Source organism: Corvus moneduloides, chromosome 10, assembly GCF_009650955.1.
Source record: "Corvus moneduloides isolate bCorMon1 chromosome 10, bCorMon1.pri, whole genome shotgun sequence".
Lineage (NCBI taxonomy): Eukaryota > Metazoa > Chordata > Aves > Passeriformes > Corvidae > Corvus > Corvus moneduloides.
In genome coordinates this window covers 13,020,517-13,164,695 of record NC_045485.1, presented here as the reverse complement: position 1 = coordinate 13,164,695, position 144,179 = coordinate 13,020,517, and the positions used below count along the sequence as shown (strand labels likewise).

At 39.6% G+C, this 144,179-nt stretch overlaps 2 protein-coding genes across 15 annotated transcripts; both read left to right on the top strand.

Annotated features, from left to right (window-relative positions):
• Positions 1-28,387: 28,387 nt before the first annotated feature.
• On the top strand, positions 28,388-103,965 carry LOC116448782 (phospholipid scramblase family member 5-like). Of its 8 annotated transcripts, none has more exons than XM_032119713.1 (12): positions 28,388-28,487; positions 79,677-79,774; positions 81,779-85,574; positions 88,338-88,405; positions 88,625-89,796; positions 92,355-92,506; positions 96,551-96,593; positions 97,429-97,649; positions 98,531-98,692; positions 99,334-99,495; positions 100,384-100,462; positions 100,541-103,965. In XM_032119713.1, exons 5-11 carry the CDS (start codon positions 89,784-89,786, stop codon positions 100,420-100,422), a joined length of 792 nt encoding a protein of 263 aa, XP_031975604.1. In that variant the 5' UTR covers positions 28,388-28,487; positions 79,677-79,774; positions 81,779-85,574; positions 88,338-88,405; positions 88,625-89,783; the 3' UTR covers positions 100,423-100,462; positions 100,541-103,965. The 8 variants fall into 8 exon arrangements, with proteins under 8 accessions (XP_031975604.1, XP_031975607.1, XP_031975606.1 ...); XM_032119716.1 differs by having other exon boundaries at positions 100,384-100,466; positions 100,945-103,965; XM_032119715.1 differs by having other exon boundaries at positions 100,384-100,466; positions 100,541-103,706.
• Positions 100,384-125,679, top strand: PLSCR1 (phospholipid scramblase 1). Of its 7 annotated transcripts, XM_032119703.1 has the most exons (10): positions 114,242-114,366; positions 116,091-116,240; positions 116,924-116,955; positions 117,742-117,822; positions 119,349-119,506; positions 120,531-120,573; positions 121,646-121,866; positions 122,664-122,825; positions 123,870-124,031; positions 125,225-125,679. In XM_032119703.1, exons 3-10 carry the CDS (start codon positions 116,949-116,951, stop codon positions 125,252-125,254), a joined length of 864 nt encoding a protein of 287 aa, XP_031975594.1. In that variant the 5' UTR covers positions 114,242-114,366; positions 116,091-116,240; positions 116,924-116,948; the 3' UTR covers positions 125,255-125,679. The 7 variants fall into 7 exon arrangements, with proteins under 7 accessions (XP_031975599.1, XP_031975593.1, XP_031975594.1 ...); XM_032119702.1 differs by lacking the exons at positions 114,242-114,366; positions 116,091-116,240 and adding an exon at positions 100,406-100,466; XM_032119704.1 differs by lacking the exon at positions 116,091-116,240.
• Positions 125,680-144,179: the final 18,500 nt, after the last annotated feature.

Genomic DNA, 144,179 nt, shown 5'->3' with positions numbered 1-144,179 from the left:
AAAGGAAAGAAAAAAGGAAAAGAAAGGTTGTAATGTACTCAGTCTCATGCTGAAAAGCAACATAAATTCCCTTTTCAGCAAACTGAGTGCAATATATTCCTGCACCATCAGAATATAGTTGAGCTATCTGGCTGTAAATATGGTTCTGTATAATCTTCATGCACTGAATGAGGTTTTCCCCACAGCTGTCCAGCTGCTGAACTTTTTGAAGGCAGACTTCCACATCCTGCCATGAAAGAGCCAAGGTAAACGGAGTATGAGGTTAAGCAGATGTCCAAGAAGGATGTTGGTAACAGCGAGGCGAGGCAAGTCATAACTTCTGGATAATACGGAAGTTTGGTGTCAGAGCAGCATGAAAAAAAAGGAAAAAGGGTAGTACTATTTCATGGTCACGTAGTCTTTTATCCTGAAGGCTGTGTCCAAAAGAGGAATGTGTGGGAGAGGTAAGGAAATGTGAGGAAAATACCAGTACTGCCTTGTGAGCTGAGCTGGCCTGCGGTAATGCTGACAGGGATCCAAGCTACAGTGAGGAGTTCTTCTCTTGTGTGTCACTGAGAAAGCAGTTTGATGTTCCATGGCATGTCCAAGGTACCCCCTCATATAATCTCTTTCATTTTAGAAGCATGTCAGAAATACTGTGTTGGACTGTGCCCAAAATGTTTCATATGTCTTGAATCCAGTATCCCCACTCTGAATCTTCACTTGGCAGCACAGCCTGAAACCAAGTTTAACGCCTCTCAGAGTTTAATATGACCCAAGTAAATAACCTTCTGAATTGTGTAGCGTTTTCTTGTCTCATGGATGCTGTGAACAGTCAGAGGAACTGTAACCCATTTGCAGGTTTCCATGACCACGGATCTGACCATGATGTATTTCCCCTGAGAAATACTAAAACTTGTTTTTTTCAAACTAGGTTCTTACAATAGGACTTTAAATTCACATCTGTGTGCCCTAGATACATATCTTAGTTCTAACTTGCTTTTGTGGAAGTTTTTAATTTGAGAAAAGCTAGAGTTAAGCAAATAAAATGCCTAAATCTGTATTTAGGTGGCAAATTTTAGGCATGCTGAGTAAATAAGCACTTTCAAAACTTGAACTATTACTAACTAAACTAAAACTTGAATTCTTGAAGTATTTAAAAAGATAGTTCCATAAGCATGTGTTTAGACTTATTAGCCAAAGTAGCACCCTTCTAAAGTCTCTTTATGTAACCACCTTGGAAGGGTACTGCTCCTTGCTTGCCCATAACCTCATTGCTAAAATCACTAATGTGACACCACTACTTGAGAATGATATAAGTCTGGATTAATGGTGATCCACATAAAAAACACTGTTAGCAGAAGGGAAGATAATTATGTGTTTCATTGCATTTTATCAACACAAACAAATACTTTTTGGCTACTGAAATGCTATCAAGTGCGGATCATTAGTTTATGCAGTGTTTATGAGATCACCACAAATACCAATTAGTACGGCTGATGAAGAGGACATTATCTGTGGAACAGTGTTTGCCACCCCTATTCACAATCCATAATGGTCTAATCAGTCAGTCTGAAGTGCTGTGAATAAAGGAGCAGATCCTGGTTCTGTTTCAATGGGTTTGTATTGTTTTCAGAGAGTTGCATAGCACTATCACAGTTAATGGAGCTATACCAATTTACACTGGTTGAAGAACTGGTAAATGTAACGTAGAAGAAATCAGTACTTTTAAAGTTCTTCTACTGTTGTCCTGACACTGGCTTAAAGTCTCTTGGTATGAGAATGTCAGCCATGAATATGCAAGTTAAGGTCAGACAATGGCCAGAAGAGCAGATGTACAGTTTTTGGCAATTTCACTGGTTCTTCTGCAAATATGATTTCCAGATGTACTCCCTTTGCTTTAATTCTTCCAAGAGCTATTTGGAGAAGTTTTAAAAATATTTTATTGTCTTAGTTTTTCTGGTTCCAGTAGATAAAAACAGTCCATCTTTACAAAGAGTACATTGTAATATCTAACTATATTGTGGCAAAGTGCTGCGGTTTTATTTTTATTGCATTTTCTAAAATTGGTATAAACCATAGACACTGAAAAGCCTTCTTGGGAGAGAGGGTGATAAAGATAAAAGAAAGCAGCATTTAGTCTTCTCTCCAACCAGTTCCAAATGTGCCACTGTGCCTATTACATCCCATAAACACCAGGGCAAAAGCACCAGCTGCTCATTACTCTCAGAGGAAATGCTATTTCCTCTCATTTTGGCACAAACTACCCCCCAAAAGGAAAACAGGCCTAGTGAGCTGCAGCTAAACATGTAGTCTTTGTAATGGTGTTATATATAAACAATGTGATGTGATATGTCTCTTCTGACAGCCAATCCCTATAAAAATATAAAATACAAAGGTCTGCTAAACCAAAGGGCATAAAAGGTGTTTTCATATGAATCTGTTCCTGAAAGGTATTTCCACAAGCTTAGCCGTAACTGTTACTCTTTGGGTGGCTGGGATGCAGACAGGCAGGGAACTAAGTGCCCTTAATATGTTAATGCCACTCGGAGGTCTCCTGCTAATGCCAGTTAGAGAGCAAAATCTATTTTAAAAAATAGAATCAGCTGAAAAGCGCTATGTGCTGCTTTACGTTAAATAGGAGGCACACTGAAACATCATTAATATTTGAGATGCTCTTTGATTTAAAACACTCATTAGTGTTTCCCAAGTATTGGAAAGCAAACCAGAGGGAGAATCAGCACTCTCTTAAGCGAGGACTCCTGAGGATCTTTGAGTTGTTGCTCATCCAAACACCAGCCTAAAGCAGCTAGAATCCATCCCACACCAGTAGCATCCATTTTTATTAGATAAATTAAAAAGGTGAATGTTCTAAGCTTTTTGTTGCTCAAGGACCACAGCTGTTGCCTGCTGCTTTCATAGTTGAATGCAATTCCCCATGACTGTTTTCGCCATCACCTCTTTTCCCAGCTTGGTCTGCCCAGGAAGATCTGAAGCACAGGTTTGGAAAGAAAAAGAGAAAATTTCTCTGGTGCCAGTTGATAAATAGGAGAGGTTGACATCTGCTAATGAAAGGCTCGGGGAATAAAAGTTGTAGAGCAGGGAGGATATATCAGTGAAAAGTCTTTTACAGAATAATGTGCTTGTGGGATGGGGAGAAAAGGCAATACGTGGCTAAGGACATGAACACAGACTAGGAAGGAAAGGTGTCAATGCAGGCTAAGATCAAATACAAATGGAATATAACTTAAGAGGTATTACCTCTGTGGCACTTAGATTATATTGTCCTGAGGCATGGGGGCACACTGGAAAGTAAACCTCAAACTAGAAATGTCAAATGGAATGAACAGGATGGACCGATTTGTAGCAGAGTTTCATACATAGTCTGCTGCCTTTCCATATTGGGGGAGGGAAAAGTGGAAAAAAAAAAGTCGAATCACAGTTGTTACTTGCTAATAATCCAAGTAACCCATCTAAAAGATTGTGAAAACAATAGCAGATGCTAGTGGATAGAAATTAAAGCACATTCAACTCAGAATGCAAATAGTTCTGAGACCGTAAGGTTTCCCTAAAGCTCTGGCAAACATTTGGCTGGATTGATATTTTGGGCACTGATCTGCATAGCATCTGATTGTGAGCTGAATATGAGCAATGCATAAAGGCAGATTTTAACTGAAGAAAAAAAGGCTGCCTATTGCCTTCTGTGAGGCTGAGAGACGAGTTATAAAAAGCCTTATGGCACATTGCCTTGATTTCTGTCAGCGTGTGGAGCCTCCAGCCCCACTTTCCATCCCAGAGCGCTTTGCAGCACAGTGCAGTGGGATGAGGGCTGTTCTCCAGCCCCTTAGCCTGTCAAACCCATCCCTTGGAGGACAGTGCCAAAGGCTCTGGGTCAGGCCAGTAGCTGATGTAAACCAGAATAATCCCAATTCCCGTCAGCCGGAAAGTTTTACTCTGCCAAAACACACAATGGCTTTTGGTTCTGGGGTTGCCAGAAAAATAGTGGAAAATTCTGGTATTGTTAGTTTTGCTTTTCTTCATCTCTCTCTCAATTTATTGTAGCACATCAATGAAAGATTGGAATGAGTTCAACACTGAAATTTTGAATAGCAGTAGAAGTAGCTCCAATTTTTGGTAGTCATAAATGCTGTGGGTTGAGAAGTTGTTGGGTCCGTGTTACAGAACTAACACCTCTGTTGTCTAGTGAGTACAGAGAGCATAAGCACATTTTAGTGTCTTGGGTGAATGTGTGCCCTTCTCCCTGGGTCACAGTCCTTCAAATAGCATTTTACAGAAACATCTTGGTGTCAGACTTGATTCTGATTTGCTTGACCTTGTGCTGCTTCTGGTGCCATATTTAGCTTATACCGTATAAAAGTCCCTTTGAAAAGATTTCTGTCCCTTCTAATTAGAAATATGATAGTATAAATAACAATTTTATATTGCCTTGATGTTTATAGTGTGTTGATATCAAATACACAGTTGAATGTTTCTTCACAGAAAATTGCACTTCTAGAGCTTAGAGTCTATTTTTTTTTTGGTTGTTGACTTTAAAAATGTGGTCAATTTTCACAAAATTGGTTCATAAAACAATATTTATTTTTAAACTGTTAAACTAGCTTTTAAAATCAAAATAACAATTAAAACAGGTTAAAACCCCAAAATTTCATTAGAAAAAAAATCAAGATTTTATCAGCATTGTAGGAGAGGTTACAGTTTTTGCAAAATGGAAAATATCATGAAATATTTCAAGTAGTCCAAATACTGGGTTTTGAGACTTATATTAAAAGGTTTGGATTAAAAACAGAGCCTGTGTGCACTGCTAATTATCCATGTACTGTGTCTGGTGCAATTTGTGTCAAAAGCCAGTCAAACATCCAGCAACATTATGGTCTTATTGCCTAAGTACATAAGACTGAAGAAGCAGGGAGTTAAATTCTCCTGTCTCACGTAAGAAAGTGTTTCCTAGCACTGAAATCCACTGACATGGAAAGACAGAGAGGCTTTCATTGCAGCTAATGGCAGTGTACCTATCCTGCGAGTAATTACCAGGCTCCAGTCTTTGGTGCTTCTCTGCTCATGAGACTAATGTTTATTCAGAACAATAAATATAAGGTCTATGACACTTTTAAAGTAATGTTCAGATGTGTCTGTGTAACCATGGATGAGTGGTGTTAGTAGTTTTATGCTTTAGTAAACATATTTGACTCTCTGAGTGCTCCAGGGACAGTAGTGGAGTGTGGCAGATGCTGGAGAAGCTGTAACGATTTGCAATTTTGGATGAACTTGTGGTAATAGAGAGTGTAATGACAAGGTAGCAGGATCAGTTTTCATCGACTTCTTTTTTCTGCTTCATACAGAATATTAATGATTCATTTAGCATTGATCTGTACAGATTCACAGCACAGATTTGTATCTATAATCTAGGAGATTGGTTAATTTTTATATCCTCATGCTAAGTAAATCTTACTAGTGCTCACAGCTGTCTCTGTGTAGTTAATGACCCTGAATAAATTCCATTATAATTCCTGGATGATGCAAAGGTTTTTCATGGTGAGGAACTGAAACCCTGCCCACCACCAGCCATCAGCCCAGGTGTAAATGAGAAGTCCTGCCCCTAGACCAAGTAACTGCCACAAGGTGTTGAACATTATCCACTACCAGATACTTGAAATGGGAATTTAATGCATTCATTCTACCAGAAACAGGGCTAGTTTTTCCCCAGTCCTATGCAATGCTCATGAATGTGTGCTTAGCAGGATTTGTAAACATTTGCCAGCTTTATAAGAATCCCTGTCAAAATCAACATTTCTAATCATATACGTAGTTCCTAGCTTGATTTTTAAACTTTTGTCAAATCCAGACTTGTGTTTTCAGTTTCAGCCAAAAGGAATAAAGTAATTTATTCCTCCCAGCGTCTGATGATTTTAGAGACTTTGTTCTTCTGACTTGATAAAAGAAAAAGTACTTTTACTTGAAGTAATCATTTCATCTGGCCTGAGCACCAATGTGCCAAACACAGAGGGCTGGAAGAAATGTTTACTTATTTTCTTCGTCACAGGTGAACAGGAATATTTTTGCAAGGGGTTACTAGGATTGTTTTGCTATTTGAAATTTTAGATACTTAACAATCAGAACTGGTAAGGTAAGGAAATGACTGTGGCTTTTGGGAAACAGGTTTCTAACCAGTAAGCATAAACGTAGTATGAGAAAGATCTGTATTTAATCAATTTGATCAAATTTAACCTTTACAAAATTGAGCTTTGCCTGCATAAGTCATGCATACACCTGCTGTGCAAAAGGAGGAAATCTTCTGTATCTAGGAGACTACAGCCAGCTAATCAACTTTAACAATATATTATTTTCATGTTTTAAAAATTTTTTCCTATCTAAATCCTAGGGACTGACTAACAAGAACACAGAGTACCTGTGGTGCCTTTTGATTTACAACCTTCTAGGTTTGGTCCATGACTCAAATTTATCTTGTTCATAACCCCATGAGCAGTGTGGAATTTAGAGTTGCTATCACAAATGTATTATAGAAGAAGTAGCTGAAATTTTCCCTTTGGTGACAACGTTAAAACAAATATAAAGATGGTGACTATCAAACAAAAAAGGAATAATAAATGTGTTTCCTTCTGTTTAATAAAAGAATAGTCTTCCTCAGATGCTAGAACTGTATTTAGGACCAGGTTTAGATCTCAATTTTATATTGTCTAGCACCTGACTCTTCAGCAGGAAGTGCTGATGTCAGTGGCACTGTCTGTAGAGCAAGAAGTTTCTAAGTGTGATCAAAGATGTAGAAACAAGCTCTCCATAATTTCAAAATGTTTTCCCATCTGGAGTAGCTATCATAAGTACCCTAGTGGAAGACTCTGGTTGTTTTTCCTATCCAAAGTGGGGAGTCTTCAAGTCTTGTATAATAGTGAAGCTGGACCAGGGCAGCAGTTCTGTGATGGCTGTTGAAGATAATGCCCAGTGCGTAAAACATTGACTTAAGTCAATGGCATCATCTTATTACACCCAAAACCTATAAATTTCTAGAATAACTTAAATGAGAAACTTAAAAGACAGAGACAATATCCACTTTTAAATTAAATGCTAGATTAAATACTGTGTTCTTTTTTTCAGAATAATTTCAGTGAAAAGGCATGCCAATCTTTAAAGGAAATAGAGAACACAGAAAGAGGAGATTAAATTTTCATTTGGGATGGATTTTTTTCAATAAAAATTGTCTAGACAGCTCCAAGTCACACAGGTAGTTTGGCTAGTATGAATAACCAGTGGTGGGGAGTCAGCAAGCCACTTTAGGAAGCCCAGATATGTTTATTTTATCCTGGGATTGCACAGAGGAGGGACAATAACTCTGGTACTATATCTGGTGTATCTCACTGGTGAATTTCCTTCTACTCTTTGGGCTGGTTTTGCTGGCTGTGTAGACAGATGTCTTTTTTTGTTTACTTCTCTAGGAACAGCCCCCAAGCAAATAAATTAAAGCCATTTAATTTACTATTTCATAATTCACCTGAGTATTATATATATATAAATTATTTATTATTATTATTTTTTATATATTAAATTAGTATTTTTCATGTAGTGAGCATTGTCCTGCAATGGCTCATTAATATATCCTGTAGTGCTTTACAAAAAACAGTGGATACATTCCTCTATTTGATGCATCTAAGTGGGTAAATGATGCATTGACGAGACAGAAACAGAATTCTGATTTATCACTTTACCTAAATTTACTCTTTAATTGTCTGCTGCAGTCATTGCCTCATCCCTGCTTGGGAGGTTCCAAACCATATATTAAAAAAAAGAAAATAAGAAAGTAAGAAGCAGAGTAGACCTTTGACTCAGATGAATTTGCTACTCTTACTAAAAGTCAGAACCCAAATACTTTGATGTGTGAGCACATAATGAACTTTTCTCTCCTGTGCTTTTCATGTTACTTGGACTGGAAAGGACATATTAAATAATGGAGCTCCTCTGATAGTCCAAAAGCACCACCAGTATCTCACAGAAAATCTATTCTTATGTTACTGTAACACGTGTATCAGACAACAAGGCCCATGGAAAAGAAATATATATGGACCAATTCTTGATAGATGTTTCAGAGATGTTTATTTCTCCAGCTGCATGGCCGGGATCTGCCCAGGAACTGCTCAATCACGGGACCCGAGGGTCCTTCTGCCCGCGCAGGGAAACACAAAACAACCAATGGGGAACGAGGCTGAGCAGGGGCAGGGAAACCCCGTGTCTGTGCCCTCAGGGCCCCTCTCCCAGGGCCACATGGCAGGGGGGAAGGGCCGCAACACTCTTACAGGCTTTCAAATAGCCTGATCTAAATACATGTTTAAATAATGAGTATTTATTCAGGATGAAACAATGCTTCCTTGGTCCATTCCATGGGGAGTCTCAGTTTAAAACCAGCTTGAGTCATTAGAAGTTCAATATTGAAGCAAAATTGAATTAACTTGGGGTAGTTTATTTTTCTTTTTGGGGACTTTTCTGTCTAAAAAGTCTTAAAAATGCTTCAGAAGGCTTTGGAGTTCATATACATGCAAATAACAGGATTAGTGTATGGATGAGTTTGGGGGTTTTGCACGGCAATTGCTTCTCCCCTTAACTTTTTCACCTTGACAACATAAATATTTGAAAAATAACAGGTGCTCGAGCATTTTCAGGACTTTGATTTTTAAACCATGAGAAACCAACCACAAGACTTTTTGTTTGTTTGTTTGTTTTTCTCACAAACAGAACCAGCCTTAAAGCCACTCTTTACCATTAACAAATCAAAGAAAGCAGGAAAACTCCTCGGGGCCTACAGCAACCTCCTGTAGCTCATTTCCCTAACACCAATATAGATCTATCATTAATATATTGTCTAACGTTAATAGCCTTGATAGAAGCAAAAAGAGCTATGGGTAAGCAATAGAAAAATGAGGTATACTGACAGTCTGATCTAATTACCATCAAAGCCAGGCAGTGAAGAAGCAATTCACAGACTGTGTGGAAAGGTAGGGCTGCTGTATCAGAAGGTATTGTCTTTGAAGGGGGAAAGGTTTGTCAGTGAAGTCTCACTGAAGTGAAAGATCTATAGAGCTCTTACTCCAATTATAAACTATGGCAGAGATGAATCAGGGCTGCCGTACTGCCTCTTCCGCAAGTTTCTTTTTGATGATTCTTTTTTTTTTTTTTTTTTGTACAGGAAGTCACGGTAAAGCAAAATTATTTCCTAATTATTAGGTTTTGTTAGTGTTCAGAGTCAGCAAGCAATGTGTGATCCCTGTGCAACAGTTGGAACTTCTCTTGCTGTGCCTTCCCCATGACTGCCAGCAAAACCCACATGCTGGCAAACCCTGCTCACCTGTGTGGTGATGTTGGGCGAGGGTGACCTGCCATAAACAGCAGCTTGCTTAACTTTCCAGCAGAATATTTCTCCATTGAAACTCTGTCTCTCATAACCCAGCGTTTTTAACAGGACAGTTTGGATTTTGCACTTTGGCTTTGTCTGTGAGTGTCCAGGATAACAGGAGCTGGGCAAAGGAACCTCTAGTTCCCTCCAGCCCCTTCCTGGGAAGTCCAGCCCAGAGCTCCTAGTGTGGTTATAGATCTGTTCACTTTTAGCTTGGTGACTTGGTGGAAACACCTCTTTCTCCCATGATTCTATACTATTTAGTTAAAAAAATCAGTATTTCAGAGTTTTCCACAGTGGTCCAATAGTTTCAGAAGTTTGACATTCATCTATCTTCTAAATAAAAGTCAAAGCTGAAGTGCCCAATGGAACAGGAATTCTGGGTGTAAATCAGATCAGCTGTAGAGCTGGTATTGCCTCTACATGCTATTGAGAAAAGTGAGATGTTTTCCATTCACTGTGCTAATTAAAGCTTTTTCATTCATGCATGTAGATTCAGCATGATTGCTATCCTTGCTTGGCACTGTAGTACAGAGTGTGCTATTGCTGATCAGATGACTGGTTTACAATTCATAAAATAATTTATGAAACAGTTCAGATCTCTTGAGCCTGAAGCCTGGCGTTAGAAACAACTTTAACTTAACTAGAAAAACTGGGTGCTTTTGAGGTAGAAAAGCTCTGAAATCCTCATTAAGTTTCATTATAAAAACAAATAGTTATTCAGCTGCCCTATGAGAGTATTTTGTTGGTCTATGACTATTGTGAGGAATGATAGCAATAGCATGACAAAATTCGTAAGACTGGTTTGAGTAAAATTTTAGGCCACCTAAGATATTGCAGAAATGATAGAATGTTAAGCAGACAAAATAAATTAAAGTATCATCTAATGGCTGACTACACATGATATCTGTATACATTTAAATGTCATCTTGGGTACGCAGTGGATTGTGGAACAAGCAGATCAAGGCATTCGCAATAGCATTTTTTGAAAAGAAAATTCGCTAGAAGAATTTGACAGTGTTTTATACTGGCATTTTTAATTATGTTTTAGCAGTGTCAGTTTGCACTTGAATTTTGAAAATATTATTTATTAATTTAGTGTAATTACTGCATACAGCGAGCCATTTTTACTTTGAAATGAAAATCAAAAACTTCTATTTCAAATATGTTCTTAAAAGATTCCTTAACATAGATTTTTTCTTGTTGTTTTCACTCTGTCTTCACTGATGTGATGAGGTAAAAAGCTCATTTCTTTCCAAATGAATATATAATGATGCTAGTACTAAAACAGTTAACCGGATAGCTGATATTTACAAAAATCTTCAAATGTAATGACTTCAAGTTCTTTGTTGAATATTCATTAAATATCCTTTTCTCATAGGGCTTATAAATCCTCTGGAATGCAATACACACACACTTTAAAATTTGACAGAAAATACTCGTATTTCTAAGATAAAGGGTTTTTTCTTCTTTAAGCACTCTCTCAAATCATATGTAATCAGGAACATTGGCAACACTGCTGCTCAGAGAAGGACAGAGTGAACATCAAGAAATCCAAATGAATTCAATCCCATTAAATGTAATGGTGTGGTAAATCTCACTATACCATCTGCTGTAGAAGGCTGAGACACTATTGGAATTCCACATCTTATTTACATAGCAGATAAGAATGTGTTGGGAGATTTATACGGTGAATGAATACCCAGAGACAAAACTAAGTTTCTAGTCTGTTCACATCTGGGGAACATCTACATCTGCAGAGCATTATACAAAAACTACTGTAAGTTAGCCTTTCTCTGAAAGACCTTGCCACTTCATTCCAACATTACCCATTAAAGAAAAAAAACCCAGCACAAAGTAGTGAGAAAGTTCCTGCAAACACTGGTGGGAGCTGAGCTACTTCATCACAAGAAAACATAACCTTCCCTAATTTAGTACATATTTCCCTAAGAATTAGCATGGAACATCAGAACAAATAGGTTGTATCATAATTAAAACATCTGTGCTGTGAGTTCAGAAATCAACCTGTGGCAAAACATTAAGGAAAATGCGCCACAGATTTATTTTTTCCCTTTTCTTAAGCATTCAGGTTGACACTCTCCATTTTAACTAGATTCAAAGCTTTCATTTACTTAATACTGAAACAGAGCTGAGCTGTAGCCAAGTTTTAAACCAGATGATATCACAGGTGTGACTTGCACAATATATGAACTATAGAGGAACAAAACATTGCACAGTAGCCTCCACCTGATATGCTCCTCTTTATCATTATATTTAATAAATCTTGAGTTTGCTTGGGAATGGCATGTCCTTTGTGCACATTGATTGTAAAACCCATCACTTGTCAATTCAGTTGAACATTAAAGTTCTAATACATCAAAAGTTCATAGGGGAGCTGACCTGGGCTAAGAAAGCATTTTACACAGGAATACTAATAGAGTTCTTCTGCAGCTGCCTCATGTACTTCAGATTGGAAACCTCTGAACCAAAGCCAATTGACAGTAACATATTTGGAAAGGAAGATGCTTTTAAATTACCTCCTTTCCATTTAATCAGACAAGCAACCTCTGAATCCCAAGCCGTAGGTGAATGTTTAAGAGAACATTCTTTATATAGTTAGCTGAACCATGCCCAAGAGCACCCACTGACAGCTTTCCTATTACCAGAAGGACAATGAATCATATGAACTTTGCTGACACACATGCTATAATAATTGTTACATTTTCTTTTAGAATATATCCTTGGGCTCGCTTTTGGCCTCACCTTAAAGGTGACAGCTTGTAAGCTACATAACCTAGCCTGCCACTAAATCATCAATAACAGTTCATAAAATATCTTGTGATAATTTAGCAGTGCATTGATTCTGATCCTAATGGAATCAGACATCAGTAGTTATGCTATTTCCTCCTTGGATTCTGGATACTTCCATTGAACATTTGTTAAAACAGTTGTTCATCTACAGTGTACATATTCCTGCCAAGCTTCGTGGAAATATTTCTATCCATTATTTTTTAATGTCAGCTCTCAGTAGAAGTTTGTCTTTTCTGTTTGGAACTCACTTTGCTGTTATATAGACATCTTTCTTTCATAAAGCAGGCATAGTTATAAACATTAAAACAGACACATTTGTATTCCCTTCAGGATAACGGCAAGATTTTCCCAACAGCTTTCCAAGTAGGAACACACAAACAAGAACAAATACAGTACTTTTCTATGTCACAACCCTATTAATTAAGTCTTTTGTTTTCAAAAGAATATCTCAGGCAATCCACATTCATATCTACTTAATTTTTCTCCACTGAAGGCTCTAAAAGGGACTTCCAGGCAGTATTAGCATATTTTGTATGCTTAGGCAGTGCTAATATTATGATTTTTATATTTGTGATATATGTATTGTTACAGTGTTACCAAAAATATCTTACTGAAGAAGTAAGTTCATTACTTTTTCCTTAATCATGGTAAACATTTGTCAGTAGAACCAGTGACAAAGCCAGCAGAGCAGAGATTTCAACAGATTTTAAGCAGTATTTGGTATGCGTTACCCTTTTTGTCCTTGGTTCCCTTCTGGGTTTTTTTCCAGTTTGGCAGAGCCTTGGGGTGCTGGCGGTTGGGGGTATTGCCTGCAGAGACCCTCATGTCCCTGCCAAATCTGGCACATCAGGGTGGGAACGCCTCTGCCTCCTTGCAGGCTGTGGCCCCAGAGGGAGGGAGTGCCCTGGGTCCTGCCTGGCTCACTCATCTGGGTGTCCCTGAGGGAGGGCAGATGCTACACAAAGAGCGGCAGGGATGTCACTGACTGTCACCAAACCTAGCAAAGGAGGCATGACAGCTGACTGAGTTGAGGGTTCGCCAGAGTACTTACCTATGAGTTTATGCAGCTGATTTAACCAGTGAATTTCTAACCCATTTAGCTGGGCTGCTTGTGCAGAAAATAAGCTCCTCCAGAGCTGTAGCAGCTTTCTCAGTAATGTGGTTCTATATCAAAGACTTCCGTGATTAGCCCTAGATGTCTAAAAATGATTAATATTAAATCCCTTCTTCACATTAAGAAATGCTGGGATTTACTTCATAAAATAGTTGTGGTTAAAGACAGTGGTGTTGTCAGATAGCAGTTCTATAAATAAAATTTTGGATTTCTTACTGTGCAGATTATTCTGTGAATTAATTTCCATATAATTTTATTAATTCTTATAATACTTTAATTTTAATTTTTGAAGTAGCTATTTTATTTTACTATAAAATAGTGTTTTTATTACAGACACATATAAACATATATATATTAAAAATAATTTTTTTTGCTGCAAAAAAAAATTACAATAGAATGCACGAGTCATAACAACTTCGTTTGATCCCATTCTGTCCCATTTATATCCTACAACTGCAGCATCATTTCTAGGTCTGCCCAACAAAGAAACGGCTATGGCTTATAAAACAGTGTTTCTCTTGACTATCTCTAAGAACTCTGCAGATACCCTGCATGGGGCTGCAGATACCCTGCATGGGGCTGCAGATGCATGGGTACATGGAATGACTAGAATATGACTCCTTCTGGCTGTTGTGAGGTTTGAGACCTCCACAGTTTCATCCTGAGAAATTATGTTACCTCTTGCTTCTCCATCTCCGCAGAAGGTCTTCCAAGAAAAATCCCCACGCGTTTTTCTTGATCTCTCCAAACCTCAAGTTTCCACAACAGCTTCAGTACTCTTGTTTTACCAACCATTCAGGAGTTTTTGATTTCCTGAGCCTACACCCTGCCTTCTCAGAGAACTTTTCCAGACTGTGACTAAACTCTCTCAGCAACAGCAAACACCTGATTCCTCTGTCCCTTGTCACTAGGTTGATTATCTTCCACTTTCTCCTCCCAGAATTAGTCTCTCTAATTAAAATTAGTTCCTCTAATACAAACTCTGGAAGCAACTGGACTATGTAACAACTTCTCTTTCAAAGACAGGCAGAACTGTTTTACTTGCAAACATTCAATGTCACAGAGGTCTTAAGATATCAAGGTACCTTTTGGCAACTAAGGTGGTATTCATTAAACATTGGCTTTAATTTACTTCATGACACTTGAGTATCTGGTATAACCCACTAATTGAGCTCACAATATTTAAGAAATCCAGTACAGTCATAGAAGTAGCACACAGAGTAAAACTGAGTACACTAGAGAGTCTGTGTAAAGACCTTACAGCAAGGGGGGAAGAGAAGCAGACAGACAACAACAAGATATGTTTACTCAATCAGGAGACATACCTTCTATGTTTCTTTTTAAAATTTTTATTTAGTTTGCAACTACTTATGCACTGGTTTTTCCAAATGAATTATCAGGCTTTTATCTTAGCTGTCCATTACAACAAAGACATTAACTGTTGTCTGACTTATGACGAATCGCTATAGAACACATCCTCTAATGAAAATTATTTTGCATCTGTACAGGAAATAATGGTGACTAGTCAAAGTACTGAAGTTCTCATTAAAAGTGGTCAGAAAACTTAGATATATAAATAAAAGTATTTATAAACAGATTTTTGGCCTTGTCTATTCTCAGGACATTGGAAAAATTTACAAAAAGTTCTGTGATGGGACTCTGTGTGAAGCAGTGAACCATAACTCAAACCCAGTGTGAATCAGAATGCATTATGGGTTCAAGTTGTATTCATTCATACGTCTTATTTCTCATTTTTATACTTCTAAGATCCTTCTCTACATGCAAACTTATATTTTATGCTTTAGGTCAGCTAGAGGATGGCATGCTTTTTATACTTAACCCCACCTATCCAGAGTCATGGAAATAACACAGAAAATGCTATTTTCTGTCTTAGTGGTTACAAAAATACAACATTGTATGGTCCTGATCCTTCAGAGTTACACTTTCAGAATAAGAGGAGGTTGGTTGTGCAGGGGGCCACAGGCTGCTGCTCAGGACCAGGAGCATTTAAAGCTCCATCCACCCCATGTGTTGGGGTGGCTACTTTTTGAAGAGAGAAACAGCATCGCAGTTTTTGTAAGACAGACTGAATACTCTGAAGTGTTCTGCAGCTATTCCAACTCCTAAATGTGGCTAAAGATGCCTGTCAGTCAAGATACTGTCAGACCATGGAACAGCCAATAACCCTATTCTGCTCTGGAATATTTTCAGATAGAAAAACTAATTTTTTTTTTAATAGAAAACATAAATTCTTCAAAACTGATGCTGAGTGTAATCTTGCTTCTGAAAATAACCAAAAGATAGTTTCTCCTACAGAGCAGAAGGCTACTCTTTTCCTCTTTACAGTCTCTACATCTTAGAGAGGACAGTGATGTTAGCTCAGAAATGCCACCGTTGAGCAATAAAAATGTGTTTGAACATGTGGAATTTTGAAAAAATTATTATTCCACAGACTTTCAAATGTTTTGTACGCCTATGTAAAATACAATGCTCTATTCTACCTAGCCAAGAAGCACAAAACTCCATTTTATTGATTGAGGGACGTCAGCAGTAAGCATATTAATACTTATTCAGAGTGTTTTTCCTATGGCATTCTCACATTAACTATCAAAAAGATAAGATTAACTAAGAAAAAATCTTAGCGTATTCCTAGTGAAATAGCACAAAATAAATCAAATTTTTAATGGAAGCTTAGATCTCACCAGAGCCCTTTTTTTAAGCCTGAGGTTTTAGCCATGCAGGACGGAGCCCATTAAGCAGAAGAGCAGTGAAACAATATTGCAGAACAGTGCATGTTTACTCATTAATGAGAAGTTCTCATATAAAACTGGACATTTCTTGCAGGGTGGAATCTTTTAATTCCCGGTTTTGGGAGGGAAGAAGACAGCAGAGAGGAGGGGGAGGAATCCTTTAATTGTTAGTGCAGGTTTTAAACTGACAAGCCTCAAAGGCAGAATACTGACTCTTTGATCTTAAAAGGGTTGTAAAAGGATGGTCTCACTTGTGTTTATTCAAATGTTTGCAGGTAAACGCTGATAATCTAAACTGAGCCAAAGCTGCAGAATTTAGCATAAGTGATTTACATATCAAGAGCCTCAAAATAAATACCAATTCAGAGATCTTAACTGTTGTCAAAAACTAATCATGACTTGAAATTAACTTGGGGCTTGTCTAGGTATGAAAGTCTGTGCTCAGGAAACTAAAACATCCATTGGCAAACAGAGGTCTAATAGATGTGTTTAATTCCCACTAAGAGGGCTGTGTGGTGGCTGCAGGTATCTGCAGTCACACACCTGGTGGTTTGGGGCACACTGAGCCAAAGGGCAACCTGGCAGGGCAAAGAGCTGAGCTGTGTGTCCTCCCCACGAGACCTGCTCCACTGGAGACATCTTTTGGAGACAACCTGTAGCTGATCCTAGTAAATAGCTGGGAGAAATGCTTCCAGTGAGTGCTCTTATAGACAATTTGCATTTTGCTCTTTCTGGGCAGAGTTGTTGATTCTTGAGCTACTGGATCCTTGACAAGTTTTTTTACTATTTGTAATTAGTTGTATTTCAAGTAAAAGTATCATAGTTTCTAAATTACTTGATTGTCATCAAAATCTATTTTTAGCACCTGGTTCCTGCTACTTGTTTTACAGCTAATGACTTCTTGGCATAATTTTGTGCCTGTTACTTGACTGAAGGAATGTACATCCTGTATGAGCACGGAGCGACCCATTTGGAAGTACAGATCCTTCATACTTCCTCTCTAAAAGTCAACAAAAATTGTCTGCATTTTGGAAGTCTTCTGTGGGAACAAATGTTGCAACTGATGAAATGAGATACTAATAATTAACATTTATCAAGTCAGATCATCTGTACAACCCAACTTAATAATATAAGCTTAAGGTTTCAGCCTCTTGATTCCTTTGGGTGAAAGTTTAGGGTACGAGCAAGTATAAAAGAGACTAGGAAATTATTTCAATTCGTGTAAAATTTTGCAAACTGCTTCAGTCTGACCAATATCTTGTTATGTTGGAAGAGCAGCTGATTGCAGTGTCACAGAGTTAGGTCAGCACTTCAGTCCTTCTCCTTCTGTATATTTCTGTGCATTCCCAATTTGCATCTTACATAGACAGCAGAGATCTGTAAGACTAAGACCAGCTCTGGGCATTAAAAATATATTAATGACAGACTCCCACATAAGGAAAAATTAGGAGCAAGAAACAGGCTTTGTCAGCTGGACATTGCTTACTCAATTCCCTCTTCAGGCATTTGTCACCTACAAGATCTTTCTATTTTGATGTGCCGGAAGTTTGAGCTGCTGACATTACAGGTTACTCTTCAGGGAATAAAAGTGGTATGTTACCAATCAATATAGCAATTTAGTAAATCATAAAGTGTAGGTTTCAGTTCTCTAGAACTGGGTCTCCATGAAAAGTGAGTAAGTATCTATTGGATCCAGCTATGGGTCTTGGGCTGAGATTTTTGTAGGGAATTACGCATTGCACAGTAAACTTGTTACCTTTTTAAAGACCTAAATCTTAAGAAGGATAACTGAAGTCCTTCCTTTAGATCTAATGTCCTTAGTTGAAGTTTGCTGTTGGTACAGTTATGTTAGGCCATAATTTAATCAGAAATTATTTAGAATAAGAAGGATTTTGAGTAATAAATAGGCTGTTTTTATGGTAGGAAAGGAATTTTTGAGAATTTGTGAGCATTCTGATTATTATTCTCCTTTCTCTGGAAGGAAGGTCTGGCAGCACCAGGGAGAAGCTGGAGTGCTAACAGAAGCACTCAGCACCTACCTAACGCCAGCCCTGCCCTCTGATGATGGCACTAAATTCTGGCATTCAGAAAACTTTTCTGCTGGTGTTTTCTGCTCAGCACCTGCATTCCAGCTGCCTCCCCACCGCGATGACTCATTGACATTTCAACACTGCTTCGTCCACCTTATTGACTCTCCAACTTCCTGCCTTACTGCTTTATTCTCTGCCCATTTTCCCCAGTCCCATTCTACCGACCTTATATTAGACAGATATCCACAGCTCATCTGGCTCTGAAACTTTCATTTGCTTTATAGGATGTCTTACTATTGCTTTTCTACTGCTCTCCCAACACCTTTTTTCTTCCCCCCCACCCCTGTCCACAGAACACACAGAGTGGCTTGACTATCTGGACATTACCCCAAGTTCTTATACTTGTAAAACAGAATAATAACTAACCAACAAGCTGTCACACCTGGTCATTAACAAGAGCCAGCTTAAGTCTGTTGCTGTCTGAGCATGAGTCTAATCAGTGTTTCTTGAGTTACTCAAGTCTTTATTTTTAATAAAGATGCTTATATTTTTGAAATTGAAGTATATATGGTATAGTTTTCCACCAAAAAGTTAGCATAGCTCTCAAGTTCAGCACGACTATGCACAGTTGCTCACTGTGTACAAAAAATGACCTTAGAAGTTGTTTTTTCTTAATTTGTGCTGATATATTTTTTTAAAATACACTTGTGCATATCTGGTGATCCCATTTTTGTTTGAAGTTTATAAAGGCACAAATTGAGTAATTTCCTATAGCAAAACCTAAAGCACACTTTCAAAGATTAGGTTATAGCTTCCTGGAATGTTCACACTAACACCATAGGTTTTTTTACATGACAGCAATTTAGGAGCTAAAAAGAAAAGTAGAATTAGTTTGGTGTATGACCGAAGTAAGGTCAGATTGTGGGTAGCAGTGTCTGCGTGGCAGTAGAAAGGCTTGTCGATATTATATGGACTTCATTTGTCTCCCCAAGAGTGGTTATAGTGCAGTAGTTTGTTTAGTTTCTTGCTAATAAGGAATTGCAGGCTTAATACATGCCTCTAGAAGAATACAATCTTTTGATAGATTTATTTTACGTATCACAGCACTGTAAATTTTATTTCAGCTGCCATCTGATCCTATACTGCACCAAATCCCACTGGGAGATGCCAAAAATCTCAAATTCTGATAGATTAAGAATTCTGAACACCTCAAGAAATTCTGCTTATGAGTCTTAATGACACTTCTTGGGCTAAGTACAAATGTGAGAAGAATATGAACAACCAATTGCTGGCTCTTCAGGCTCACTAAATATAACTGAATTTATAGTGTCTGGACCTCAGAAGATTTAGTCCCAAGCACTAAGTCTCGGGGGATTTCAACAACAAAATCTTACACTTTTGATCCTGCCAGTACATGATTATCTTAAATACTTGAGTAATTCAGTTGACTTAGCTGGTACTGCTCAAACCCCCAAAGTTGATAGTATAGTTGTAGAATCATGGCCTTAACATGGGGAAGAAATATTTCTGTGGGGGATTTCTTATTTCAGTTCAGGAGCATTGTAATTATAAGTCCTCATGAGCGAAACTAAGACTGTATCACCAGGTTTATGGCATTGCTTCACTTCACAGTCACTGTCATAAACCCCAGATTAGTATGGTTCCATTGGGTATATTTTACACATTCTTTCCTAAGAATAAGTTTGTGATAAGCTATTTTCTCTCTTTTTTTTTTTCCATATCAGTTTTTGTTAAATGATTTCCAAATTTTAGTGCCTAATATGATCTTTGAAAAGTTATAAGGTTTTAACAGACTCTAGATATAAAGTGAGTGAATAAATTGCTAGAGAGTCTGTGGTTTGATCCCATGAAATCCTGATTAATAGCCTTTAGGTTTTTTTTAGACCACCCTGACTACATTGTGATAAACAGTTGACTTATTTTATTGCATTTAGACTGTAATTCAAGCTACTAAGTTTATAACAATTTTTAAAAAAACATTAAATGAGGACACGAGCATTTGTATCTTTCATGTGAGACCATATGCTGAACACATTTCTTGCTCTATTTAGTTCAGTCCTGCAAAAATATAATTCTCTATACTTGCTAAACACATAAAATCTATTTTTGGTATTAAAGGGGTCCAATAAAAAGTAGTGTAATTACTGGGATAGTAATTGTATTCATAATATTGCTATTGATTTTCATTGATCAGGACTTGCACATTTTAAAGTGAAATTAATTTGCATGTGAAGCTTTCCAAAATAGGAAGTGGAAAATGAATGTTGCAGGATAATTTGTCTGATAATATTTTTTTTCTCTTTACTTAATGTGCAGTTTATATCAAGAGTATTTTAAGAACAGGGTTAGTTGCACCTTATTCTTTCTTGGTTATAATATAAATTAAGAAAAAAAAAGATGTACTTATTGTTGGTCTAAATCTTGACATTACTAGTCAAGGACAAGGCACAGAGCTAAACTGAGTCCTTTTGTTTTAATGACTGCAGAATCTCCAGTGCTGATCACCTTGTAGAAACTTAATTGCTTCATAGACCAGATTTCCAGAAACCTGAATGGTTGTTGATCCTGGTATGGATCTGAACAAAGGTGGTAAAACATGGCCTGTGATATGAAACTGCTGTACAAAAAGGGTGTTTTCATTACAGGTACTGTGACCATGTGCATACAGAAAGGATGGTTTTTTTCCTTATTAAAAAGGGAACTCTCTTGGTCATAGTATTTGCAGTAATAATGGGTGCAAAAGAAAAGAATTAATCTTCCACAATGCTACCACAGAAGGCTGATTATTTATAAAATAATTTCCATATTGTGTGAAATATAACAAATCTTGTTGGGTAAAAAAGTAAACAATACATATATATATAAACCTCTGATAGCTAAGTAACAATAAACAGAATACATTTGCATTGTCTTTGCAATATGCTCAGATTTTCTTTTCTTTTCAAGAATAAATAAATGATTTTCCACATAATAGATGTTTGAGTTTACTATTTTTAAAATGCTCATAACATAGCAAAAGGAAACATATTTTAATATTAGTGCTTATCACAGCATTTAAGGCATCACCATCCCCCCTCAATCTTTCTACTCTTAAATAAAAAAGGGAAAATCCCATTGTTTTCCTAGGTTCACTTTGCTTCTGGTGATTGATGTAGAATTTTACTGCCATCCAATGGTAAGGACCTATTATAGCCTAAGTAAATGTCTAATGCTTTTTGATCAAATTGCAGTCTAGGGAATTTAACTTATGTAGTACACTTAGAACTTACATCAATACATCTCTGTTCCTTACACAGTGAGAAAGAAATACGACTACAGTTTCAATTTATTCTGTGTTTCCTAATTCAATTTTACTCTGAATTACTAATATTGTGGTACATAATTACCTAAATGAATAAATCAACCTAAGCTACTCACTAAAAAGAACATTAGCGTATAATATTAATTTTTGCCTGTACCTTGTCATGTTAGTTTAAAAGATTCCTTTCACTACAATTAAGAGCATTTTCCTAGTTGTTAAAATGTCCTTTTGCTAAAACGTTCTTCTACACTTTACTTACTGTGTTTGGAGATTTCACAGATGTTATTGTACCCTAAAGAACTGCTTTATGATGCTCAAATGTGTTATAGGGGTTTTTTGTGCATTTTTTTCCCCTTTTAGCTCACATACAGAAACCTCTAGGACAGAAAGATAACCACTTAAAACTATAATATGAAATACATGGATTTTGGTTTACTGTTATCCTCTGTGCTTTCCAGATTCACCTTCAGCTGTCAGTCCAACACAACAGTCATTCTTTAGGCTCCTAAGGAGAAATCTAAAGTTAACACACTTAATTTTTCAAGTGTTTATTTTACAGAGGAAACTATATAGATACATCTAAAGGAAATAACTTCAGCTCTTGGCCAGAATACAAAGCTGACCCTCCATCTTGTACTCCTAACTAAAACTTACAATAATTAGTGGCTGTTAAAAGAAAAAAGAAGACCTAGCAGGATGAAGGAAAATACAAGTCTAGAACAAAAGATTAAAAAAATATATCAGAGAGAAAGAACAGACTGTTATTTCTGTTGTTTCATTTTAGCTGGAAGACTCCTCATGTACTGTCACTTGGTTAGGATTGCTCTCCAAGTCAAAGGATACACTTCCAGTGACATAAAAGAGACCTAAACCGTGTCCCATTTGTACCTCCTCACACAGAGGGCTGCCTGGTGTGCCACAGGTGTATTCCAATTCAAATTTTTTTAAAACATTTTTGGCTTCTCACAAAGATGCAAACAGTGGATCTCCACTTTCAGAGTCAGAACACATAGGAGCACTTTCAAAGATATGATGTTGATCTCTTGCCATTATTTCAAGTTTTTTTAGCAACTCCATTGCCATAATCTTTGCCTATTACCATTGCTGTGTAGAAAGAATAATCTTTGATTAAATTACATCATTAACCTGCAGCACCCCAAACCATGTAAGATTACAGGAGATGGAGCAAGAAACAGAATAAAGAGCACAGTCCCAAAAGACTCCAACAAGTTCCGTGTCTGGGCCTCAGACAAATTCTACACTTATTAAAACAATTGGAAAATTAAAACTTTCCTTCTCTAGCTGAAGTACATTGACATTAATCAGCACAAAGTCTTTGGGGTGCATGTGCAAGAAAAAGAGTACCATGCTTAAAGATATCAAAATTAAAGTAGGTATGCGTATGTTGTTTGCTACGGTAGTTTTTTAATACTAAAATAATGGGTATAATAGAAAAATACAATACGAAAATTAGGATAATGGGAAGTAAGTTGTTTGTATCATTGTGTTTATTCTGTAATTAATATCAGGACACCACAACTGCACCTGGAAAAGACAGCTTACTCTTCTCAGTATTGCTATATTAGCAGTAGATTGAAAAACAAGGGAAACACTTCTCTACACTTTTAAATTTGAAAATAAAGTTTCATGTTATGTAGATGTTCATAAAATTTATAACTGGTAGAAAACAGGGATTGATTGCCATGACATCATGACACACAAAGTTTTGTGTATATGCTTATGCAAATTTATCAAGTGAAATCTGTTCTAAATGAATTTGTGCAAAAAGCCACACTTTAACTTCAATTTTAATACTCCAAGTAAATATACCTTTCATGAAGCAGATACTTTCTCTTATTCCTCAAAAGTCACTTAATCTGTTTCTATAAATAGGTAGGAGGAAAAATTTAATTTCAACCAATTCTTCTTTCATGTTTTGAATAATAGGTTGTTTTGGTTTTTTTTTTTCTTTTCTGTGCTTTGAACGAAAGGTCTGTGTGACAGCTAACAAAGCTGCACTGGCTTTGTAGCCCTCATTTTATGAGACGTGAGATAAGCTGCTCTGCATGGGTCTCGAGTTCAGCTGGCCACAGCACATGGGCAGGCCTCAGGAAATGGAGCCTTCCCCCGCCTCTGCTCACAGATGTGTGCAGGGGGAGATATCTGCTGGGGAGGGCCCTGCAGGCCACAGGCACAGCACAAAAAGGGAGTGTGGGAGCTGGGTGACACGTTCTTGGGTGAATTTGCGGCAATACCATCATTCCAGTGCTCCTGCCAATGCTAGCAGAGCTGGTAAAGTGGAGACCATAGAGAATACAGCATGTAGCATTTGTTAACAGGCTAGAGTTTCCTCTACTCAGCTATTTCCCCCACTGCAGGAAATATCATCAGTCTATCCATCCATGATTTCTCGTTGCCTAGAAGAGTGGAGAGCCTGTGCAGCGACAAGAGGAGGCCCTGCCACCAACAAGAGGGAGCACCCAGCCACTAACCTTACCCTGGGAGAACTTTCTGCTCATCACCTCCCTCCTTTCACTCTCTCCACATGTTAATGCATACTCAAACAATTCATCAAAATAACCAGAAGGCAAACCACCACTGAATGGCCAGCCCTCAGTCCTGAATAAGCTGCTCATAGTCAATTGCCTTTTTCCTAGTTTAATTTTCTTTGTGTATTTTAATGCTCTGTGTGCTCAGTGACAATCATTTCTGCAAAGCTGTGTTTCATTTCCTCTGACCACTAAAACTGTGATCTGCTTTACTTGCCTGAAACAAGTATCATGCACAGATTTTAATTATTTAGTCATGATTTAGCATGCATGATATATGGGTATCATTATCAATGGCTGCAATATCTCTTCTTTTGGCTATTTAACATGGGAAAGATGCTCTTTGTTATTAACATCTGCTCATCAGGGACACAGACCTTCTCAGCATTACTAGCACCTTCTGTTTTTGTCAGGAGAAAGGAAAGTGATCAAGAGCCTCATCAGAACCTAATTTGGCACTGATGTGTTTTCCTTTCTCTTAACGTAGCCTACATCTAAATTGTTCCTTAAAATTACTGTAGCTGTTAAAATACTGCTCAATAACTAGATCTGACTAGGCGTAGACTAAGATGGTACGGATACCACTGTATCATTATTTAAACATTATGGTTGTGTGGGGGGCTACAAGATGAAAAATAAGTTAATAAAAGATGTGGTGGAATTAGAAAATAAGATTAGTGAAGTGCTTTAGCTGTGAAACCATCTTCTAGCTATGAAAAAATGGCTAATCTTATTTTTCCCCCTCTAAGCTCATTCCAGTTTTTCCATAGCCCAATGAAGGCCTCAGAGCAGACATGTCCCCTTCACATTTTCCTTGTCATCATAACAGGCACTTTATTAAGCCTTTTAAGGATGGCTCTGGGGTTCCCAGTAAAACAAGGCTCTGGTCCTTGGCTGCTGCTCTCCAGTGCTGTCCTGGCAGGGGCAGCAGCCATTTGCAAAAGGGTTTCCCTGCTCAGCTGCTTCCCAGGTGGGTTGAACCCAAAGGGATGGGTGTACTTTGAGGACAAACTGAGCTTGAACTTTTTTGCACATCCTTCTTGAATCAAAGGTAAACAGAAAACCGGATTTCTACAAAAGTGTTTGATTCCATGAGCACTGCCAATACTAAGGGAATATAACAATGTTTGTGCTCCAGAGCAGGATCTTATTTCTTCCTGAAAGAAAGCATCAAAATCTGATCATGTAGATAAAAGAGGAAACTTCTCATGAATATACTGTACGTGATTAAAACTCCAGCTCCCTATGGTTTAGACCTGGAAGACATTTTAATTATCTAACATCTTGCTATTTCTGGAATTTTGACTGCAAATGTGTCTGACATAGTGTTTCATGGAATATCCTTTCCTCATATAATGCTTTTTTTATACTCCAGATGTACAGTAAACAACAAAAGCCTGTTTTATCTCTTATCCTTCATCAGATGAAAGTGAAAGATAACTAAAAGAAAAAACCTTTTAAAGAATATATTTTAATATAGATGTCCTGCTTATAATCTAAAGTCCCATAACAATCTCAAGTATGCTTTACCAAGTAGACCCAGACTACACAGAAGTGAGAAATTCAAATATTAAAATCTACTATAAAAAAAAATTAAAAATCAGCAAAAAGAAAAGCCTTATATTTTTCTCATTTTTCCAGACAAACCAGATTTTTTCACATAATTATTATTTTTAATAAATGTTAACAAATATCAGCACCATCCTGTCACAAATTAGCAGCACAGAGAAAAAAAATTACCATGATGATAATAAGGATGTTTTGGTTCTGAATACATAAGTAAGAGCAACTTAATCACCAGGGTGATTTTCCAAATGTAATCCGACCTATCGGATAAAACTGTTGCTAATAGTTTGTGAATGAGAACACAAATGCACCATATGAAGGCAGATAGCAAGCTTACAGTGGAATGTCTTTAAAGTTGATATTATATTGACCACATAAATAGCGTTTTAAAATCAGGGAGTTACTATATACATTGCATGAGAAATATGAAGGAACTCAGACTCAGCCTGCGCCAAGGGTTTGAGTGGTTTCTAAAATTGCCCTATCCCTTCTTAAGCATTGGACTAATGGTTTAATATAGCTAAAATCTCATCAAACATTTTCTCAGGGAGTTCTATTTCCTAGATTAGTCCCTGAGTTTAAGTGATACGAAACAAATGACTGACATCTGTCAGGGCAGGTTTTGACCCACAGAAAAAGTCTGCTGTGGAAGTGGGTGCAGTGACAGACTGAATGAGCTGGTGAAGATGGGAGCTCACAAGGCTGTGGGGCTTGTCCAAGCAGGGTTCACCTTTGGTGCCCCAGCAGGATTTGCTGCTGCTCTGGGCAGGCTCTGGCAGGGCGCTCGCTGGAGCGCAGCCGCATGTGGACACGGCTGGCACCTGATCTGGGACCCCATGGCAGCTGGCACCCAGAGCTGTGCCAGCACGGGCTGTGCCCTGGGACTCCTCACTGCTGCCACGGCCATTGTCTTCAGTCAGATCAATAATTAATTCAGGATTTGTAAAAAAGATTGTAAAAGAAGTCTCTAAACTGCAGGTGGGGGGTTGTAAGGTAGGACTATATTCCAAGAAAAAATAACTAGTGAATTCATGTGTACTTTGTAAAACCAGATGAACCACTTTGATGATAATCCTAGCTTGTCTTTGTGCACACATGTGCATCTACACATTCATCCACTGATTCCATAGCATATCTTTAGTAAGCCTGCTTTTTTAAAAGCAGTCATGTCAGACTCATTTTATATGATGGGCTTCATCTGATATCCTGATGCTCGGCAGCAAACACTTTCAGAAGAAGTTATTAAGTTAAACATTATTAACTTAAAAGTAAGAAATACTATTATTCTATTTGTATTGCCAACCAATAGATGCCTGTTAATAAGTGGAAAGGAGACCTTCAGGAAATTATTCCTTTATCTTTTAGCTGCTGCTTTTTTCTGTTCACATAAGGAGAAAGGGGCTTTTGGACGCTGATGTGGTCAGCTTTCAGTCAGCCAAATTTGAGTTATTTGTGCCATGGGTGTAGGGCCAGCTCTGGACCAACTGCTCAGGTGCAGCAACACTGACACTGCTCTCAGGAGCAGGCAAGTACAGCTGGTCTCCTGTCACACAGGGCCGGAGCCAATAAACCATCCAGATCTATGATGGCTGTGTGTGTGCTCACCTCCTGGCTTGTCTGGCTGTGTTTCCACGGAAGGAGGTAAAGGAGAGATAAGTTATCTCAAAGCCAGTCAGATCCAGCTGGGGTTTTCTAAGTCCACTCAGGTTGTGCCCATTGAACTGAACATGTGGAAATACTTTTTTGGTAGCAGTCAGATTTCCAAAGGGCTATTTTGGACCTTAATATAATAAAGTCCATGAAACCAGGTGTTTAGAGCATAATGCAAGTATACCAAGTAGCTCTGCAGGAGACAGCTTTGACACAGCAAAACTCATCCTGTTTTGGAGCTAATTGGTGAGTCTCAGTGAGCCAAGCCTGATTTCTCACAGAGGTGCTGTGAGATACATGTGTACTGTGCTGGGTTTGAATTCTGTAACACTCCTCTGCTTCTCTGAGCATTTGCATCAAATGAAAATTTGCATCAATAAGACCACATTCTTAGTGAGGAGTGGACTGTGGAGAGTTGCTGGCACGCACACACATGACATGCAACCCACTGGGGGCTGCTGCTGAACTGCTCTAACCAACACTGTGGCAGCAGTGCCTCCAAGATGAGTAAAAGCAGAGGGTCTGGAGTAGATTTTGCAAGCACCATGTTCCATACAAATACTGATCTACTGCTTCTTACCAAAAGCACCATCCAAAACTTTTACTCCTTGGAGAACAGGAATGTTTAAAACATGCATCTGGGGCAAAGAGAGCTTTCAAAAATGTCTTGCCATGCTAAACTCTGATTCTGATCCATGAATTTCCCTACACTTATGCAAGTTCTGCTAATTCGTGCAATGTTGTAAGAATTTTCTGAGAGACCACTTCTGCTCAGCATCTCTGCACATCAGTCCACATACAAAAATCATTTACACAAAGTTTTGACCATAATGTTCTGATGAAGTAACAAGTCATTGGGCTATGAAAACTTGCGGCTACTTCTCAGCAAGGTATCCTTTTGTTGACAAAAATAAATGCAGGGCATTGAATTTACAATAGGGTTCTTTCCAATAAACTTTAAGTTAATAGACTAATGACAGTTAGCTATGGCAGTGCCTGAAAAATTCTGGGATGACCCACACCACATTTAATGTCCAGAATGAAACCTATTTACTTCTGAGCCTGGGTGGAGAAGGTTTTGGGCTGTAACTGTGCCATCCACGAAGGGTTAACACCAGCACTGACCCTTTGCAGCTGAGGTGCCAACCCCACCCTGGGTGGGGCTACCAAACTGTGCAGGCTGGGCTTGCCGGACTAGTTGAAGGAGGTTAATTCTAGGTATTGGCCAGAAAACGGCTGGTTTGGAGGTTTTCTTTGCATTCCTTTGGCTTGGAAACTGGAGATGTTGGCTGGAAGAGGTAAGTGGTTTACACGGATGTTATGATCACAAACTCATGCTGGGTAAAGGAAAATGGTGCTGTTTTAAAGAGGGTTGGAAATAAGGAAGAGATGTTTGTGAAGAGGAGAGTTCCCATTATCAGGTTAGCCTGTTGGAAGTAGTTATCCCTGTGGCTCCCAACTTCTCTCACCTCAGGAATTCTGAGGAGTTTTGAGTGGGTTTGTTGAGAAGGGCTGTTTGGCAGAGTGGAGGGTATTCATTCGCAGTCATCATGAATAAGAACAGGCAAGTGTGGACCTTCAAAAGCTTGCTGGCTGATTCCCTGAAAACCAGTTTTCCAAAAGAAAGCAGTCTTATGTTTTTAAAGACAAACACTCAGCCAGTCAAGAAAAAACTAATTGCTATAAAATGTTTTATGTGGACAGTGTAGATGTAGTGGAGATGTGGAAATGTAGGCTTACAGTTTGGCAAGGATAGGAGTGGTGAATACATCAGTTCCTGCATTTTGACAGAGCTTTGGATAAATGCTGCACAATGTTTCAAATCAAGCGGAGTTACCATGATGGGAGGCTAGTTTTCTGGTGTTGGATGATGGAGCTGGGTTGATTTTCTTCATGCTTTCATTCAAAACCAAGTTGTGACGGATGACAAAATAACATCAAGACAACAAAGTTTGTGAAATGCAAGCAGTAGTAGGTCGTATGTTTAGATACTGTCTTCTGTGTGTTTTCTCTCTGCTCTGGAAGCAGCTTTAGAGCTCAAAAGGCAGTGCAGTCTACTTAATCATTGTTAGTCCAAGAATTCAAAACACAGAAAACTGTTACTTATGCCATGAAATTGCTCCAAAGGTTCAAGTGTCATATGTGCCAGCACAGCAAGTTCCCCTTGAGGTTCTGTCAAGACTGAATTTAAATGGTTTTGAGTCCAGGTAATTCCAGGCAAATTAGCTTCAACCACACTGAACCTGGAACATTGCCTTGTTCAGGAAGTGGTGAGATTCATGCCTAGAAAACCCCACTTGTATTCTGCTCCAGGGGCTGCGTATAAATCTTTAGTGTTCTCATTAATCTTTTAAGCTGGGGAACATAAACATCTGGAAGCTTGCACTTTCAGAGTTCTATAACAACGTTTCCAACTGGTTATTTCACTTCTTTTGTCTATAATAATGCCCCATTTTATTCCCAATGTATTATTCATATATACCTTAAATTTAATCACCAAACCACAAAAGTTAAACTCACACTACACCTGAGATATAAACACCATCACACTGGAGTTGAGAACACATTATGGCTTATCCATAATTACTCTCATGCTGAGGTAAGGTTCACACCTTTATTTTGTGATACCACCGAAGCTTTTCTGGTTAGCAGAGCCTTTTCATACCTGTACAAAAAATGCAAAATGTTCTTTTTCTCCTGGGTCCTCTCCTTTCCATGCAGGGAAATTTTTTTTTCGTTTCTTTTTCGGCATCTTAGCTGTTCTCTGCCACGTGTGAAAGTGGAGTTTACCAATTAGGGATGTGCTGCCTTTGACTGCTGGAAGCATTTAGGGTGTGTCCTCTGTGTTTCCCATGCAAAAGCACTGCTGGAGGCTCCTCATGTTCCACAGGGAACATCCTTTGCCTGAGCCAGCAGTTCGTGCCCACTGCTCATCCCACCTGGCTGTCCCTGTCTTCATTGGCTCCCTGGACAATTTGGTGATTTCAGAAGTGAGAAAAGATACCATTATAGACTTGGCAGAGTATTTTTAGTGATGACTCTTTGCTATTGTGCTCTGTACAGCAGGACACTGTGCTGGACTGGCACTGTGCTTTTGCTTGCAGGGCAGAGGGGTTCTGCTAGAGCCCTGAACATCCCATGGCACCATGGAATCCAGCTGACCTTGTAGTTTGGATGTTCTGTTTAATTACTGAAATTTACATGAAAGTCTTTGGAGCTGCTGGCTGCTTACCTATTCAGAGTCACAGGTTCGCACAGGTATTTGCTGTTGGTTACCTGTCTCTTCTGTAGTTTTCCAAGAAGCATACTTTTTGGGGTTTTTTTGTTCTTGGTTCTCTAGTCTGTTGAAGTCACCGTGTGTTACCCAGCTATCTTGAGTTTTGCCTCCCTGTAATAAATAAATATGCATTTGTGTGCATGTGGTGCTTAGGGACAGGGTTTAGTGGTGGATTTGGCAATGCTGGCTCAGTTGTTGGACTCAATCTTAGAGGTCTTTTCCAACCTAAATGATGTGTAAGTCTGTGTAAAACATATATATAATATAATTATAGAATTACAGAGTTCTAGAATGGTCTGGGTTGAATGGGACCTTAAAAATCAACACGTCACCATGTCAGGGAACCTTCCACTAGACCAGGTTGCTCAAATCCCTGTCCACCCTGGCCTTGAACACTTCCAAGGATGGGGCATCCACAGCTTCTCTGGGCAACCTGTGCCAGTGCCTCACCACCCTCACAGTAAAGAATGTCTTCTTGATATCTAATCTAAATCTACTTTATTTAATTTAAAACTATCTCCCCTTGTCCTATCACTATCTACTTGTGGAAAAAGTAGTTCTCCCTCATTTTTGTAAGTCCCCTTTAAGTACTGGAAGGCTGCAGCAATATAGAATAATAAGAAATAAATCTTGGGTGGACAATTATTGCAGAACTGCACTTTTATCTTTTTTTCAGCTTTTATTTTTGTTAGGCCACCTAACAAAACCCTGATTTTGAGAAGGAAACAAATGACACAAAACTTCAGGCATGAAGTAATCACATTTAAATGGTCTAAAAGCTGCTTAGGCCCAACAGTTTTCAGTGTTTAATTAGTAAGTTTCAAATTTAACTTACTATATATTAACTTACTATATATTTAACTAAAAAGTCCTGGAAGTTTGAACATTCTTTACTTTTTTTTTTTTTTTTTTTTTTTTTTTTTTTTTTTTTTTGGAAAGCAAAACCAAGTTAAATGTGGAAAAAATCAAAATTGGCATGTGTCAGTGTTAAACCTGAAAATGTTGGTTCTTTGTTCAGTTCCTCTGTATTTTCATGTGCTTTATATAGAGGTAATAGATGTACTTGCTGCTTTATACAGAGATATGAACTTTTCTCCAATCTTTTGTGATACCTGGGGTCAGTAGTGCATAAATCGAGTGAGAAAATTTATTTGAGTTTGTTGTCTGGCCATAATTAAATCCACTAATACTGTTCTAATGCTGCCTTTGTTACAGAAATCACCATGGTGAGTGCTACATCTCACCTTTTGTGATCTTCAAGAAAATCCTTTCATGCTTATGTATTTAATTATCTGGCATTATTTTAATGTATTTGTCAAGCAATCTGAAATATATTATTCCAGTACCGTATCTGCAGTAGTATCTCCACATAAACAAATGTGCTTCTTAACTACGGCATTGAGAACTCCCTCTGGTAGGATTCCCAAACTGCTCTGCAGGTTGCTGGCTACAGCAGACTACCAAAACAAATCTCTTACCATGATCAAGGTCAGAGCCAGGTCAGTCATTCACAGAATATTACATCTCTTCTTGGAAGCAGGAAGCATTTGATATTTGATTTCCCCATGCACCATTCTTTGATGGATTTTCCTTTTCTTTCCTGCAGAGGGAAGAAACTGTTATGTTAAAACTGTTATATGTATTTACATGTAATGACTGATATTTATTTAATATTGGTAGTGTCCTGGAAAACCATTAAGGAAATGCATCTTCTGGCTCTGCAAAAGTATGTAGTGTGCTATTCTCCTGGAGTCTAAGGTAATCCTTTGTGGGAAAAGCGCGTTCACGTGAGGACACTGCTCGAGGTGGTTTGTAATCACATCAGTTATTTCAGCAAATGTTTAATCCCCAAGCAGACTTCGGCAATGATTTATGAAGGATCTAGGAGAGGAGTGCTGCTACCACTTTAGATGGCCAGTTTACCTGGGTAGTTGTGCTAGGCTCATTTGCCAGGATAAGACCAAGGTTTAATTTTCTGTATTTGTATGTATCTACGGCTATGGAAAACTAGCTGACTGATAATGTGACTGAAAACTGAGCATTCTGTGTCTGTGCTTCAAAATCCGTTAAATCCTGCGTTTCTGGTATCAAAAATAACAAAGAGATTATTTAATCTATGGAAGGAATCCTGTTTTTCATTTCACTGTCTTCTCCCTTTTAAATTTAGAGTTGATAAAATGTTTATTTTGCATTGTTTTGTGATGTGTGGACTCTATTGTGGTTTACTTTCTTTATTTTTTTCTTTTTTTTTGTCTCGAGTTCTGCCTGCTTTGCCTTTCACTCCCCTTGCTCTTAAAATCTGGGGCTACCAATGTCTTCGGATAAAAGGAATAACTAAAAATCTGGATAGGTTGTTTCCTCTCTTTCATCTTCATTAAGAAAGTGGTCTCTTGTTAGCATGTTGTAAGTGTTATGGCTTTGGAGTGGAGGAAAAATACTGAGTTTATGAGGTCAGAAATGATTAAAAACCCAGTTAACCGAAGTCATATTCCTGTCTGTGACAAGACTGGGCAGCTGTGTGTTACAGAAAAGTCCAAGGTGATGTGCTTGATGGCAAAGTGTTTTACTGACTCAGCAGCAATGATAAACATGATTCCCTGGTAAACTGTACTTGTACTGCAAGTTGCATGCAGTCTGAGTAGTAAAAGTATTGCAGGTATAAGGCAATTTGAGCTTACTGTGATAAGTAGAAGGAAACTTGGGAAGTCAGATGATGACTGAACAGGTGTGAGTCATGTCATACTGGATGTATTAGAGAGGAGCCAAATACCTCACTGTTGCTGGTCATCCTAATCTTGCTGTGTGGAAATCCTGGGTCATGCAAATAGAAATACCAAAGATTCTTCTCCTAGCTTGACAAAGTGTGTAATCAATGATAAATTGTACTTATTTTGGCATTTGTGTCTTGTTATTCATGAGAGATGAAGACTGAAATATGAGGTAAATCCCAATACAGAGCGCCTGTGATGGATGGTTGGCTTTCTCTTATTGTTGCTTATAGTCCTTTAACTGCTTGTCATTAAAGACTAAGATGGTAGAAGAGGGAAACTGCCTTGGAAGTTTTTATGGCTCATTACCTTCCTATTTATTCTCTTAGCCTCCAGTGTCCTGGGCAAGATATTAAAAATCTTTGTTGTTCTTGGAAAAAAAGGCTAAAAACAATCTTCACTAATTTCTTTGCAATCAGTTTTATAGTTTAACTGACCAGGAAGCTGAGGCTGAGTTCAGGGATGCCAGTCACTTCCCATAGTTACTTCTGGATAGGGACCCTAATATTAGAGACAGGCACTTGTGCCAGTCTTTCATGAGGATGGTGACTGTCGCTCACAAAACTATGTGTGTGATTTTCACCACTTGCATTAAATCAAAACTTGAAAAGGTAGAGACTTTCGTCTGTCAAGGGAACCTGTAGGTGCTGAATTAGTGCAATAAATACAGTGGTCTTTCATCCAAACAGCCTCCCCCACTGAAACAGAAACACATAGATGCACATAATGTACCTTTTTGGTTTCTTCTCTCCAATTATGCTAACAAGTTTCATGCTGAGAAAGGATTAGGGATGATGGACAATCAAAGACAATGCTTCCTTCTTGGTAAAAAGGTGTGAAAAGATATAGGCACTGGGGCTGGAGTTATTAGGCATACCTGCAGGAGGCCATATGACTAAGTTAGGCCTTGAGAGACTGAAGTATAGAAATTGCTTAGTCACTATTCTAAGCTCTTCAATGACATCCTTAACACCTTTTGATTCAAAAGGCAAAGCCACAATGCAAACATTCCCCTGGCAGGTTCTGCTCAGTGTTTGTGGCTCAGTGGGGCAGCAGGACACCTGGCTGAGTAAAATTCCCAGTGGGAAACCTGCACTCGCCCTGCCAGCAGGGCACAGGCACCTGCAGGCGCTCGGAAAGCAAAGCTGCAGATTAAAGAGGCAGGAAGGTTCTGTGGAATAAGCCCTCTACCAATTTCATTCTGTATTCCATAGAAGGAGAGGAGCAAATTAAAAGGTAGAATCAAAGGAAATGTTAGGTAAGTCCCTCTCATACTTTTTATTAACTGTACTATTGCTTCTTTGGAGCACTTCAAAAGGCCAAAGCAAGATGGGCAGGGAGAGACAAAATTTATTGTTCAATTGCATTACTAAGCAATTACTACTTTTAAAAAATAAAATGCCTCTGCAATTTCAGCCACTTTATCTTTACTCAGGCTTTCCTGAAGATATTTTACTTTAATTTCAATAAGAAAGAGATTGAATCAATTTTATCTCTTCTTTGTAGCTGGCTGTTTATTATCCCTTTAAAATGTATTCCTGACTTTTTGTGTGTAGTTCTTTTGGAACTCCGTAATTATATTTTGCCTGCTTTCTGCCTTTGTTACTAACCTGTGAAACCCAGTGGTCTCCAACTGAACTAATCATAAAATACTATGTAAACATCTCTCTGCATCAAGGATATATATTAAGTTACATTCCACACAGACAATGAGAAATAAAAATATTGTAACTGAGAAATGTGTATCTAATACAAATGTTATTAATGTACCGCCCAAAGACTGCTCAGAGGCAGAGGTGACCGCAGGGGCGGAGGTGGATGGTTACAGGCTGCCTTCTCTAACATCTGTGTAAATACTGGGGTGGTGGCCTCTCTAAGTTACAAGGGCTGCAGTTTCAAATATTAAACTACAAAAAAGTCTGTCCGTGACTGTACTAAAGAAATTGCCTTTAGTATCTTTTCTTTTTTCTTTTTGGCTGCTGGTATTAAGAAAAATACCAGAAGACCACCAAGGAAGTAAGAGGCAGGAAAAGGACATAGGCATAATAAATGAATGCCAAGATTTAATTGACACGGTAGTGGCTCTTACTGTCTGTTCTCTTTGTGGAGATGTTACCCTTTGGATGTTGATAACAATAATCTTCCAAAGAACCCTATTCAATGGACTTGTAACCCCTCCAATTATTATTAAAAGGAAAAAATGGTACCTTCTTTAAATCATATTCTTTTCCCCACAAGCCAAATATCCTGAATATTAAAACTGCTAAGCAGAGTGTTTAGAATAAGTTTTGATATCAAGGAGAGACAGTTAACCGTTAAAAATAGCCTTAAAATGATCATTGCTGTAGAGGCACCAACAGCCTACGGGAAGGGATAGGTAGGTTTAAAACTGAAAACTGGGACACTAAAGACCTGTGTTTCATTCTATCTCTTCCAATTTTCCTGGCAGACTTCTCTGAAAGACTTTTTAAAATTCACATGTCTGATTTTTTTCACCCCCAGCTTCAGGCTCAGTTTGCAAACAGGTGTCAAGATACCTGTGTAAAAATGCGAATATGAGTGTGTGTTACAATTTATAAATTGCTCCTTTGTGTTGTTTTAAGAGTGTATGGAAGGAAGATGTAGTTGAATATCGGTGCAGCCTGCTATATATATAGGAAGATATAATAGGCTGGAAGCCGCCAATTCTAAATTTCATTATTTCTGTTTTCTCTTCAGTGGAAGGAAATGTTGACACAGGGAGGTCTTATGACCAGTCCAAATGAACTAATATCAGTAACAAAATTAGAGAAGATTTGAAGTATTACACTGCAAGCTCTCACATGAGCTCAATATCAATTACAATTTCTGATTACACTTAGACTAGGGGAAAACTGCTTTTTAAAGCAGAATTCTTAATAAATTTGGGTAGAGTGTAAGAAAAACATTAGATTGGATCAAAACTCTTTTGCTGAGCATGGGAAGCATTGTGGCAATTTTTTAGAAGTTCCCTTAAATGAGGTGGCTCCATGATGCATGTGGATTTTTTTTTAAGGAAATTGTGAGGTCTAGTACTGATCTAGAGAGATTTTCCATGGACACTTAATCATCTCTAAGACCTGAATCCACTGTGATTTTATCCATAAACACCACTTATTTTGACTATTTCCATTTCACCCTCCTTGTGTTTTTATATTTACCTGACAAGCATATATATCACAGCAGTATAGGTTTAAGTTTCAGTCTAAACTGAAGCTTTTATCTTGTGGTTTCTGTTGGAGGTGGGAGGGAAGGAACACAGGACAGGGGAAGACGTATGGTACAGAATTGCTCATACCTCAGTGGTAAGGTAATTTACCTGGTTAGCGCAGAGGTTAAGTTGTTTTTTAACAATTGGAGGTAAAAGGCAAAAAATCAGAAAGTTCACAACCATGTAGATAAAACCAATTTATTCACAGCATGTGGATCTTCTGTATAGAACTCCTAAGTTGTATTGATCATGGTCTTCCCTGTGACAGTGTCAATGGAATAATTTATGTAAAAACACCAAACAAACAAAAGAAAACTCAACCTTAGGACACTAAAAGAACCCCCAAACCTTAATTTTTGTGATGATTGTATTTGTGTTTTGGCAAATGAAGAACAGTGAGTTTGACTATTTAATTTTAAGAACTTGTCTCCAAAAGAAACCAAATAGTCTTCAATTTAAATAAAAAGATCTCCAACCACCTCTTCTTTCTGTATCGTCATCTCTCAGAGGAGCCCTGAGTGGCACAGTGCAGTTCAGTGATGATGTACATGAACCAGCTGTGTCAGACATGCAGGATATCCTGGTAAGTGCATCTCTTGTGCAGTGATGCTGCCTCCAGATCCCCAAACAGATCATCCGGTGCTGTACCACATACAACTGACCTGTTATTGCCTCAGAAAAAGACATTTTAATCACGCCTCATTGTAATATTTGAAACAGCTGGGTCCAGAAAGGTACAGAATTACATATGCAACTGCAGTAGTGCCAATGCTGTGTATGTACTTGAAGATTTTGATTGCCACACTGACAGAATATTGTACTGAATTTCAGTGCAATATCTCTAAGTCCATATACAGTACAGCTATGGACTTGATGTTGGAGATGAGGCTCATAGCTTAGCATTAGCATCACAATTCTTTTCCTTCCACTGTTTGCTAGCTCTGATTTCAGTGAAGCAGATCCTGACTATTCATGGTGTTATTCAGATGAAAGTTTTTAGGCAACTCAGCTGGTATCCAACTCAGCCATTGCCACTGAAGGGAGGTAGAGAAAGATTTGAGATTAATCCCCTTGTATTTTGGAATAAGTCAATCTAGCCACTGGGCTATAGGATAAAAAAGTGGCTGGCTTTTTGCAGGATGCTTTTATTGGAAAGGTAATTGTTCTGGCATATTCTGTGCTCAGCAATCTGTGCCAGCCTGGTCTGGAATGTGGGATGAGAGGCATTGGAGTGAATGGCACAGAAGTGCTGTGCTGCCGTTGGATGCCTCTTCCCTCTTCCCAATGACTTTCAGACATGTTAAGAGGATCTCTTCTTCCCTGCTCATGAAATAGCTGGAGAAACCTGGTACAGGATGAACATCCTGCTTTCAGCTGAAATGAAAGCAATATTTTTACAGCAGTATACTGCTTTATTGACAAGGAGATTAGCATATTTTTTATTGTATCAGCATTTACCATTTCCCAAATTTTTAATTGGAAGTTAATGATGTATGGCTTTTCTAGTAACTAAATGAATATTTGAACCTCTGCAAGTTGCTTTAATAATTGTTCAGCTAATCGTTTAAATTGTCTTTACTTGTGCAAAGTCATATAAATGGGAAAAATTAAAAATTAATCAGCTTGATTTACGTAACTAAAAGCTGCCATCTAATGGATATTTTTCAATAGAAGACAGCAGTAATTATGCCGAAAAAAAATTTGTTCCTGTAGTTTGAACGATTATAGCAATTTCCACTGGGGGATTTCGCAGTCAGGTTCCAGTTCTGGGCAACAGTGATTAATATAATGGTTATTAATGAGAATTCATTTCTGTATATCGAGGGGTGTTTGGGTGTCAGTGTTCCAAAAGCAATGTGGTTAGCACATTAATTATAAAAGATAGCATTGGACTGGTGACTAAGTAACTGTACTGATTTTTTTCTCGTTTTCTGTGATGTGAAAGGTCAATTAGACTTATAGAAACAATGGAGCCTTCACAGCAGGAACCATCGTTTTGCTGTGCTGACATCTTTTTAGCCATGTACAAAGTTCATTAAATGTGCAAAGGTAGTAATGTTAAAAGGAAGCAAGTGATTGGGTCAGAGGTCACCAGCCATGGCAAGCTGACAGCCGCTTGTGGATTACGCCACGGGAGCTAAGTAATAGTGAGAATTGCCTTTCAGGTTGCCCACTGGGACCGAGGGGAATAAAGTCATAAGCAGCTAATACTATTGGGTTAATTAAAAGGAATATTGACAGCAGCTTTGTTTGTCTTGCCCTGAATGGGATGTGGTTAGCCAAGTATTTTATTGGGTTACATAACATTTAGTGAGGTTTTGTCTTAACTAACAGATTGCCAAATTTTAACATCCACAGTGTTCCAGGAAACAGGTATTGAACCAAACATGTCTGACACTTGTATGGTCTTCTATTTCACTGTCTCTGTTCACACCGTCACGTTGTCAAGATGTGACCCATTCAGGTTATTTTCCTTTCCACTGGAGTCAGCTCTCCCAGGTGTTAATGTCTAGGCCTTCTCACAGGAAGCTTACAAGCAGCTGAAGGTCTCCCCTTTCCCGAGATATCGCGGCTTACTAAATATAACCGTGGTGTTTGTTGTTCCAGTCATTTGGTCAATCATCTATAGAGCTTTTAACTCTTCAGCTTCAGTCACATTTAACAAAGTAAGTTTCAGAGCATGCTAAGCAAAACCAAAATCCCTGCACGAAGGACAAGTAGTACTGTAATTTAGGACTTGGTTTGGTTTGTATTGTTCTAATGTTTGTGGAACAGCTGAGTAAAGCATTCATAATCATCCTGGTGAAATTAATAACTTTAAGAGCACATTTGTGAAGATTTCAAAATTGATTACCATCGCTGCCCAAAAATGACAGATTTTTCCTACTAAATGTTCAGGAGAATAAACCTACACTTTAATAAGTTTTCAAAGTGTTTTTCTTCACCGTTATGCTGAAAACATTATTTATATGCTAGATGTAACTAATTTGCTTGTAGTCTTCATCTCAGAACATCAGGGTTTTTACTTTTCCATGCTAAAAAGAAAGAACTTGATGTGAAGTCTCCATGTAGCAATATATGTCTGATTGCTTCAAGTTTTTGTGATCGTTCTTTGATTTCAAAATGAGCTCAGAGCTGGCAGTGCAGAGATGTACAGGTAGACTTCAAAGCTGACTTTCTTCTTCCATTTTCCATTCTGACATTAGTGTCCCTTTGGTTTGTTTTGCAGAAGCCTAAAGTAATACATACTTCATTATTTGACAGTCTTAGCAAAAAAAGGAAGTAGAAATATAATTACTCTCTTTATTAACTGAGATGTGAAAGAACAGTGAAGATGGATTCACTCCTGGCATGTACAAGAGGCATATTATCAACTGTATTATATTAGAAAAATGTAAAAGCGTGCACTATTGTGATATAACCAGATTGTTATGGAATAGTAATTTCTACCTTTTGAAAACTGTTCTTGCTGCAAATCAGAAGTGCTGGGAGTGGTAGGAGACTCAAAAGGAATTGTACATGCAGATTATTAGAGCATCTTTATGTTTCAAGGGTTGGATGACTTAAACTGTGAAAAGGACAAATTTGACATCTGACAGAAGCTTGCCTTCTGATAAACAAAATGATCTTGCCTTTCTGCATTGCATCAATAACGCAGGTGTACAGCTGCAGTCAGCTGTGTGTTGGTAGTGAGACAGAGAGTGTGCACTCTGCATGTTGAGCTCAGGTCATTAATGGCAGTCATCTCATTATTTCTTTCAGTGATTCTTCTCCAATACCTTTCTGTGGCAATGTATGAATTAAACTCGCACTCTGGGCTGTAATCATTGTCTTGTAAAAATCTGTACAGTCAAAGCATACAGGGATGCCCTATAATAATAATTTTGAGGGATATGTTATGTTAGGAAGTAAAACCTCTCATCTTAAAGGAAGTGTCCAAGCTCTTAAGAGTTGTTAAAGCTCCGTAGTCCTGTAAAATACAGAAATTTCACACACAGAGTCTTTGAGCAGAGTCTTACCCAACATCTCACAGCTGCACAGTACAACAGGTGTCTTAGGGCAGGGCCCTCACGTCCCAGCTTAGTGTCCAAATCGTAAATTAAATTTTCTTAGGATTGAGTGCTGTTTTGGTTGAGGCAGGGTTCACCAAGCAGTAAAACTCCCTGCTTCTATAAATACTGCATAGCAATTGCTCAATGGAAGCCTCAGCAGACATCGAGAAGGTGAGATGTGAAAGCAGCTTCTGTTCGCAAATACTGGGTCTCTGAGGTAAAGCAATGTATGCACGTTCAGTGGATGAGCACTGTGCTCCAGAGAGACAACTTGACACTTGTGTTCACATCTTTCACAGTTCTCATCTGCAAGTGATAACTTTTGACACCACTGCCTGTGCGTGAAGGGTACTGATGGCCAGAGTAATGCATAGTTCCTGTCCGTGTAGTGTAAGGCTGGGACTTGAAACCAGTGCAGCCCTTCTAATGAAATACCTCTGTGGGTTTGCACTCCAAGCTTACGTGATCTAATTTGAAGGCAAGTAAGTGGGTCATATCTAGTACCTAAGCATGAGCCCTCATCATTAGTGTGCCTGTTATCCAGTGTTGTGTAGCGTATCTGCAGGGGTGCAATCTTGCCTCTGGGTGTCCCTTATACTTGTGGTTACTGATTAGTTGCTGCCACTGGCTCTTCTTGATAAATTCCACATGTGGAGGCGAAGACTTGCAGTAGCCTGATGTTGTGATGCTCTGAAAGCGTGTAATGAGTAGCTTATTCAGGAGCACTAATTTATATTTTTTTATAGATGCTTTTTAAGGATCTGCGTCTGACTTGTTGACTGAGATTTATGTACAAAAGCAGCATTACCCAAACTCCACCTGCAGCATGGTTTATACTTCAAAGCTGATGCTGCTTGCAAAGCATTCTTTTGTCTCCACAGTGGATTTATACCTGAGTGTCAAGTTGGCTGAAAAAAGCAATGGTGTGAGAAGGATTTTAAAATGAATCAGGTTAATTCATCTCCCTTTGTAGTGACCACAAACGAAGTATATTCTCCAAGTGGTGATTTTTTATTTTGAAGTGATCAGAAAGGGTTTGCCCTATTGTGTGTAAATTAATTAAAAAACAAAAAAAGGGTGGACGTGTGAGCTCAGTTGAGTGCAGACCACTGAACGCTAGCAGCATGCGTGTCCCCATGGCTGGGTGTCAGCCAGCTCCAGAACGTGTGCTGGAGCCGCCTGCCGGACGTCCCCTTGTGCCAGTGGGTCACTATGGCTTCCAGATAAACACTGGCTCCTGCGCTGCCCTCCTGGGCCACGGCTGGCTCTGCGCTGGCTCTTCAGCCAAGGGATGAAATAGTTCATGTTCAGTAAGTCTGATAAATGCCTGATGTCTGACAGGGAGACCACTTTGACATCCCATGGCAGCCTGCCTTTCGACCAGTCGGTAGATTTACAGCCTTCAGCAGACACATTTCTGTGAGGGAATGTGGAGCTCTTCTGCACTGAATCTTTTACTCTTTTTTTTTTTTTTTTTTTTTCTCTCTTGCAGCAAAGAATTTTTTGATCATGTAAGCTGAAGTCATCACTTAATTTTTCTGGACATTTTCTGGTCTAGGGGTCACAGACTTTTTCCACCCATATTTTATAGAGTATTTTTGGAGAAAGTGCTCCTTAAGTAGAAAGCTTTGTTACTAAGATTACAGCTTAGCTGTAAGGTGCAAAAGTTAGACAAAAATTATTTGGCTTTTTCAGACGTGATTGCTTCTCTGTGTACCTTTCTGATGCCCTTCAGGGTGATGTCGCAGTTTTTTCATCTACAAGTAACTGCCTTATTTCAGTGTTATATTAGAAATGAAGAAATTATGCAAATTACCTCCCCACTCGATTAAAATGTCATGCACTTGAGGAGAAGTGAACTTGTTTATTTGGGAGAAATATGCTATCCCAACAGAAGTGCATGGCTGCCTGTTACTTTTCCATGAAAAGATAATGGTGTAAGAAGAAAAGGGAAAATTTAGTATCTTTTTCGTTAAGCTTCTGTTTCAGGAATGCTGTCTTAGTGCAGAATGGCATTTTCTCACATCCACAAGCTTTCTTATTGAATCTGTAAAAACCAATAAGATTAAAGCATGTGATTTAAGCTGTTTGTGTGTCTGGTGGTCCCAGGCCTCTTCACCTTCGTCATAGAGCTGTTTGGTGCCAACTCTTGATTTGCTATTCAGTTATGCCTAGTGGCTTGCATAACTCTTGAGCCAGATCCTCAGATTTATAATGGTTTCTAAATTGTTCAGTGGAATATGACCCAGTGTTATGTGTTAGATTTTTGAAAAGCAAACTCAATCTGGTTATCATCATGCTCCATGGGAAAAAAAAAGGTTGTGCTATTCATGTATGTTATGAATCTATTCAATTAAAAAATAATTGTGAACCTCTGCAATGGTGAAACATAGTCCTAGCCTATTTAAGCTGAGAGAAAATGGCCTGCTGGGTATCTGTTTTCAGGTTTACTCCACTAACCTGTACCACTGTTTGTGAGAATAGAGTGGTAAAAGCTGCAAACTCCAAAAGTAAAAAAAGTGTATGCGTTGGTAATCAAAAATCAACAGAAGCATAGGTCTTCCCCTTGTCTTTATGAAAAGTGATACCAGAAAACAGAGATTCTGGCATTCTAAAATACCACATTTAAACCCTAAAAAAGCTAAAATTTGCATTTCTATTTTTCTTTAAATATGAAAATTGAACTACTTTGAATTACTTCCAGACACTTAGACCTACATACAAATGCAAAGTATCATACCATTCCCCTTGACTCAGTATCCTGGCTGTAATCAAGGCTGGTATTTAAAAGAAATGGCTGAGTTATGGAGTTAACTGTCCACGGGGACAATTTTTCTCTAGTCCTCGTTATTTAGATTTGGCTTTTATTCCACAGCATGATGTTAAGCAACTAAGATACATCATCAATGGAGGGGACATCTCAGTTCTGAAAAGCAAGTTATTTAGGTATGTTTTTCAAAACTTAGTGTAAATCAATCTGCATTTCTTAAATGGGAAAACCATGAAATTCTGGAACAAGTTTCTTTCAAATATGTATAGTACTGCAGCATAAAAATTCTATGGGAAACAAACTTACTCTGATTAAAGTCAGGTTTAATGTAATAGCTTCCACATATTTCAGGGTGGAAAAAAGTTATATACAAATGTCCTCAGTCTTTTGGAAAGGCTGTGACCTGCATGATATTTGAAAGTCCACAGGAGTATATAGGAATGAACACAGCAGTTGTTCCCTCATAGTATGTTATTACAAAGAGAACTGGGGGTCAAATTGCATGAATGATAAATGGAAGGTGCTTGAAATGAGTTGGTTCTTTTTTGAACATTATACATTGACCTTGGCAGTTTTGACAATTACATCCATCATTTCTAAGAATCCATTCCAGAACACCCGTCTGTTCTCTAATGTGGCCAAGTAAACAGGATTTGTGAATACACGAATCAAAGATTGATCTCCTGTACCTATACACTGATTAACAGTTGGTTGCTTGGTGCAACTTTTTCATTCTATGAATTATGCGAAGATCATAATTCACCATGGCACACCTGTAGACAAGCATGTTGGAATGCTTTAATCTTCACTCACAAGGTCTTGGTAGAATCAATAGTTGGCTTCTGAGTTTCATAAGCAAAATGGAATAAAACCATTAAAAAGCACATTGTACGCAGCAAAAATGATGTTTCACTGCCTTAGTGTTCCCCCTGGCAACAGAACTTGCTGAAGACAAAGATGGAACAAACCAGGGTGGAACAGCATAGCTGCCCTCAAAAATCAGCCTTCTCAGGCACAAAAAAGCAAAAATCAGCATTTCTGTTTGGAATTTACAGCTTATCCATCTCAGGCTGACCATGTGAACAGGCCTTGTAATCCCCAAAGGGATGCATGCTTAGAGCAACAGTGTTTAACAGGGGCGTATTCTTGAGTAATACCTTTCTCTTCACCAGAACATCTCTATTCATTGGAAAGGTGCTGAGCTGAATCAGTGTTGGTCTGTAACTCAGCAGAGCAGTACCACTCCCAGAATCACCTGGGCACACTTGATGTGTGCCTTCCAGTGCCCTTCTGCACATTCTTTAACAAGAAACATGGAAAGCGGTGTGAGCCTGCGCTGAAGACATGAGGGGTGAGATGACCGAAAACTTGCTCAAACTATAAATGGATGCAAACTGATTCTGAAGTCCCAGAGAGGGGACACCCAAAGCTCTGCTGCCTTGGAACGGAGCCAAGTAGGGACCATCTGATCATAGTTATGTAAATGGCAAAATCTGAGTTCATGGAATTAATGTAAAGGCATCAGCTATGGAGGCAACCCTAAAGCAGAGCTTTATCTCACTTTCTTTTAGTTTTTCTCAGGAGACAGTCTCGCTTTTGCTGTAACAAGAGCTCTAAGAGATAAGTAGGTGGCTGCTGACAGGGTGCAGGCTTTGTGGAGATGGGCTTAGTGCAAGAGGTAGACACAAGGAAGTATAATATTCTATCTCCTTAGCTATGATGAAAAGGTTTAGTAACTTCTGTATTCTGACAGGTAATTGTAATACTGGTAATACTTTTTTTTTTTTTTTTTTTTTACAAAATTACTCAGAATTGGAATAGATTAGTAAAATCAAAGGGAATTTTCACTCTTCAAACCCTCACTCATTCTTAATTTTACATGCCATTCTTTCACAGGAATCTTTCTTACACTTACATAAAGCATTTTAGTGTCTTAAAATGTCTGCTGAACATGGTCTGACAGGAGAGTCAAACCCTAGAAAGAATATGAAGCACTATAATGTCTGTAAGCTACCTTTTGGCTACTGACCTTGTGTTGGTCCAGAATAAATGTAAACTTACATTACATTTGAAAATGGAAAACTTCTCCTTTTTTTTTGTAAGCAAAGCATTTTTTTCAGCCAATTTTCCTCCTTAATAGAAACATACCATTCCCTTTGCCTACAATTTAGGCTGGATAATGCAGAGATAAAATTCTATTAAAAATACTTTCTCCTGTTTTTTGACTCCTGTCTGTCTTTGCATATTCTAATACCCTTACATTTTCACAATTTTATGATGCGCCTCTAGAAGAACTTGCACAAAATCCATCCACTGTAACTAGATCTATTACTAATTCTGTTACTGATTTCCCATACTGTGTCCCAGGAATTGAAAATCTGTTAAATTTATAGTAAATGCCAATCCTCCCCTCTTCCTCCTCTTTCACTGAATGAACTATAAAAAGACCAAAATGGTTTTGTGACAAAAAATTAAATAGATTGCAGCAGGTGGTATCACAGGTGCCTGCTTAATTCCTGTTGACACAGTCTGTAGCTCAGGGATGGGGAAGGATGGAGATTCCCTGACTGCTGGTCAGAATTAGGGTAGGGAGAGGGGAGTCAGATTAATGGCTCTAGCTCAAGCCATGAGCCTATTACAGGGGATTATTATTTTAGTGGAATTAAATGTACTGGGAAACACCACAGGTCCATCCAGTCGAGAATCCTGTGACTGTAAGAGGTCTGTGCTGATGCTTTAAACGAGGGTCTGTGGCATTCCCTTTCACTCCCCTTGATAAAGGCGAACTGGTCAAATCAGTGTTGTCTCTCTCTTGCTGGGACAGACAGAGGCATAACTTCAGCAGTCTGCTTACAGGTCCTAAAGCAGGCACAGAAAAGTTCAGGTTGAGACAAGCTTAGTGCAGCCCCTGCCTTCGGTCAGGGGGCGAGTCCCTCTGCAGCCCTCTGGCAGCACTGCAGAGTTTGAGCCATAAGGCTCCCGCTTGGGAGCATCAGATGTTGGTGCATGAAGGACATGCATGGAGCCCTCCTACCAGATGGGGTGTTTTGATAATCAGTTAAATCTGCTTTAGCTGATCTTCTCATGGCATGGATGGAAACCAGATTTTTGAGTTCATTTGAGTGGGATGGGAATATCTAGCAGCCAAGTACAAAGACTTCCTTTTAGACTATACTGCTGAAACAGGAAATACAGATAAATTAATTTCCCAAATCAAGGCAAAGGGATGCATTTAATGTAGGTGCATCTTTTTGTGAGGATTGTTTTCATTCATATCTAGGCTAGTGATAGCCAATTAAAGTGTCTGGTGTAAACAGGTTTGTTTGTTAATCTCTGATAGTGATGGCTTCCAGGAAAACTGATTAATCTTTGCTGAAAGGCTGCAATAATCGTCCTTGCAGCCAAAATCATGTGTGATGGGCAGGGTAGCTCCCTTGGTGAAAATGTCTAAATGTGCAGGTGGTTCTGGCTGACGACTGGTGAAGGCTTCTTGTTCTCTGCAGTCACCTGCAGGCACTGCCCTGCCCGTGCCCTGCACTCTGCCTGGACACGAGCCTGTGCACGGCTGACCTTGGCTGTGTGGGGTGGGATGAGCTGCAGCACGGCTCAGCCTCTCCAGCAGGCACAGCTGGGCTCGGGTTCGCTGCTGCAGCTGAGTGACTGCTCCAGGTAGGACACAGGAAACCACCACTCGCCTGTGAGTAGGGGAGGCAGTCCTTGCCTCCTCTGTGTTCCTGTGTGCCCTGCACAGTGGATGTGAAAATCGAGAAAATGCACCAAACCACAGATTTGAGGATGTCTGGAGATCAAAATTTAAGTGTAATAGGTCCATCTGAATCTCTAGGTCTGAGTCTGTGTGCCTTGTCACAAAGACTAAGCTATACCTAGATCCTAATTTATGTATCTAATGGAAATATGCTTAAGATATATAAGCAGTCTGTTTTGAAGGGATTGCCCTTTATTGAGTGATGAAGTTGTAATCCATGGAGAAAAGAAACAGTAATAAATAAACCCACTATGCACTTTAATCCATTCTGATCAAATTATGTCACACATGGCTACGCAAGGAGATTATTCAAGTAAAAATCTGAGAAAATCTTTTTTTTTTGTAATTCACTTGATTATAAATTATCTACTTATACTTTTGTATTAATATTCTGTAATGAATGAATGGGCCTGGGTTTGTGTTACAACCAGTAGTCCAACTTTAAAGTGTTCTGAATGTTTTCCCTATGCTTAGTTATTAAGGCCAAATTTTACTATGCTTCATTTTCCTGCTTTGTACATTGCAAATTGTGAGGAAATGCACTAAGGAGGAAATGTGAATACTGGCTAAATACTAATTTTATTGTTTTTCTGCATTGTGGGGAAACCTATCTCCTTCAAGAGACTATTTAAGTAGTTATTAATGTGTAGCTGTCTTTCTTACTAATTAAAAATCTTTAGTTTGCTCCCTAGTAATTGGGAGTTGGGTTTAGAGGAGAGAAAAGTTTTCAGTAGAGCTATCTTGGCCTTCTTGCCTTAATTTAACACTGCTAATTAAGTTAAAATCATTCCTGCAATGAAGTAATTTTATATACATGACTGAGGTACTAATAGATAAATTCCTTGGTGTTACTAGCTGAGTATCTTTGGTGTTAAGCTCAATATGGATCAACAGTTTAGGGATTTGACATCACAGGCTGAGTTTGCTGATGGCTGTCACCATCCAGGTAGTGTCAGCTGCACAACTACGAACAGCTCGGCCCTGCCTCTGTGAGCTGCAGCTATGATAGCCAGAGGACCTGGAAAACACTTGCTGGATTTTATGAAAGCATTTGCCTGTGTGGGCTTCAGCCCCAAGCCAGTTGCTGAGCAGACATCTGAATTAAGCTAAATCATGTGTAACGTGAAAAAGCCGCAGTGATTTTGTGTAAAAGGTGAAGGCCTGACTTCTCACTTAATATGTGCATTTCCAGTTTGCTCTGCGGTGTCTGTTGTCTTGGTGTTGCCAATGTGATAATGGCTCAATGCAAGATATGGATGCTCCTTTTTGCTTGGGTGTATGTTATGTTGCATATGCACAGGGGTGAATTATGCTAAAGCCTATTCACTTCAGAACTTTCACCTTTCGTGGTGTAAGAGGCATCAAGAGGAATGTGGAGTATGGTGGTTTGGTTCTGTTTAACAGAAATGTCTAGAGGCTTAACGTGTGGAGACAATTTACTGTCATATGTACAGCTGTTGCACCATACAGAAAGTTCTTTGCCTAATAGATGGCACACCTTACATGAAAAAAAGTTGTTTCCATACTTCTATGATGATACCTATTAACACAATGTGAAAGAGAGCATAAACTGTTACCTTTTTTTTTTTTTTCCCCTCTGCTAACTCAGTGTGATAGAGTAGCTGTATCATAAAAATACAGCAGGGGCATCTCACTGCACTAGAATTTTCTAAAATTTGTGGTGTTAGTTGGATTTTTATGTATGTGCTTGTCTGGATTTGGTAAATGCTGGACAGAGTTTTCTGTGTTACCTGAAGCACTGTGATAGGGACAGAAATATTTTTTGATTGAGTTGAATTTTAGGTGTAGCATCTGGTGAAAAATGAGTTTAAAGCATCACTTCTAAGACCATGCAGAGCCACTGGGCCGAGATTAGTATTTTGATGATGAGTTTAAAGAGTTCCCATGCCAATGTAGCCCTGATAATTTGACTTTTATCATCTTTCCCTTTGAAAATAACAGCTCTTGGTCACCTTATACTTTACAGACTTAAAAGGAAATGCTGTATGTTTTGTCTTCACTTAGCACTTATATATGATCTAACTGTTTATTTACAACTACAAAGCAAATCTGGAGTCTGTGTTCAGGTATGTAATATATTATAATACATAACATATTTGGAGAATATATTGGAAGCAAAGAAAGCAATGATTGCAAAGCCATAATAATATTTTTTGACAAGCTGTAGATTTAAACTTTAAATAGCAATTTTCGGGTCTATCTAGTTGGTAGATAACAGCACAAGATACAAAATCCATGGAAAGTTTCTCTAGATTAATACATACTATTTTATTGTGATGTTTGAAACAGTGGCTTGCTTTCAGCCTGTACCTAGTACAAAAATATTTTTCAGGGGTTCACTCGTCAGCTGCTGCAAGTTTGTGTAGTTTACCTAAACTTGATGATGACATGAGATTAATAATTTAGTCAGAAACCATCGTTGTAACAGTACATGCATGACTCTCAAAAACAAATTCCAAGCAGGTTTCTTCTTTCACTAAAGCAGGCAGTTACCATGGTGATGGGAAGTGTGCAAGAGCTGGAAGAGACGGAACAATGCATGACTTCAAAGTGCTCTCCTCTCCACCAAAAATGTCATTGCTCCCCATTCCCCAGCAATTCCTATACATCAAACAGTATGCTCCATAACACCAAGGAGTTCCAGAAAAGCAGGAAGAATAGCCCTACCTTCTGATAAGATAAGCCTTGCAATCCTCCATGTGCCTTCTAAACCTACCAGAGCCTTGGAAAGTCTTCTGCCAAAACCAACCATCTTTATTCAGAGATCAGAATTAATGTAACCCACTGCTCTCTGCATTTCAATTTTAAATTAATCAGAACAATAGAATAATTAATATAAAGACAGCAAAGCACAAACGGCAAGGAACTATTTTTTGGTTTGGAACTTGATCCTTGTGACTCTGATTTAAACACTAATTAAGGGATAGAGGTAATGATAAAATTGTGAAGAAATAATACTTGATCTCAAAGGAATATATCTTTACTATAAGATTTAAGACTAACCTTTTTCCTGACTCTTGCCTACAATGACGTCAAAGAGGAAGCAACATGATGGGAGCTAGGGTAGAGATTGCCCTGAGAGAGAAGCTTTGAACAAAGAGAGGAGGCCTGGAGCGTTGCAACAAAGAAAGAAATGCCTGTGAATAAATGTGGAACCCTGTGGGCAGTGGTAGGCATGGAATTTCATTAAAATGTGGAAAATAAGCAGTGAGCTCTTGGAAAGGTGGTGTGGGTGTACAGTGGTTGTGCTCTCTTCCACTTTTGATTCCTACCAGCAGTGGGAACAGATGGTGCATTACACCTCCTCCCCAAAATGAGCCATCCTCTGCTCTCCCACTCACCAATCCCAGCACTGCAGAAGAGGCAGGGACCTGAGAACAGAGCTCCTTCATGCTGATTTTGTCTTGGTTTGTTTCCACTGAAATGATTTGCATAACACTAATGCAAAAGGGCTAGAAAATGATGATGTTGTCTTTAGGAGAGGGAAGAAAGAGTCTTGGGGGAAGTATGGGAGGGCACATTGAAGATGTACCCAGTTTCAGAAGCTGAGCTAGTCAAGAAGGTTAACTTCGAAACTGTCAGAAAGTCTTGCTGTAGTAGATATCACCAAATAAGTTAACCTAGGGGGAAATACATATTTGAAAATCAAGCAATTTCTCTTGAGGATGTATGTTTTAAGGCATGCATGCCAGAAGACTACAGAAGTCAAAACCATTCACCCAGCTCCTCCATATAAAATATCAATTAAATAGGTGTACGCTCCTGTCAGTGTCGTGAAATTATCCTGGCCACAAACACACTGGCTAGGCTGGAAGTGAGCTGGATCAATGCCCATTAATGTGAATATACTGAGACTTTGATTTGAATGTAAGTGAACATCTAGACAGAATTTTTTGGTTCAAAAGCCTTTATTGTCCAGAACCTTCCTTTAGAGAGAATTCAAGAGATTATCAGGCTCTTTTGCCTGATAGAGCCTTTTGCCATGGTTATACTGGTGTTCTCTGGTCAGCTTGTTCTCCCTGTCTCTGTTCTGGTATGTGTTTGTGTGATACCAGGTCACAAGAAATGCAATAGCAAATGGTTAATGCCTAGCAAATAACTAGCAAGTTGTTGGGTTGTTTTTTTTTTTTTTTCCTTTTCCTTTTTGGTGGTTTTGTTTTTTTTTTTTTAGACTTTGTACAGCTGCATAGTGGAAATAAACATCAGAGAAACACTTGCCCTGTGTATGACAATGAAGTGCAGATTAGCAACTGGCTATTTATCAAGAGGAAAGCAAACTGATCATCCTCTTTCTTGTTGCTTTCACATGGTTTTGTTTTGTGAGCTGGCGTAGCTGCATGTAATGGATAACTGAGTTGCACTGCACAATTTTGGGTTGTACAATGGGTGTAGAGCACCCTCTACTTTCTTTTGATCAAATAACACTCCTGGGCTTGAAGAGAAGGGTGTGTAGGAGGAACATTGAGGCTGTTTTCCTTTAGATTTTTGTACTGAAATCAGAAAAAAGAATTTGTCTATAGGGTTCATTAACTGTTGGCCTCTGCTGGCAGTAACCCATGTTATATAGGCCACCATTGTGCCATCCTCAAAAGAACTCCCTGAAGGAGGCAAAGTCTAGAAGGAGAATATCGACTCTGAAGTTTCCCACCTTCCCTGAACTGTATCTGCAGAGCCACCCCAGGAGGGGAGACTGTGGCTTTGAAAAATAACACCTTTGTTATTCCAAGTGTTAGAGATGAAGCAGAGTTTTCAGATGGCCCCAAGGTTTTTGCACCCTTCACCAAACACAGATGGAAACTGGACTCTTTGAACTGCTTTGAAAATCTGTTAGCATGCATTGCTGTGGGGCCTGTGAAGCAGCCACTGCTAACTTATGTCTGCCTGCAATTTTTATGACCATGTGATGACAAGGGATTAAATAGCTTCATTTTAGAAGCAGACAGCTTTTAAATATAAAAATGAAAAACAAAATAAAACAAAAAGCCCAATAATTCCTTGCTCAAGGCAAAACCTTAATAGATGCTGAGGTAACATTTCAATGAATGAGGTGAATTCTGAAGTAAAAATGTGAGCAGTTTAGAATTTAAAATTGTATCTTAGGCAATAGTTGCAAAACCTTTATAACATTATGATCTTAGTAGATTGGAATCCAGAAAATATAGATTATCCTTTGTTTCCCAATTTAGGAGCTGTTGGAATTATGGTATATGATACCATCACTGTTGCTTGTAGTGTTTTCTATTTAGTGCCTGTAATTTACATGGCATTATTATACAGGTGCTGAAAAAATTGTCAATTTATTCATATAATGAAAACTTCTTTGACTTATCTAAATTAACTGTGTAGTTGATGGCAAATAGTGTAGAGCTTTCTGTAGAAAAACAAATTCTTTAAAATTTTTATTGCATTTTATTCATTCAGATTATCAGAAATATTTGTGCTTATTACAGCTACTCTTGGTTTATTAAATAAGTGATAGCCTTTATTCCAATATAATTTTATATATTGGGTTTAACTAGCAAAAGATTGTTTTTTCATATTTTTCTTTATTCAAGAGGCATTTAGTTTATCTATTATGCAATAAAAAAATTTTTTATAGATGCAGAGCAACCATTCAGGTTTTGTTTTTGTAGTTCACTTGGTAGGACTGATGTCAGTTGCATGAGGCAGGAGATGTAACGTGCTACAGATTTCATCTACTTTTCATAAGCGTGACTGCTTTGGGTGGATTCAGTAGTGTGCTAAACAGCTGAATTATGTGGGCAAACACAGACCTCGGACAAGGTACTCCACACTCTGCTCTATCCTCATCCTTTAAGGATACAAAACTCCTGTGCAGCAGCTTTTCTAGTGGAACAACTTCAGCGGAGACCAAGTGGGACCTTTTCTGCTGGCTCTGTCCCTGCTGCCAGGGCAGAGGGTCGGAGTGGGGCAGTGCTGCTGCATCCTCCAGGCTGGAGCTTCCCTAAAGTGTCTCGACTCCAGATCCTCACCTTTTCCTCTCTATATGGTACGAGGATTGGCTTTCCCTCAGCTGAGATCCTCTTCAGAAGTTGATTTGATGACCTGATTTTCTCTCCAGGAGGTGAAAATTGGGGCATTCTGTGTTGGCAGAGTGTTTTGTTGTAAGAGCTTCAAACACTGTAAGATGTCTTCGTTAGTGGAATGCTTGGAGGTGAAGCAGCTCATTGTGCTCTTATCAGCAAAAGTAATGTGTTTTTATACCATGTAAATATCTTTTGTAATGAATAATTTTTCTTGAGGCACTCTTGAGTTTTAGGTTACTGGAATATACCAGCAGTTTGAGAAATCTTTGTCTAAAAGTTGTGGAAGTTTGAATTAGATTTGCTGAGGAAACTCTGCATTTCCTCATGTCACTTCAGCAGCTCTGGCTCTGTCAAATGTTGATTTTTAGTTCAAAGTGCCTTACTGCATAGAATACAATATGACATTTGCAACTTCAGACTATAAATTAGTTAAAACTATAAATAAATATTTTAGTCTGTCATCTGTTATGAACTGTTGTGGTGACTTTGGAGGAGGTAGAGGAGTGGCCTAGAACATGAACTGCCCAGAGAGAGGAAGGGAGTACTGCTCTGCAACTTCTCTGCACATTCCTCATCCCAAAGATGACAAAGGGCTTTTACTCCACTGAAGGTTTCCTTTCCGCAGGAACTGGTCCTAAGAATTACCAGTATGAGAAGCCAGTTTGGGTCTACTGTCTTTCTAGATGGCATCGTTCATTTTGAAATGAGGCGGTAGTGAGGGCAAGTGCTGAAGGCATATGGAAATATAATGCAGCCTCCAGGACCTGAGGTTGGCGCAGCAGTCCTGTGGGTAATTTCCAGCTCAGTGCTGAAGTGGCAGAATTTATCTATTTATTACTACAGTGAGCCTGTAAGGTTCACTGTATCTTTCCTCTGTGTTTAGTGCAACTTAGGCATGAACATGTTTAGGACAAAAGAAGCGCCCACTGCGTTGAATTGCATCACATGAAGTGTCAGTAATGACAGGAAATTTTATTACAATTCAAGGAACCTCACTGTCATAGTTGCAGCTTACATATAAAAGTTAGCTTACAACAGCTGTATCATATGTAGTAGAATTTTCCCTCTGGAAATAATTTTTCGGCCTTATTTTAAGTGATGCTATGCAAACAACAAGGCAAATACAGAGTCTTGCACCTTATCCTTTTCAGGTTAACATGAGTGCAAAACGTGTGCACATGTATGTAGAGTAAGGTTAGCTTCAGTAATTACGAAAGAAGATAATGACAGAAAAATTTTTACCATGCAAGTGTCTTTTTTAACTTACTGAAAAAGGCAGGGACAGTTTAAGATGCAAACTGGACAGTCAGTGACATGAGTGACACAGGCACTATGAGCAGTGATAAGCTGATGACAAATCTTTAGTACTTGCTTGCCATTAGTCTTGCTGACATTTCTTTGTACGCTAATTGAAATATTTCTTCTAATTGAGTGAGGTTTGAACTTCAACACAAGTAATTTTAACTCTGAGGAGACATCAGGAATATTTACATGTTTGATCACAAATTTAAGCAAATACTGGAAACACAAGGGCTTATATTTTCTTTAATAGATGTCCTTCTGTAATAGGGATATACTTTCTGTACAGAATTTGATCACTAATTTCAAAAGCTCTCAGATGAATCTTCAGTGACAGTTTTCTAGATCATTATTAATTTACTTTTTATCTGCTTATAGGGTAAGGGTTACTAAATCGTATGTCACTAAAATCTATAAAATTGTCTAAGTGTTTGGAACAAGACCAAATATGCAGGCAATGGCATAAACCCAATTTTTTTTTCTGTGGAATAAGTAATATTTGTACATTTTAAATCTTACAGGAAATGTTTTTAAGAGCTTATTTTGCAAGTGTGAAATATTCCACATGGAGCCTTTACTATATCTCTGCTGAGATATAGACAAATACTACACTGCAGGTACTCAGTTTTCTTCACATGGCCAGAAGCTTTTGTAGCACTTGAAGGTTGGTTCATAAGCTTTTCCCTCCATGAACTTCATGCACACGTATTCCTTTTGCCTTTGCAGTATAACTGCACTGATCACATCAAAATACTAGATCAGTTGGTTTTTAGCAGATTATGCTCCTATCCCTTAAGGAGGAGGCGAGAGCTGGCATTTTGCAGCTTGGGTCTGTAAACAGTGGATTTATTAAATACATCACATACTTTGGGGAAGTGGCAGATCCACCATTCTCCTTGTTTAGCCCTGCTTGGCAGCCAGTGTGTTTCTCTCGTAGTGTATTTGTGATACTTTGAAAGAGATTTTAAACTAGTAAAAGGTCATATTAAGGCAACTCAGTTGGTATTAAGTGCAAGAGCTGGGTGGCTTGACTACAAAGGGACAATTGGGGGAGGCTTAGTTTAATAAGATACTTGTGGCTTATTAATGCACATTACTGCAATCCCTTCTCCCTTGTGAATGCCCCACTCAGAGTAAATTGATCTTGGTTACTGTAGCTTTGTTCTCCTCTTTGGCCCCAGCATAGAAACTGATTCTTGCAGAGTGTAATATATTTTAGACTCTCTGCGTTGACCCTCAGTTGACTCCTGAACTTTGAGTGCCTTTCTGTGGCTGGGACCCATGCTGCCTGCCTCGAGCCACTCTGCGTGCAGAACCCAGTGCCCTCCACCTCCTCCTCCATCCTGTGAGCAGGGACAGATTCTTCCCTTTGTGCTCTTGGGAAAGGGATCCCACTTCTTGGCTGCATCAAGAAGGCCAAGACTAGCATTGTACATTGTGTCCTTACCAGGCTGGAACTGTCAGCTCTTGGGTGAGAGAAGGCACCAGCAATCATCTTTCTAGAACAGGAGAAGCATTTATGGGGATGCACTGGTTCCTGCTGATTACACAGATAAATGCTGCTGGCGTAAGGCATTACTGGCCTGTAGGTAGGTAATATGCTTATGTAGGTACGAAATATGACACACACCTTGTCATATGCCCAAAGAGAGACAGAAAACAACTGGAAAGCAGCAGATACTATTTTTGAGGCTCTCAGTTTTAAATGTAGGAAGGGACCGGAAATGAGCATCTTTTCAGCCAGCACTGACATATTAATCCTCTGAGCAATAATGGTACTTTTGCCACTATACTGTGAGCAAGCATTGTCTAATCTACAGATACAGAAGCCTCCAGTGAAACAGTGTTGATTCAGCCTTGCCTCTTCACAATCAGAGACCCTCTCATAAGTCTTGGAAGAGATTATATATCTTAGCCAGAATGAAATGCTTAATTTTTGGAGACAGTGCAATCAGAATCACTCCTACAGCTATAGTTACACTATACCTTTCAATTCCAACACCCTTTTAAATAAAATGAGATTGAGCTAGGCAAGTCTTTCCTACTGTTCACATTCCAGGACTATGAATGCCCTTTTCTCCAAGGAAGCAATGAAATGTGTTCTATATTGTTATAGTCCTGGAGAAGCATTCATTTTTCATAAACAACTAATGAATTCTGACACTTGTATCTTGGAGGTTAGCAGACATGCAAGAGACAGTAAAATTGGTCATTGTGATTCAACTAGTGGGACGTGATTATTTTCAATTTTTTTCTTTAACCCTCTTTCTAATTAATTTGCAATATTCACTGCTGTAAATGACAAGCAATGCAGCATCTGAGGTAAAATTCCCTGGTGTGGCTCTGCAAGATTTAGACATTGTCAAACAATACCTTTCAGTACATGAACGAAAACAGCTCCATGTTTTGTTCTTTCTCCTTAATGCTGAAAATGTTACAGAAATTTGTATGTAAAACACTTTCTGTTCTGGTAGGTGTCTTTGCTTTGGCCTCTCACCAGTGAGTTAGGCCAGATTTCTAAATTGTTAATAACTGAATAACTTTTAGATCCTGATGTCTTGTATAATCAGTCACATAAATATAAATTATGAGGGAATTTGTACTCTGCAGCGATGGGACGGACGTGAGAGCCTTGGCAACTGTGAAATAGTTCACTGGCTCCTTTATAATCCCTTGTGAAATGTATACAAAATGTAGAAGCAAGTGAAAATAGTATTTGTTGGATAGAATTTAAGAGAACACAGTGTGTCTTAAATTTCTAAAGAAACTGGCTATACTATTCTGAAAGGAGGTATTTTTGAAACAAGCTTTAAAAATTAACTTTTTGGTATTGAGAAAAGTCTATGCTAAACTATTAAGAAGATTTAAGTAAACTGAAAAAACTTATATTAATTAAATTTAGTCAGCACATTTATCAATAGAGGTCATCAGGGAAGAGCAGTAAGACAGTTCTTGGGAGCAACTGTAATCAATCTGATCACTTCAGTCTGAATGTGAGTGGGAAAATATTCAGAAATTGCTTATATGGAAGAAGTTAAGATTTAATTGACATTCCTTAAAATGAAGAAAATCTGCCTGCTCTTAAGGTTTTCTGATGGGGAGATGTTTCTGGTGTTAATGTTGTGTGTATAGAAGCTGAATCTGTTGTGTATCTTTTCATGGTCTTACAATATTTACATACTACTTTTTCCACATTTTTGCGTAGTGCAATTGTAGTTCAGTGTCTCATTTTTAACTTTTATTATATTAAATACTTGGTTATTCCTTTGAGGCACTTTTCTCTTGAAGCATTTGGAGTGCTCCATTCTCGGCTGGTTGAAGCTTCTGAACTCCCTGTTGTTTCAATGTATTCAGGTTTATTTATTCACATCAGTTTAGGATCAGAGCTTGGAGTAATAGAGGGTTGTTTTCTTTTTTTAAATATGAACTTAATATGTAAATGTTCTGGCATCTCTTAATGCTAAAGGTCACCTGGCTGATTTTATTCTTTGGATTGCAGCAACACTTTGAAGAGTATTAATTGATTGTAATTGTTTTAGTTAATCAGTTTCAGAGGATCAGGAACCTATTTATATGCTGGAGTTGTTTGCTTCCAGGCAGTTCACAGAAGTGATGATAACTACCTTAGGTCAATTGTTCCTTTATTTTAGGAGATTAAGGGGTTTATATGCCCTGGGTGACACTGCATTTGGAATATGTTAGAGCTGAGCTATGAGGAGAGTATAGCTCCTTCATGTAAAAGTTGGAGAAAAGTATCTAAACCCTGCTTATCCCCCACCATTTTTTTTTAATTGAAGAGAAATAAAAGTGTAAAGGAGAGGAACTGTCTCTGGGCTTGATACTTCCAGCAGCATTGAAAGCTGCTTTTTGATAAAGGCATCAGTGTCTTGCCACTGGATTTCTGTGCAGGAACTCTCATTTATCTACATAGGGTTGTTTATTTTTTTTAGGACAGTACTTCAAAGTGTTTGTGGGAAGAGTTTGTGAAGTATGCCATGTAGTAAACTGGAAGGGCAACTTAGGGAGTTCTTGATAAGCGGACTTCATCTACTCAAAAATTTTTGGGATAAAGTCTGTCCTCTCCTACTTCTTTTCTATTGCAATTTCGTTTTCTCTGTCTGGCAGTCAAATAAGTTGCATTGTCTGAGAACTGGCCAGTTAATGCATTGGATGCATCTTAGTGTGTATGGAATGAAAGCAGAACTTCATTATAATTGGAACATAATGTGGGTTTTAGGGATCTTTGACAAGTAAGTATTTAAATCCAGCAAAATGGCATGTCCCATTAAAAAGAAGAAGGACCTTATGGTTTAATCACTGAGTTCCTAACACAACCCATAATATAATTTCATGGTCTACATGTCTTAAGCAAGCACTGTGCACATTAGAGCATCAAGTGGGCTATTCTTTCCTTAAATGTGAAGCTGACCTTTGTCTCATAAACTTCAAATAAGCTGTAAGGCTGTCCTTTTTCTCTCCCAAATGTGTATTTTTCTGGATTTCAGGAACTTGGTGGATTTTCCTATGACTCTTGCTATCTATGAAGTAACACTCAAAATTAGCAGATGTTCAGATGAATCAAATAGCAGAATTCTGAGAGGAAATGGAAAAGGCTCCTGACCAAGAAGTATGGGTGGCTTACTGAGGGAAATGCTATTAGCAGAAAATGGCAAGGAAGGTAACTTAATGTGAATCCCAGATTTCTGCTAGGAAGAGAAAAACAGAACTATCAATGAAATGAAATTACCTAAATGAGGAAATCTGTATTTTTGGGATAAATAGTACAAAGATCAAGCAAGGGGAGCTAGGAATTAAAGGCAATTGAGCATAAATTTTACCACATAATTGGAAACTCTGCAGATGGAAGTGGAGGAAGAGAAAGAAAGAAGTAACATTCACTTTAAAATAAAGAGTGAAAATTTAAAGTATACATTATCGATGAAGGAGCAACTGCAGCATGGGTGCTTTTTCCTGGGCTCTTGGATTTCTTCATCCTGCCCTTTCTGTCTCTCTCAGAGCCCTGTTTAGCATTTGACCTGTCTGCTCACATGAACCCATGGACAAATGTTTCCTCCTATGCTCCACTGGGGATGAATGATGTTGCTGTTGGACCCACAAAACTGGGCAGAAATCAAGCATGGATACCTGTTCTGCCTATGTGCTTAAGCTTTAAGGCAAGGACGATGATTTTACATCTAATTGAAAATTAACTAAATTTAGGAGTCATACTAGTTGAGTTTCTAGCCAGAGAAACTCAACAGTGAAAACCTTTTGCTCAAATAAAATATGATGGCGGGGGGCTTACAGCCAGAGAGAAGCAAAAGTAGTAGCAATTAGGCTGGTGGATGAAGATTTTGTGTCAGGCCCTAAGTGTTGTCCTTTACTGTGTATTTTGAAGGTGAGTTTTGTGGGGACACATCCTGATCCCTTTGCTCTTTGGTGAAGTACAACTACAAGCCCTAGGTCTGTTAGGGGATACACATGGAGCAGAATTTTTCAAGAGAGGATAAAAACCCACCCAAATTCACTTTTTAAAAGAATTATTTTAAAATATATTTGTGGAAAAAAAGAAGTTAGACTTGTTCCAGGCTGCTAACTTCCAGAAAGAAACAGGAGTTGAACTACAGAACATTCCTTCTGATTTCATCTGCCTCAAAAAAATCACAGATGCCTGACTCATTTTATATACCTTTCTGTTGTTAAGACAGGCAGGAAATTCGAGAACAATATAATTGTCAGTATGATAAACGAGAAGGCAAAATACTGTTGAACAGTAGAGGACACCGGGTGTTATTATGGCCTATTGTTGCTATGAATAGAACCACCCAGACACCAATTAACATCTCATTGCTATGATTACTTGCTACAGTATCTGTTCCACTAATCAAACTTGCACCTTTTTAGTCCATATTTTGATTTCAAAAAGTTATACCAAGAAGAGATTACATTTATCTCAAATGCAAATAAATGTGAAGCTTAAGAAGCTAATTAAGTTTATAACCACTGAGAATAACATTAAAAAGAAAATTAAATTGCTTGGTTTGGAGGAAAACCTTTTAGGAAACATTTGTTGAATAAACATAAAAGAAATTCTCCTAATATACTCTTATGCAAATAGTGTTCTGTTTATATTTTCCATATGCCAATCATATATAACTCTTATGATTTTCCTTCACTAAACATTCCTTCTCACAGGAATATTTACTATCAAGCACACAATATGTAGTAAGTACGACACTTATATTACAGCAGCCTGCTACACCTTCCCAAACTTTTTGAGAACAGTTTGTTTCATGAAAATGACATTGCCATTACAAATATTTAGTAAATAATTGCTTTTGGCAAAGAGATGGAACTGATGGATAAAGCCCGTAAGATATTACTTCCCTCATTTTTCTTTCTCTATTTTTTTTTTTTTAATGGTCATAAAAGGTACCAGATTGAAAACTCCGAAGAAAGGAAATTTCTGCTTATGTGTCAGGCAGCAGCACTGCAGAATTTCTTTGGCTGGGCTCCATCTTCCAAAGCACTGTGGTGTTGTCCTTCATCTAAAAGACTGCTGAGACATGTTTGCTGTCTGTCTGAAGTCAACAAGAAAACAAGGTTAGCTGAGCAGACCCTCAAGTGTTTTGCTGGATCACGTTGCTCAGCTCCTTGACAGGCTGAGCCTGTGCCCCAGCAGCACATCAGCAAAGGGTGCCCATGCTGCCTTCTGCCAGGAGCAGTCCTGGCAGGCAGAGGTTGTGCAGCAGCTTGCTACCCAGCCCAGAGCTCCTCTCTCATCCCAAATGGATTAGCTGTGCTAGTGAAAGATAAGATTGATGGCTATGAATCATTCCTCTGCTTGGTTTAAGGAAAGACAACTTTTGAAGGAGAAATGGAAATTCATAGTCCACAAGACAAAAGCAGGGGTGACATGATTTGCTGCTGGAAGAGTCCTGTGAACAGCACTGACTTCACTTCTGCTGCTCCTGGGTTTCTGTCCTGCTCTCCCCTCTGGAGCCCAGGCTCTGAGTGCATCCTGCACCACCTCTCCTTGCAGCCAGCTCTGGTTCTGCCAGGGTGTGGAGGAGACAAGCACAGTCTCTTTGTCCTCGTGCAAGTAAATCTGGAGAGGAGGCTGAGGTAGACTTTTGTTCTTGACTCCTATGTGTGTTTAAGATGTGACTGTAGCAAAGTCAAGGGGACTCCCAGGGGCTGATTTCAATAAATCCTGGCTGGGCTTGGATACTCTGGCTGGGCTGAGCAGTGGTTCTACACTCTGCTGGCAACAGCTTCGTTCCTGTGAGCTGGACTCAACAAATATGGGGAGGAAGTTGTTCTGATAGAAATGGTGGATATGATGTCATTTCTGAGGCCTTAGAATTGTTGTTTTAGTTAATCTTTAATACATGCCTTTATCTTGCTAGTGCTCAGAGAACATCACTTTCTCTGCAAGGGTTTCGATTATGACTGGAATGTTTTGAAATGTGCCCCTGATGATCCATCACAATTTTTTTAAAGGCTTTGGACATGGAAGAGCAGTATTGAACTTGGAGCTTGAATTTAGATATAATTTTTTATAAAGCAGCTGACAGGTTTGCTGGATTAGTGTTTATAATACTTATTGACATCCCATGATACCTTTCTGTAGCTGAACAGAGTTTAGAGTGACTCTGGAGTATTAGTACTTGATGAAGGTAATCTGTTTTCTTGGCTGAAGCTCACAAACAAAGCAGTTAAATCCCCATTACAAATGGCTAAACAGGGACCCATTAAACTTCTTATAGGCCTGTCTCATTTCTATAGCCCTGAAACATTTATAAAGGGCACTGTTAAAAATTTACAGAACATTGAGACAGCGTCTTAAGCAAAGCTACTCTGTGTACACTACCTGAAATACTCAGTCTTCCTTTAAAGAGTAAAATAAAAGTATAAAAGAACTTTTTTTCATACACTTTGACTTACAGTGACTATTTTGGCTTTTCTTGATTTATTTTCAAAGTTGCACAGAAAAATAGATGTTACAGGTAGAAAATCAATTCATGCTTAAACTACCATAGGAAGGTGCCTGGGCTGCTTATTAATAATCAAACTGTCTTTGTTAATGTCTGTTTCAATTATTAGTTCTCCAATCACCCTTTTTATATGGAAAGTCACTCTGGAAATTGTTGGCACTGAATTTGAGATGAATATGGTAATAGTGGATGTATCATGTTAATGAGAATTCTCATATTAAGAAATATAAGAGACATTATTTTAATGATTCTACTGGCATCAAACCATGGAAGCCACAAAGTTATTTTTTAATGAATCAATCCCCACAGGCCTAAAGTAATTGTGTGAAAACTGTTGGTCTTTTTTTTTATTCCAGTAAAAGGCAGCCCCAAACTGAAATTATACTTTTCACTGGCATAGCTGATGTTTTGCAATAGTACCAGGCATTTTGTGAACATCACAAGAAAGAAAAAATGTTTAGGAGAATGCTGGAGCGGGGAGGTTCAATCATTCCTCCCAATGCATGTCAATGAAGATGTGATAATTAGAAGGAGAAAAAGCAAGGCCTTCATTAGGCCACAGATTGCTTGAGTAACATGGGCAAAGTGTCAAGACTGAGCTCACCAGGGACGATGGTGTCTTGTGAGAGTGCCTGGACCTCAGTGCATGGGGACAGTGGCATTTGGGAGAGAGCCTGTACCCAGTGCATAAGGATGGTGGCATTTTTTTGTGTAATTGGGACATGGTACTTGAAGGGGGAGGAGATAGCCAAGAGTAGAAAAGCCCTATTGTCTGGTTTGGTTCATGGTATTCTTCTTCTGGTCATCTTCTCTAAGAGTTTAATCTGCTCAAGAATTTTAAAAACAAATAAATTAGCAGTTCTGTCTTTCTAAATATGGGTTGTGGTAGTTGATGTGGGAGTGTGGGGAATAATGAAACCACACTGTGTATATATTTCTAGTCCTGTGAATATTGATAATTTCCAGATGGTCACTTTTAAGAGTATGCATCAAATGTGAAGAATGGTTTTATAGTTTCCAGTATATATTTTAGGACACCCCTAAAATGTCTGGAAAAGTTGAATCTTTAGGTCTTGTTTTTCTCCCTAACCAGCCACTGATGCCACAAGGAGTAATAATAAAGAAGTTCATATGATAGTCTGCTTTTCATTTTCATGGATCCTGGAAATACATGCTAAGCCATCTACACCATCTGCTCCACTAAGGTCAAAGTCCCAGCTGTACAAGCTTAGGAGAAGTGCTGAAGAGCTGATATTTTATATGGGCTGAAGTTGATATTTTAAGTAGTTTTAAGCGAGCCTTTCACAAAGTTCACTGGTGCAACTGGCACTTGTAAGCATGCACCTTCTTTTGAGTTTTTAGCTGAAAAAATAACAGACTTCTTTACTTGGTGTCTTAAGCAAGGTACAAAACTGTCTCTCAGCTGGGTTCAGAGAAGCAGGAAGGGACCTGTCCCCTCTGTGGTAGATGGGAAGAGAAAAATCCTTCAAAGAGCCAATTCAATGCCCATCATAATTTTCCTGAGCAGTCTTCCAATTTAACAGTTTCTGCCTGCCTGGTTCCAAAATACAGCCCCACTATAAAATGCCACCCTGTGTTGGTTTCCCTTCTATTCCTTTTTGTGCTGTTCTTTGCCAGTTATTTCTCATCTGAAAACAAGACGCTAAGGAATCATACAAACCCTCATGGTGCTTATTTGTGGTCCAGATACTTGTTTTAGCCGTGTGTCCTTTTTAAGCAGGGAAGTGAATCATTAGGCACAAGACAAGAAGTGGAGGAAATTACAAGTAGCATCCTTACCCTAGGATGGTCAAATATCCTAGGATTTCCTGTAGGATAGTCCTGGTTGCTAAGCAGCTTGTAGTATCTTGACTCTTTTGAACCTTTTTAGATCAGTATAACAGAATAAAAGGATTGCAGAGCTTCACACCAGAATTTGGTCTTCACTTCTACTGTCTCAGTTGGCTGTCTTCCTAGAAAATCCCATTCCCTTGTTACACTTGCTTTTTAATCCTTACTGATCTAAAATATGTTTTTATTTGCAGAGTGAAGTAGTTTTAAATATAAAAATATTTCCAGCCGTGTGCTTTCTAGCCATACAGTAAATCTATAATAATTTAAAACATAGGAAGTACATCTGTGGAATATGACTGAGTTGAGCCTACAAATACAAGGGCTAATCTACTGCTTTGATACAGCCTTTGTTGCCTCTCACTTTATTCTTCTCAAACATTAGTTCTTAATTCCAGAATTTGAAAGAAAACCAGAAATTCCCACCCATTTTTGTTCATCTCCTTAAGTGCACACTCCTAGATATCATCACGTATTTCAGCGGTTTCATCTAGCAGCCTATGCTTAAGGCAGTGATGAAAATAGGACTGAAAATACATAATATTTAGAAATATTGCTGAAGGAGATGGAAAAGGAGTCTTCACATACCGAATTGCTGCTGCTCTGTTGTTTAGCAGTTACACCAGTGTGACATACCAGAATGTTTCAAACATCAAATTATTGTTATTTTTTATTACCAAATAAAGAATTTTGAACCCATGGCTTGATTAACTTCTTCAAATTCCATCTTACGCACCTCAGGTGAAGTGCTATTTGCTTGATCCTTGCAGGATCACACAAACCCTTCTGGGAGCTGAGGTTGCCCATTGAAGTGTTATTTTGTTACTGCCAGTAGCTTGGAATTAGCCACTTAAGGAGTCCTCTGTGCGTTCTTCTGCAAATCAAATTATCTGTTGGGTAACTGGGAGAGCAGTAAGATGCAAAAGACAGTTTGTATGAAGAAAGCAAGGCAAAGAGAAGGGAAGCAGTAACAACTCCAGTTACTTCACTTGATATATCCCTGGAAGAAAGGGATGCAAATCTTGAGTCTGCCCACAAACACCGACCCAAGTGCAGTGGTACAGGTCTGTTGTCTGTCTTGCTCCATTCCCGTTTGCTGAAAGTCTTTCTCTGCAATAGTGCTCCAGAGCAGCCTTGGTATCAGTTATTCAAGGGCCATAGAGAAGGTCTGCTATAAGGTCCCTCAGTTACGGAAAGGTGATTTTATTTTTCCTCCAAAAAAGGTGTGTCTGTCTCTACTTTGGAACCAAGACCGGGTACTGAAGTAGGGTGGGTGAATTTAGGCAGTAACAACTGAGGATGTTCTGTAGTCTGCAGTGCTCTTTCTGGATAGATTTTTAGTAACTTTATGATCCCAATTTATTGAAGTGTTTAGATTAGGAAACAACTGTTGTAACCCTTGGTGCTTTTTTGCCAATAGAAGTTTTTAATTTGTGGTATTTTGGTCAAATTTAGCTACAAACTAGACTATGTTTTATATGAGTTTTAACTACGCATGTGATGTCATGAGAAAGCTGCCACTTTATTCTCTGACTCAGGTCAACCTTTATGTGGACAGAATAAATTGCTTTGGTAGGAAGGACCTCATATTGAGCAGTGTCCTTCCTGTTAGAATTAAGGGTGACCATGACAAACTTTTTTAGTTTCTGTTTCATGTGGAAGGCAGTTCTATTTCAGAATTTTTGATCCTTTTAAAAATTTCATGCCATGGGTAACTTTTCAAACACTGAGCATTCATAGGAACATGGTATAGTTGGAAAGGTATAAATTATAATATATATTATGATTATTATTATATAATATATATATTAAAAGGTACCTCTAGGTACCTTTTTGGAACATCTTCATACCTCTAGGATGGAATTTAATGAGACTTGACAGTGCTCTCCTAACAGGTCACAACAGGTGGTTGTGTCATCCTGCAGAGGAGGAGAACTCACCATCTTAAATTCTTCTGTTCCTGTTCAGGTTGGGGATTAGATTGAGAGTTTTTAATGTCTCTCCTGTTGTACCCTCTGAGCTGTCATAAATGGCTGTAACCATGTAGGACACTGAACTCCTTGTCCTGATCCAGATTAGGAATAGCTCTGGGCTGTCACAGCCATGGATACGACCACGGGAGCTCATTTGGAAAAGGGTTTGGTCCTTACCTCCTTACAAGACAAGAGGATTATTTCCTACCTGTTCTCATTTCTTTGACATGGTTATTTTTCGAAAGGAGATAATATATTCACAAAGGAATTTGTACAAAATCGTTCTGCCTGGGCTGCTTCTCTCTGTGTGGCGTTACAGAGTGAACACCTTGTTTAAGTTGTTACTGGAAAATGCATCAAGATAGTGTTGTAGGAGCGCTTCTGTAAAGTGTTGTGTGTGTTATCCTACATTTCCTGGGCACACCTGCAGCCCACCAGAACACATCCCAAGCTTCCCAGGCTGTGAATTTGCACCTCTGTACCTCAATGCATACTGTTACCATGGGAGTTTTGTCTGGGCTGTGGATTAATCTTCCTGTGAATTCAGAGAAGCCACACAGAGCCTGGGCTGGGCACTGGACTGGCAGTTCACTGCCCCCCTGAGTGGTGCTGAGGGCCAGCACAGCTGAGCAGGGGTTAGTGCAGCCACTGCCCAGTCTGGAGTGTCTGGCTGGGATGTCTTCAGGAGGTTAACCAAGTTTTTTGGTTATTCAGAGTAACCTCCCTTTGCCATCACCCTAAATAATGGGCAAGTGATTCGTTTTTGTGGATGTAATTAACATTCCGTTGAGTTCTCTGAGTTTTAGAAGTAGGAGTAGTCTTTCCTTTACAAATCACGACTGCAGGTGCTGTGAAGTAGTGGCTCTTTCAGATTATAAGAGATCTATTTTGTATGAGAAATGTGTATCTTTGGCAGACTGCTAAATATTACTGCTTAAATCCATTACAAGGAAGCACAATTTTCTGTAACTTAATTTCCTAAGCCTAATGAACCCAGTAAATTTCCTCTGATGTCTTCCCAAGTTAATATATTAAATCTAATTTATTTGGCAAAAAAATTGGACAAATTTCCTCTTAATTCAATTAACCTAGGAGAAAAAAATGTATTGTTATGGAAAGCTGGGACGAATAATTCAAAGATGTGAAAGTCGTGGGTTTGGTTCCATTCATTTACTAGCTTACAAGTGCTATTTTTGTTTCCTATAATTTAACTCAAAAAAGTCCATTGTACCATGTATGTATTTGAAAAGCTTGATAAATGATACCAAATTAATTTCTTGTCAGTTAATGTTGCAGAAGATTTTTCTGTCCTAAGTGATTATTTGCATACTTATTGAGTATTATATTCGCCACTTGGTTTCCTTGATATGTTACTGATATTTTGTGGGCACTGCTAATGAGTGGATGATGCATTTTCCTCAGCAATAATATTTCCCTGGCAATTTTGCTAGAACTCAAAGTGGTAAAAAAAGAGTTCTCATTGTTCACGTCTTAATGCTGGGAAAACCAAAGCTCTAAGTCCCCACAAAAGCCAAAGCAAAGCTGTGGCTGGGAGCAGGTTCAGCAGCACCACACAAACATAAGCTCGTCTATGCTGCTATTTTGATTTTATATGGACAGGATATGGATGAGAGGGATATAGTTGCATGTGCTCCGGGAAGGTAATTCATATTCTTCATGCCAACAGCTATAGTCCTGCTTTCCTGCTACTTCCTTAATATATGTGGAGAGGTCTTATGTAAACAATGGAGCCAAACCTCTGACAAATAAATTACAAGGGCCACTAATGAGTGCAAATCCATGTATGACCTTTAGAGCATTCGTGCAGCTGTCTCCATGCTCTGATGTGGCTTGTGCTGGAAGAAACCTACGAATATCTAGGATTTCAAAATGCCTGTGTATGTCAGCATAATAGAGTTGGTTGCTTTCTGTTTGTATGCCTCGACCAATTTCAGAATTGCTCAGGACAGGATTTGGCTTTAAATCTGTAGGGCAAAGATCTTTAACATTCCTGCATTTAAAGTGACTATTAGTGATATCCAAGATTATTTTACAAATGGTCCAGGAGTTTTCCTGCTATAAATTTTTATGCAGACATTTACATCTTTTCCAGCACAACAGCAATCTTATGAAAAATAGTCAATAAGCTGTAATACTAAGGTTGACATTTTTAGTATTAAAATCAGTTTACAGTATGTTTGCTTGAAGTGCACATAAATTCAAAGAGGCAAGAAGTATAAACAGAATAGCTGGTTTCTTGGATGCACTCCAATATAATTATAGCTATTCACCCTTGTGACTATTTGTGTGTGTAGCTTAAAGCTATTTGCCTGCCCTAAGGTACGGTAGCAGTATTTTTATACATCTTTGTATCTGATTGAAATGCAAAACTCAGTAAACCTGGAAAGGATGCTAACAAGCTTAAAGAAATGTATGAGTAAAATTAACCAGCAGATTGAATGTGCCTTTTGACATTTGTTAGCAGCACCACCCCATTCCTAGCACAGGTACTTCTCATTCTCTTCAGTTTTGAAACTGAGATATCCCTTAAGGATTTGTCACCAAAATAGTGTATTTCTAATAGGCAATTATGAAAAAAAAATTATCATCAATCACATTTATTGCAAACATCTCATAAAACAGTAAAACATTTATGTGGCTATGGAAGGCAAGTATGTTGCCATGTAATATATTAAGATTTGCATATAAAGAACAGCAGGCAGCAAACAAGTCTCTTTCCCTTTCTTATGCCATTTATACAAATGCCTTTAATGCAATGTATCTATTTAATTTCCATCAAAATGTTATTGCTCCAACACCTGAGTGATATTGGCTGTTGTTAGGTCTCAGAAGCATGCCCTGGGAAGGGAGTGGGTGATGCTGCTTCCTCCAGGTAGGGTCCATCAGCCGTGTCACACCTTGTCACAACCTATCTGTCGCCCAGGAGGCAGGGTTTGCCTCAAGCTGATGTGCACCTGTCACTGAGATATATATATATTTTTTTTTTTTTTTTTTAAATTTCTCCCCCCCCCAGTATCAGTTTTTCACCAGGATCAGTCATGCCAGTATTTAGCATTCAGACAAATTGCAGGGATATTGGGACTCCATATTGTTTCAGTGTGAATAAGAATAAAATGCAGTTGCTTGTAAAGAAGCACAGCTCTTTTTGTGGGGGACGTGGCAACTGACTTTCAATACCAACATCTGATAATCTTCTCCATAATCATCTGTACCTTATGCTCAGCAAACACTCAGGAATCATTTCCTTGAAACTTTTTTTAATAGCTCAGAGTGCATCTACTGTGAGGCTGTAGGTTATAAAATGACTAATAAAGTGTAGGGTTATTTCCATGTCAGAATTGGTAACAACTGTCTTTATCTGGGTTTTTCCACAAGCCTCAAGGTAAAATAAAGCAGGCAGCATTGCAGAGAAGAGAGAAATGAATGACAACACATTGTACAAATCTGTGGGATTTTTTGACACTTGACTTTGTACTATCATTTTAAAAAATTCTGCCTTCTATTTACTTGTCAGAACTGGATTTAATTCTTATATGCTGCAAGGAATTCACCATGTTAAGATATTGATATAACAAATTGCCAAATGTTTTAGGGATTGATTCTTGCTGACCAAAATGGGCTTTCAGATTAGAAGTCTTTTTTTCCAGAAAACACCTGCTGAGATAGAAGTCTGACAGCTGCACAAAAGAAATATACAGTTTGTTTAGTCTGCTCCTATCTAGCAATTGGCAGATGCTATCAAAAATTGCATTTTTAAAATGAAAATTACCTAAGAATTTGGCAAAGGACCGTGGTTAAAATGGACTGAGTGGCCACTGTCAGGTGAGTATTACCAGACTGACTGGTTGTTACTTCTGTCAGTCTTTCTTCAAAATTATGACAGGCCACACAGCAGGGAGCAAGTGATCATTAATACTTCATCCCCTGGGACACAATAAACTGCCATTCACTTGCATACAAATAAAATACATAAAGCTTGTCAGACAAGGTGACAGAAAAAGGTGCCTTTTCAAAATTATTTTATGCTGCAGTGGGATGTGATCAGTTAAGACACATTTCTGTATTGTGTAGTGCATGATCTTGACAGCAGCACCTTTGAATTCATTCCGGTTTAAAAATATATTTTAATGCTTTTTCCTGATGCTTATTTTATTTCATTAGAAGAACATAAGATTTTGAGCACTCCTCAGCTGTGCAGTGGAAACTTAAGAATAGATTTTGCAGGAGAATACTCCCCTGGAGCCAGTGCAGTTTCTGCCGTCTAACCCAACACCAGAACAATCCAGGCTCTCCATGCGTGCCGCTGTGCACTCAGCACAGGTGAACGCTGAGCCCCAGATCAAGAGATGACCACTGCACAAAGACTCCCAAGCTAAAATAAAAGCTTTTCTAAACTTCAATAAGCTATTTTCACATTTTTGTAAGCAAAAAATCTAAAAAAAAAAAAAAAAAAAAAGAAATATTGTTACACTGTATTATACTCATGGTAAGGTCAGAAAGAGGCTGGAATGTGAGGTATTTGCTTAGCTACTGCTTCCAGTAATGCTTTTCTGCACTGAAGAAGATAATTACTGATTTGTGAGGAGATTTTACATATTCTGCCTATAGGGGTGTTTTGTTTTGGGTTTGTTTGTTTGTTTTTTGTGTTTGTTTTTTGACACATCTACCAATGAATTATTAGGTGGTTACTGCACTGCAAGTTTTGTGTAGGCAAGGCACATAGGGTTGCCTAACAAGTCAGTGTGGAGCTTCATAATATCACTGTGTTGACAATGAATTCCTTTGGTTTTTACTGGAAAAACAAATTTTCTGACATGCTCTTTATGCTTCAAGCCCCTTTACTCCTTTAATATTTCCCATGGAAATATATGGGATGTACTGCATAGTGCTTTGTGCAAGCTTTTGTTTGAAATATTTAAATTTCAGTAAAATGATACTTTTTTAGGAAGCAGAAGATACGTTATCAAATATTTTGTCTGCTTTGTGCAGCTACAGCAGTTTCTATCATACTAACAGATCTTATTTACAGAACTTTCATGTCATACTTTGGTGCTTATTTCATTTTCAGGGCAGGTGAAGATATTTGCCCTTTTCCTTTGCCAGAATTGATTCTTAATTACTGTTTTCACAGTTTGGTTGTGCTTGGTTTTTTCCTTCTCCTGGTCTTGATGGCAAAGAGAGAACTGACTAATGAATACTGTCTCATGACTGAGATAAAGAAGTTGGATGTTTCACATGAAAGCTTGGTAGATCTGCCAGTGTTCTCTCCTTGGGTTTCTGCCCCCTCTTTGTCCCAGTGTCACTGTTGGTATTGTAAAGTGACCTACTTTAAAGATCTATCAATGACAATGACATTTAGTACCTGAGAATCAGTTGATGGTAAAGTTTTGGTGAGGAATTTGCCAATATTGTGTAAGAAGAGAAAGTTAAATGATAGTGAATCTGCAGCACCGCTATCCATGTGTATGGCTGAGCAGAGAGGAAAGTAAAAATGCTAACAGGAAATACTTCTTATATTGCTCCTGCCCCATCTCTCATTTCTGTTCTTCTTTTGTACACTGAATTACTCTGATTCTAGACAACCACTACACAATTTGAGAATAGAGCAACAAAATCAAATAAAATTAAATAGCAGCCTGGAAAAAAATATGAGGAGGAGACTGAAGCGAGGTGTTTTTTCCCTTTTATTCACATGCATTAAAGCAGTTGTGGGTTATTGTTTTTTGTTCATTGAGGAAATGGAAAAACACCTGCTGATTTCAGGCCTAAACAGAAGAGTAAATAGCGTCTTTAATAAATAAATTGTCTTTTGGCAGAAGTTTAATATAAAGATGGACTTTTTAATAGAATTTCAAAATAGACCTTTTATATTAAAGCCTATATTAAGCAAACACTCCACAGAGCAAGCCTGGAGACAGAGAGCAGACTTTTTAAGGTAATGACTGTCTTGAATTCAGTGTGAAATGTTGTTAAGTATCATGGTTCACGTTGCTTGGGGATTGTGAATTTCAGTGATGAAATCAGGTTGGGATTTTTTTTTGCATAGTAATTTCACTTCACCTTCCTTAAGTCCTATTCCTTCTGCTTTGTGCATGCAGAAGCATGAAAGCTAGGACTGATTAGGTGACACTGGCATTGCAAAATCCCCAGAAAAATACTACTGTTAATGAGAATTGTATGTATAACCCCCTGCTTACTGCAGTGACAATTCACTCCTATGATTCTGTCAAACATTGCAAAAACCAAATAAACCTGATATCCCAATAATAAATAACTGCTCAAGCTGCCTTTTTTTAGCTTTAAAATGCAATAGCTAAATCCTCAGCCAGATTGAATTCACCTCTCTCCATTGAGTTCAGTGCTGCTAAACTGATTTACAGTGGTTGGGGAATTTGGCAGTTGTGAGTCAAGCTGAAAAGTATGCAAAAGTATTGTCAAATCTGTTTGGAACAGGGATAGAAATGAATATGGGGTTTCAGATGTTAAAAAGCAGTACTGGTTAAAAAAAACCTCCCAACAACTTAAACCCCTGCTTGAAAATCCTAAACTACCACTGCATATGTTCCAGTAATTTGCTCAGCCATGCACTATGCTGTATTCACTGAATGAAGAAAACTTCTCGTGAGAATGTTTAAAATGTCACTGAGGTTCAGTCCGGATCAGGGTGCAGGTGGCTCTACAAAGGCTTTGCTGAGGGGATGTGTTTATACAGTTGCTGCTGACGGATGGTATTGATTGGCCAGGCGACTCGTAAAACAAGCGACCTCACTTTCATCTTTGTGCTTTCTGTTCCTCCAGTAGATAGAAAAATGGTTTTAATTATTCACATCATCCATTTTAATATTTTTTTTACTCTTATCTACCCACTCTCTTACAACCAAGTAATATTCTTGTCTTCTCACTGTAGAAAGCTTGCAAAGGGGGCAAGAGTGGGCAAATGGATAAGAAGTTTTTGACAATTAAACGTTGGTGCTGCCTCGCTGGTAAGATTAGAAGAAGTCAAAATATGCTGAAATCTCCGCCCTATGAGATTCCCTGAGTCACCTTCAGGATGACAGAGCACTTGACAGCAGCTGAGATTTGGGTATTGCCACAGTGTCTCTGGTGTTCATTCACATATCTCATCTCCTGCATCAGCCCTTGGATCCCTGGAATACCTCCTGCATGGGCACAGATATGTGCTCTCAACACTGCAGTGTTACAGGCTGCACTTCTTTCCACCAGAGAATATATTTTTCTCCCATGACAAATTTTTCAGCTTTTGTATAGCTTGGGAGTTGTGATAAGAGCTTGAGGTCATTTAATGCTTCTGGGTTTTGCAGTTTGGTCATCCTTAGAACAGAGAGATGATACCCATACCATAATGGGAATTTTGGTGATTTTAATTATAATTGTCCGTTTTTAAATGTATCAATGGCTAATGAGGAGAAAGTGATAGAACGTGGGTATGTGCAAATCAGAAGGCAGCACCCAAGCTGACAAAAATTGAAGGAAAATTCTTGGGTTTGGGAACAAAATATTCTTTGGCTGATTTCCAGTTGCCAGCTTTAGTTAAAATGTGAGCTAGTTAGTAGATGCATGTTGTCATCCAAATATGTATGTTCTACTCATCATCTTCACAGACAGACTTATGAAGGAGTACTGCATGGGCTTCCTGCTAGTTCTGTCGCACCATGGGCTTGAGTCAGGCTTTCTGATGAAAGAGACCTTGAAATTTGAGATTTTTGTACTTTGTGCATGCATGCTTCCCTGGAACTGCTCTTTCAAAAAATTTGCCCTTGGAGCTGTGAGTTACTACACAGTTGTATTTTCTAAATGCTTACTTTTAACAAGCATATGTAAAAAATATGAAAGCTACAAAATCTTCGCTGTTTTCTGGATTCATAAAAAAAAATGCATGAAGTAAAGAAATTAGTTATGCAAGAGACAAGAGTTTCTAGGTGGACTGGTTGACAGCTCCAAGCAGCAGGTAGAGAAAGAGCATTGCTCCTGTCCCTGGAATGGACTTACACTGAGCTCTAAAGCAATAGCAGTTCCAGCTACAGTAAATAAAAATGCACAGGTGTGTTGTCATTCAGAAATAGCTTCATATATATTGCACAGCAGTAAAACGAGATGGAAGAGTTCCTTAGTCAACTCGTGGAAGGGATTGTTCAGACAAAGCTGTAGGGAGCATGACATGTCTGTGGTTTTTCTTTTTTTCTTTTGAGATGTTCCATTTTCCTTCAAGCTAATTTTAACTCTAAACCAGCTGTGATTATTTTCTTTCTAAATCAAGTTGAGCCTTAAGGAGAAGGGGGGCAGGGAAACAAGAACCAAAAGCTGCAAAGTAGGAGCCCTCTCTCCTGCATGGGGTCTGCTGGAAAGCACAATTCCAGAATCCTGGTGAATGGTGGGAAAAGCTGCCTTGCTCTCCTGTGACAAATATACAAGTAAAAGGATTAAAAAACCCCAGAACAAACAGATCTTCCCCCCCCCCCCCCCGGCAAATGAACAGCTTTTCAAAACCTTATTTTATGCCGCCTTCATATTTAGCATCCAATCCTGAGTACAGTACTGCTTTAGAGTACGTATATGTTCTTTTTCTGCTTCTTTGGTTCCCCTGTCACTTCAGACTGTCTCTCAGAAGTAATAATTTGTGTGTGGAAGAAAAAAAAGTTGAGCTGCTAACAGGATGCATATTCCCCATCCCCCGTAAAATAACCTAGGAACCCATGTAAATGAAGCATAAGGTTTGTAATGAATTGGGCTGATGGCGATGATGTGTTCAAGTGTATCTCCCAGAGTTCATTAACTTAATGTAATATACAGTGGCAAGAATGATACCTATGATTACTCCAATTAAAATTATAGTTTTGTGCTTTTCTGTGATGCAAGTTAGTGCTGTGAGAACATGAAACACACCTCATAAATGCCACCCAGCTGCAAAAGTGACAAAGTGAGCCTGCCAGCTTTTCCTAGGGGCAGCAAGAATAATAAGAATGGCTGCAACTGGCTTTTGTTACTGCTGGAAGCTGTGGAAGCTCACCAAGCATGGTAAGACCAAGGCAGTCAGACTGCAATAGCATTGCTCAACAAGTGATTAAAATACACTAGGGAAAACGTGGAAAAATATACTCTTAAATGGAAATGAAAATTAAGTAAATATCATTGTAAGTATATGGTATGTGGATACCACTAAGAGAAGGCTGTAAGCGAGTGAGGATAGCACACCATCCTGCTCAAAAAAAGTATAGGATTAAAGCTTTGTTCTGTTTTGAGCTCACTGCTTATTAATAAAGAGTGGATGGTAACTGAGGAGATGAAGAGACTGTATTGTGAGATACCACAGAGCACGGCATGTGTGATGTTCCTTCTGAAGCCGTAATAACCATTTGATTTCTGACCCTGAGGTGAATTTTGTGTACTCATATGCATGAAGGAGGTGAAAGGATGTGCACTGAGCTATGCCCTTCTTTCCAAACTGTGTTTTCAGAAGAGATATAATTGAGGCATAAATAAAATAACAAAGAAGGCTTTTGTAGACATATATTATTATTTCAAACTACCAACAGTTGTCTTTGCACTAGCTGGTATTTTAGAGTCCTGAATTTTAAATGGCACAGCTCTCCTTTACCACCTCCTGTAAAAAACACTCAATAGGGAATACATCTTAAGGGAAAATTCTAGAAACCAGATCTGTTCCAGGACTGTTCCAGAAACAGTCCTAGGAGCTTTGAGTTCCTTGCTCATCTCCTATTTGTCCCATGACATCTCTGAAAATAAAGAATACAGCTCTAAACCTGACATTTAGCAGTAGGTGTGTCCCCAGAATTGAGGGCCTAGGGCACGGCAGTTGCTTGAACTCTCCGCTGTTACGTGGGATGCCGAAAGGCCGCCCCCTGCTGCTTTCCGTTCAGAGGAATGGGAAACCTATGGATAAATCACCACCTGCAGCGCGTGCTACGGACACCGTAAGCAGCTCTCACGGGCGCTCTGTAATTACACAGGTGTTCCTCTAACATTACACGATCAGATGGCTCCATCATGTCCCTTTCTTTCTCTGGATAATGTTTCTGTAGGTGTCGGGAGCACTGAACTCTCCCCGTGTTCAATCAGTTGTGCCTTCGTGCAGTACAACCATCACTTCCCGATGCTCCTGGAGCTGGCACTCTTCTCATACGAGAGGTTGTCTTCTGCTGCTTCTTCAGTGCTGTAATAATGTTTTGTGTTGTGAGCTATCCAAACCCATGGTGATTGCTGTCAGTAAGCATCTACACCTTCCTTCTGTTAGAGATTTCAGGCACTGCTGTTAGAAAGGTGCAGCTGGCTTTGTTCTCTTCAACAGAAGCTTTTTTGCTAGCATTTAGTGTAGCTGAGGTGTGATGTGAGACCAAGTATCAATGCATCCTTTCTGCATCTGAGGGATCTCTGTACTGAAAAGGAGAGCAGCTGGGTGGTATGATGCAATGCCAACTCTTTCAAAATTAAACGGAGAGCACAGTTATCAGGTGGGAGAACCACCGTAGTAGCAAATTGTTAGTTTGTTCCTAGATGTGGTTCAGAAAAATACATTCTACCAGAAAATGTTTCTGCCTTTCTCATTGTACTCTCCTTCTTCTCAGGATCACAGTCTATAATAAGCAGTGAATTTATGAATACTAAAAACTTGAAATTTCCTAAAGATTCTTAATAAAAATGGCTGATTTTTTTTTTTTCCCTTTGCAAAAACCAAGCCTCTGTGCCATTTTACAATCTAATACTTTAGATTTTCTCCATTTCTCCTGGTTTTGTTTTGGCAAGCCTTTATTCAAACAAGAAACTGGTGAGGTCTCTTGATGACATAGAGGGTATCAAATCTCACCCTGAGAAGCTGGTGTTTATTCTGAAGTGGTCTAAATATTGTTCGTTAAAAAAATCTACAAAATCTGCCTTTTTTTTTTTTTTTCTATATTTCTTAATAAAGGAAACAAGATTGAGGATCTGTTCTTCAGTTAACCTTTTCCTGTCAAAGTTTAAAATAAGTTTAGATTCAACAGCAAGGCTGCTAATTAATGCCTGCTTTTTTTACCTAAATTTGGACTAAATCAAGGTGACTTTTATGCTTTAAAGGCTTCCTTCTTTGTGCCTGAAAGATCATTCCTGTAAACAAAAATTGTGAGCCAATTTTGAAATTACCTTTACTTCTGCTGTTTACGGGATCCTCAAACCTTCTTTACTTCAGAAAGCATGCAAAGGTTATAAAACTGTGCTTTGGGAGCACCTGTAGCCATGAGCACTTAACCCTCCCTCCACAGTCACCTGGCAGTGGCTGTGGGAGCTGTACTGGGGCCTAGACGGGGAAGGAAGGGTTTGTGGAAGCCACTGCTTTAGATACCTGTTAGTTTGTGCAACCTGCAGTTGTATTTCTTTTCAAGTTAACAATGAGGGAATATCTCCTGCTGTGCAGAGCCCAGGACTCTTAAATGGCCTTTCACATCTCTTCCTGAAGGTTAGTCCCTTGCTTTCTTTGTACATCACTCAGCAACAGATTTTTGGCCCTTTGCAGATTAATCTGCATATTTCAGAGCATGTAAATGGATCTAAATTAAGTTGCAGATAATAACATGCATATCCCATGCTTTGAATGTCCTGGAAAGGACTTTAGAAACATCAGACTATGTAGAACATATTTTTCTGCATTTATTTCTTGCATTGGTGTAAAAAGACAGGGATTTTGAGAGCTGGATGAATATGACAATAGCAGAGCATAATTTTAAATTGATAAATGAGAAGAACAAACCATGGTAACATAATGCCCCCTATGGTTTGTAAGGCAGTATGTACAACAGCTTTAAGGGCAATGCTTCCCTACATACCTTCTCTTAGAATCAGAATTATATGTTGTGCTCCTCAGCTAGAGAGGAAAAAATACCTGATTGGATTTTATTAATAAATAGGTCAGATACTGTTAATTCAGACGCTTTAAATCTCCTCCTTCTTTTTGGAGATTCAAAGCAATTGGATCAAAAGTGGTTTTGAATGATGTAGAAGCAGCTGAACTTACTGCACTCATTCGGCAGCCAGCCAGGGTGGGAAAGCATCCCGGGGGAAGGCAGGACCGGCCCGGAGTGAAGCTCTCTGTAATTGAGGGAACGGCCGCTTGATGGCAACATCCTACCGCGCATGGGGACCGGTGCCAGGGGGACCGCGGAGCCGGGGACACGCACGGTCACAGGACACGGCATGGCTTCTCCAGAACGGCTGCACGTAAGGCTCTCATCCGCCGGGTGCTGTGTGTGTCTGGACGGAATGTCCGCTCACGAATTCCCTTGTTGGACGGTTTCGTTTAGCATGTTGGGGGTCCTTCAGGAAGCCGGCCCTTTCCAACAGGGTGGGCAGAACATGTTTGCAGAGTGGGGAGTCACCCCAGCAGTAAGTTGTGCAGGAGGTAACGTTTAAATAATGATAGGACATTTTGCTGATAAATTAGTGCTCGTTTTTTGTCCTGCTACCCCATGTCCCATTTAAAGGCAAGCCTTCCCTCTTGTTCCCTCCTTCCCTTTATGGTCTCATGGTGCCAGTGAGGGCAGAAGCAGCATCTCAGACCTGGGAGAGAAGCAAACCTGCCCGTTCAAGCACTGTGGGGGGAGAGCAGTGCCCGGCCAGGCAGCCCTGCCCTGCACCTGCCGGGGATGCCCAGGGAGCTGCATGCAGGGCAGTGAAGTGATCCAAGACCGAAACTGGATTAAATTAATTATGCCCACCTCTGAGCTGTGGATTGGGAAACACCCTAGGACTGGTTCTCTTTCAGTTCCCACAGAGCTCACAAATTCACTTTTAAGCCTTCCCAGTGAGAAAAGAAACGGCTGATCCTTGTATGGTGGTGGGCTCAGGGGAGACCCACAGGTGCCTAGCAGTGCACATGTAAAGTGAGAAGAAAATACGTGAGGGCTGTTGCACGTCTCCAAGGAGCCCTGAAGAAAATGTGTACAAGCTAGGTATTCAAACAAGTTGGCTTTGTGTCACATGGTGGAGGAGATATCTCCCAGGCCCAATGTTTGAAGATCGTGTCTTGGATCGTTTTGTGTTTCAAGCCTTAATAACCTCAATTACGCATTTCTATTTCAGTAATTACTGAAAAAGTCATGGTTATCATATATTTATGTCTTTGCAATCTGGGTGCTGGGTGGGAGGGGAAAATACAGAGGCAAAGTGAGAGTCACCGGCAATAACTGTTGCATGTTGTCAGAACATAATGAAAATTACTTTGGTCTTCTGCTTTTAAGATGGACTCCTGCTAGTAAAGTGTAGGCAGACTGATTAAAGAGTAAGTACAATTAGAACTCTGGAAAACCCCAGACATTTCATTTCACTGACATTTTAGGATAATATGATGATAGTAATATATAATAATGTAATGATTATTATTATAATAAGCCTCTTGCTACCTTTCAGGTGCTGCCAAGTGCATACCTGGAGCAGGGAATGCCTCTTCCTCACTTCTGCAACAGTCATTTATGTGTTGGGGCTGGGACTGAAAATACATGTCACAGGTAAAATTGCCACAGCTAAGGTGGGACAAATGGTTGGTATTTCAGCTACTGGTCCATGGGCATATATACAGTTAAAATTTAAAATCCATGAAAAGACATAATCACAAGGTTTGTGAAAAATGAGGCAGTTTTCCTTCTCTTAATGATGGGGATCTCAAATGAGTTGAGTTGTCAATGGGAGAGCAAGAGGTTATATACTTTTCCATAATCTATAAAGCTTCTTCAGAATCATGTCATTAGCTTTCCTGGGGCAGAGCACAGCAGAGCTAATAATGCAATTATGGTTCATGTAGTTAAAGTATGCTATTGATATTTTTTTTTTTCCCAGGAGGCCTTAATTTCTGGCAGTTCTAATCATCTTCATTGTACAGCTGTATGGATTCCATGTTTCACTCTGAGGGAAATAAAATTGCAAATAAATACCATCTTTCCTGATGTCTCTGTAAATGCCAGATTTAGTAACCATTAACCAAATGTTGGAGTCTATAAAATGTAATGTATAGTTCTGTGTGTATATATATGTATAGAGAGAGAGAGGCCACATTCACATACCAGTCACCAGAACATAACCAGAGCAAACTATTATGCTGGAATAAACAAGAGTAGAATTTCCTCTAATATTTCATTATTCTCATTTCTTGCTGCTGTAATTAATTACATTTTCTGGTTTTGGCATGCTAGGTCTCTCTCTGTCTTTCTACTGTATTCAAGCTGTAAGTATTAGAGTAAAATAGTATAATTACCACATAAAAATGGTGTGTGTGTGTTTAGCAGGAGGGAGATTCTTCTTTTAACTTCCCATTCTTTTGAAAAAATCTGGAACTTGGAGTTCTGTATCTTTACCTGATACACAATGAGAGCTGGCAAGCATAGGTTAATTAAGATGTTATTTATTCTATTATTAAGCATTAATTTAGTACTCCCATTAATGAAAAATCACTTAAAAAATTCTATCTGTGCCAATCCCCACTACAGCAAAAATATCAATCCTGAGATGTTGAAACCCGAATTAAAAAACATAAAATATGAAATAAGGATGTTGCCTGCTTCTGTGGTCTCAGTCTTCCATGATGAAGGTTCTTCTGAGAGGATAGATTATTAGAGCAATGAATCTCTGAAGGGACTGCCCTGTTTTCTTTTGTGGGGGGGGAAAGTTTCTCTGAACTTCTATATTTCTTCTGAGTAAACTACCAAAGACATTACAAAGCCTTTAGAAAAGACACATGATAAAGCGATGATAAGGCTTGTTAATAATTTTGCTGACATTCATCCTTCTTTAACATGCCTGGGACATAAACAGTAGGAAATAAACACAGAGAATAATTGCTATTAGGTGCACGAAGAAAAAACAAAGGTATGAGAGGGACATGCTAATTAGGCTTCCTTGATGGACCACATGGAGATGAAAAGGAGATGAAAATAAAAGCAGACAAAGCTGAAGTATTTAGACAGCATTGCAAGAAATTGTTGTCTGTGACAATGAACTCTCCATGATCTTAAAGTCTTTAGAGACGATATCTATCATTTTCCTGCATACATCAGAGGCAGGGTAGCACCAGGGTTTCACTTTGGGGTCCCATGGGATATCCAACAGTACTGATCAATCCTAAGGGAGCTGGGACAGGGAGACAGCTGGACCAACTTCCCACCAGACTGTCTTACTATGGAAATAGAGCAGCTCCTGCCATTCCCCTCTCTGTGCTGGCTGGAGGAGAGAGGAACTGTGCAGCCATCAGCTGGCAGACATGTTAGGGAAGTTCACATGGCTTTTCCACGTCAATGCATATTTTTAAGTTGTTCAACTCTTTCTAAAAACTCTATTCTTGGTAATTGTTTTTCTGTTACGTAATAACTGTTTTGGCTTCTATGCTTCAGTAAAGCATTGAAAATACTCAGCCTGGGAGTTTGAAATACGTAAGCAAAATGCTGTCAAGACATACTAATTAGAAAAATTGTGCACACACAACCTCCTAGTGTTCACTTTTGCTCTCATTTGTTTTACAGATGGTGCTAGGTCAAAGAAGCAGCCTGTCTTTGCAGGACAAGCAGTTCTGAAGTTCCGAGCATCTCTACATTTTCATCTATGCAGAAGTTTTCTCCTTAGCCTTTTTTGCTTACCTAAGCCATTGGTGATTTGCTTACGGTTTCCTCTCCTCTTTTACTTCGTATAACAGGAAACATGCAAAGTGCTTTGCTGGAATCAAAAGTACAAATTTGTTGCTTTTGGAATCAAGAACAAATGGAAAAACTTGTGGGGTTTTTTTTTTTTCTTTTTGTTCTTTGCCAGTAACTGACCTGTGATACAGGAAGAGAGGAATATAAAATAAACTTGGAAAAAAGAATTAGGTTTCCACATCTGCTTTAAGCAGACTAATGCATGAACATGTCTATAAAAATGAGTGCTGGGACCAGTAGGACCAGTAGGAAAGTGGCCACTCAGTGACCACTGAATGGTCCAGGCAAACTGAGGCACAAAATGCCTGCTGTGCAGCTTAGTGTCCTGGATGAGTTCCTAGGATTTTATTTGACCCAGTTGGGATGCTAATGGATAACTCTTATTATATGGTTTTTCTGGAAAACCACAGAGGGTAAGGATTGTAATAAATTCCATGAGTTACCCCTATTGGTTATCAGTAGAAAATAATACGAAAAATAAAATTACCTGGAATTCTGCAAGAACTACTTTTTTTAGTGGGCCACTACCACCCCTTCAGTAGGTAGAATGTCCTAAATGCAGTAAATGAAAAACCAAAAAATTTTCAAATTAAAAGAAAACACTAATAGTTGTGCTGTACTATTGGGTAGAATTTCAAACCATTGATACTAAATGTAGAAAACAAATTGGATTGAGATTCTTAATTCCTTTTATTATTTTTTTAGGGGATGAAAAGCTTTATCAGAACTAAGCTCATCTAAAACTTATTATTCTTTCAGTATGCTAATTAATAGAGCAAGATCATGGATTTGTTAATTAAAATAAGATACCTCAGGGAAACTGAAATTAATTTTGCTGTCCTAATAGAGTTACCATTACGCCATTAAATCTTATGGATGTCTTACCCATTTCTCTTCTTTTCCTTTTCTCAACAAGTAAAAAAATGTTTTATTTAGTTTGAATTTAGAATCAGAATATTGAATGGTGACTTTCTGAAAAAAGTGGAGAAGATCAACCAATAATCTTGGAATAGCTTGGTTTTCCAAAAATGCTAGAATGCAGCCTTCATGTGAGTGTCAGGACTGATCACCTCATGTGCTCTGAATGAGCACAAAACTGTTCACTTTTGGATCACCAGGTCTGAGCTGCTCTGTGTAACTTGTTAACAGTCACTTCAGCAGCCTGCTAGAATAACCTGGTAGTGTTGGCTTATATTCTCCAGAGCTAGAACTAGCAAAACTCAGCTGCTGGGCAGGCATTGTAATGATTGCTAAAGATATATTGCACCTTAAATGGAATGTCTTCCACAGATGGAAGGTGGTATCTGACAGCAGATCCTGTGGTGCACTGGGTATGTCCGTGTTGGTGATTTAGTTCATACAGAGTATTTTAGGGGAATCTCCTGGTCATCCCTACCTGCAGTGCTTGAGAGTAGTTTTGGCTCAGTCCTGCAGTGTGCAGACTGATTCCTGCTAGTGGGACCAAATTGGAAGATAAGCTCCAGGAGTACACCAAAAGGTGTTCAGCTGAAGAGCCACCCAAGAGCCGAAGCAAAGCCCAGAGGCACCAAGCACAGTGAGCCCTGGGTGTCTCCTCTTTGTGCAGGGTTGCTGCTGCTGTGCTGTGCTCTTGGTTAACAAGGGTAGAGTTTGGGTTGACCAGATCTCACCTGGACCTGCCTTGGCAGGAGCTCATACTGCTGGCCTGAGAGTTGATGCCAACCTTGATTTCAAAGTTAGTCATTTTTCCAGAAGGAAAAGCACCTGGAATATCCTCAGTGTTTTCCGATACTCTGACTTTTCAGTACTCTTGCTTCCAATTTAGTTTCAGAGGAGAGAAAGGGAGAAGGAGGGGTAAATGTCAGAGAAGTACTAGTTTTTCTTCTACAACAAAGCACAATTCTTCTAATTTTGCTTGATGAATTTTCAAGGCCATCAAAGAAATTCTCCATAATCACCAAGAGTGTTAATTGCAATTTGTATCCAAGACTTCTGTCATTCAATGTACTAGAAGACAAAAATAATCTTACTAATATACCAGTGTATACTGTCTACTTTATTATTTTATTATAGGCTTAAATATGTGAAATTTAGTTAGAGACAAGCACTAAATCTAATTTTTAGGGACTGCTGAGCACTTGCAGTTTGGTTAGTCCTGTAAAAGCTTCTGACTTCCCAGGAAGAATGTCTGCTGTTTGCTTTCAGCCTGTGAAGTGTTCAGAGGCATTGGTTACATGTAAGGACAGGCAGGATGCAGTTCTGTTACTGTTCAGTCTGTGTTTAATCAGCAAACAGAATTTGAGGTGTTTTGTGAATTTCAGTTGAACTCAGCAGATGGTTTCAAGTAAAAATAACAACAGGTGAAATTAATTTCAACCTCTCAAAATAGATTAATGACAGTTTACTAAACTAAGCAGAAAAGTATCCTAAAATATCTTTGTTTCCAATACACACTTAAATCAAGTAAACTCTGTGCCTCTAGTGTGCTCTTGCTACAGACCTATAAAGTTATTCTTTCTCACACTCAAACTCAATTAATATTAAAGGATAGTTATCTGGACCAGAATAGATCTTCAGGATAGATTCACCTTCAGGATAAATGTAAAAAGATTCCCTGAGAGTGTTCATTATTTACAACAAAATCACTTGGAAGTGAGAGACCAGTTTGAAAATTTCGCCATGACCAGTGACGAGTTTTGGTACAGGTTTTGGCGCAAGACATACTCAGGTCTTCTATGCTGCTCCTTCCTGGCCTTATTTTTTGCTTAAATCGCATGGTCTGCTTACATAAATCAGTCTCTTGATGGCCACACTTCCTCTACTTGCATTCTAAAACCGCTTTATGTGATTAAAGTCTAAATATTTGGTTCTGGTGTTGAATTCAGATTTTGGACTGATTGCTTTGTGCAGCTGTTTCAGAACTGGTAGGAAACCAGAACATGCATGAGCTTAGTGACAGTGCCAAAGCCCTTTGAAGGTTGTGTTTTCATAAGAACAAGATTTTAGAGAGTATTAAAAAAACCAAAATCTCAATGCAACAGAAACCCACCTCCAAAAAAAACCCCTGACAAAACCAAAAACCAAACACATCTGTTCCCCCAAAACCTCCCAAACAGACAAACCCCATGCCAAGACTTTCTTTTTTTCTCTGTGTCACGATTTGGTATGGAACCTGCTTTATGAATTTCCAGTGGATGGTTGTATTTTGCTGACATCTATATTTAGTTTCTGATCCACATCAATACTTGCTGGGGGTAGCACTAAAACTTTTGATACATATTCAGTACCATGTGCCACCTCTAAACACAAATGCTTGAAAGGTTTCTTTCCTTACACAATCGCTTTAAGATTGCTATTTTGATCCCATTTCTCCCAGTTGAGTTAAATGCAAAATAAAGATCAGGTTGCTGGAGAGTTGTTCTGTTAAAGATTGCGTTTTGCTGTTAATTGGTGCACGACAGACGCCTTGTGTAACAGCTACCTGACAGTGCTACCTCAGGAGGCAGATCCGCAGCGTGTGCGCTCCGTGCGCTGCCGGCGCCGGGACCTGCCTGCGGAATTCCAGCGTGATTGCAGATGTCCTTGGAGGGGAGGAGTTCCTGGAGGCACCAGCTGAAGCAAGACGCCTCACAAACAAAAGTTCAAGGTGAGAACCCTACTAGATGCGGCTGATTTAAGAAATTGGTTATTTTTTTTTTCTGTCCAGTGCAGAAAGCAGTACTGGGTAAAATAATGTAACTTGGGGCTTGTAATTGCACGGGGTCACACTCTGATAGTTACGATCATGCTCAGCATTTCTCCCTGTGCTAAAGGGAAGATAAGGGAAGAAAGAAGGCTATAATATTTCCTATTTTTTTAAAAAAAAATTTGCAATAACAATGTGTTTTAATGCTGGTCACAATTGATATTTTGAGGAAAGGAAATTTAGAATGGAAACTGATTGGTGATGACCCCTCTCAGCAGCAGGGAAGCTCAGGCTTTGCCTAGTGATGTTCAGGTGCATTTCCTGATGCTTGTGTACTGCTCTTAGGCTGCTGCTGGATGGCACAGGGTGCCCCTGGCTGCCTGTAGCTCATGAAGGGCCGGTGGGGAGGAGCTGAGCTCTCTTGCCTGAACTTGTGGAGATTGTGGGGACAAGGGGAGGGGCAGTTTCTTCTTACCTAGAGGAGTCCGTAGTGATACAGTGGGGAAAGGGGAGTGTCATCTTCTCCCTGCTGAGTACAAGGACAAATACCTCACACCGGGTTTGTGGAGCAGTTTTCTGAGCAGCAGGGAGCAGGACGAGAAATCAAACAGCTTTTCCTAATACTTTGAAATTTGTTACTGTCTCCTGTTTTTCTCTGAAGCTGTTTTTTGTGAAACCATTGCCATATTCCTGCTGTGCTGCCTGTAGAAAATGGAAGAGTGATTAGGCTCCAGAGAAACAGCATCTATTCTGAGCCATATGACATTTTTACTCTCTTGATCCACCTGGTTGACTATTACTACAAGCTTTCTGGAGGAAGATCTGTGTTCTGTTTCTGTGCTGGGGACAAGGGTGTCTTAGTCCATGGATAAGTTTCCTACAGGCTGCAGTAATTTATGTAATAACCATTAACTGCAGTGGTGTTTGTACATCAGCTCAGCAGGGATGGATCTCTGGGCTTTTGTGGAAACGGTAGTTATAGAAAAGATGCAATTTTTCTTTGAGGATAAAAGGAAGGTGTTAGATGTATAAGCTCCTCCAGCCAAGTGCTGCTTGCCCTGATCTGAATAGGCTCATTGATTTTGATGGATCCATGCTAACTTGTGCCTTCTAAGGATTTGCCCATCAATTTTTATCAGCTTTACAGCATAGGATGGAGCAAGAATATTTTAGAGGTAGCAGGAATATATGTATGTAGACTCAATTTCTTTTTCCCTTTTTTCCCCCTTTTTTTTGTTTTGCTTTTCTTTTTAATAGCTGTGAATATGTTTCAGATGCCCAGCATATTTATGCTGAGGAAGGCAGTGTGCTCTATTTTAGTGCTCAGACTCTGACTGGTAGAGTCAGTGTAGGCAGTGATATCCCTCCCCTGAGCCTTCTTCAAGGGGCAGAGGCAGCGAATTCAGTGTCTTGGTGAAATTCTCCTTTGGGTGCTGCTGCTCTGCTTCCTGGAGGCCCTAAAATAGGGTTAGAAGTAGCAGCACACACTTCTTTAAATGTTTGTCCTCCTTTCTTGAGTATTCTTCCTGTGCTTATTTAAAGGGCACCAAAGAATGGCCGTCTTTGTGCCTGAATAAATATGATTAAGTCTTCTGTACCTGATGTCCTAGTGAGAATGCTTTTAATCATGGCAGGAGCCAATTTAGACCAATATATGAGTATTTATTTAAAAACAAAAAAAAAAAAGCAGCACACCAAAAATTCAGATTAAAGAAATTATTAAATACGTGATTTTACTTGTAAGGACTTGTGCCAGTGCAAGACTATTGTTTGCAAATCCTTCAGAAATCTACTGATATAATCTACTCAAATTATTGCTTTGGAATAAAACAATAGGAATGGGGTAAAAGGAGACATTGTAAAAGATGTGGAAATTTGTGGAAAAAAAAGAAAAGAACATAAAATGTACTTAAAGCCAAGTTGTATATCTTTCTGTTACTTATTTACTGCAATTGTGCAAATAATGTCAGAAAAATTACTTCTTTGGGGCAGAACTATTTCAGGGAAATGTTTATTTCATGAGTGGCAGGAAAATGAAACCTGGCTCCTGCAGAGAGGGGAACCTTCCCATGCTGCCAGGACAGCTCTTGGCTGGAGCCTGTGCCAGGGCAGCAGCAGCAGCTCCCAGCACAGCCACGGCTGCAGGAGGGACTGGCCCCTGCTAGAGGCACAAGTGCAGCACAGGCTCTGCCTGAGTCCTCCTCTGAGTCAGCAAATGAACCACTTGGACTTCTCAAAAAATGCTTTTTAAATGTTTGAAATGTCTTCTTTCAGCATTTAATTTTTTAGTGTGTTTTGTCTGTTTGAGGCACTTTTCTTAATGTATTATGATTGTTTTATTCATTGACAGAATTATTGGGACTTTTTTTTCCCCTTTAATTTTCTGGGAGGTAAAATAAGCCTTTATTCATTTTCAGAGGTAAACGAGTGTCATCTCATCTGAACTTTCATCTGTAATTTTTAAAGATAGGTTTATTATATTTATCCAGAGCTTTCCCTGTATTTTTTCTTCTTTTTTTAGGCTTTGTGCCTGCTCTTGGGGTTATAACCTGTGCTCCAAAGAAGCCCATCCTTGACAGGAAGAAAGGAAGCAAAAACTTGTGGTCATTCTTAATTGTTATTTCCAGTTATGTCAAACTTCCTCCTAATCCAGAGGGGTTTGTTCAGTACCCATTGTTCAGTTACCAAAATTTTTGCCTCTCTCACTTCTCTGGTTGTTTCCAGGTGTGAGCACAGCAGGGTCTGGCTCCTAGGTTGGCCTGTGCTTGCCACTGCACCCAAGGAGTTCTCAGGTAGGTAGTGATAAAGTCCTGGGAAATTTCACATAGCCAAATCCATAAGTAGAGCTGAAGCTCTTGCATTTGCTACTATAGTCTCTGAAAATCAGTTTCCATATAATTTGGGCGTTTTTTTGGGATGGGTTTTCTGTATTCTTCCTTCTGAGAATCCTCATCAGCATCTTCCTGAGCTGTAAATTCTGGAATTTAATCTGCTCCACCATGCTTCTGCAGACAGATTCAAACCAGTGGAACTTGCAGTAGCAGAGAGGACAGAAAATGGTGCCCAGCACCTCCTTCTGCTCTGCTGGGCTCTGTGCATAGGCTTTGCCATTCTTGCAGCCATGCATCACAGCTGCCTGCAGATCACATCTGCCTGATGATCTCCGCAGCAACTTGGGCACTCAAGGCGGGAATATGAGCTGGTAAGTCAAGGTTACTCTCCCTCCTTCTCCTTGTCTTTTCCTCCCAGTGCAGTGGGGATAATTATATGTGTCACGGTTTTGGACAGTGCTTGTCTAGAGCAAAGCACTGCCAGACTGTTTTAATTCTCCAAATCCAGTTCAAACACCTCTCGTGGTTCAGCAGGACCCTGCGTGGATGTGAGTGTTGGGGGGGCATAGTGGTGGGGGAATGTACAGGATGATTTTCTGGGGTTAGGTATAGGCATGACATCCCTTGGAGGACATCCCTTGCCTGATGTTACATGGATGGAATACAGTGAGAAATCCAAGGCAGCTTTTTCTGCTTTGTGCACAGAAAATGTTGTTTGGGGTCAGCAGTAGGGAAATCATAGAGTCATAGAGCAGCCTGGGTTGGAAGGGGCCTTAAAGATGATCTATTTCCAACCCCCCTGACTTGGACAGGGACACCTTTTCCTAGACCGGGTGCTCCATCCACCCTGGCTTTAAACACTTCTAGGGATGGGCCATCCACATCTCCATTAGCTCCTCTGTCTTTACTGGATACCCTGAAGAAGTGGCAACTCAAACACTGAACTGAAAAGACAGAACCTTTGTACTCCCAGAATAAATACATACCTTATAAAGCAGGATTTTAGGTTTAATGAGTTCATTTAGCCAGTGGGTACATTTCAGCTTTGTCTCTCCGCGCTGGCAAAACTCTTTTCCCTCTTTCCATTGATGCACACTCTGGCCCTGGATCGGCGTTGCCCGGGTCTGCGGCAGCCTCTCCCCCTGTGGCCCGGCTCAGCCAGTGCAGCGCTCCGCGCCGTGAGGACCGCGCCGCACCTCCCGTGCTCTGGGAGCTGATCGCGAGTAGACAGACACCTTCTGAAGTTCTGTGCATGCTGTGCGCTTTTTTTATTTGCTGCAACAAGAAAAGCCTTTTCTTTTAACCTGGCTTCCTTTGAAGAAGTAACTCAGGAAGCTTCATGGCCTCTCAAGGTAAGTGCATCTCTAGTCTGTGTTTTTAGATCATGTTTACAGAAAACTAGAGTCTTGTGCATTTCCAGCAATCAGCAGTTGGCTGGAATGAGTGTTTCAGGCTAAAACCACATCAGTCAAAGCACAGTAGTTTTGTCTCCCTTTAATTTTTCAGCATCCAAGAGGCTCCTAAGGAGACTAAAATCTATACTAGGATGAATATTTGAAGAAAATATGTTATAAAATGTTAGCCTCTGCATTCAGTCAGAAAATTTAATGCTTGTATCTTTGTGTTTAAACCTGTCTCTACAGAATGCCTGGGAAGGGTGGATACTGAGCCAAGGGTACCACTATTTTTGGACACTTCTTCCCTATTCCACTTTGAAAATACTACTTCAGCAAATGCTTTTCACATTCAAAACTGGCCAGAGACCTGATAACCGCATATGAAAAATAATACTTGAAGAATAACTGAGTTCAATCAGATTAGTCCTGTCTGGGTGCATCTTTGTCATGTACTGACTTTAGCAGTAGCCAGTTGAGTACTCAGAGCTATGGGCAAGCATGCAACATGTAATCTAATCAGCCAGTTAATTTTGTCCAGGTTTTCAAATACTTAAACTGAGCAGAAGGATACAACTAGCTTTTTCTCTTTAACATGAGTGCAACTCCACAGAGGTCATTCTGTTGGCATGTGCAGAGGCAGGTGTTGGCCCAGGCAGTTTCAGCAACGTCTGTCTAGGTTTGCCAAATGTTTATCCCTCTTTTTTGCCCTCAAAATACTCAAGGAATTCTGCATTTAGAGCACTAAAAGGTACACAGGAGCAAGCAGGTTTTAGAGCATTTTTGTACTCTGAGAATATAGGGGTTTTAAAAAAAATTTTGCTTAGCTTTAGCCATATAAAAGAAATCTAGTTTTGCCTATTTTTGATGTATATCAGTTAGGAGAAACAGTTAAATAGTAATGGTATGGAATATGGGTTTTAGTGTGAAGAAACGAGACAGTACACCTCTTTTAGGAACATGTAACTCTACAAATTATGTTTGTACAGAATACTCACTGTATCATATGGTAACTTTTAAGATTTTCCATACTAGTAATGAAATGGGAATCATCCACAAAAATAGACAAAGTGTCAGACTAGCTCAAATTGTCATTAATATTTAATGTATTTGCTGTTTGATTTTTGTATAGCTTAAAATTTGACAGGTAGAACTGCAATTTGTTGTCTTTTTTTCTCTTTATTATTCAAGAATAACGCTAACACTTGGCTACTTCGTGGCATTTCATGTAACAACAAGAGTTACGGCAGGAACAGAACCCTGTGAGGTAAAATGATGCAGAAGAGCAGATAAAATATTTATTACCCAGTTATACATTTTTAAAAGCCAGCAGCAAATTCAAAGGGGTTGCTTCTTCCTGTGGTCTCAGACTTTGAAAGAAAGCAGTGGCTGCAAAGATAAATTAAGATGAAAATGTGATTGAGTGATGAATCTTTCACAGTGAGTTCAAATAATACTAAAAGATCTCATTTAAACCCACAACAGTAAAAGAGAGAGTCAGACTTAGAGCCAAAATTCCTTCTGGACCTCAAACCCCATTGTGCCTAAGTATTGTCACACATGAGATAAAAACAATCAGTTTGGGGACTGCTTTCCTGCTGAATCACAGGAGCTCAGCTCAGTACAAGGATTTGCCATTTATATGGGGAGAGCTTCAGTTTGCTCCTCCTTGTTCCTGCAGAACCAGTGTTGCTGAAGGCTGAGGAACAATGTGCCTGGAAAAACCAGTAGGAGTTTTTTGGAAAACCGATGGTTAAGGTGGTCACTGTGCTCTGGGAGACAGTGCCTGTGCCTGTGGAGGGGTGTGGATGTACAGGTGCCTGTGGTAGTAAATGCTCTTGTTACCTTCACAGCACCGGCCAGGGTGCTGATTACCATCACTGTGTGCTAAAGGACTTGTTTGTGACAGCAAACCAGGAAACACAGCACAATGATATCTGATCTATTCACTAAGATAATAATAAGCCACTATAAGAGGCTGTGTAGACTTTGATATCAGGGTTGTAACATCCATCTTGGGGAATCTGAGCTCCCTGGAAAAGTTATCTCTAATTAGAGAAATTATGGGTGCCTTCAGGATGCTGGAAAGCATCTTGCTGTGAGCCAGCCCTCAGCAGCTCAGGGCACACAGGGCAGGTCACAGGGAGCAGGGCTGGGCAACCTGTGCTGAGGGGCTTCTGGCCACCCTGTGTGTGAGTCCAGGCCAGCTCCAACCTTGTCACACAGGCTCTGTGCTCACCAGCTGTCAGAGCAGATCAGGTGCCCTCCAAGACCACATCTCCTCATTTAGCTTCATCTGCGGTGATTCCTCTTTGCGTATTCTGAGGCAGCTTTATAATCAGCGTGCTCCACGTGTGGGACCATCAGGAGATTCCTTTTGGGTCCTCACTCCTGACCTGAACCGAAGTACTGATACAGTCACATGAAGAATGATGTTATTCCAGCTTTGATCCAAGAAGCTTGCTGCTCTTTTGTCCTGATATTTCTGGCGTTTTTTCTGTTTTTTTCTTCTGCAGAATCTCAGGGACAAGCCAAACCAATCTTGAAGGATTACCTGCCTGGTTCTTCTGACATTCCTCAACAGAATATGCCTGTTGAACCAACAAGTCTCTGGAAGCAAACGTCACACACTCATAACTTGCCACCTGGTCTGGAGTACCTGAACCAGGTCCTGAACCTTTCTGAATGTTAGAATTGTTATGTTTTCCTTTTACATTGCTTTGATACCCTGGAGGATGAGGTTTGGGTTTTTCTCCTTGGGGGAGGGGTAGTTTGAGGTGGGGAGGCTTTTTTGTTGTTTGATATTACTATGAAATAAGGAACATAAGAGAAACAAGCTTTTTCTTCATTGCTACCATTCACTTTATAGAAATTAGATTAACCTAAGTCCAAGTGGCTACAAACTTGAGTTAACTCTGTGTGGGGAAGAAAGTGCTAATGCCTGAGAGAGGAAGGTGCTTGGAAATGGAAGCAGAGAAGTAGGTCATAGGTGGGGAAGAAAAATGAACTCTTAAGTCATCTCCAGCCTACTGCTAAAGATGTGGCTGTTCCTTTTGCTCTGTGAAACCTCTCAGCTCCTGGAGCTCAGAGCACTGCTTGTCTGCAACTCTGCTCCAGAAGTTTCATCTTTCCCTGAACATTTTTAGCAGGGGGTCACTCGCTGCTCTTGCTTTGACACTGACTGAGGTTTGCATTTTACATGTGGCTGGATTGTGCCACTCTTGCATGCTGAGTAAGGTGTCGCACATTCTGCCTGGTATGGGTGGGGACAGAATCAGGCCCCCAGCGTAGTCAGATCTCTGCTGTGTTTGCATTTTGGTGATGCTGGGCAATGTTTACTTCACTCAAGATGGGTATTTTAGGCATACATTATTTCTGGTAGTTTTGTACAGAAGCAGAAATGGAGCGTATTTTATATTTGGAGCTAAGTTACCTAGATACCTAATGAAATGGGGAGACTGTTCAGAAACAGTCTTTCATGTGGAGTGATGATTTTCATTTCAAGATGCTCAAACACAAAATTATAGGTGTTGTCAATTACATGAGCGTTCGCTTACAGACTGTGGAAGCTACATTTTTTAGTCTAAAAGTGATTGTGATAGTAAGTACTTGGCAGGTTACGTATTCAGGCTCCTGTATGAACGTGAATTACACCTCAGATTTATGCAGACTATGTGGGCAAGCAAATACTATCACTCCATTTTATGGAAGCTTTGCATCTGACATTAAGACAAAAGAACAGGTCACTTTCAGAGCTGTAAGTGGAACTGAAGACCTCATTCATGCGTGTTCTTGGCCTGTGCTGCAGCCTTGCTAATTATTCTCAATTTTCTCTGCTCTGAAAAGTGGGAAGCATGTGTGCAGTGCTGATTGTTGGCGTGTACCCACAGCTCGAGTTTCTGTGCATTGCAGAACGTTTTGGTGTGTGATGCTGAAGCCACACTGGCTGTGTGACTAATGAAACAGGCCCCTACAGGATAGGTGGGAACATAAAGGAGATCCCACCAGCAGGGAGAGGGCTGCCTGCAGAATGTATGTGGGATTCACAGCTGCTGGGGTAATCCCTTGGGATTTATCCTCATGGACTAAGAGATTTTCGTGTAATTAAATGCTCAAGTGAAGATGTTTCTAGCAGAGCTTGGAATTATTTATGCCACTGGGAAGACTTCTGGAAGATTGTGCGTCATTCTAGTGCTGTGTGTAATGGAGGAAGGTGGGTCCAAACTGGAACAGGCACAGAGAGGTGCTACTGGAAGGGTATGGGGAATAGAGACCCTCCTTTAAAACAGGACTCCATCTGTTTCGTCTGTAGACTAAAAACAATACAATTGGAGAGGAAACCATGGCTGAGTGCCTAGGAGAGTAAACTGTGGGAAAGAGATATATTTAATTTATAGAATGACATTACTGGAAGAAAGATTTTATAGAGAATGGTTGTGAATAAATACAGAATAACAAATAGAAATTACATTCTCCAGCAGGAGTGGGCAAGATAACTGGATAGATTTGAGAAAGCTGATTATATTTCTCAGTAAGACCATGATATGTTTGAAATAAGGATCCAAATTTAGTCAGTCTCAGAGACATCCCTACAATTTTACTCTAAATAGAAACCCAGGGATTGGATAAGAGGAAAGGAAAATATGTTTGCTGTAGGTAAAGGCTAGGTAGAAATATTTCACTCTGCAGACCCACACCCAGAGTCAGTTCAGGTGAAGGAATGATTCCAATCAGCTGCTTGAGGTGCACCAGAGAAGGGCAGAAAACTGCTTCTGCCTCAGCAAGCACAAGCCATGTTTTCTGTCTATCACTCTTTAAATAACTTTCTATGAAAAAAGTTACCTAAACCTCATTATTATCTTCTAGATTACAGCCATAACTCAAAGAATTGTTCAACATCCATAACAAAAATTGAAGGAACCTTTTCCCACAGCAAGAATAGACAGGTGAAACCTTGGAGAAGAATTGTCTGAGTAGCTCAGCTGCATGTTGTGCCACCATTCAGGTTTAACCACTTTTGTAAAAAACTTCTGCATTTAGAATTGGTTAGACTGATCAGATATAAATTTGATGCCAACAGAACTGAATACTGAGAATTAGCTGTGTGTAAGGAATTTTAACATATCTGAGCTCAAGAGGACCAGACCCTTGTTAAACCAAAGGGCTTTGAGTGCTTTCAAATCCAAGTGCAGAATTCCCTCAATCCACAAATGCCCCAGTAAAAATGCATCAGAATAACTGCCTTGCAGAAACCAGTGAAAGGCAAAGCAAGGATAACAAGTGGTACTGCTGTGTTGTCTCTACATTGTTTACATATTGTGCACAGCAAACCAAGACACAGACCAAAATCACTCAAAGCTTTTAACAATTCGGGCCCATTAATTTTCTTTTCTCTGTGAAAGTCTACATGAGGCAAAGAAATCCATATTAAAATCAATACTAAAATATTAAAATAGCCCTACCATCTTTAACTTGTTTATTCTCTTTCCATCAGCAGAGCCCTCCCCATGAGCTCCAAGAGCTCTCTCACGAGACCCCAACAACAAACAGCAAAGAGTTTTGGGAGAATATTTTTACATCTAAATATTTATTATTATTTCAATTACTGGCATACACATTTCAGAGATTAATGAAAGGGATGAAGAAGTTCCTCTTTTTACCAGCTTTTCTTTGCAGCCTGAACTAGCTGCAGGAGCTGACTAGAAGTGACAAATGGCTGCAACAGTTTGAATACATACCAGGCGAGATTTATCAATTTTAAAATATCCAGGCACTGGAGAGCTGTGACATGCTGGTCTCAGAAGGTTGCTGTGTGCTTTGTGTCTGCAGCTGTGAGTAATGGCCACACCCTGTGCCAGGCATTTGCCCATCAGGAAAAGAGATTGGTAAAGCCTAAAACTGTCACATAAAACAAGCATAAAAAGTCACATAAAACTGAAAGGTAGTCTGAAATTAAGTCTTGCTGGTTTTATAATGCTAACAACTGTTCTCCAAGAAAGAATAATGTCAGAGAGATGATAAGCACAGCAAAGCTGGGTATCATGGCAAGCAGTTTTTCTCCTGCATTTTTAACCAGCTCATGGGAGAAGATAGTTTCAGCCACCTGAAGGTTTTGCTCTTGCTTTGCTCATTCTGGTACCCTGGCATGACCATTTGCCAGATTTAGGGTGAAGGGGTCTTGTTCCTGAGATCAGAGTGTTAAAGCTGGTGTGTGCTGTCGTTGGCATCCCCTTACTGCCTTGCTGGGCTGCTCCAGCAGGGCCCTTTGGGATGTGGCCACTGTACATTTTGAGCTTGAGCCAAGGCTCACTCACTCCTGCACTGCCATGGTGCCCAGCACCAACCTTGTATCTGGGGTAAGGGGCTTCCCCTCTGCCAAAGAGGAGCAACAGGAGCAAGAAGTGAATTCTGCTGCTTGCACACAGCTTTCTGTTGCTGTTGTCTTCTTATTCCCCCAGTGAAGATTATTTTTCATTAAACATGTGGGTGAATTACATGGCCACAGCACAGTAATGTCACATTCCTCAGCCATAATTTCAGAGAGAAGTCTGAAGTGTGACTTGAGCAAGCCTTCAGGCACCCAGCCTGTGCACCTCTGGAAGGAAAGAAATCTTAGTAACAGGAAGGTGAGCAATAAAAATAGACAGATGACCACTGGCAGCCCCAGACCTATCCAAGACCCACCATCTTGTTTTTTTTTTTTTTTAAACAGCTGGACCAGATAATTATTCATCAGCAAGTGGAGCTTCTGGAAGGTATGATGCAATCCTTGTCACCCTTTAACAGTGCTGGTACATGGGTGTCTCCAAAAGGCATCCAAGTCTTGCCCGCAGCTCACTGAAGTCACTGTGAACCCTCCTGCTGCCCTTGTGTCAGGCTGTTCTGTAGTGATAGTGTGGGGAAGACTCACTTTATTGTTTGCCAGTTCTACAGCAAACCACTGCGGGGTGAGTAATCTCTACAACAGTCTTAAATTCTCTCCCTCAGACAACTCCCTCTCATCTTTACAATCCATGGAAAAATTTTTTGCCTTTAACAATAACTAACATACTATGAGAAACAAAGCAAATAGAGAAAGGAAGGTCAGAAAACAGAAAATGAAGCAAAAGGTTTTCTAATTACTTAGTTTCTCAGAATTGCAAAGTACTGAACAGTTATTAAGTTCTGCCAGTTAAACATTGTCAAATGTATTTCTCCCATTCAAAATGGTTTTGGCCTGATTCTCAAATGATCTGCTGGGTGAAAGCTTTCTCATTGAAGTGGATCAGTCTCAGGATGTTACTTTTCACAGATGATGAAGTAAGAAAAGCCCCAAACAAAAACTCAGGATCTGAATTCTCTTTTGTGATATGTACTTTAGTGTACAGCAAATCAAAGTGTGAATTAATTCCTTCAAGATAAAGACCTTGCACTATTATTTCCTTATACTTGTATATTTTCTTTGTGTTGCTACTTCAAAACAATTTTTTAAACAATCTTTCTCATAGACATTTAGAATAAATGCTCATATATGTATATATCCACTAACATTATACTAAGGTAGTAAAAAACATTATATAAGTTAATGTTCTACTTGTTTTGCTTTATTAGCCATACTCGGCACAGAGACCTCCAGCAAATATGAGATAAAAAACCATTTGGGACAAAGAGTTTACTTTGCAGTAGAAGAGAACGGCTGCTTTGACCGCCAGCTGTGCTCGCCTATAAGGTCTTTCACCATAAGGATTGTGGATAACACGGGACGGGAGGTGATCCGAGTCATCAGACCCTTGAGGTGCAACAGCTGCTGGTTCCCCTGCTTCCTGCAGGAGGTGAGGAAATCCCAAATGCCTTTTGTCCCAGCATCTCGCTGTGCAGCTCCTCAAGGGTGGCAGGAAGGAGTTCAGTTCATAAATGAGTTCTGTTCCCAGTGTACCTCCTCCCTTCCATGGGACCTGGCTTTGCTGACATCCCACACAAAGCTTTGGTGTCTGATGATGTCTCTCCAGTCTAACACCCAAAACACTGCCTGCCCTGACACAGAGAGAGATCACGCACTGGGCTTCAGGAGGGTGAAGGATGGAAACTCCCTGGAGGCCACTGGGGTGAGTGGGTGTGGCTGGGAAGCCGCTCTCTAAGGAAGCTGAGGCTTCACTCTGTATATCTGCCTCTTCAGGGCCATATATCTCTGGGAAATTGCAGAACATGGATGTAAGCTGCTTGGAGTGAAAAATGCAGATCCCATATAGCATCAGGTCTTACCCTCCGTGTTTTTTGACTCTCCTTCACTCAGATATCTTTCTTGTGTTACAAAAACGTTTTACAGGTTAGCTCATCCACTTACCTTCCTAGCACTGCATCAGGATTTTTAAAGAGAAGGTCCTTTGGTAGTACAGCTACTTAAAAAAGCTTATAGGATACTCTCTGAATACAGTAACAGTTTTTTTCCCAGTTTAAGAGATTTTATAGTCTTATATCGTATGTAAGATTTTGGCTTCTGGTGCGGCTTTTGAGCTTCATATTGTCCACTATATTTAAAAACACCATTAGACAGTTTTGCAATATCCAGTTCCATGTTTGGTAACATGGTGTGTTACTGTATTTGGTAAAGAAATATTTTGTCATTATATAAACAATACTCTATCATGGAAAAATAAGTTAATATAAAATCAGCTAAACACATTTTTTGTTGTTGTTTTCTTTTGTTTGCTAGTTAGAAGTTCAGTCCCCACCAGGTACAATAGCTGGGTACGTTGTACAGAACTGGGACCCTTTTCTGCCAAAGTTTACTATACAGAATCAAAGTAAAGAAGATGTACTAAAAGTAATTGGCCCGTGTGCAACCTGTGGCTGTTTTGATGATGTTGACTTTGAGGTATGTTTTGTACAAGTGTTAACAATTTAAAGGTTTTACTACTTGGAATAAATTTCTCAGGTGAGAGGGAGAGTGGGAGATACTTGAAGAAACCCTGAACAGAGTTTCTGATGTGAACAAAGTGCTTTGCCTTAGTCAAGAATCATAAAGGAATTTTTGGGTTTATCAACTCATTATCCAAATCAGAAGACTCCAGTGCATACTGTCTGAAATTTCAGTATACTCTGAAAAACAATGCAGGTGGCTATCTTCTCTCTGCATAATGGAGAGGATATCTGTCCCCTGAGGGGACAGTGGTCCACAGCAGTGTGGCTAGGAGAGTATAAAAAACATGAGACAGGAAAAAACCCACAGCACTGTGAAAGAAAGACAAAACTGGCATAAACTTTCACAATTGCTTTCTCTCACTTTTTGTCAGCTCTAAAGATGCTGATGTTTCCAAACTTGAGACCCTTTCTTGTGTGCCACTCGTAAAGGGTTTTGACACTAATAGAACATTGCAGCAATAAGAATAAAAGGAGAACCTGACAACTATAGCATACTCTGCATGTCAGGACAGAGTCATTAATTCTGTGGAGATGTCATCAGTGTGCACTTGATTTGTTTACATCTATGTCTGTTCCTGTTTTTTCTTCGTGCAGGTAAAAGCTCTCAATGAGATGACAACGATTGGCAAAATTTCCAAGTATTGGTCTGGATTTGTCAACAACATCTTTACCAACACTGCCAACTTTGGGATCCAGGTTCCTGTAGATCTTGATGTGAGGATCAAGGCAGTAATGATTGGTGCTTGTTTCCTCATTGTAAGTGTGCAAGGTGGAGAGGCAGACCCATAGAGACCTGCAGACCAGGGCCAAAGGGGCTCTTGCTGTCAGCTGAGAGCTACAAAATGCAAGTGCAGTGGAAAGCTAAACCCAATATCTAAAAGATAAATTAACTGAAAAACTTTTAATTTTTATGTTTTTGATTTTAAAAAAAGTGTTTAAATTTTTGTTTATTAAACAGTTTAGGTAATATTACACATGCAGTTCAGTATTTTGTATGTCAGGATCAAACCTCAACATATTTGTCAAACCTTCCAAACTCCCCCAAACCCCTTATCACGTTTGAGCAAGTGTATGAACCAAAAAAAAAAGTTATGTTGTTTCTAATGGTAATTTCAAACCAATTCAATAGTTCTGTTGAGTATTGCATGTAAGACCTTCAGGTCATATAAAAATTCCTACAAAAATTCTCTCATGAAGATAATCGTAAGAATTATATGAGAAGGAGAATAGTCAGTGCTAGGGGTTAAGTTAAGTTGCATGTTTTCTAGAATTAGAAATTGATATTTGCTGTGTAGTTCTTTTGCCAGTGTAACTGTGTTAACATGAAGTGGTTTCAAAATAATCTGTGATACTTACATCAGAGAATATAAACCAAAATTACAATACTGTTTAAATTATTCACTGGAAAGTGTTTGCTTCAAAATTCCATCAACAATTCAGAAATTTTGCTTTTAGTAGAATAGAAATGACAGTTAAGATTTTTGGATTGTCCCCTCCAAAACTCCTGTTTCTCAGAGGCAGTGATAAAAAGTGATTGACTAATATAATTACTTAATGTAACAAAAGCCTACAAGTAAGACTTTTGATAGTAATTGTTGCATTTTTGTGCCTTCCATATCTAATTCACAGTTTGTTTATTTGTAGGACTTAATGTTCTTTGAAAACTCTTTGGATGGATTATAACAAGATGACAGAAACAATGAAATATGCAGAATGTGTTTCAGTAGGTAAAAATGAACATAAATTGATCTTCTTGCTTTGAAGACTTACACATTTCTAATTCTTTTTCATTTTCTTCCAGAAATCACTTGAGCTTTGGACATGATTTTGAACTGCAAAAATCCTTGTTCCTTATAGGAAAAGACAGGGAGCTAATGATTATGTTTATTAAAATATGTCTCATGTAAATAATAATTTCCCACTTACATTTTATATGTGCTGTAGCTTAACACATAATTTTCACACAGAGCACCATTGCTTTGGAACAGTGCTATTCTCTTCTTTCTCTTTTGATGTTCCTGCATGGGAAATCATGAAAGATTAGATGAAGGCTTGCAGCATCACTGATGAAAGTCTATGTTTAGAGAAGCCTTTGATGTTTTGCAAGTGCTGGTACCAGCTACTAACCACATGAGGGTGTGTTCTGGGGGTTTTGCTTTTTTATAATTTTAGAAGTAATTTTCTGATTTGTTATTTAATTAACAGTAGCAAACTGATACTGAAAGTAGCAAATATAAAGACATACCCAATGGGAAGGTCAAGATGTTACCTGTTTCACTGAGTGGAAGAAGGGAAGTTACATTTGCTAGTAAATTAATTTTGTGACAAAGATTGTTTTAATGAGTGGCAGCCAGAAATTCAGCTTCCAGCCCTAGACTTGGGAAGGTAAGCTTTATTCAGAAAATCTGGTATTCCACTATTTCCACTAAAGGCAGGCCATAGATAAAGTTTGAGAAATTGTCCTCTGTATGCTAGGGGCTCACAAATCACTTCCCTTTGTACTATGCAGTGTTAAGGATCTTCGCTGCCATCTACTCAAGGCTTTCCTTGAAAGGTTTGTTCCTCTTTGTAATATCTGGTGGCTGATAATTTTTCATTCAGACTTGCTAATGGCCATCCTAGAACAGAATTACTCTTTTCCTTTGGCAAGCTCAAGTATTTTCTATGATGACTGCGCAGAAGGAGCTTTTTGTAGTTCAGCAGTTTTACACAGCTGTTCATTCCTGCGGTCACACGTCATCATACTGTTCCCAAACATTCCCACAAACAGGCTTTCGCTAATACAAACTTCCTTCGTAGGAACTGTATATATGCAGGACAAAACCAGGTTTTTTTGCTGTTTTTGCAAAGTGTTTGCTCTATGAACTTGCTTATGCCTCTCAAAAACTTCAGCAGGTCCTTCAAAAAGCAAACCAGTACCATAAAATATTGGTGGCAAACCAAATTGCTCTCATAGTTGCCAGTCAAGTTTCTAAGGGGAACATTTTTCAAATCACTAAAAATGCTGGAGATTTTTTTTTTTTTTTTTACTGTCAACCAGTAATTCAGTTCTTGCAAACAACCAACACATCAACGGAAAGAGAGGAGATAATGAATAATTCATAAAAATGAAAAAGAGCTAAATTTATCAGGTGATTAATTCTCAACAAATATTTAGACTAATTTTAAATTAATGTTCGTGGATATGAATTCAAACACAGTGAAGTCAGGAAGTTGCAACTAACGTTCCCATAGTGAAATTAACTCAGGAATGCTTGTAGATTTAAACAGTATGTTTTAGATTATATACCACACTTAGGTATTTATACAGATTTACATATGTCTTGAAAATAATTGTGGTTAACAAGCTCTGACAATCATCATTATCTGTTAACCATTTCACTACTGGCTCTCGCTGTGACTCGCAGCAGTGCAATCAGGCTGCACGAGTTGGGAGCTCGCAGAGAGCCACTGCTGCCACCTTTCCCAGGAGGAAGCACCCTGTGAGCTTCGTGGGCAAGAAGCTCCCTCGTGTGGAAATTCAGGAATTTGCAGAGGAATACAGGATACTTTTTGCTGTTCTCGCTGATCTCACACTGGTGTCGTTCTGTTAAACTCAGCTCCTGTACTCCTGACTGTAGACTCAGTAAAAGAGCCAGACTTTTTTTTTTTTTTCTTTAAATCCCTTTGCCATCTTAGACAGCAGTCACTGTTATTGTAGCCCATTATCTTGGCTCTTGTGCACTGTTGTTGAGCTGTGTGTGTCTGAATGCTTGACTGTATTCAGTGCCTGTAAGATCAGCAGGATCCCCACCTATCTCCCACTTCTCTTCTGCAATTTCCAGTCTTCTTGTGGCCCTTTAAAAGCCAAAGACCTCTCTGAAGCAAATGCGTCCGACCTCATTGAAGTCAACACAAAATAAGGTTTTATTTACCTGCAGGGCTGAATTTGGCTGTGAGTGTCTATGTATATACCTTGTAGGTAAGCAATATGTGCATATATTTTTTTAATGAATTGCAGCCAGATGATAATACTGGATTCCTCACACTTAGTGTCTTTGTTGCTGTTTTGTGTGTTAATACAAGGTTTTTTGCTGTAAAATGTGTATGTGTGTGAGTATATTTGAATGCCTCTGTTTACACTGAGAGGCAGCTTCTGGGACATACAAGAACAGGGTTATCCCTTGGATAAAACAAGGAGTGGAGCTGGGATGACTCTTGCTGCTTAGAACTCCCTCGGCAGTGTGCTTACCTCTGTTCCACCCTTCAGCATCCTGAATTTCCAGTAGAAATTCAGTGCTGTGCTGGTTTGGGCAAATTTGGAAATTAATTTCTGGGCAGGGAGCAGCGATAGGGGATACACATCATAAAGTCACCCCAAGACCAGTGCCAGCACTTTTCCAGCTGGGAGGTTCTTCATCTAAACCACGGCTGCCACACAAGGGCAAGTATCCATTCTCAGCAGAGTTCATGGAGTTCTGGATGATATTGCTATAGAAGAGCCAGTGTGTTCTAAGATCTTAACAACCTGCAGCTCTAATTTAACCCTTTCTTGTTAATAGCAATGTGTTTCATGTTATGGGAGCTATATATGCTCACCTTTCACGGTTCCCCCATGGGCTAGGAGTGGGTCTCCAAAGAAGAATTCAGAATCCCCCAAAGGGTTACAGGTATTTTCTGAAGCAAATTCATGTCCTGGATATCATCTAGAAAGAAACATGATTGCTCTAATGAAACAGAAATTTTACTTAATGCGGCCAAGCAAATATTTTTGATCAGTAGCCAAACTGTGAATCTGTGTAGTTCACACTCCTTGTGTTCAGTAGATGGCAGCAACAGCTCATTATATTTACCTTTGCACACATCATAAGCTATACCCAGGACGCTGATTAAAGTTGAACATACCTTTAACCTCTAATTAAATTCTACTCTTAACTGAAGGACTTTATTTTCTGTGTCTGATATTAAACCTCTGTCATATGATACTGGGTTATGTTTATTGCCTGTATTCACAGCTGAATTACTGGTTGTTTCATGAGATCCGGTCAGAGCATGGGCAGAATACAATCTACCACAAAGTGAGCTCCTCTGGTCATCACCCAGCCTACTTTTTGCACCTGAAGCATCTCTCCAGCTTCTGCAGGTGGACAAAGGAGTAGCCCCAGCTCCAGGACACTTCTCACCTTCTGCAGAAACATAAAGTGCCATGTGTAAAGGAGATTGCTGTGTACTGGTGTCCGTAGAAATGTAGGTTTCTGTGGGAAAAAGGTCATGTAATGATGGTCTATCACTATGTGCTGTACTGGGGCAGAGAGATGGAAATCCCCTGTAGTGCCACAAACCCAGGTGACACCAGCATGTGGGGAGGAGCTGGTTTGTCCGTGGGAAGATCAGACACTTCCTGTAAGAGTGAAGACACAGTCTCTGTAAGTTCTGAGATTGTTTGGTTGTCTGATAATTTGGTGAATGAAAAAGGGTATTTCTCTTTGTAGACTTTGCTGTGTGTATTGAAAAACTCTTTTTGTGTCAATTTGGTTATTTGTTTTAGGATTAGGAAATGATCCAAAATGCACATTTTCTAATAGTGTTGTCTGAGTGAAACTGTTTAGAAAAAAAAAGATGAAATTTCCTCCTCCTGATGCTCATCTTAGTTGTATTGATTTCTTTTCAATTAGAATGGTATGTTCTATGTTAGAATCATAAATCCTAGTTTAATTCAAAGATCAACTTCAGGTGTTTTGATGTGCTTTTTTCTTGACTTAAAATGTCTCCCTTAGGAGGCAAAAACCACTTCAGCTCGTTAGGGAAAATTACCCCATATACTCTGAAAGGAGATTTGGGTTTCTTTGTGGGTTATGTGTTTTTTTTTTCTAAAATCCTAGATCTTTTTCTAAACTTCATCTCACTTAGGAATAGCTTACTTAACGTGAAATCATAATTCAAGAATTCTCTTAGTCCTTGCCACAAGACAACATCTTATCCATGATTTGTCAGCATTTTACTACTTCAGTCCTCTGAAGTGAAGTGAACAAAATAATCTTGAAGGTAATAATAATTACTTTTTGAATGAGACAACCCAGGACAGATACAGCTTTCTGCTTTCTTATGTATTTCTTAGTATTCTTGCAAAAGCACAAAAGATCAATGTTGAAAATTGATCTCAGTTCGCAATTAGGTCTTATCCCGGTCTCTCTTTGCAAAAACAGTACAGAGACTTCTCACCTCTCTTCTCACTTTAATTTTCTTCTGGAAAGGAAGCGTAAACATAGTTACTACAGCATTGCAGTAGGACTCAGAGGCCTGACCTCTTGTGCTCATACCCGGCAGACCTACCTGAAAGTTTACTGTATTAATGTACAGGGGAGTACACAATACACCCAACATCAGGTCTCATAGACCATGGAGACACACACTGAGGTCCATGTTGGTGGGCTCTGTTTCCAGTGTGGAGTCCTGCAACTGGGTACAAAACTGCAGCACAGCTACTCACAAAGCTGCTTTGTCAGTCTTGATTTTGGCATAAGTTTATTTGCTGTGTTACATGGAGTAAATCTATCTTTCATTTAGTATCATGCTTCATGAGGAATAAATAAGTGGAGCAATCTTATATAGATCTAACTTCAATGCTTTCTGAGGCTGCAGGTTCAGTTTTGTGTATTTCTTATTATGTGGTCTCTGGCCAGAATATCCTTAAATCTGGGTATTGGCAAGCAGATAAGCATGCAGACTGCAGAAGTGCTTAAAGCTAAGTGAGCACTTCATGGGCTCTTATTTCTAAACAGCCCAGCACCTTGCAGGTTTAATCCTTGAAAAACTGTGTAGTAAAAGAAGTTGGTAAGACATACAAGTTCTCACATAAAATTGTAATTGGGAGGAAAATCCCCACTTACTTGAGCAACCTTAATAATTCTGCTGCTTGTTTATCTAAAGTCAGAGTAAATGCTGACAGATTAGTGCTCTTCTCCGTCCCCTACAAGGGAAGTTGCACTTTAGATATGTTAGACTGGAAAACACAGAAGCTCACGTGACAAATTTTCCATGTTTAAGTTTCTGTAGGCCATTCATAGTATGTGTAAAAATGTTTATATTCTGACATCTGGGTGAGTATTGAAGGGAAAATTACCTGAAAGTTATTTCATCAGGACTGATTAACTTGATGTGCTTTTGCACTTTAAGATACTCATTTGAAGGACTTGTTTTTGTCTGTTCCAGTCGCATTAGGTAAGTGCTCTATTTACATTGGTGATGTTTTGTATTAGAAAAACCTATACAAAACAACAACAAAATCACAAAAAGTCCTGCAAGCTTCTGTTGCAGACATTGCTCTATTGAGAAATACCTGTTTCTATCTAGAAATGACCCTGGGCATTTTCTCTTTCTGCCTCCTCCCCCCGCTCTCCCCCCCCCCCCCCCCCCCCCCACCTTTTCACCTTTTCAGATCACAGAATGGTCTGGATTGGAAGAGACCTTAAATATCACTTAGTTCCACCTCCCTGCCATGGACAGGGACACTTTTCACTAGAACATGTTACCCAAAGCCCTAAAGGAAATATCACAGTCCACGTGTCAAGATCCAGTATTGCTTCATAAGTCTTTTCTTAGTCATTTATGGTTTGCTTGTGGAATCTTGGGTGAATTTTGGACCAGGCTAATGGTTGGTTGCATTTACTTTGTGCTTTGCTCAATAACTGCGAACAGTGAGTGAGATGATGTGAAAGTTTCAGGGCAATATAATAAGGATGGGACACTAAATCTAGGCAGGACTGTAGAGAGAAGCCCTTGTGCAAACAGGCAGCACGCCTTTGGCAAATACTTTGCTTAGTAAGAACACAGAAACACCAAGTGATACGCCAAGATCATCTGTGCCAGCAGGTGTAGCACCTAAATAAAGCACGTGCATGTGAGCCACAAAAACTTCAGTAAGGTGAAACTGCTTTTAGCTGCAGTGATTGGAACCAGTGGGACCAGGTGTTTTGTTCATGGTTTGTGTTTTTTCAACAGATGAACTTACCTCCTCCAATAAGTTTATGCTTTGGACTTCCATACAACCTGCTGTTGTCTTAGAGAAGTGTGGTTATATGGCTGGGGCATAAAAAAGATACATGCATGACCTGACTGACATGCTCATTTGAAACAGTCCCATAAAATGGTTTATTTCAACTACTGTGGTCTTCTGCAGTTCTCTCTTGCCAGTACGGTGTTTGAGTGGTATCATTGAACATGAGGTTTTAGTTGAACTGTCACACGCTGGGTCAGACCCTTGCCCCTGTCAAAAGGGAAGGGATAAATGGTTATGGAGCTTGGGAAGAGTCTGATGGAAACAAATCCCTGCAAAATCAGGGTAACATGAGCTAAGGAAAGAGTATAGGAACAAAATTAGCATGGGGTGGAGGAGGACACGGAGAGAATAAGATATTTCTAAGAGTAAATGAATGTTTTCAATCAGATGTGAAGTCTAATATGGTCTTTAAAAATATATTCTCAGTGGAAAAGAGCAATGGATCTTTGCTACAAAATAAGCACCTGCTTGGTGAAGTCATAATTCTTTACTGCATTGCTGATCTGTTCAAGCTTTAATGTTCTTTTTTCTTGTACTTCAGGAATATCACTGATAAGAGATGATTGAGAGAAAAAAAAGTGTAAGAAAATCTGCAGAGATGCAAAATGCCTCATGCAGCATTGATGTACTTAGCCCCATATATATTTATTACTACAAATATGTGTTAGCTTTCTTGGTGAACTTTTTAATCTCAAACAATTACAAAAAAAAAGATGTAGAAGTCTTTCCTGAAGCACATATATCATTGCAGATGTAGTAAAAAAAAAAATTCTAGAAGTGTCAGATTCCTCTCTCTTCCCATACCATCCCCAGATATTAAATTTTGTAAATAGTTTTGTTCAGTGTCTCATTTATGAAGCAATGTCATCTTAAGTGCAGTCTTGGCTGATGTAGTAGGGTTTAGAGTTCCAGCACCTCAGTGAAGCACTAAAACCCCAGGGCTTCATTGAAAGCCTGATAAAACAAACCTTAGGTTTTGGATCTGGTCATAAGGCCTTCTGTCAGATGAGTCCAGTGTAATTGTAGGCAACTTTAACAGCAAGTATTTTATATTATTAGTTCACAGAGAATAACTAGAAATGTTGTAAAACGTGTTCTGAAGCCATAGAAAACTGAATAATGCTAATATAGATCTAATTGGGAAGAAATCACATGCCCTGAAATTCTGGGAAAGATCACTGAAAGAGAATCACATAGAATAATTGTAAATACCAGTGTGAAAAAGACTTTTACTTCAATTTTGAAAACCTGCTTCAGGAACATACTGGTTCCAGAAACTTGCGGAGCATCCCTGCATAGACGTTGTCAGCCACCTTACCCCATCCAACTTGGAGAAGCTGCAAGTGCAGGATGTTGGACCTCTCAGGATCAGGGGGCCATGGTCACAAAACTTGGTCCTGCAGCAGTGCAGGAGTATCTGAGCAGGGCTGGCTCCTGGAGTGTGTCCATGGGACGGTGTCCTCTGGCAGCACATGGCAAACCTGTCACAGCTGGAAGGGAAACTGCAGCCTGGCCGGGAGTTCCCATCAGCACAGGCAGCGTGGATGCATCCTGCTGCTGCTGTGCCAGCAGAGACATGGTTAAGGGGAGAGGGGAAGAGAGGAGAGGGCATCTGTAACAACCTTATCAGTAACAACCAGCAGCTCAATTACGCTAAAAAATTGACTCAGATGGGAAGTACAATTTATAATACCACATGATACAGCAACCAGGGAGAAAAACCTTCTGGGCTGGGAGTAACAAATCTGTAAAACTTGATTTAGGAAATAATAGGACTAAATGTGAACCTCCTGAAAGCTGTGCTAAGGATTTCTGGGAAATGGCCCTGGCCTGAGCGTGAGGCCATTGCTTTGATGAGCAATTTCTTCATATGTGATTATTCCACATCCCAGGTGATCAGTATTAGGTAAGAGTTTACAGTACCTGACATTGGTGACTAGGTCTTAATAGAGAACAGGGTTTATATCTGATGAAAATACTTTCCTTTTCCAGTGTTTTCTCCTCTCCAACTTCCAAACCTCCCCAAATCCCCCAGCTGTCTTTGTGAGAAGCAGTGCCTGGTGTTGGGCTTCTTCAGTTTTCATTCTTAATTGAGCTATAAATTCACCTCATAAACTCTTGCAGATCTAGTAGTCCTTCTACATTTACAAGTTTTTAATTATCTTCTTAATTAACGGAAGCCTCAAGGTCCCAGTACATTTTTATCAGACGAGTCTGTTATGAAATGCATTAACTTGGACTTCATTGGTTTTAATAACATCCTCTCCTCAGCCTGGTTCTGTGTATCGGTATTGCTCTATTTGTCCTAATGTTGATAAAAGAAGTGCCAGTGTATATCACAGCACAATGAAACGCAGCTTCTCCTTTATCAGCAGCTCCCAGACAAACCAAGGGTGCCTAATCAAGAACATAAGTTTAAGAGGCATTTTTTCATGCTGCTGAATTCAAATGCAATGCTAGTGTCCAAAAGATTACGATACCCTAAATGAAAGCAGGTGTGGGCCTGGGTGCTGCGTTACATTCTTTGCTGTGCTCAGAGAGGTGCGTCTGGTGAGGAGGGGCTACAGACAGTGGGCAAAGGGAGCAGAGGGGGACTCTTGCCCTGGAGTCAGAGGTATCCTGTGCACCACGGCAAAGGGCTGCTGCTTCCAGGCTTCCTTGTTTTATGTACGTTTTCAAAGGGGAATGTCACCTCGAGGCCCGTGGTGTCCTGATACAACTGCTTCATATGATTCCAGGTCTACAGTGGTGCAGCAATATTGGCTCTAGAGAAGTTTGGCCAGTGAACCCCACCCACACACGGAATGTGCTTGTGAGAAGAGGCACTGGAGAAAGGGAGGCAGGGAGAGTTCAAGGACCACTAGCACATCACTGCTGCTGTATGATTCAGTGTCACCTGCAACAGTGCTTAAATGAAAAAACTTGGCTTTGCAAAAACCTTCAAACCCCTCCTTCCCCCCCAAAAAAAACCCAAACACAGATAACTGAGCAGCCTGGGAATTCAGAGTGCCAGCCTTGACATACAGAGCTGGATGTCTGGCTGGGGTGGAATTGTCCTGACTTGATTTTTTGGTGTATTTCATTAATTATGCCGGTATTATTTATACGTTTTAGGAACAAGTCATGCCTAGGAAAATATTCCCTGTAAGTATCTATTTGGAGTAGCAATATCCCTTTAGCAGAAAACAGGATTTGTACAAGCTGCATTTTAAACTGTTGGTACCACTGTTAATCCTAAATTCTGGAAACTGTAATGGGCTGTTTCTTTATGTCAACTTGTTCTTTTCCTCCCAATATCCCATTTTCTGACTGCAAAGTGGCTTATGGCAGTTCATCTACAGTGCTGACATTCAAAACCTTGTATGACTGGCAGCCGTAAAACTTTATTTAGCCTCCTCAGTCTGAGAAAGAAACTCCTTTGGCACAAAGACATTTAGTAGCAAAACCAAATGTGGGGTATGGCTTCCATTGTTGTTCAGTTGTTTTCCCCTTGTGTTCTTGAGGAAAGACTGATGGTGATGGCTGACAGCTCTCTGCATGAATTGCTTTTCTTCTGTAAGTGATTATCATGATTGTTAGTGACAGCCCAGGGGGACATGTTGCTCCTCAGGATATGTAAAAATATAAGGAATGCTACTTTATGTGGTTTGGAACTCTTAACTGTCCACTGCTGCTATCTGGATGCTGAATTAGCTAGGACATTACAACATTAAACCCATGTTCACCTGGTTTCCCTCTCAAAGGAGAACCTAAACCTCATTTGTTAGACTGCAGGCTTGATGACTGATTTGATATTGTTAAATGAAATCAAATATGTGAACAGTACTGTTTACAATTTACAATTTTACAATTACAAAATTACAAATCTTTAATACAGAGATGATGTGTTAGCTGCTTCTTCTGGCTTCATAAATACATATTTTATTAAATTAGTGAAGGCCTAACTACCACAACAAAATGAGAGCTACACTGAGGCTCAGGGTGCCTGTCAAATGCTAGCAGGATGGAATCCATTTGCCCTAGTTCCACATCAAAGAAATAATGCTAATACTAAGAATAGCAATTTATCTACTTTTTAAAATGTTTGGATTTAAACTGCCTTTTACTGCATGTACATTATGTCTGTCACACTGGTGGTGGGCTCATACTAGACTCATCATGCTGTATTAAAATGTAGATTTTGCATATTGGAACATTAGGTTATTTGCCTATCTGCTTTCAAAACCACTACTAGTTTGGGTATGACATAGTATAAATGCAAAAAAAAGGAAATTATTCTGGATAAGATTCCTTAAATTTGAATAGTTAGGTTGGGGGCAGTCTTTTAAAATCTCAACTCTCCAAGCAAGTTCTAAATATTGTTAAAATTGTATCAGGTAATTATCACTTTGTCATCAAAAGTCCGGAGTAAAACAAATGCTGTAATTTCAGTATTAGAAAGTGGAATCACTTTTATTTGCAGCATAGGGCATGAGGGATCTCTCTGCCTAGTGCATGCACTGCAGCTAGAGAACAGATGAGTTTAAATCTGTGTAACTACTTCAGACTCGTTACCTTTCCCCAAACTCATGCATACATGCTAAATGTTCTGCTGAATCTTCTGTGTATTTAAATCACCTCAGCAGCATTGCTGAGGCCCACAGTCTTTAAGGCTAGGATAACCACTTGCACACATCAATACAGGACTAAGTACTGTCAGCTAAAGGAATTCCCAAGACTTGAGCACTATTTGTTACAATTAAAGTTTTTCCCAAAATGTGCACAAGTGAAGGATGGGAAACACCAGATAAAAACCTGTACCCCATGGCTGGGGCTCCAGCTGGTGCAGCTGAGGAGTTTTTCCTGCCCTGCCACAGGAGGAGTCTTCTTTTCCTTTGTTCCTTCTTTCTTTCTCTGTTCCTCCTTTTTCTTTTGTTCTTTCTTTTAATTTATTTCCTGGTAGCCCCCTCAAGTTTGTGCCTCAAACCTCACATCCTATGTCTTTTCTATTAAGACAACAACTACTCTCAGCTTATCTTTCTCTGCATCTCCCATGTCTGCTTGCTGTTCCAGGTTTGCTTTCCAGATCACAAACACTGGAGAAGAGAGTCTTTTGTGGGATTGTGTCCACAGGCACAGAAAGCAACCCCCCCAGTAACCACTTTTATTTCCTTTAGTAGTGCAAACAGTGCCGTTCCTGAGGTTAAATGCGGTTAAACAGAGTTTGAGGTGCACAAAGGCTGTTTGCTCTCATATACAGCCCTGAGTGAACTTCCTCCCATGTCCCCTCACACAGATGTACTGCCTGAGCACTGAGGGAAAAGGAGCTGGTGAGGTGATGTTAGCAAGGAAGATGAGAGCTGCTTTTGTCAGCTCCAGGTTACTGGACACCTCTGTGTGAGAAGCTGGTGGAGGAACTGGTCCCACTTCTGGTATTGGGCTCCACAGGATCAGATGAGGAGTCAATGTCAGGAGCATGAGAAGTTAAAGCAGTGGAAAGTAATGTTCTGAATATACAGACCATAAGCAACATACCTAGAAAATGGGGTCAAGAATCTACAATTAATGTTTCTTTTCAGGTAAATGGGCTTAAAAGAATAAATTCTAAGAGCATGATCATTTTCTTATTTCTCTTGAAACAATTCCAACTTCTTTTCTAAATGTTTTAGGCATTCCCCTGCTGGTTAAATCTGCTCACTGGAGAAAATAAAAAGGTATTGACCATTTCAACCCCCTGATCTAACAGAAAAGCACTGACTGTCAGTTACAACATCAGTGATCCTAGCTGGACAAGAAAAGAACTGGAACATTATTTGATATGGGCAAGACTGATAAATTACTTAGTATTTTGTGAATCACAGCATCTTTTTTTTCTACCACTGCAGGTGAATTGAGTTTTTTTTTTCTACTGATAGATGCCTGAAAGGAAGAGATATGCTGCTATCTTTGTTCTCTTTGATAGGACAATGATATTCTAATCTAAGAACTAACATGCGTCCCTATGTCAAAAAGTCATGTTTTCTGGGCAATACAATTTGAATTTCAGTGTATGAGTCTGAACCAAGCTAAATATAACTATGCTATATTGCTTTAAAAAAGAAGGGTGGTATCAAAAACTGCCATGTATTTCTAATTTCCCAACCATGTCAAAAAATTCTATACCTGTTTCTTAAGAGATGTTTAAAACCTGTTTCTTGGTGTCTGTTACTAATCCTCTTAGTGGATTCAGTGCAGATGTGTGGGAAAATGCTAGTCAGCTTTAGATTAGATTCTTCTGTACCTGAGGAAACAAGCAAAATAAAATCCCCAAATCCCTCTCCTATCTGGTGTTTAGGTGAAATCCAGTGCAGGGCTAGAATAATAGTGTGGGGTTTTTTTGGTTTGGTTTTGTTTATGGAAAATTCAGTATTGAAATGGAGAGCTTATTTTGGGAGGTAGAAGACAAAGACTACAAAGTATGTAAAGCTACAAGGTGACTTGCGCTTAATTTGTTCTCTTTGTTAAGGATTCAGATTGAGTCCCCAGTCTTGGTTTTCGTGCATGCACCCAGTTACTGTGATCAGATTTGTGTGATTTAAATGAAATACAGTTTCCTTTGAAGAGGCATACGTGGACACCAGCAGCTCGAGTCTGATGTATGTGAATGTACAGAAGAGGGTGCAGAAGATCTGTTCATGAGAGCTGTTAATCAGGGAGTGAGCCAACTGGCTCCAAGTCTTTTGTTTCCCAAACAATTCAGTATTGTATTTTCTTGTTCCTGTAACTACGGAGTCCATGTAAATATATTACTTCCCCTGAGGTCCTGCCTTTACAAGCAAGGTAAAATTGTTCCAAATACATTTATTCTCCTTTCAGGGTGGACATAGAACTTGGCGTTATCACCTGAGTGTAACCTGATGGCCTGTAACTAAAAAGTAGAAATTAATTAATTAATTAATTAATTTAAAAAGAACTGAATGGGCATGGATGAAATGGAAAAGGTAAATGTCACGAAGAGCAAAGCTTTGGAAATGCCGGTGTTTCTCGGCAGGGCTGGCAGCAGTAGTTTCCTGCCCGCAGCCCCGCCCTGCTCTCGCTCCGCGCCCCGCAGCGCTGGGTGTTCCCGAAGGGCACGGCGGGGCACGGGTACGGTGGGGCACGGGTACGGTGGGGCACGGGCACGGCGGGGCACGGGTACGGCGGGGGCACGGGCACGGCGGGGCACGGGTACGGCGGGGCACGGGTACGGGCACGGCGGGGCACGGGCACGGCGGGGCACGGGTACGGGCACGGCGGGGCACGGGTACGGGCACGGTGGGGCACGGGTACGGCGGGGCACGGGTACGGGTACGGGCACGGCGGGGTACGGGTACGGGTATGGGCACGGCGGGGCACGGGTACGGGCACGGCGGGGTACGGGTACGGCGGGGGCACGGGTACGGCGGGGCACGGGCACGGCGGGGCACGGGTACGGGTACGGGTACGGGCACGGTGGGGGCACGGGCACGGTGGGGGCACGGGCACGGTGGGGGCACGGGTACAGCGGAGCCGCGGCTTGGGAACGGCACATGCGGCTGCTGGGGCTTTAAGCGTCCTTAACGACCAGGATTCCTTCCAGGCGGTGCTGTCAGGTATCCCGGCGTTTTCCTCACAGGGGTGCCTAATGACCGGCAGGGCTGTGGCAGGGGCCTGACGAGGAGAAGCCCCACGTTTTCCGGGTGGGGAGTGCGGGTTAAGTTAGAATATATCTCTTTAGAGAAATAACTCGCTTGCAGAGAGTGGATTAAGGGGAGGTGCTGATGGCCGGGCTGTCCCGGGAGAGCCCCGCTGGAGGAGGGAGGCGGCAGCCGCCGCAGGTTGGTTCTGGCAGCCGCGGTCCTGTCCCCAGCAGAGCAGAGCGGCATTAGCGCTGATGTCCCCTCGTCTGAGCGAGGCTGATACTCTGCGTGTGACCTGGCTGTGCGGCTGCCAGGTGCTGGCACTCCCACGTCTCAGGAGAAAAGGCAGTATAAGGGGACAGGGTACCCTACTGCATCAGAACAAAAAAAAAAAAAAAAAAAAAAAAAAAAAAAAAATCCTTCTCTGAATAATGTTTTGTTAACATTAGACAATAATAAACTGTTTAATTAGATCAACTAGTTGATCTTTAAGCATACTGTTTCTCCAGCAGTCAAGGTTAAAATCCAGTGGCTGAATAGTCTAATATAATGCAACGTCAAAAAAGAAAAAGCCACAAAGGGGAAATAATGCATGCCTCCTGGCTATTTGGTTTCTTGTTTTTTTAATATTACAATGTCTTGGAAAGGGCCTGGCTTGTTGTTTATATGGCACTAAGCATGTTTGTGCTGGGGGGCTTACATTAATATGCTCTTGGCACTTTAGTGAGATGGATAAGAAATGAAACTACTTGTCACGCTAGTATTCTGTTTTTCTGATAAAAAGCAGAAGCTCTATAGTTAACATAATTTTGACATGTCTGACTTACTTGCAGGATATCTAGTGACATGCATCAGGGTGAGGGACATGTAGCTGTGTTACGTAGTTCTGAAAATGAGAGAGTGACTGAAAAGAAACATGGACATTCATAAAAAAAGGAACTATCTAGGGATGAAATGAGGGCTGAACTTTGTAAAATCTTTATTGCTTTTTTACCATAGAGCGTATCAACCCTTTCTAAATCCTAGACTGTACAGGCTTGTATGTGTGGTTCTAGGGACAATGGAAGATTCTGGACTACTACAAAGCCTTTCTTTTAAATAAATCATATCGTTCTGTCTCTACTCTCCCTTTATTAAAGGGCTTAGTTGTAATTCTCAGTATTTTGCTGAAGTTCACGTAGCTGGAACATCTCACAGTATAAGCTGATCTTTTGCTAGTTTAATTAACATTTTTTATTCTTCTATAGTTTGTGGTAATTCCTGCATACAGGGACTACATTTTACCCTACTACATTCTACATACTACCCTATGACCAGAATCCAATTAAAGTATGTGAAAAAGGATGGTGATTTTATTAGTAGAGTTAGTAAAGCAGAAGAAAATGTCTATTAAAAAAGGAATGTTTAAGAGCAACTGAACCAGCTGCTCTTAAAGAGGATGTTCTGTAGGATTTGGAGAGTGAGTTAGTTCCATGACAGCCCAGAAACATAGACATCACCCTGTGAGACCTGCTTTTACTCAAAGAGTGAAAAACAGGAAGGGATTGCTTTCAGTTTCATTTCCCTTCCCAGTTTTGAATAACCATCTTCACTGAACTGAAGTAGTTAGAAGAATCATAAAAGACAAAATCTATTGGTAATTTAACTTGAACTGGATTATTTTTAAAGAACAACTAGGTTTATTTTTTATTTTAAAGCTTTCAATACTCTTAAAAAGGAGAGCCTACACCATTCTTTTTTACACTTTCACTCTTGGATCTCCTGACTGTTTTGGATCTGTTGCTGTTGTCTTACTTCACTCCTTACCCCAGAGAAAGAAATAACTCTCAAGGTTTATGCTGGTATCAGTAAGTTGGGGTTTTTTTGGTTTTGTGGTGGGTGGTTGTTTTTTGGGGTTTTTTGGGGTTTTTTTTGGGGGGGGGGGTGGGGGGGTTCCTTTTTTTTTTTTTTTTGGTGGGCTGTGTTGTTTGAGGTTTGTTTTCTTTCTTTTTTTTTTTTTTGTTAATTCCTTTCAGCAACCATCCTTTGTTATCCTGTGAAGGCAAAAACTGGATATGTGATATTTAATAGTAGCACTAGAGAAGTGGAATAGCTTAAAGAACTGAGTAGGTGGTAGCATGGCTACATGGCTGCTCCAGGGTTTACCCGAGCAGGTTTTGTGGTCAACATCAATACACTGAACCAGCTGCCCTTAAATTACTGCAGTAAACTGTTAATCTGAATTACAGGATGTTCCCGAATGGCTGTGCAGTGGAGTCTTGCACATCCCAATGCTTTCCTCTGAGTTGAGGATGATTTCAGGATACTTAAAGCATGAATGCAGGCATAGAAAATTCAGACTTATGTGGTGGTGGAGACGTAGCCTAGATGGAAGCTGAGATATTTAAGGTTATTTTACCTTGTATTTGTAATTTAGCTTTCCCCTACAGTTTGGAGAGGCAAATATCTTTTATCAATAATAGAGAACTGAATAGCTCTTGTGTGAAATTATATATTTAAAAAATCATGAGATAAAAATGTTCTTTTGCAGAAAAACTACAAGCAGATTTACGACAATGCAAGGTGAGTGAAATATAACCAAAATGTCAACTTTTGCTAACATCAAAGACAGCATATTCAAGCAATATTAGCTTAGCTATTAGCTTACCTTCTAATTATATGAAATATGTATGAATGTTTTAAGCTGAAATTATTTACATTTTAAAATTGAATATTTTACAAAACATAGAGCTTACATTTTCAGATCTTGATTTCTGAAGTTCAGTAAAAAAATTAAATTAGTAACATTGAAATTCATGTTATTTCTGCTTACAAACTGAAGCTGGTAAATGTTTTTAAATCCATAACCCTCTCCATCTGCTGGTGTGGCATTAGTCAAAGAAGTTGGGAGAAAAGGTTTTACACAGAGGGGAATGGCTCATTGCCATGTTCTGGAGGGCAGACTGTCAGTTCCTGGCAATGCTTTGAATTCAAGCCTCTTCCTACATAGCAATGAACAAAGACGTCTTTGGTCCAGGCAGAGTGAACTGACCCTGTTAGAGCAGGGCTTGGACTAGATGATCTCAGGACGTCCTTTCCAAGCTGAATGATTCTGTGACCTCTTCATGACCTCCTGTGCAGTACCTGCCTTTTTTCTGTGCTTTAAGGACCAGAACTCCATTAAGTTTTACTGATGTTTAATACATACATTGTTCATAAATACGATCTTGATGTATATTTTTGCTGTACAGAAAACAGCTCTCTAGTTTCGTTCTGTGTGTACTCTGGAAAAGGAGGCAGTGCTGGGGATCTTCCACGCAGGGTAGGAGGAAATGATCCATACTCAGTGTGTATGTCCCATTCTTCCAGGACCTCAACCTGCCACAGCACCTGGAATGCCCTATGGCTCCCCACAGCAGGTCCCTGGGACATACCAAGGTAGGTGGGAAGGTAGGTTACAGATCTGTGACACCATTAGGAAATAAGCACAGGGAATATGTGGTACAAGGGGGATCATCTCTGATTTACTTTTCTGCTATTAATTCTATAGAGTTCCTTTTAATGCCTGTTTTGCTGAAAAGTAATTTCTTTCCTTTTGGGTGCTCCATGTTGAGCAGTACCAATAGTGGTAGGAGTTAAAAATATCAGGTGTTCCTTGGTGGTCACTGTGGGGAGTTTGCTAGGAGGTGTTACTGATTGCAAGTAATGTGTGGCAGGTTTTTACGGATGATCAGATTTTTTAATTATCATGTTATTTCAGTATTTCACTTTATTTTTCTTTAGAAATCCAGAACTGAAGAAAGAATTGTTTTCCTCTTGCAGTTCTGTGTGTATTCTCTTCCTGTTTCATGCTCTGTTGCTTTACTTTGCAGGTGGTCATACCTTACATTTTCCCTCACTTGCTCTGTCCTGTCTCATTTCCTGCTCCACTTCAAAGTGCAGCACTCCTGAACAGCATCTCTCATTCTGGCAGTGACTGCTTTCTGAAGATCCAAATCACAATAAATATCTAAAAATCAGGCTCAAAGCATAAGTCAGAGGTAAAAAGCAAAATGTTTGGCCTAAGTTACTGCGCTGTTCATAAGTTAAGGCCTGTGCATCTTGGCACAAGGCACTCTGAGGTTTGTAAAGTAAACTTGCAAACTTGTAAGTAAAGTGGGCAATGAGCACTCATTGCTTGTGCCATGGAGGTCACAGGAGCATTGTTACTTTGAGTAATTGTATGTGCATGCACTTGCACACAATAGCAGTAGGTAGATTGAGTGCAAAGCCCGTGCTCAGACATAAAAGTGATTTTGAATTCCCAAAGGGTGGATTCTTCTCTGGGGTGGGCGATGTGGCCACCTATGAGTTTTAAGCCACAGCTGTTTACAGGACCTGAGGTACAGGCCTGCTTATGGTTACAGCCTGATCTTTCATGTGCAGTGGTCCATTTGTTGTAATGTGATGTGAAATTTGGTGCTGAGCTGGTATGGTCTGTAGGTCCACAAGTCATCTGGTTTGAAAACTATAGATGACTTTTGCTAAAAGGACATTTCCTTTCACAAAAGTAGAAGGTATAATTCCAGGAAAACTTTATCTTAAAATTCCTCATTTACTCAACTGACAGCTTGTGTAAATGTCAATGCTTTTCATGTAATTTAAAGTATTCTGTCTTCTCTAGTTAGAAATACACTTTATTTATTTATTTCTGTTTTTTGAATTGACTCTCTTGTGTGAATGAAATTTCTTCTGTATTCAAGAATGATGCATTTATTTATTTATTTGGTTTGGTTTTGTCTGAGGCATCAGAACCTCTCATGGCAGTGTAACTCCCTTCCTGAAAGTTATTGTATTCATAACTGAAATATATAAGGGATAAGGATGTCCATAGTTCAAACAGTGAATAAATTACTCTTTTGAAGATTTGTGGGACAATTCTTTTCCAATATCTAACTTTCATAACTATATCTCTCTTACCGTACTAAATGTCACAGGTGCAGGGAACTATGGATTCCAGGCACAGCCCATGGGAGTCCCAGGTGGATTTGTTGTTCCACCTGTCCAGAATCAGCCCACCATGGACAGGGCATTTTGGATGCCTATTCCTCCTTCTATTCCCAACTGCCCTCCTGGCTTGGAATACCTCACACAGGTACCTGCACCCTTCCTCCTTCCCCAGAGATCAGGTATTCTGCTCTGGGAAGTGGCCTGCATCCATGAAATAGCTAAATAAAGCATCTGGCTGTGTTGCAGCTGCAAGGGTTGCTGCTTGTGGGCTGCTAAGTGAAGCCTTTTATAACATCTGAATGCAGAGATACCTGTTACAGGTGTAGCACTTGTTCATGAGTACTTTCCTGCCAAATAGGATGCTAAAGGATGAGGGACACAGGGCTATCATACATCCTTCCCATTTCTGAAAGTACTGTTTGTGAGATGTAATGCCATTTGTCAAGGTGTGTAGAATAAATACCTATAATATTGTCAACTGTAGTACATTAGAGGCACTTAATTTTCCACATGATGCTTTCTTTACACCTCAATATTGTTAGTAGAGGTGCAAGTAAGACTTTTACAGCATAGAGAATGCTAATAGCAAAATAAGAATTGTTTCCACGTTACTGAATATGTCTTTGTACCATAAAATACGGTTGATCTCAGCACTGGAAAGATTAATACTGATGTATTGCTTCCAGTTTTTCAAACTGCTGGAAAAAAAAAAAAAAGGCAAAAGAAAAAAAGAAGTACTGGTGAGGAGAGGCTGATTTCCCCCTGAATTTCCCTCAGAGCTGAGAAGTAACTGAGCTTCTGCTCTAAAATGTCTCCATTTCGTGCTTTTGTCTGTATGGAGGCTCTGGGACATGATGTCAGAGCTCTGTCAGGCTCTGAGTCCTGAAAGGAACATGTGAACATTAGCCCTGTGCACTTGTAACCAGACCAGTTTGGGTTCAGCTCCCCCCATCAGCTCCAGTGCTCTGGAACACTCTTCTGCTAAACTGGCAGAGGACAGGAGGGGAGTGACCTATTTTCATAGCTTAACTGGTAGATAATCTGCCTCTGGACAGTGTATTGATCAATACATTTTTATCCTAAAATGAAACAGCAGCAGTTCTTAAAAGTACATTTTGTCTTGCGACTTGTTAACTGTTTATTCTGTTTAATTCTTCAACCATGAGCAGATTGACCAGGTTTTAATTCATCAGCATCTTGAACTTCTTGAGAGTAAGTACAAAGTATTTAAGTCTAATAATCCCAAGAACAATAAAGTTTAGACTTTCTTTGATGCTGTGTTTTTAAGGTGGTCACCACCTTTGTCCTTCTTTCCTCTGTTACCTGTCTCAATTCCTGCAGAAGTCATGGAAGAGAGGAAGGAGAAAATAGAAGGGAAGATTTTCAATGGGTTCTATATCCCAAAAGATACACAGCAATGCAACTGAATAATCTTGGTTATAGGTGCTATAGTTGATACGTAGCTAATTATGGATGAAGTCACACATTTCCAATGTTACCTGTTAACTATGATTCCTACTCTCCTCTCTTCCTTATTAAAGTTCTTATTTTCTGTCCTGTCATATCCCACCTAATTCCATGGACTGGCACGTGGCTTTGATCCCGTTTACAGGCAATCCTGCTGTTTTAGCACACTGAATAGCTTTTCTTCTGCTCCCCTCATCCTGTGCTTTAAGAATATCCAAGTTTATATTATCAGTGTCTTTCAAATAGAAGAAATAAAATGGACCATACATCCCAGCTGACCCCTAATGTTGCTGCTGCATTTTTCTTTTCAGTTCTTTCTAAAATTTAAAAGAGCGCTTTCATTTGTTACAGAAACCAATTAAAATTTCTGTCCTGGCTGTTGTTGCTTTTGATGTGTGCTGCTGTAAATCTTGCCTGAGAAGGTTTTTCATGGCTTTCTTATTCTGAATGTATTTGTGCCCTTTTCTGTCTTCACCCCCAAATTCACAACTCTCTTTAACATCCATTCAGTTCTTCCCTGAGAATGTTCCCTGCTGTGTTATTGGTAATGGTGGTGCTTGCTCAGGCAGCACACTGGGGACTAATGGGAATCTCTGTGCTCTTTCTGCATGTCCTTGTTCGTCATGGATTCTTCTCTCTGAACTTCTCCATCAGTCTTCACTGCTTGAGAGTCCTTTCCTGTCATTTCCCCTTGCCAGCAGCTGCCTCTGACAGACTTTGAGCAAGGCTTGTCTTCCCAAAGGACAGCTGCAGAGTTAGCAGGGAGTGTCTGATCAAACACTCCTAGGAATTTAGAAGGTTTTTTCCTGTTTTTCAGTTGTGACTGGCCTTGAAGTAAACAACAAATATGAACTCAAGAATGCACTGGGGCAAAGGGTGTACTTTGCAGCAGAGGACACAGACTGCCTTACCAGGAATTGCTGTGGGCCATCACGGCCCTTCACCATCCGGATTACAGACAACCTGGGCCACGAGGTGATAACGCTGCAGAGACCTCTCCGCTGTTCCATGTGCTGCTGCCCCTGCTGTTTACAGGAGGTGAGTTGCTGCCTCTCACTGCCTTCCTTCTCGTGGGACAGGGACCTCCTGTGCAGTTTTAAGGTGGGGTTGTCTTGAATCAGGAGGTGAGGTGAAGCGAGTCAAGTTTTTCCAGTAAGGTGTGGGAAGAGAGATCTGTGGGATTTGTGGATGAGGTCCTTGGTCTAGGAAGAAGCAAGTGTGCTGCAACAGTTGGACTCACTGGCCAATTCTGACTGCAGTAATGAAAAAGCTGATTGAACAGCCTGTGAGAGAGCTTGTGGCTGGTGCTGAAATCTGCACTGGAGATGGACTTGGTATGGAAGAGTAAGGCAACGGTTTTCATAAAATAACAGCTAGAGTTTTCATTTTACAGCTCTGAAAGCTATAGTGACATTCAACACAGGAGATCATGAGGTTTTTTTCATATTAACCTAATTCTGGAATGATGCAACTTCTGAGACTACTCATAGCTCCTGCTGAGGCATTTGCAGTAGCAGCACTCCATAATGCCTTCACCGAATGCTTTTGGGATGCTCACTGCCTTTCTTTCACTGAATTTTGAGCTTTATATTGTAGATGCATAGTTTGTGTGCTCCACAGCCTGAGGAGTCTCTTACTGTTTTCTTGAAGGCAAAAGTTGAATAAGAGGTCTGCAATCTGAGTGTAGTCTTCTGAAAACACTCACAGAAAAATGCACTGAAAGGCCAAACTGTTGCAGAAAAATAAGCTGTGTTTCATTTGTATGGTGTGGGTTTTGTTTCAAAAGCATACGGAAGAATGAACATTCACTTGAAGATTTTCTTTTTCCTGTGAAGCTGGAAGTCCAGGCACCTCCAGGAAAAACAATTGGTTATGTTGTCCAGAACTGGCATGTCTGCCTGCCAAAGTTTACCATTCAAGATGAGAAAAGAATGGATATACTGAAAATTACTGGCCCATGTGTTGTGTGCAGGTGTTGTGAGGATGTTAATTTTGAGGTAGGCAATGTAAAAATTGTTTGCATGTATCTGTTTTCAGATAGTAGTTTGATATTAGCTTGTTTCTTGACTTACTACCTGTCAGCTGAACTATAGTATATATTAAGTAATGTTAAGTATATTAGGTAATTGCTACATCATCTTTTAATGCTGGTGTAATCAAATCACTTCTCTAGATACCTAAATTACTCTAGATAAACCAGACAAACTTCCAGAAATGATGTGTTAAAGCCACTCCTCAGTGATCACTGAGAATAATTCCCTGTTAATTTAAAGCAATTAAAATATTTAGCAGCAAAATCTTTTTGAATCTGTTACGCCAGGCTCTAAGAAAAATATAGTCAGCTATATCAGGTATTTATTAAAATGACTTCCTACAGCCAGTTCTTTAATCATTTAACAATCATTAGATGAACTAGTAAATTAACATAATTTAGACCTGAAATACCGAGTTGAATGACTGAAGAGTTACAACTTTCCTTTTAAAATAATATTGATTAATGCAACAGTGTTTTTGTGGACATTATGTAGAAGATATCCTAGGCTACAATTTAATGTTTAAAATGATGTTGCAAATAGTTACTACAGCAAATTTGTATCATTTATTTTGGAAACTAGTCTTTCACATGACCCGGAAGACTGGATCTAACTTTAGAAAACATAATGTTGCCACAGGGCTAATCTCTGCTTTTGACCAGAAGAATGTAATTTGTTTAATTTTCACTTGAGCAGCTCCTGATACATGGCAGGAGAAACTAATTCACTCTCTTGCCCAAAAGACAGCACTTTCAGCAGACTGTGTGCATGTGGGTGCTGTATCCCAGCACCATCAAGGAATTGAACTTCCCAGTCAGTTCAGAATCAAGTTCATGGCTCTAATACTTAAGACCGACTTTCTGATAGTCTGATTGCCTTTTGGTGCAAACCCTTGCAGTCAATAACTGTATTAATTCAAATAACAGTCTGAAGCTTTTTAATGGATTTGGGAATATTATGAATGCCAGGTTTGATGATGCTTTTTAAAAATTTTATGTTAACCTATAGGTGAAGTCTGTGGATGAGACTTGTACTGTTGGGAAGATTTCTAAGCAGTGGACTGGGCTTGTGCAGGAAATGTTTACAGACACAGATAACTTTGGAATCTCATTCCCAATGGACCTTGATGTGAAAATGAAAGCTGTCATGATTGGTGCTTGCTTCCTTATTGTAAGTCACTTATCCACTAATACATGAATATAAACTAACTTCTTCATCTATGTGTTTAAATTGTGCTGGTAAAGGAGTCGGTTTTGAGTTCCTTCAAGTGGGTGACAGCTTGTGAACTTCTGTGTGTAAAAATGACCACAAAAGGCAACACAGAATTATTTTAGACAGTAAGCTTATTCTAGACTATATAAAGCGCTAATTGTATTTAAGAAGTTTCATATTTGGTGGGACTGAAAAAGGGAAAAGGGAAGACCTCTTACAGACTCATTAGCAGATGAAAGCAAGTTTATGGATGTGAAACCAGAAAAATACAGCTCAGCAGTAGTCAAGAGACCCATCCAAAGCCTAAGCAGCCCGCTGGACTGGTGGACAGCTGAATGCTGCAGCCACTGCCTCCCGGCTGTCCTTGGAAGCATGAGAAGCACTGAGTGAGCAGGATCAATGCTCTCAGAGCAGTAATTTCTAAATGGAGGGACTACTGTGGAGGCTAAGAACTTGTCAGAGCACTTCTCAGCGGCACTCAGGCTGTCAGCAGTGCAGTGCAGCTCACTTTCCTCTTTAACAGCAGTGTGCAACACTGTTTCCACCTATCTGTGCAATTCTGCATCAAGGTACCTTTTCAAAACATGCTCTGCTTCTGTGCTCGCTGGGCTGCAGAGGGGCAGGAAAGGGGCATGTGAAGCACCTTGAGATTGGAAAGGTCTCACCAGCCTCTGACAGCCCTGTGCCTGGACAAGGTTTTGTTTAGCTGCGTGTGTGTTCCTGTGCTACCAAGTGTATCAAGTGCAGCATTAGCAAGTGTGAGCAACCCAGGCTTTCAGGCACAGAAATGGAGCTCCCGCCTGTAAACTAAAAATAATCATTATTGTGATGGACTCCAGTCTGAGGTAAAATGAGAGGGAATGAGTCAGATTGAACAAAGGGCAGAAATCCTCAGTAAAGGAAGCACAGCTTTGGCTAGTAATAAATTAAAAGTTTCCATGTTGGTCTTTCACCATCTTTCTGTCTCTGTGGGTGTCCCATTCTGAGAGATCCAGGTGGTGAGGGCATGGCAAATGTGCCTGTACCTTATTCTCACCCTCTGAGGTTTCTTAGAGGAAGGTGTACATCTTGCAGTGCAGCCAGGGGATCTCTGAACTAAGAACCACATTTAAGAATTATTTGTTTTGTTTGCTTTTTTTTTATCTCCTTAGGACTTCATGTTTTTTGAGCATTATAATTAAGCATCAGTGAGCAGGAGTTTGGTCATGGAATCGAGAGGTTCTATATAGAAGGAAGAAGAACATGGATCTCCCAACTTTCCAATGAATTGCAGAGCTCCAGTAAGAATAAGAGAAATGTGCATATTATAGTTACATTTCTATAAGCTAAAAGCTTTATGGTCTTTTTTAGATTTTTTTAATCTGGTGAAATAATTTGTAGTATTCAAATAAGGACTCTTTATCTGTATAAATCAATAGTGTGATTGAGAGAAATATATAGCAACCTTTTTTTCCCCAAGAACTCTGTAATTTTAAAGTAACTAATGGTAGTAGTTATTTGTAGCTACTATAATAATACTTTGATTCCTAAAAAAGAGGACTACTTCTATATTCACTATTAGTAATAACCTAAGCATAATAAAGAGATACTGATGTTTTCCTGGGTATTCTTCTTTGGTAGTTTTGCCTTGGTGTTCACATTCTGTTGTTTCCATCTTCCTATCAAATACATCAAATATATACATTCAGTGCAAAGTAATGCATTTGAACAGAACCATCTGAAATCACTGTACAATTGTATTACTCTGGTGTATTGGGTTTGTCTGAGCTGGAGTTCATTTCCCCGCAGCAGCCCTCACAGAGCTGTGCTTTGCACTGGGAGCTGGAAAGGTGTTGATAACTCAGCAGTGTTTTGGCTGCAGCTGAGCAGTGCTGTCTCTGTAGCATTCCCTCCTGCCTTGAGTAGGCTGGGGGTGGGCAAGGTCCTGGGACGGGACACAACCAGGCCAGCCGACACAAATTGACCAAAGAACCGACACAAATTGACCAAAGGGACATTCCATACCATATGACATCAGCTCGGATATAAAAGATAAGAAAAGGAGGAGGAAGGTGGTGCATTCATTTTTTACAGTGTTTGGCTTCCCAAGCAATCACTTCCATGCTGAAGCCCTGCTTCCCGGGAAATGACTGGACATCACCTGGTGATGGGAAGTAGAGAATAAAATTTTTCTTTTTTTCACTCTTTGTGCACACCCAAACTTTTGCTTTCATTTTAGTAAACTGCATTATCTCAACCTACAAGTGGTTTTCCATCTCATAATATTGTATCTCCTCTGTCCATCTGGGAAGGGGAGGGATAGAGCAGCTTGGTGGGCACCTGGCACCCAGCCAAGGTCAACCTGCCATGTCTAGTGATGAATATATTGTCAAATATGGTTCCTCCTAAGTGTGATCTAATTTCCTTATTTGGGCTATTTTGAAACTTAAGGCTTGTATGTTCACCAACAGAAGTGTAGAGGTGACAGGAAATACAACTGTCTGTGCCTGCTTCTATTTAATAATCCTTTAGTAATTGCTTTGTGCATGAGTGTGACCTGAGGCAAGGAAAAACTGGTTAGTTACTTTTCCATTTCTCCAGTCCTCTGTGCTTCTCATTTAGTCCATGGTTTTCACAGATTGTGAGTCTGTCTGTTGTTTTGAGGGCATAGAGTAAACAGAACAAGTGTTCTGAGTAAACAGAACAGTTTCATTTCAAAAGCAGACACATGAAATGGCAGGTCAATTTCTTAGCATTTATAGCTTTATATAGATATTTTATTTAAATGTCTAAGTAATGGATAAGTTGCAATTGCTTACCCCAGCACACAAGCACATGCACAGAATGGTTCTTGGGATCCAGGTTTGGGAAGAAGTCCTTGCCAATATTTTCAGTTGCATTCTAGTCCTGCTTAAGAGTCCTTTAGTTCAGTATTTTCAATTTGTTGGTTGTTCCTGGCCAGTCAAAAAGCAGAAGAAAAGAGAAATGCCATTACTGCTGTGTACCTGGATACTCTTTGGTGTTTGAAGAATTGTGCAAACTTGGGACAACAGTCCAGACTGTTCTGAAAGTCTTTTAATTGTATATTATTCCTTGTTAAATTAGCTTCTGCTGCTAACGTTCCTTGTATATGGACTGTATATGGTGCATTTTTGATTCATCAACACTACTCTTAGGGAATTAATTTAATATTATTTTAAAAGTATTTTGTGCTTTATTGACCAGCTATTAATGAGATATCAGAAATCCAATCTTGCTAAAATCTGCTAAAAGTTTCTGATTACTTGATTTAGGAGTAGAAGCTAGATGTATTAGAAACCAGACCTGTCCTCTAGGGATTCATGAGGCTAAGTCCATCATCATTATTTTTCCTGCAAGAGATGACACACACCTTCAGTTCTGCCTCTAGCTCTGAAGTCCCAGGCTCAAGCACATTAGATAACTGCACTTCACAGTTACTCAAATATTCCATAAACATTGTTTGGGAGGTATTTGAAAATACCTATTTACCTCCATGGAAGGTGCTGCATAGAATTTAAATTTACAGTTTGCATTAGAGTGAGGTCTGTGGCTGTTTGAGGAATGGATGGAATAATATTTTGCAAGTAGACAAAACAGGGATACCTTTGCCTTTGGTGAAAGGGATCTTGTATCATAAATTCATCCGCTGACGATAAACTGGGGAGTGTACCCAAATGTGAGGTATTAGGAGGTTGGGCTAAAAGGACATAACCAGGTGTTACGATACGGTTTAAACCCAGAAAAGCAAAGCAAGCTCAGTCTCTGAGCATAAACCGGAAAGAACTTAGAAGGTTCAAAATATCCCCAGAAACGAGATTAAAACCAAACGAGGTTAGATGTGGATGCCAAAAAATGGATGTATTTTATTTAATAGTAGAGAGGCAAAGAGAAGGGAAGAGAAAAGAAAGAGAGAAAGAAATGGAAAAAAGAAGTGTGTGTGGGGGGTGGGGGAACAGGGAGAGGTGCCAGGGGTTAGATGGAAGCAATCACCCATCCGAGGGTCCCAATGACGTCTCGTTGCTCCCCTCCATCTGGTCTGCTGGTGGTGAGGGTCCCCCGTCGCCGCCGTGGCCACACCGCCACACGCTGCCACACGCCATGCACCGCCACACGCCACCACAGCACACGCCAAAGAGTGCAGAATCTCGTGGATTAATGCACACTTCGGGCCAGGTGGTAATGCCCACGTGTCTCCCTTGCAGGGGCTGGCTTGACACTGTCCCTTGCAACACTGAGGGTCTGCTGCACCATCTCTGGTGCTCTGGTGCAGGGTCTGGGGACCCCTTTGAGGGGGGTCCCTGTGATGGGCCATGTCACCCCTTTCTGCTGTGGATGAGCTTCCCCCGCAGAGAGGGCCCCTCAGCTGGGCTCCTCTGCGCAGTGGAGGATGAGCAGTCACTGCACCTCTGACCAGAGGCTTTTCCAAGATACCCAAAGCCTCTCCTCCCTCCATCCCTTGGTGCGAGGGTCTGTTCGAGCCTGGCAGCTGATAGCCCTGGGGCTGTGGTCTCCACCTTGGAGGTGTTAAGTGCTCAGTGAATGTCCCCAGCCCGGAGTTGCTACTTTATCTTATCTTCATTAGCAAGCAGTGTCAGGCCTCAGGGGCCCCATTCAGGGTGTGGTAGTCTTCTCTGCAGCTTTTGTAATACAGTTTTAAAAGTCTTTTAAGAAAATGTTTGTCATAAAATGCAATATTTCAGTTTCTGACACCAGGAGACTTTGTTTTCATTCCTCCAAGTAATTAAAATTTTTTTGTTCAAATATTGTTCTTAGGCATTCACCCTAAGTCCTGGAAGCACCATTCTTCCAATAACTTTGCATACAAAATTACATAGAAAAATTAATGTACATCTCTGTAGAGCAGTAAGGGAAGAATGGGAGAATGTAAATGGTTAAGAATGATCAACTTTACATCAAGATGCGTAGGAAAACAATGTTGCAACTCTTATATCTCAAGGAGTATTTCAGTTGCAAGCAGTAACAATTGTGTGACGCTTAATCAAAGCAAAGATATCTGTGCTTACACACAGGTTTCTCAAATACACTGAAACCCAGCAGTGAAGTTGTGTAAGTTGTGCTATTGCCCATTTAGATTTTTTGATTTTGTGCTGTTCAAGTTTAGTGGTCAAGTTGCTGCAGTTTATTCCTTTACCACATATTTAGCAAAATTAGTAAATAAGGTGAAAATTTAGATAACCCAAGAGAATACGTGAATGCAGCTAAGGAGTAAGAAGTGGCAGCTAAGCATCTTAGATTTGCCAGAACTGTGGTAAGAACTGGAAAGAAGTTCTACAACCTCAGATCATAAACAACAGAGAGAGCATTGGACTGGAGGAACTTTCCATCAGTTGGGTAACGGATAACTCTGATACTGGTTACACAGCTCATAAACTTTTGTCTTGTGAAACAGTTCACACTCTCTCATGAAGGTAAAAATATTGCATGGGAAGTCCTAACTGAAGCTGTCAAGGAGTAACTCTTTAGTTAACCAATGTCTTATTGCCTTTGTAATCTCATGTTTTTTCTAATGCTATTTAATTGAAAAATGGTTAGTCCTTAAATTTTTCAAGAACTTTGGGAGACTTGCTCATTTCTGAAACTGTGTTAAATGCAGAAAAAAATCGTTCTTTGAGCTGTCTTTTTTCATTTTGAAAGAATCCATAACAGCATCCATATTTAATGAATCACCAGAGTCTAGAACTCTCCACTCTTCATCCTTCAGACAATAAGCAATACAATGATGTAACCCCCTCTCCATAAATCCAGGCTTTGTAAAGCATGAGAAGATTTCCAGCATGCCTGTTATTCAATAGCATCTCAGTGAGATTGAGCTGTTACATAAAACCTTTACAGAGTGAGATTTTCAGATGGATTTCTTGAGTTCTGTTAATGACCTTTCCATCTGTGCCATCCTGGTAAGTTTTTCATCTCTAGCTGTACAGGAGATGCAATCACTTAATATAACCCTAGGGTCTATATAGCACACAAAACCATAATTTATATGATGTTTCTTAATACAAAAGCATAATTAATTCCTCTTTCCAGAAAACGAAGTTATAAGTGTAAAAAAAAAAAAGAAAAAAAGTGGTTTACTCCTTTTGTCATAAGCAAGATTGGCTTTTTGCTAATTAAAGAGAGACTGACCTTGCTATTTGGAAAAGAGATGGAGCATTGCTTTAAAGTACATTGTATAACCACTGGCCTTTTAAATACATTTAGTTCATATTTACAAAGTTCATAAAAAGGTTTCCTTGGGTCTTTTGTTGACCCAAGGACAGCTCTTACATCCCTCATGCACCTCATGTTAGTTTCACTAACAAAGAATAACTTTGACCAAAAGCTGGCAGTGGGAGCAGGACTGCACAGCAAAAGGTGGGTCAGGAAAGGAGAAAACAGCCGTTTTTCCTGAACTAAATTTAACTCCATTTACTGTAGGTGCAGGGGTAACTCTTGGGAAATGCGAGGGATAATAAAGAAAATCAAATATTTGTTCAAGGGAATTTATTATAAAATTTCGTGGTTCAAGTGTTTCACTGCTAATGGCCATTGTATGATATGGATGTCGATAATTTGTGAGAGGAAATGGTAAAGGTAAAAGCATCATTCAGGGAAGAAGTTGTGAAACCAGAGAAACTTGAAGATAAGGGAACCTCTCACAACCAGGGCACGGAAACAGCTATGGGTTGCATGGAGGGGAAAACCACCACCACAAGATGAAGAAGCCATGTCAAGCAAAAAGCAATCATGTGGTTTGATCTTAACATTAGTGAGGTAGGTGATAAAATAGGTATAAGAACCCCAGAGAAAATAGCAAGAGGTCAGATGGAGATTCCCTTTCTAACAAAGGAAAAGTGCAGCTCTCCCGGGGTGGAGGGAAGAGCCCAGCTGGTGGGAATTCTGTTGGGTTGGATCAGGGCTCTACATGTGCTTTCATGATATGTATTTATACGTGCTATGTTTATGCGCTGGGGGTTTAGTAGCTCCCTGTCACCATTCACAGGGAGAATTCTATACATTACTGATTTTGTTCTGGTTTATAGCTATATTTGACCTACCACTTTCATTTAGTTTATTTACAATTTTTACCTGATAACATTATATTATTAAAGACAACAGTGAGGAGAAAATATACATGAAAGCATTACAGCATACCAAAGAGGAAGAAGAGATGAAAACAGGGACATACAATGGCTGTGCCTCCTATTTCTCGATGGGTGGCAGTATTAGCACAGAAATTATCTTTTCACTGCTTAAACCTGGCTCTAAGATCCACAGGCAGTTTCCTTAGATGTCATTCTGATTTTTTCAGTGGAGGAATTTCAGATTACACTATCTCCAAAGTATGTATTATTCCCTACATGAGTGTGGAAAGCTAGATGTGTCTTTCCCACCAAAGTGGCAAAAGCCTAAGCTTCAAATGCAATTACACACCACTAGGAAAATTAAAAAATGTGCATGTGCATGTTAAACCATGACTGATTTAAAATACTTAGACAAAATACTGTGTAATGTCCTTAAAGTTCCATTAGGCTTGGTAAATGGTATAATTTGGAATTGGACTATGATTTATGACAGAATTTACTACATAATGCAAAAAGTTATTAATATATCACAATAAGGTACATCAAAGCAAACAAGGCTTATTTAATTGCTGTTTTAATGTCACTGATTTATGTCTAAGGTGCATTTAGCCCCCTAGACGTGAGATGGCTTCAGTGTGAGTGGCTGTGACATGGACTGCCAGCATTGCAGGGCAGTGGAGGACAGGGTGAGGGGCAGGAGAACTGTGCCAGGCCAGCCTGGGAATCTGCTCCAGGCTTCCCCCCAGGCTTGGTTGGGGGTTTTTGGTGTTTTTGTTTTGTTTTTTTGTTTTTTGTTTTTTGTTTGGTTGTTTTTGGGGGGGGGGGGGTTGTTTGTTGGTTGTTTGTTGTTGTGGTTTTTTTGTTGTTGTTGTTGTTGAATTTAAAGTTGCTGCGTATGCCTCAGCTGGTTTAACCTTTAGCTGACCTAGTTATTGAACCAGGGCAGCTGGTAGCATCTGAGGCGGTCGATATCTCTCCTGTGTCGCTGGCCTTTTCCAAGGAGCAAACAGACACTGGTGGGAGGCAGAGCGGCAAGCACAGAGCTGTGTGCACTGGGGCCTCGCAGCTCCTGCTGTCCCCGCCCCTGATGCACAACCACCCTCCGTCCCGGAGGGCAAATGCATGCCAAAAAAAAATGGGGGAGTGGGCTAGTGCAGCGCAGGTACCACTGGTTAGGAGCCTCCAGTTCCTTGATTCATGTGCTGCAGAGAGGGAGTGACATGGAGATGTTCAGCTACAGGAAAATTCCCATGCAGCTCCACATCACAACCTCAAGGAGCATGGACAAAGGTGTATTTCAAACGTAAGTGCTCAAACACTGCAGTGCTAACATGGCACCGCCTGTGGAGCTGGGAGTCAGTGCTGGCACCATGGTGATACAGTGAGCTGGCAGGAGCCCCAGGAGCCGGCTGTGGGCAGCAAAAGCTGCGTGGAAACTCCCAGGCTAACTGAGGTTTCTGCTGAAGGCTATAATTAAAGCTATTCATAAGAAGAGAAGTATAAACAAAAGGTAACTTGCTAATTTAAATGACCCAGTCATATGTTTTGACCCTGAAGATACTGAAGACTTGGGGCTGCCTTGACTTTGTGGTTTACAGCAGCATTTTGCTGTATTATGTATGACCACCAGTACAATAGTATTTTCTAATTGAGGTCCTAGCTGCACATCCCTGCTCTGAAGTCTAGACCCTCTTGTGTAAGTGTACAGTTCCCCCTGAATGTGGGGACTTTTTTTGGCAGAATTTGAACAGCACAACCTCCCAAGGTATCTGACCTTGCACAAACATTTCTTTGTGCTGGTCTGCTTTCTGTTTAGTTATACCCTGCTGTACAATGGAGCTGTCATGTACATCATTGAGGAGCTCCCTTCAGCAGTCTTTACATGCTGTAAGTTGTTCCTTCAGTTCTTTATGATCTCTCCCAAGCTCAGACAATATTTCAGCTCAAGTTCAGTCTCCTGGTCTCACTGTGGCTCTCTCCAGCCACGCATTACTACATGGAGCAATACTTGCCCTGGGGAATTTGAACAGAATGAATCCTAATACTGCAAGGGTGTGTACGTTTGCCAAAGACCTACACATTAGCACCTAAATCCTGTATTCCTGCAGCCAGTCTTGCTTTTTAACTGGTATAAAACTTTTTTTTTGATCCCATTGCATATGGCTGTACAAGGGGACTGAGGCACACTGCTTTATTGTCTGCTTTTCCTGAGAGCAGAATTTGTGGCTCGTGGAAAATACAGGTCTTTCAGCAGATTGAGGCTGAGCTTGCCGACACTGTTTATGCCTGTATTCTGGTTGGTGCCAGATTGGGACAGAAAAGAAATACAAGCAAAGTTGTTCAACACAGACAAGGGCTCACTGTGCCCTGTCCTTTCCACTGAACAAACTTTGGGAGGGCTATTAGAGGTGGTAAGCTAATATTGAAATGCACCAAGAATGAAAGCCAGCCATTGAAATGAACAAGAACTTACCTATGTGTTGCAGAACACAGGAAAAAAATAAAAAAGAAGGGGGAAAAAAGGACCAGAGAATTAGTTAATGTGGTAGTGGTAGAGAAGAGAGCAAGACAGAGGAAGGCAAAATCTATTGAATAAATCAACTGAATTTTTGTACATTGTTTGTGCTCCATTTATGGTGTTCAACTTTTTAGCAATATGCCTAGCTGAAGGAAATATTTGTGCAAAATTGCATATTAGTGAAAAGGAAAGAAAAATAAATTAAAAAAATCAGTGGTTATGCATGCTCTAAGGAAGCTACTGCGATGTGATGCCAGAGTAAAATACCAACTAATCAGTGCCTCTTAAGCTGAAAATATGAAATCTTTACAGCAAATTGTGTTTCCTGGGGATTTGCACTTCAGTAATTATGTGGTGAAATTTAGCAAAAGCTCTCACTATCAGATAAACTCTAACCAAATTTGCAGGCAGAAGCATGCACAAGTGAAGTTTTTATCTTTTCAGAAACATCTACAAAACATGTTTGACTTCAAAATCCTTTGAGCCAAACTGGGCAAAGTCAAAGGCGATGAGCTACCTGGTCCAGAGGACACCTAACACCCCTGACAAATCTCTGCATCCCAGCTCAGATCCAGCCATAGCAGTATTTCTATCTAGGTACAGACTGGGGGATTTTTCACTAATCTACATTTATTATTAGAATTTGACTCTTTAAAAATGTAAATATACCTGCTGACAAAGGGAAAAAGCAAGAGAAGGATGTTAAAAATATCAGAGCTTGAAATCTCAGCATAATCAAGCTGCAGTCTGGAGTGACTGGAAAAAGAGCATGATGAAAGCTTTCCTTGGAGGTGTGCTGCCTCATTACAGGTAAAAATTGGAAAACTGTTGCAATTCCTGAAGCTTCATTCCTTCCCTGAGACTGCTGCCTTCTACCCCAGATAGCTCCTGAGCTGTCTCCCTGCAATTCATAATGATTCAGGTGCTTTTTTTTCAGCTAGGAGGAAGAATAAGGCATTTCCACCCAGGCTGCAACAAGTGATGCTGTCTGTCCTTTTGATGCTGAGGTAAATCTGTATTGATAAAGCATTTGCAAATGCCTTCCTACGAACTCCCACAGCAATTCTACTAATAGCTGATGGCTGTTAACAGGCTGTCAGCATGGCATCGACAGTTTACTCTGCTGAGGACCAAAATGTTTTAATCTAACACATGTTCTTTTTTGGCTGTAATATGAGTGTATGTGAGAGAAATCAGCGACAAGTGACATTCTGGTTAGAACACCTGATCAAGTGTCCCTTCTCATATTAAAATATAAGAACTATAATTTTTTTCTCCCAAAAGAAAAAAAAAAAAGCAGCCAGGTAGAACAATGAAGGTGCTCCTGTTAATCTAGTGATTTTGTGTTTGAAGTTTTTATAGATGATGTAATTTTCTAAATAATGATACTTGAATTAATGATTATATTAGATTTAGTTAGACAGTGCCATGTTTGTTGGAAATTTCTGTGACTATGGAGCAATAATTGAGTTTCTTCCAACTCCTATCACTTCCATGCTAATAACAGAGCAGATTACAGGTGCAAAAGATTACTTTGGTTTAAAAGTTTATATATGTAACTCCCAAATGAGTTTTGGTGCAAGATGAAGAATTTATTCTATAAATTTAAAATCTGTAGAAGTCTGGAAAGTGTTCACAGGACTCATCTCCTTAAGAGTTGTACTCTGTTCCTCTATCACCACTGGAAAGGCACAGGGTCCCCTATAGCACTGCTATAGGGCACGACCGGGGCAGCACAGGGGGACCTGGGTGTTGTGCAGAGGGGCTGTAGGTCCCATGGACAGTGACATCTACTGTTCCTCAGGAACCTGTCACGAACAGGCACCTCAGGCACAGCACACATGGAGAAGCAAAGCGTATTTGCTCGTACCTGCTTTCCAAATCCTTGCTTACTGCCAAATATTTTCCGGTGGGCTATGGTGCAACCAAGTCACAGAGAAGTGTTGCTTCCTTGCTGTCATCCACCCACCATCTAAATTAGGTGTTTTATAAATATTTAATCACCAAAGTATCAAAGTCTTTGCCCAGTCATGCTCTCTGGTTATGGAGCCCCAAAATGATGGGAATCACAGGCTGAAGTTTGCATGGAGTTAGAAGTGAATGGACAAATTCAGAACAAAGCCTCCTCCATAATGACAGACTGATAAATCACGTCTGTTTTCCTCTACAATACAAAGAGGGAAAAAGCAAAAGAATGACCTAATTTAGTCATGGAGATGAATGGTGTGACAGGAGAGTGTTCCTAAAAACACACATAAAATGTAAATCCTTCTTTCCTGTGAGTGCCTGGGCAGCAGTTGACTTCTGTGACTCACTTAACAGAAATTCCATGGGAAAAAGGTTAGGCTTTCTCTGGGATGAAAAGAACAAGAGTAAATGATATAAACACTGATTGTAAAGCAAATTCCTGCCTGATATCCTCTGTCTGCACCATATGAAAAGCAAACACAACCAGTAAAGTTTTGATTGCTGCAGTAGGTTCCCTGTCTTTGAAGAGGTGAAGAGGACAGGCTCCACAAACAGAGCTCCAAGGCTTTGAAGGTCAACTGGAGAGTGCTGATGCCTTTCAGAAGAGAAAAAGAGTGCATCTCAGCTGAGACTCTTGGTGTGCTTACTGAAAACCATGGACATTTAACCAGAAGCTTTCTCCTCACTCCACTCGGTCATTGGTGTGACGTGGAATAAGCTACAGTGGAGACACAGCCAAAACATCTTCCCCAACCAGATGCAGGGAGAAAGAGTCAGAGTGGAAAAAGTGTGTGGATGGCCTACGTGCAGTTGAGTTCCAATTCACAGCGTCTGTTTATGGAAGTTTATATTCAGCAACATCATCAGCTGTCTCAATTACAGTCCTAGAGCACAGGGGGAATAAAAAGCTAGAATTATGTTTGAGGACTAGAGAATTGTTTGTTATAACTCAGCAGACCAAATGTATATTGATAAACAGCAATATGGGCTGCTCATGAACAGCAGAAGGAAGATATGAAAAGCAGGATTAAATGGCCTGCTCTTACTAAAACAACAAGAATCTTCATTCTCTCTGATAGTGATTTGGAAAAAGACACATGAGATATCAAGAACAGAAAGAGGCTGCCACTGAGATTTTGCAGAAGCCTGACTTTAGCAGTGTATGAATCTTCTTAAATATCTGTGATTTAGAGAGGATTTGTTTTCTGCCTTTATATTGTCTTTGTTAGTCTTTGGAAATTGTGTCATAGTGTTCTCTCTGGCTTTGGTAGCTAATTTGAGCAGGATTCAATTTAAAGTTTATATTTTGTTTTGGAAGCAAATGATTTCTATTCTTTAGACTGGAAAGCTGGGGAGGTTGTCACTACTAACTCTTGGTGGGTGATCCTTTAAACTGTGTAATATGAATAGCCTGTGGCAATAATAATACCTCACAATAGCTTTATATAGTGATTTGAGGAGTCCTGATGGCTCAGTAAATATTTAATAACAGTCTCAGCATCATCATTCAGATTGCTAGCCCCCTGCTAGCCCAGGTGGTGCTCAGTAGGCTTTAGCAGGCTGTCACCACAATACTGTGCACAATGTGTCTGACCCTTCTCTGAAATCAAACAATACCATATTTACCAAAGTGATATCAATAATAAAATCTAATTAATAATAATCTATTAGGATTACTTAATATTCCTGCTGAGGAAAGATGCTTACTAAATACTTTTTTCTTGGAAAAACTTCTGTCAAGAAGCATCTTGAAAATGAGGATACATGAAAGGGAAATAATATGACAATAACTGATGTAAAGGTAATTTTTTTGTTTGTAATTTATATCAAATATCTCTGGTTAGGAAGAATTTAGTAGCTCAACACAAATGTTTACATAGCTTTTCCAAGCAGAGTAACAAGAGTAGTATTACTGACCTTTTTTTCCCCTGAATCACATGTACAAATCCCACTCTAGGAACCTGAATTTAGGTAATAATCAGTATTCCCACTACGTGTGGCGAGTATTATAGCTGAGCCACAGTGAGTTCTGCAGCCATATTTTCAGCTACATTCTAAATTGTAGCAGGCAAAATGTAAGCACAATAGAACAGCCACAGTAATAAGACTTTCCTTTATGTAAGGGTTTTGCAGAAGTGATAATCTGCTAGATAGCAGCCTGCCAGAGCTAGATATAGGAGCTATAGGTTTTTCCTTATTTCATTCTAGCTATGTCAAAGAACATTGTTAATGTGTGTCTCAAAGGCAAGTATAGCCTTACATTGGTACAGGAATACAAGGAAAGGGAACTTTTGTCTACCCCTTTTCTTTGCTAGGACAACAGTTTGGCTTTTTCCTGGCCATTTAGTAGGAGCCTCCTGGGGATGTGTGCTCTGTGCCTACCAAGTGTCCCTCCTCCTTTAGGTATCCTGGAACAGAGGCTGCCTGCACAGCTTACCTGAGGATACTGTTAGGTTGAGTACTGTAATTTTCAATCTTCTAAACCCTACAAAAGAGATTTTGGCTACAGCATTATATCCTACACATATCCTCTTGATGGAGTGAAGAAAGACTGAGGAAGAGGGAAAAGTAGGAGAAGACAGGGACCCAGGCTCATCAGCATGTGATGTTTAGTTTATGTGCCATTTTGGCCACTTTCTTAATTCTGCCTGGAATTTAATGAACAGCCATTCAGAGTGGTGGGGCACTGCAGGGCTACCTGTGACTCCTGCTATTTATCCATCACAATTTTCTCTCTGCCCTGGGGATGTTGCTGCCTTCTTCCAATATACAAAGTAAGTTTGTTTAGTTTTCTTTGAATAGGAAGAAATCTCTTTCCATCACATCCCTAATACAGAATCAATTTGCATGTTGCCTTGAACACTAAAGGCTTTGGATTATCTGGATGTGAAGCAGCCAAATCACCTCTGACGCTACCCTCCTAAAGCCCAGACTACAGGACCAAATGTACTGCCAATGTCAGGTTTTGCCAACCTTGACAAGTCATCAGAATTATTTTAGTTAGAGACTTCATCTTCTTGAGCATCCAAACTAAATGAGCACAAATTGCAGCCTCTGAATTTGTAGCCATCCTTCTGGCTTCTGTTGAGTGATGTGCTAAAAAAAATTAAATTTCAAAATCTTTTGGAAAGACTTCTCTTGAGGTTCTGTTGGAAGTTCTCAATTTATCCCAGTCTTTCCATGAACAGTAGACAGGTGAGTTGTCTTGAACACAGAGTGGATAACATTCATCAAAACTATGCTTTTTGCTATTCAAAGTTTGCTTCCCCCGTGCCCCTTTCTGTGTAAGCTGAGAACAGTCAAGCTCCCAGCCTTAAAAAAAAAAGGATGTGTGCTTTTGCTCACTGGACTAAAAAATGCAGTTGAGAAGAGCCATTCAGACTAGATGTATTTCCCTTTCACAGTACACAGCCTGCAACCTAAAACTTTTTCTTTCTTCCAGTAACTTGTGGCCATTTTAGTGTTAAAGGTCTGACCCTGTTTTGCTCTCACCCTTGCCCTACCAGCCACTGAGTGAAGTGATTGAGTACACAAGTGTGGGTTAACAGTTGTGATGCCTGCTCTGCAGAGAAAGTTTTCTAGAAGTGATCTGAACATAACATCCCTTCACATCCCCTTTTACCAAGTAAAACTATGTGCACACGCAATGTAAGATGGGAGAAGAGGATGAGGAAAAAACCCTCAAAGGTGTAAAGCTCTAAATGTTTCTGTGTTTGAAAGCACACTCCCCTACTGATTCAGTCATGAGATTTTCTTGCTTCCTTGCTTGTGGCAGGGACACTGCTCACAACCTCAGCTTTCCTGGTAACTGTATTTAACTGCTTACTTAAATATGCTATTTTTACTCTCCTTGTTTTTATTGGCTGCCACCTTTTTTCCCTGTAAAAGGTTTTTTTGTCAAGAGGCAAAATAGTTGGGTATTGAAAAGCCATATAAAATTTTGACCAACCTCTAAATTAAGAAAAATCCGTGGTTCTTAGCTTTCCCTCACCTTTCCTGGGGCTGCTCTTTTGCACACTGCTGGCTGAAAAGTGGGACCTGAAGGGCTCTGTGCAAGGGGACTTTGCAGCAGCAAAATTATGGCCAGACCATCTCCTTTCTTTTCTCTCTTGAATCCAGTGCTCCAGAAATGCTGCCAGAAGCTGTTTTGGGGCCATCTGGGATTCCTCATTTAGATCATACAGGAAGAAGTAGGAATAAGATTAATTTAATGGCAATTTTGTTATAAATCAAACTAAATTACTATAAAAACCTACCTGTCAAAATTAGGACAGCAGTTTCTATTTACCTTAAACAAGTCAGCTGGAGAGAATGAGATCATTGTGGATAGACAGAACAGACATAAAACTCCCAGAGCAGGGGAAGGAAAAGAAATTTTGACCAAAACCATTTCAGTAACAGAGGGTATGAAATCTGATGTCTTCCCATATGGGAATACTTGTGGGACATGCTTCTCTTCTCCAGCGGTTTTCCCAAGTTGCTACTCTAGAACTCTCCTCTGGTCTTCTGAAATCACAAAAATAGTTGGCTTTAGGGGAACTATTGTAAAATACATTGTGAGCTCTCCTCCCCTATTGGTCTCACACATGTGACACCCTTCAGCCTGCTTGATACCACAGGCTTACTTCAGAGGAACACTTTTACAATGATGGGTTTTTGACAGATGCAAAACTCCAACTGATTCCCAGCTCCAGAAAATTTCTTAAAGGCATTTTTCTACTAGTTTCTATTAATCCCGCACAGCAAATGTTTAAAATTATCTTTTTTCTTTTTGCCAGTTTTCTTGAATTTTGCTTCCTCTTCTATTATATTCTTTCCTGCATCCCCAAACTATAACAAAAGCAACATTTTAGTCATGTTGATTAATTGTGCATTTCAACACCTCTCATTTGAGGCTCTGGGAAGCATTTTATAGTTTATTGGGTGATGGGAGTGAAATCTTTACAAGATCAACTGTGATCAGCGGGGATTACCCTTCAGGATTTAATTCTCAGTTTCTTTGCCTATATAAATCATGTAAAAATGAATGTAGTGGAAATGAAAAATGAGGATCAGACCTTTGTGTCCACCAGAAGCAGGAACAGAGGTCTAACACATCTGGTTTAAGGCCAGGTCAGCAGGATTAATACTCTTACGGTGCTCACTGACCTCTGTAGCACAGGATAGGCCCTTGAGGCTGGAGCAACTGTGTCCTAAATCCTAAAGGATGGACCACAGACAAAAGCTTAGCACGGCTTTTCATGGGTATTCATGTTTTGCTGCTGCCATCTCAGTAAAATAATGCAACTCTCCTTGTAATTTCAAAGCTACTCATTCAATCTTTTTGAGTAATTATGGGATGACAGCCGATTATACCCTGGAAATACTTGCTAGCCCTATTAATCTTTTGCTCATGTGGGCTGTTTATAGCTATAATTATAAATGAGTGAATGAAAAGAAGTAATTTCTGATTGGGTGGTTTGGGAAAGAAACCATGGCTGTAGCCCAAAAGGTTCCCCCAGTGCTCCACAGAGAAAGGTGCTGAGCATCCATGGAAATCAGCGGGGGCTCAGCATCCCTGAGGAGCACTCAGCACCTCTTGGCCATGGCTGGATAACACCCATAAAACAACACTGTGGCAGCAGCTCAAAGAAACGTTCTGATTGAAGCTGAGGATAAATTAGAGGGAGGCAACCGAAGAGAAACTATTTTCGGAGAGCAAGGCTAGAATTCCAGTGCCATTTAGCCTGATTCTGTGGAAATAAATTGTCTATGGAAGAGTTCTTATTAGGGTTGAAGTACTTAAGAGGCCTTATTACAGGCTTGCACACACATGCTAAGTCAGACAATGTGATGCACATTTAAATGCCATATTATTGCCAGATGGACTTTCACATCCATACTAATGTTTTCGTGAAAAAGAAGAAAAATTAATTCTAGTTTAATGCTAGTGTTTCATTGGCTTGTGGTCAAATTTAAACAACATCAGGCATCTAAACTAAATATATCTGAAGAAGGTTTTTTTCCTTTGACTGACAAGGTATTTTAAAGTTTTTATTAATTTGGAATGTCAATTCCTATTAGTATTATGCTACACTAATTCTATTCTATAATAGCAAACATCTATTTTCAGCTACCCCTGACTCATGTAAAATACTGACATGTGTTGAATTTACACTTCAAAACTAGTATTTTCTTTTTAGAAATTACACAAGGTAAATCATTTAACTAGAAAAATTGGTATGACTTACTAGCTCAAAGGTCTTTTATTAATCTATTCTCAAAAATTAGCTCATGTAACTACTTTGATTAATAAATTAGATCCATGATATAAGAAAAAAACCCCAAACCTTTTATTTAATTTTATAGTTCATACCCACTTGACCCAGGAAGTGAAATCACAGCTGTAACACAAAGGGAGAACAAAATTTATGCAACAAGAAAGACATTTGAGAGGAAAAGCTAGAATAGGAGAGGAGTCAATTTTTTCATTATAACAAATAACTAATGACTGCTGCTATTGAAAATACATGGGGAATATCTGATTTTGCCCAGACAAAACTTTATCATCTGTTAGAAAACTATGATCTTTATTGAGTTAAGGGACTTGGGATCCTTGCATGATAATTTCATTTTATTCTTGGAATATTGCTGCTGGGGAATTTTTGAAAATCTCCTCTGTCTGTGGCTTTCCACAGACCAATCTTGTTATTTTTCTTTTGTTTCAATTACTGTATAATGAATAATTTCAGTGTTACAAGGTTAGGGAAGGAAGTTCATGTGGCCAACACTTCTCCATTTTAGCATTTGTGGAAAAGATATTCTAGTGGGGCTTCAGAATAAAAGAATGGCTTTTGAGGCCTAGATGCAAGGTGAGATGAGTTCAAGGAGACGAAAAGCACAGCAACTACACAGACTGGTTTTTTTTAAGGACAGTGAGATGAAAAGTAGTTAGAAGGTGTGAAAAAGGTCTTATAAGAACTTTCTGTGGTTTAGAAGACTTTCTGTGACAGGACCTCCCTCCCTTTGACTGCAGTGGTGGGCTGGTACCGCAATAAACTATCTTTGTTTCCATTCCATGTGGCATCAGCTACATGCACTTTGAAATATAAAATTGGTGGTGGTTTGGGGAAGATGGGTTTCTAACCCCATGATAATTCCCTACAGACAACGGAAAAGGAGGTACAGATGGGCAGATACAGATGGTTACTGAGACCATAAAAGAACTCTCTAAATACCTAGGAAGGGCTACTGAAGGAATCAAGATTAGAAACAATTCAGGAAGCCGTTGTCTTCTGCAGAGGTCTTGTAGAATTTTGCTCAAATACTTGCCAGCTGAATTTGAGATATTATTGCTGTGCTGTTGAAAATGCACAGGGTCTGAAAAAAAAAAAATTGGTAACTGAGTATGAGGTTAGAAAATCACTTTTCACAGTTACTTTTGGAAGTGAGGACTGCTTGCAGTTGCTCCCATTCTTGTTCTCCTCACTAGTGCAGTAGTTTTAGGACAAAAAAACTCCTTGGGCTCCCACATTCAAAGCCTCACCGCTAAAACTCTCTGCCATCCTCCATGCCTATTTAACAAAACTGATTCGCTTCTTATGAAGAAATTGTCTTGTTGCAGAAGAAAGGGAAAAAGGCTAATTAAAGTCAAAAGTCAAAGGAACAAATAGTGACAGTAACAAGAATGTGAGCCTGTTTCTTGGGACATCTGTAGAAATTGCTTCAGGAGTTAACCTCTGTAGCATAACAGGCATGCTTGGACATTTCATTACATACTACCTATGTTATTCTTTAAAATTATTTTGGTTTGAGGGTAAGTTTCAGCTTAGGAGGTCAGATATCTAAGTGTTGCAGATACTGTAACAGTAATACAGGACTGAAGCAGCTTGCAAAAGCATCAGGAGAGCTGAAGACCCTGCTAAGAACCATCTGCCAGTTCAAGCCTTGAAGTTGGTATTTTTACACAAAAGCAGCATTTCTAACCCAAGAGTCTGTGAGGGCAGGGCAAGACAGAGCCCCTGGGCACTGCACAGCTGGTGCAGCTCAGTTCTGGAGTTTCACAATCATTTTCCTTTCCAGCAGCCAATGTCCGAGTTAAGCCTCTGGGGGTAAGAGATGTCTTGAGCACATCTGTCACTTTGAAAACAGTGTTTTGGGTAGCTTTCAGCTCTGTTTTTTCTCTGGGGACAAAGCTTTCATTTTCCAAGAACAGCCTAAAATTGAAATTAGCCTTCAAGAGACCATGGAAAATGACAAGTAAATGCATAAATTTCTAGTCCAAGCTTGCGCTTACAGGTATGAGCTGTGTTTATATCACAGTTCTCTCAACCTGTTTTCCTCCTGCTTTAGAAATCTGTCTTTGCCAGCTATTTCCTTTTCTTTCACTGTTGCATATTTACAGAGTTCTTTCACCAATTCTTTTCATTCTTCCCTGCTTCTGTTTACTGGTAAATTTTGATAATAAAATGCCTCTTAGGATTCCTCTTGGATGCTCTCTCCTCTTTATGCCCATTGGTTTCCACCCAACAGTGCGGTTTCAGGACCTGTGTATTTTCT

What these genes read in the sequence shown, in the direction of transcription:
- LOC116448782 (XM_032119713.1), top strand. An exon ending in GTCTGGAGTACCTGAACCAG is followed by an intron (nt 92,507 to 96,550) that starts GTCCTGAACCTT and finishes TTTTTTAAACAG; the next exon opens with CTGGACCAGATAATTATTCA. An exon ending in TTGATGATGTTGACTTTGAG is followed by an intron (nt 98,693 to 99,333) that starts GTATGTTTTGTA and finishes TTCTTCGTGCAG; the next exon opens with GTAAAAGCTCTCAATGAGAT.
- PLSCR1 (XM_032119702.1), top strand. An exon ending in GCTTGGAATACCTCACACAG is followed by an intron (nt 119,507 to 120,530) that starts GTACCTGCACCC and finishes AACCATGAGCAG; the next exon opens with ATTGACCAGGTTTTAATTCA. An exon ending in TTGGTGCTTGCTTCCTTATT is followed by an intron (nt 124,032 to 125,224) that starts GTAAGTCACTTA and finishes TTATCTCCTTAG; the next exon opens with GACTTCATGTTTTTTGAGCA.